At 54.0% G+C, this 121,896-nt stretch overlaps 5 protein-coding genes across 37 annotated transcripts; 3 read left to right on the top strand and 2 right to left on the bottom strand.

The window, feature by feature from the left end:
• Positions 1-5,410: 5,410 nt before the first annotated feature.
• Positions 5,411-12,201, bottom strand: STAC3 (SH3 and cysteine rich domain 3). Of its 11 annotated transcripts, XM_087771844.1 has the most exons (12): positions 10,728-11,554; positions 9,867-9,933; positions 9,193-9,451; positions 8,958-9,055; positions 8,606-8,681; positions 8,428-8,525; positions 8,239-8,305; positions 7,889-7,938; positions 7,641-7,744; positions 7,059-7,110; positions 6,692-6,829; positions 6,171-6,417 (listed from the first exon to the last, which is right to left on the bottom strand). In XM_087771844.1, exons 1-12 carry the CDS (start codon positions 11,270-11,272, stop codon positions 6,319-6,321), a joined length of 1,653 nt encoding a protein of 550 aa, XP_087627970.1. In that variant the 5' UTR covers positions 11,273-11,554; the 3' UTR covers positions 6,171-6,318. The 11 variants fall into 11 exon arrangements, 9 of the variants coding, with proteins under 9 accessions (XP_087627969.1, XP_087627967.1, XP_087627966.1 ...); XM_087771843.1 differs by lacking the exon at positions 10,728-11,554 and adding an exon at positions 12,065-12,201 and having other exon boundaries at positions 5,411-6,829; XM_087771841.1 differs by having other exon boundaries at positions 5,411-6,829; positions 11,428-11,808.
• Positions 12,008-73,275, bottom strand: R3HDM2 (R3H domain containing 2). 22 transcript variants are annotated; one of them, XM_087771831.1, is made up of 28 exons: positions 73,060-73,275; positions 68,744-69,016; positions 46,079-46,152; positions 44,951-45,107; positions 38,181-38,379; positions 36,982-37,023; positions 35,186-35,272; positions 33,444-33,570; positions 32,232-32,310; positions 31,410-31,469; positions 30,868-31,008; positions 30,368-30,476; positions 29,081-29,176; positions 27,525-27,556; positions 27,373-27,426; positions 24,727-24,959; positions 21,592-21,809; positions 19,807-19,896; positions 18,930-19,172; positions 18,187-18,313; positions 17,524-17,759; positions 16,947-17,101; positions 16,517-16,617; positions 15,422-15,591; positions 15,093-15,237; positions 14,906-15,006; positions 14,291-14,375; positions 12,010-12,647 (listed from the first exon to the last, which is right to left on the bottom strand). In XM_087771831.1, the coding sequence occupies exons 5-28, from the start codon at positions 38,346-38,348 to the stop codon at positions 12,304-12,306; spliced, it is 3,243 nt and encodes a 1,080-aa protein (XP_087627957.1). In that variant the 5' UTR covers positions 38,349-38,379; positions 44,951-45,107; positions 46,079-46,152; positions 68,744-69,016; positions 73,060-73,275; the 3' UTR covers positions 12,010-12,303. The 22 variants fall into 22 exon arrangements, with proteins under 22 accessions (XP_087627942.1, XP_087627945.1, XP_087627962.1 ...); XM_087771833.1 differs by lacking the exon at positions 44,951-45,107; XM_087771830.1 differs by lacking the exons at positions 44,951-45,107; positions 46,079-46,152.
• A 274-nt stretch (positions 73,276-73,549) lies between these two features.
• LOC104015930 (inhibin beta C chain-like) lies at positions 73,550-77,488 on the top strand. The gene is made up of 2 exons (XM_009468728.2): positions 73,550-74,517; positions 76,098-77,488. The coding sequence occupies exons 1-2, from the start codon at positions 74,172-74,174 to the stop codon at positions 76,838-76,840; spliced, it is 1,089 nt and encodes a 362-aa protein (XP_009467003.2). The 5' UTR covers positions 73,550-74,171; the 3' UTR covers positions 76,841-77,488.
• Positions 77,489-84,507: 7,019 nt separating this feature from the next.
• LOC104015931 (inhibin beta C chain-like) lies at positions 84,508-86,455 on the top strand. The gene is made up of 2 exons (XM_087771517.1): positions 84,508-84,796; positions 85,663-86,455. The coding sequence occupies exons 1-2, from the start codon at positions 84,508-84,510 to the stop codon at positions 86,421-86,423; spliced, it is 1,050 nt and encodes a 349-aa protein (XP_087627643.1). The 3' UTR covers positions 86,424-86,455.
• Positions 86,456-93,342: 6,887 nt separating this feature from the next.
• On the top strand, positions 93,343-113,358 carry GLI1 (GLI family zinc finger 1). 2 transcript variants are annotated; one of them, XM_087771144.1, is made up of 12 exons: positions 93,343-93,603; positions 105,233-105,399; positions 105,571-105,666; positions 106,965-107,160; positions 107,399-107,561; positions 107,665-107,766; positions 107,904-108,044; positions 108,677-108,826; positions 109,326-109,490; positions 109,948-110,196; positions 110,375-110,651; positions 111,020-113,358. In XM_087771144.1, the coding sequence occupies exons 2-12, from the start codon at positions 105,303-105,305 to the stop codon at positions 113,281-113,283; spliced, it is 3,900 nt and encodes a 1,299-aa protein (XP_087627270.1). In that variant the 5' UTR covers positions 93,343-93,603; positions 105,233-105,302; the 3' UTR covers positions 113,284-113,358. The 2 variants fall into 2 exon arrangements, with proteins under 2 accessions (XP_087627270.1, XP_087627269.1); XM_087771143.1 differs by having other exon boundaries at positions 110,372-110,651.
• The last annotated feature ends 8,538 nt before the right edge of the window (positions 113,359-121,896 follow it).

Raw genomic sequence — 121,896 nt, 5'->3', positions numbered from 1 at the left:
GTGGGATATTACTAGACCACAGAGGTAATGAGCAAAGCTGATGGGGCAAACATGGGTGCCAGGGAGAGAAGGGGGATCTCACCAGTCAGGGACTCGGGCCCGTCGGGGGCCAGGGCTGGAGCAAGAAGCCACTGGTTTGCATGGTTCAGAGTGAAGCAGTGGCGGGGGGGGGGTCCCTGGGGCCTCCCCTTCACCAGCAGCCTTTTAAATGCAGATGGAGGTCTGGTCTGGAGGCTGGGCTGCCTTGCACTGGGGAGCAGGCAATGGTCCCAGCACTGGCCTGGCTGGGAGAGGCCAGCAGCACCCAACAGGATGCAATGGTCCCCAGATGCCTGGGGTCTGCCCTGCTCTGCAGTGGGGCAGGTGACAGCACAGTCCCCCCAGCTCTTTCATATTCTGCCTGTGCCTCCTCCCTTGCCAAATATTTAACTAATTAACACTGCCTGCAGGCTCCTGTTTACGCAGCTTGTTGTTGAGCCAAGAAGGACTCCTGGCTGCCTCAGAGCAAAGATGGTGCAAACTGCAAACGGGACTCCCAGGCACAAAGCTCAACCACCCAGAAGGGCTGGGGCACCTGGGCTGTCCCCACTGCTGCCTGCGATACACGGCTGAGACCCTGCCCAGCACTGCACAGCCCACAGCTGAGACCAGCCCTGTCCCACCGAGCACCACACAGCCCTCAGGCCCTGGGGCACATGCATGCTGCCTTGCCCCTGGAGAGGCCCCCCCCCCATCTCTGTGGGTGGGACAGACACCAGCACCATCCCCCTGTGCCATGCGCCCACACCCTGGCTTCAGCCCACTTTGCTGCTGGCTTTGCTGCCCCCTGAAATCTGGCCTTCCTGGTGCCTCTCGCTCCCACCTCACAGCCCAAGGGCCCCCAAACTCCTCCACACCCCCAAGCATCCCTGAGCAACACTGTTCCTCCTCTGCAGCACCAGAGAGACTGGGGCGGCCTGGAGCAGGGACAGGAAGGAGGCACTGCCCAGCCGCACTCCACACCCTCATCTTTACTCCCTTAGCTGAGTGAGTGGGGTGGTCACAGCACTGGAAGGTCAGGAGCCCTTATGCCCATCCCTGAGTGGGTGAAGGCAATGCAAACGGCCCCGGTGTGGTTCCCTGTCTCCAAGGGATGCAGCCTGGACGTGGGGACAGCCCCAGAGGCAGGACGCTGGTACTATCAGCTCTCACTCAGTGGGCATGGGTGCCAGAGCAAGAGCTTGCACTCCTAGCCCCCCCAGCTGTGCCTAAGGGCAGAGAGAAGCAGGGGGCTGAGCTAGCGGCTGTGGACAGCACCGTGCTGTGCCATGCCGTGGGGGACCACGCAGCACAGCTCGAGGTCTAGGCAGACTGTGAGGCCAGAGACAGTGTGACAAACAGCCAGAGGCAGTGCCTGCCTCCTGCCCTCATTAAATCCCCCCTAACGAGCTCAGCACTGAGCCTTGGGACCCAGCTGGACTCTGAGCTGGTCATTACTGCTGACAAGGACCTGTCAAAGTGGGAGATGTGGTGTGTCTCTCCTCCTATGCACAGCATAGCTCATGGGGGCACACTGGGGGGGGGCACCACAGAGCTGGGGACACATACCCCCAAACCTTGCCAGCTCCTCTCACGCCCTTCCCTCTGAGCCAAGTGGGAAGATAAGTGTCCCCCCCCAGGTGCCAGTGCAGGACAGGCCCCCCCTCTCCTTGCCCACGCTACTGCTTGGGGATGGGGTGAGACTCAAGGTGCAGGGAGCTGTGTGGGGACCCTGGGGCTCCCCTGGCAGCACCGCTGGGGCCAAAGGGAGACTGGGGAAGGGAGGAAGGGGTACAAGGAGAGAGTGCAGGTGGCCCCGAGGAGAGAGGCATTGGGCCAGGTGGGAGACAGCGATGGCAGGGCACTGATCCAGGGTGGAAGGGAGCTCTGGACTGGAGGTCAGGGCTGTGGGACAGGACTGCTGCCAAGCCCTGGATTTCCCCTTCCAAGCTCCTCTCCCAGGACCTGCCTGGAGCAGGAGAGATGGAGGAGGATGACGAGCACAGCTCCCCTGCTACTCCAATCCCCGAACAGAGCTGCTCCTTCCCAGGAGCACCATGGCACAGATAAGGAGCCCCGGTGATCCCCAGGGCACGTTTAATCTGGGACAGGACAGTTATTGGATAAATACCATGAATATGTAAATTGCATTTATGCTGATTTATGGCTGGGGGGGCAGGTGGGGAGGGGAGATGGTTTAGTTTAGTTTAATGCATTTATTTCCCTGCCTCGAGATGGAGAACAATCTCCGAGCACTACATCTGCCAAGCCAGAGGAGATGATTCAGGCAGAGCCATGCAGATGGGAGCACCCTGGGGCCAGGCTGGATGTGAGGGGCCTCACTTGTGGGGAGAAGAGGTGGGCGGGCCGTGGGGTGCAGCACCCGGACACCTCCACCTGCTGCTGCACTCCCTGGTACTCGCTGTCCTCACATGCACCCCAGAAGGGTTGCACAGGAGGCAGGTACCCCCATTCCCTCCATGCCACTGCTGCTCCCCTGGGATGATGTATGGATCTGGCACAAGACCAGTAGTATTTCAATTAATTTCTGGGCCTTGCAAAGACTCCTGACCTTTCATGAGATGCAGAGGGAAATTGAGGTGATTAATCTGGCAGGTCAGGGTGGCTCCTCCACTCTGACATTCCTTATGTGTTACATGGGGTGGGGTGGGTGGCAGACCCCTTTGCATAAACCAGCTGCAGAGGCTTTAGCAGTGAGATGCTGAGTGTCCCCCCTGCCGGCAGACTCACAGCCCCTCTCTGCAAACAGCTGGGTCACAACCAGGCTGTGGGCACCAGGAACGGGGAAAACATGAGCAAGACCAAACTCTAAACTTCTGCTCAGCAACCATACACCTGGCAGGTGCACACCACAGTGCCTCTGGAGCATGTGTTCCCCTGAGCACATGCACCTGTGTCCCACCAGGAGAGCATGCAGCAAGCAGCCCTCGTGGCTGCACAGAAGCAGACACAGCCACCCTGCACCACCCATCCTCCCCCCTGCAGGAAGGCCGTGGCACTCTCAACCCATTGCCCATCAGGTGCAAATGACTCTCCCCACCTCTGCTTGCCCCTCACATCTCACTTGCCATATAGCTGCACCCCCTGGGAAAGGAGGAGGGCAGCAGGGGAGTGGGCTGCACCCGGCCTGCGAGGAGCACCTGGGCAGCCAGGATGCACATGGTGGAGCTGGGAGGAGGGAAAGGATTCACCTCTTAATTTCCTATTAAATGCTGATCAATCCAATTAGATCCTGCATGTAATGAAGGCCATCTGCTTGGTAGGGCTGGGCCCCAGCACTCCCTCCCCATCCCAAAGCATGTGCTATCCTGTGCAGCCGTTGGAGAAGTCCATAAGCGCTGGCAGGGAAGGGGTTTGGGGATGGGAGGCTGATGAAAGGGGTTTTGCCCAATTTTCCAGATGACTCTAATTAAGTTGTTCCCTTCAGCTGCTAAATTAGCTGGAGCCCTCCCCTCTTCCCTGGATGGGTTCCCCCCCCTCCCCTCACTACCTCTCAGATGCAGCAAATCAGCTTCCAGCTCTCCTTCCCCCCCCCCCCCCCCCCGCAGGGCTCTGCAAATAAATAAATAGACAGTCCTAGTAAAATTAACCATATGAGGAGCTGCAAATGAGGTGGAAAATTTTAATGGTTCGGCATTTAAAAGCTGTCTGACAGGAGGTAGGGATGTGAACAGAGAGAAAACAGTCCTGTGAACTGTGTATTGCCCCCCTCCTGCCCCCACCCCCAGGCCCCTCATCCCCCGATTTCCATTATTCTCTGTTGCACTGGAGCAGCACATGTCCCAGCTGGTGCTTGCGATGCTGGGACTGGAGGAGGACCCCCCCCCAGTGTGGAGATCAGGCATCTGTGCTCCTGCCCTCATGCACCCCATCTGGCAGCAGACTGCAGCAGCCTCTCGGACTCCTCTAGGGCCAGGAGACCCTGCACCCCCTGGCCCTTCGTGGTGCCAGCAGGACCTGGCAGAGGTTAACCTGGGCCAAGCCGGGTGGGTCAGGACTAGCAGGTGACTGGGGCCGAGGGCCATAAACTCCCCAGTCAGCTGGCAGCAAGCCCTTGGGTGAACGGATCCAGGGACAGGTGGTGCCTGCTTCCCTGCTCCATCACCACGAGCTGCTGCTGCTCCTGCTCCTGGGCACCAGCAGCCCTGGTGCAGTTCGCTTGGCCAAAGAAGGTGGGAGCCAGAGCCCCTCCAAAGCCGCGGGGGAAGCAGAGCCATCTCCATGCCCCCACCCCAGTGTTGCTCCCGCCACCCCATCCCTCCAGTGGAGGCGCGTCCCTGCCAGCGCAGCCCCCGCGCAGACCCCTCGATGCATTTATATCTCATGATTATGCTGCAGGCAGCGGAGGCGGGGGGGGAAGGGACAGCTGGGGCGGGACTGGGAGGCCGCCAGGCTGGCGGAGCACGGGGACCCTTTCCCACGCCCCTGCCGCTAGTCTTCCCGGGGCAGCCCTGGTGGCGGCGCGCTGTGGCCCAGGGCAAGGCGGTGGCACCGGCGCGCATCCCCGGCCCGGGGGGGGCCGGCAGCACCACGGCAGCACCCCCCTCCCGGTGGGCTGGGCTCGGGGGGGCCGCTTTGCCCTTGAATCCCCCCGTCCCCTCCCCATCTCGTCGGCGAGGGCCCGGACATGAATATTCATGGCGGTGGCGGCGGGTGACAAGGACGGGGCTCGCTCCGCCTGCGTGGCAAGCAGGCGGCGCCGGGGGGCGGTGGGGACAGGCAGCGGGCGCCGGCCCGTGTCCGCCGCGGGGAGTCCCGCCCGCGCAGCGAGGGCGGCGGGAGCGCTGTCCCCGGACGGGGTGGGGGCGGCCCCGCGAGCCGTCCGCCAGGGGGCGCCGCGGCGCCCGCCGCGCCTGCCGGGTCATTTGCACATTTTTGCATACGGAGAGACCGCACGGCGCGTCAGCAGCGCCCCCGCGCGGCCCGCGGCGGGGCCGGAGGGGCCGGGGCAGCCGCCCGAGCACACCGGGGCCGGTGCAGAGAGCCCCGCAGCGCAGGCGGCCCCGCCGAGGGCTGCGCCCGCCCGGCCCGGCCCGGCCCGGCCCGGCGAATTTCACGGCGATCGCGACCGCGCTGCGGCAGCCGCCGTTACCGGACGACCCCGCCGGGCCGGGCCGTCCCACGGCTGCCTGCCGCCATGGCGACGGGCGGCGCGCCGTACCGGTCCCCGTCGCCGTGGTTACCGCCCTGCCCACCCCCGCGGCCCCGCTTTCAGCCCGTCGCCGTGGTTACCGCCGGCGTCAGGGCTCCGGGACGTCACGGGCCGCCCTCGCCCCCTCCGGCCCGGCCCCACCGCGGCCTGAGCCCCCGGCCTAGGCAGCGGGGCCGGCGAGGTGCCCGCCCCGGGGTGGGAGCTCCCCGGCCGCGCCGCCCGCCCGGGCACCTGTTCCTGGCTCAGTGCTCGCCCCCCGCGTTCCAAGGACTCGTCCTGTCCCCGGGCCCGGTCACCTGTCGCCCGCGGTCCCTATTCGGGCCCCGCCGGGCCCCGCGCCAGCGCTCGGCACCGCGGGGCGGCCCGCGCTGAGGGAGGGAGGGACCCGGCCCCCCAGGGGATGCGGGCCGGGGGGGTCCTGCCGCCTTCCCCTCGCGCTGCCTGGGCCCGGCTGGGAGCCGGTCGGCTCCATGCCTGTACGGCTGCTGGGAACAGCCCTCGGCTGGGGGGGGCCCCATGCGGGGTCCGGGGTGCCGTGTTGGGGTGGGGGCGGTCGGGGAGGGTGCGTTGTACATGCACCGATGTGCATACAGGTGTGTGCTGCACAGGGTGTTGCATGAAGCAGGAAAGCACCAGTGCAGCTTCTTGGCCTGGTCTGCAGCAGCTGGGGGCACCGGCAGCCCCACAGTGCCCCTCCCCCAGGAAATCCAAACCACGGAGAACTCGAGGTTGGGGAGCAGACATGTATTGCTAAAACACAGGATTACACAGCCCAGAGCAGTGGGACAGGACCACACTGACACCCCCAAGGCACCCAGCACCCACCACCTCAGGCAGGGGGGGCTGGGTGGCCTCCAAAGTGAGTCTGGGGGTGCCCCCTCCTTGCACCCACTGTCTCTGAAGGCACCAAATACCCCACAGGGGAAACAGCTCAAGAGGCACCTCCCACCCCCCCAGCCTGCTCTGGTCCTGGCGGAGATGGTCCCCACCAGAGCCCCTGTTGCTGCAGGCATCAGGGACAGGGGTGCCTGCTGTCCCCATCCCCACCCCTGGGCCCAGCTCAGCAGCTCCCTGCAGCCAGGGTCCATCTGTCCCTCCAGCTGGGGGGCCCTGGGATGCTGCCCTGCTCAGATCTCCTGCAGGAAGTCCACGGGGAAGAGCCCCACTTTGCGGCCGGTGTAGACTTTCACGTAACCATTCACCTCCTCCCCCTTCTGCACCACAATCTGGGGGCGAGAGGGGTGCAGGTGAGACTCCCGGGGCCCCACAGAGCCGGGGGAAGGCAGCAACCTCCAGGTGTGTGTGTGTGGGGGGGCCGGGCAGAGCAGGTCTCATCCAAGGGGCTAGGGGAGGTGGGCAGTGTGGGGATGGTAATGCAGGCCAGGGCAGAGAGTGGCTGTAGGGTGCAGCAGGGTGCCAGGGCAGGCGGGATGCGTGGGGACCTGGAGGAGGCTGGGGCAGAGATGCAGGTGGGGGCTGGACCAGGTGGTCCCATCTCACCTGATCCTTCTTGAGTGTGATCTGCCCGATCTCCCGGTTGCCCACGAAGGAGCGTGTCACCTTGTGCACCCGCTCACCTGCCCGCACCCGGATGATGAAGTTTGGAGGGAAGTAGCCAATTTTTTCACCAATCTTCCCCTGAAAGAAGTCAGTGGATGGGTGCAAGGTGGGGGTTGGAGCCAATCTGTATGACTCCCAGATTCCCCCATGACAAATAGCCTGCAGGTTGTGGGCTGGCATGAGGAGGACACAGCAGATTTAGGGGGCCGTGTCCCCCTTAGAGTGCAATTTGTACTCGCAGCTGACCTCTCCCTTTGCTTTAAGCCCTGCATCTTTCCCTTCTGCGCTTGTAGGACGCCAGCCTTACCCGCCACCACTCCTCGTTGGAGTCATCGACCACCGTGATCTTCTCCCCTGGCCTGCAAAGGGAAGGAAGGGCTCAGTGTGAGGGGGGGCAGGGACCTCTGCACCATGGGAGACTCTGAGGTTGGCAAGGAAAATTGCTCTTCCCACAGCAACAGCTCCTAGAGCCCTGTGCCAGGGGAGGTCAAGGAATGCACACAGCCCACGGGCTCAGAGACAGACAGGTCCTGTACGTGAGCAGCTCAGCCTTAAGTCTAGGGTGCAAGAAATCAGTGGAACCACATCAAGACAAACACCAGCAGCCTTGGAAATGAGGCTTGTGCCCAAAGCCTGGGAGCTGGGAGAGCTGGCTCAGCGAGAGCCAGAGCTCCCGCTGGATGTGTAGCCTATTGGGGCAGGCAGAAAAGCCACAAAACCCAAACCACAGCCAGCATGGCTTTAATTTCTGCCCTCATTCATTCATTCACAGACCCTTCCTGGCTGTGAGAGCCTTGTTGTTGAGGCAAAGACTTCTCCCCCTCCGCACTGGACACCCCACGTCCTTCCCCTCATCACCCCTGTGCCCACTGTATGGCTGGGAACTTACGGGAAATCCAGGTCATCTTTTTCCAGGGCTTTGAAGCGATAAAGTGCCACGAAATAGTGAGACTGCAGATAGCCACCACGAATCCCTGGCTGTGGCTTCTTGTTCTGGGGGAGGAAGAAAGAGGGAGTTGGGGCCCCAGAGAGGCTGAGGACAGCCCCAGGGAGCCCAGCAGGGAGATCTCTGCAGCCTCTGCCCACACTGCTCCAAGGCCAGGAGCCTTCGGGGTGTAGGGCGAGGATGATGGCTACCTTGTCATCTGTTGGGCTCTTCTCAGTTGTCTTGTCCCCTTCAGAGGTGCCTGGAAATGGGAGGAGGGGGGATATGTTTCTCCTGGTGCTGCCTCCCCACCCCAGGACCAGCCTCCTCCCAAGGATCTCCTGTGCCCAGGTCAACAAGGGGAAGCAGAGAGAGCCCCAGGGTGGAGACCTGAACTGAAGACCCTCTTTCTGCAGGGCAAAACCCACCCCAGAGGGCCCGCCCAGGTACCCATCAGGCTCCCTCCCTGCCCCATGCTTGTGGCTGGCGCTCAGCCCCCCTCCCCACCCCAGTTCCTTGGCCCTTGCGTGCAGCCAGCCCCTGCCACGGTCGCAGCACTCACCACCCTCGGTTTTGCCCTTTTCTGGCTTTGTGGCCTCTGGTTCCTCATCCATCATAGCAGCCAAAGGCTGCAAGGCAGAGAGGTGTCAGGGGGTGCAGGGCAGGCAGGAAGGTGGGGGTGGCAATGGGGTGCAGGCTGTGGTGCCAGGACCCTTGGGCATTTGGAGTGACAGGCCAACCCCGCACTCACGTTTTTCTTGTCATCTTGCCCTTTCTTCCGCTCCTTGTTGGCCATAATGACGCCCGTCCGCAGGGTTTCGAACACGGGGTCGCTCCTGTTGGCTGCCGCTGGGGCACAGGGATGGTGAGAGGGGTTCAGCTACAGGACGTGGGGAGATGGGGCATCCCATTGTGGGGACAGTACTTACAGAGCAGCTCCTTGACGCAGGCATATTGCTGGTCGCTATAGAGGGGTGAGCTGTATGCTCGGCGAAACCCCGGGGGCTGGAAGGAAAGAGGAGGTCAGAGCATCAACCACCACCCAGACCCGTGGGCCCTTTTGTGAGAGCTGAGGGGGGAGCGGGTGGATGCTGGGGACCCAGAGAGTGGCCACCCAGCAGGGGGGTGATGCCTGGGTCCCCCCCCTCAGAGCCAGGAAGAGAGATGGGTCATGGCACCTGGGTCATGCCCACAGGGACCGAGCCAGCTGCTCCCTGCTGTGGTGCTTTGGTCTTCCCTGCGAGGAGGTGCCCTGAGCCTGGGGCTGGTGGGAACACTCACGATTTTGCCAAAGCAGCGCTGCATCTCCACATAGGACTGGCAGTGGTGGTGGATGTTGGTTTTGCAGTTCTTGCACCTCAGGCCAAATTTGTTGTTGACTGGCGGTGGAGGGGTGGAAAGGAGAGGCAATGTGACACTGCAGCTGTGGGGACGGCTGGGCTGGAGTCCTCACCAGCCTTGGCCCCCAGCCCTCGCCCTGACCATGGCCCCCAGCCCCAGCACCCTCAGGACTCACGGACAATCATGCGGGCACAAACATCACAGAACTTGGGCTTTTTGAAGTAATGATCTTTGAACTTGTGGGGTTTGTCATTGACAAGTTTCTGGGGCTCGGGAGGGGGCTCAGGCTCCTCCTCCTCTTCCTCCTCTTCCTCCTCCTCATAGATGTAGTAGATGGGTCCCCCTGAGGGGCTGACAAGTTCCCCGTTGGGCTGTGGCTCTGGCGCCATCTCCTCCTTGGGCTTTCGCTGGAAAAGTTGCTTCAGCTTCTGTAGCTGCGGGGGCAGGAGAGGATGCATTGCACACAGCAGGTGCGTGGGGTGCAGCAGGCAGGCAGGCAGGCAAGCCAGTGCCTGGCTTCCCACCCCTTTGCTCTGACCTAGAGACTCCTTCTTCCCCAGGTGGGACAAGACCCCAGGCATCCTGGGTCAGAAATGCTGTGAGGATGGGGACCCTTCTCCCAGCCCCGTGAGCTCCCCACAAAAGGAGAAACTGTGACTCCTGAGCACCATGTGGATGTAGGCACCCTGGGGAAAAGCCAGGCTGGGAAATGGCCACCCAGTGCCCTGCTGGATCAGGATCCCAGCAGGCATCCCTGGCCCCACAAAAACTCCTGGGGCTGAGGCAGAGAAGATGCTAGAAAGGCAGCTTCCCCCACCCACCCGATCTGCCCTGTGGGCACCCACTTACCCGGCTCTTGGGTTTCCCACCTGGAGCAGGTGGAGCTGGTGGCTCTGGCACTTCCTTCTCTGTCATGCTATGAGGGAAAAAGAGAGACATCACATTGGCTGGGGCTGTTCCCACTGCAGGTGCCCAGTGGGGGCAGGAACAGCCAGACCTTGCTGGATGGGAAGCATCTCCCAAGCCAGTGCCTCCCTCTGTCCCAGCAGCACCACCTCCTGCTGCCCTGCCTGCAGCTCCTGCCCGAGCAAGGGCCAGTTCTGCTGTGGGCGAGTCCTGGGGCCCCAGGGTACCTGCTGGGCCCTGCTGCGCAGGCTGGAGAACAGCAGGCTCCCAGCACAGTGTGCACAGCACCGCTGCTTGCTCAGTGGACGTGGTGCCAAGCGCTGCGAGCCAGACCCTGGGCTACCTGCACATGTCCATCTCTGTCTAGACATCATCTCACGATTAAACTGCAAATGGTGCCGCTCTTGGCCCCCTAGGACAAACATGCGTATGACGCTGTCTGGCATCACTGCACAGCCCTGATTTCTTCTCCACAGAAGTCCCATGCTACCATGGGGGCAGGATCTGCTCCTGCATCCCCCAAAACATGCCTGATTCCACCTTTGACTGTCAACCATCCCCACAGTCCTTCTACCCAGACATCACTATTTTTGGTGATACCTAACACAAGGCCCCCCCATGCCCCTGTGGAAACCAATCAGGATGACCATCAGGGAAACAGCGATGGGGGCTGGGGAGTCCTGGGGCAAGGGGTGCTGCAGAAGCAAAGAGCCCTGGGGTCTTGCACAGCAATGTGGGTGGAACAGGGGCCCACAAGGGTCAGTGGCCATGATGAGAAGCCGCCGCGCACGAAAACACACTTACGCTGTGTTTGGAGCTCTTGTCCTGCGATGAAAAACCCCGCACAGGGTGGCCGATGTTGGGGCCCCGTTGGCTGCGGAGCCCCCAGCCCTCTGTGCCGGGTGCGCAGGGAGGGGGGCAGCTGCCCCAGTCCCGTGGAGAGCGGGAGTGACAGGCCAGAGGGGAACCGACAGCTGAGCGCTGGCGGAGGCTGACGCCGAGAAATTGGAGCCCATGCCTGAGCCAGGAGGGGAGCGGGGTGGAGAGGAGCCACTGGCTATTTGCGTTAGTGGGTTGCTGGGCGTGCCAGAGGCCCACCCACCCCCTGGCATGGGGCAGCAGCAGAGTAGGGGCACACCAAGTGCTCCAGCCTTGATGTCTCGTTTGCTCTGGCATTTGAGGCCCCTGCAGCTGGGAGGGGAAAAGGAAAGAGTGGCAGCAGTGGGGTCTCTCATGGGGCAGCTCTCATGGCTGCCCCATACCCTCTGGCAGAAAATCCTGCTGGTCTGCTCTCCACTGAGGCAGAGAGCTGCCACGGAGGAAAGAGCTGGGGACCCCATTGCTATCATGCCGCCCTGCAGTGGGTGCCAGGTCCCCGGAGCTGGACAGGCACCCCAGTGCCTGAGTCCCTGGACCTATGTCCCTGCCAGGCTGTGGGTGGCAGTGGTGCAGGAGTTTGCACCAAGGCTGGGGTTGGAGCCCACCCCTTCCAGGCAGCTCTTACCTCTCCACTTGCACCTGCTCTTGAAGGCAGCATCCAGATGCTGCAAGAGGCTCCAGCTTCTGTGTGCAATGCAATGGTGAGGGTGGTGCCAGCCCAACTCTTGTACCCACAGGGCAGGAGGACACAGTGATACCTGCAGCTATCAGCTCAAGTGCTGCTCCCCTGTAATCAGGAGGAATATGCTGCTTCCTGCCAGGGGATACAGCTGGGGACATGCCATGGCCCCATTCTTGCCATTGCACAGCTGCATGGGGCTAGCAGCTGGGAAAGGAGTCTATGAATATCTGATGGGGGGGACCAGCCCCAGATCAAAGTGCTCAGCGCTCCTCTCCCAGTCTTGGCTCCCAGCCTCGGCAAGCCATGAGCTTGCAGCCCTTGTACATGCCAAGCATGGAGGCAGGACCTAGGCAGGCACCCATCCTCCTGTGAGTGCCCCTTCTGCTCCCTGGCTGTCATCTCACCCTGAGGAGGCAGCACAGACAGCCCCTAGCACTGGTACTGGCAGAGAACGGGAAAGCAGCGTTAAAGTGATGGACAAGTTTTCTTTTTATATTTAAAAACACCCCCCCAAATAAAATAAAACCAAAAATACCCCCCAAATAATAATCAGATTAAATAAAATGTGCAGTGAACATACCAATCAACACCTGTATGTGCAGTTCAACACAGTGCTTAACAAAACAATATACACAGGGTAAGGTGGGCGGGCACGGGCATCACTCAAAAAAAAAAAAAAAAATCAATTTCTTGTCTCTTAATTATGTCCATATAAATATATCCAGGAAGGAGAGTGAGAGGAAGGGAGGGCAGAAAGGAAAAGAGAATGTAGAGGGAAGTGCCCGCAGTCCAGTGTGCTCTGTGCCCGTTGCGTGAGCCCTACTGTGAGCTGGCACGCTCCAGCACCCGCAAGTCGTAGTTCTTTTTGGCCACACGCAGCTTGAAGCGGCTGAGGGAGTTGTTGAGTCGGAGGGAGGCATTCTGGGCAGCCAGCGGGCTGGGGAACACGGCCACGATGGTGTATAAGGCAGCAAGGTCACTGTGCCTGCCGTTCTCTGGAGTCCCATTGTTGTCCCCGCCGCCCCCATCTCCACGGCGCCCCTGAGTCTCTTTGAGCCACTGGATTTTGGCACCAGCCATGGCGAGCTGGGTGAAGAGCTTGTCAGCTTCTGTCCGCGTGATGCCCTCGGGCAGGTCTGTCACCTCCAGCACTCGGCCCAGCACTGCAGTGGAAAGACAGCACGTGTCAGCGGCAGCAGATTCTTGGGTGGCAACAGCACAGTGAGAGCTGATGCGTGGGCTCCTCACCAGCTCTGGGGTTGGAGCGGTCACCTCTACTTTGCGCATAAAAGCAGCGCTTTGCTAAGCTGCCCCCACATTAGGAATGTATTTTTTTAAGCCAGTCACTTCTTCCCCCTCAAACTGCCCCTATCATTCTGCTTCCTACAGTGCCCCATTCTGATCCTTTCTGACACCCACATCCTGGTCCCCACATGGCCTGCTTCAAGACGAGACTGGTATTTCCCATGTGCCCCGGGCTCCAGCAACACCAAGTCCTCCTTGCTTCCTTTGGCTGGGCTTGGCTTTTCAGTTAGGGCTTTCCCAGGTGCTCTGCCCCATCTTCCTACCCCTACCCTATCCTTGGGTACCAGGATTGGCAGCTAACCCAGCTCTCCTGCCCTCTCTCTCTGGAAGGGAGAAAGACAGGCTGCACCCATGGAGGACACCAACAAATGCAGATCCTGAATTTGACATTGCCCTGTGTGCTTCACCCATGGGGAGGATCCCCTTCTGTGCCCAGGCCAGTGTCACGCCAACCTCTTTGCCTCTGCTCTGTGGTACCCAAACACTTCTACTGCTTCCTGGCTCCAGCCCTGGCTTTTGGGCTTAGCGGAGGGCTGGCTGAATGGATTCTTTGCTAATATTAACATGGCATGTAATGAACATGCCAGCCACAGGGAGGGGGGCAGCTCTCCGGCAAGCAGCTCTTAAAGGGCCCCCTGCGACCAGCTGCTGTTGGTGGTGACATGGAGGTGACATGGGGGATAAGTCTGAAGTGTCCAGAGAGCCAGTGAAGACTGCCTCCCTTCCAGGCCGTCTGGCTCATGCCCAACTAGCAAGTCTTGTATTGTTGTGGGGAGAAGCCAGACGTGCCTCTCCTTTCCTCCCCGATGACCAAGTAGAGACCCCCCAGGGCGAGGAACAGGGAGTCCCTTTCCCTTTGGAGAGAAATGATCCACTGGGGATTTCAGCCCTCGCAGCCACCCCTGGAAGATCCCAAAGCCCTTTACAAAGATGAAGGCTCTGCAGGTCCTGGCCCCACTGGGAAATGGAAGCATGAGAGGGAAGGGTCACTTGGGAAGGCAATGGTGGGAACAAGATCTCAGGGGTCTGGACACTCACTTTCTGCTGACAAAGAGGAATAAAATCCCAGCAGTTCTGCCAGCTCCACCCGCTCCACCATTTCAACCCTCACAGAGGCCCAGGTGTCCTGGTGCTCATCACTGACACTCCAACAATTTGTCCCCACTCTTCCTCAAAAGCTTTGCTCAGTGCAGGCAGGGTTTACTGGGTTCCTGAGCAACCCTTGTCCTCCTAGCTCCTGATGGGCACAGCTGACTGGGACTGGCTCTGCTGCACGCCACCCCCAAGCCAGGCCTCACATGGGCTGTGTGTGGGGTGTGTGTTTGCATGCGTGGGGGAGGCGGTGGCGGGCAGGAACTGCTCTCCACAACCACCCCCAGCAATGGGTGCTGTGGGATGCTGGTGTCGGCAGAGATAGCATCTGGAGCCTCTGCCAGCTACGCCCATGCAGTGGGGACTAGTCAGAGGGCAAAGGGGGAACTTCTTGAGGAGGGTCACTTGCCTACATCGCTTGTCCCAAGGTCAGTGGACGCTGACTTGAGGGCCTGTCTCTTGCTCCGGTTTCCATGTTTCATTCCAGTCTGCCCCTTAAAGAATAAAAATGGTAGCGTGTCACCTGAGGAGACACTGTGGCCTCACAGTGCCCACAGAGCATCCTGGGAGTAGGGGGGAAGACCAAACTTGACTAGGCCATGGCTGTGAAGGGGAATGAAGCCACCTGGATGAACCTTGCATGCCCTGGCACCTTTGAGGTGACACCATGCTTGGGTAAGTTAGATGAGATCAAGGCACAGCCATGGTTCCAGGACACTCAAAGGACTTGGGGCTGACACTGCTTCTGGGCAAAGCTGGGAGCAGGATGAAATTTTAGCCCAGTGCCAGACTCCAGGGAAATCCATTCACAAAGGCAGCTTTGCCAGATGGATGGCAAGAGCATGGGGTAGTCAGCCTGATACCTTATCAAGTGGTGTCCAAGCACAGGGCAGGATGTGAGACTCACTTCTTAACTACTCCCGGGCCCTGCCCAGAGAAGGGCTGTCCGGGGAGAGGGGGGCCGTCTTGCTCTGCTCCCAGGACAGTGAAAGGGTGGGTGAGTGGGGGTTTGGCCCAATTTTACCTGGTGTGCATTGTAGTTGGGCTGGTTGTGGAGCAGCGGTGGGGGACAGAGAGACAGATTATACTGCAGCGGCTGGCCCAGCAATGAGTAGCGCCCATCACCTGCAAAAAGAAGCAAATGTTTGTAGGGGTCTGAAGAAATCACAGGAAATACCCAGCCCTGTGCTGTCCCCACTCCTTCCCCTTACCTTGTGCCGGGCCCATGGGCCGGGGGAACTGTGTGAGGACAGGGAGAGGGCTCAGCCCTGTGCAGACACTGTTGAGGCTGGTGACAGGAGATGGCGTCGGGGACTGGGTGGGGGACGTGATGGGGCTGTTCAGCTGGGTGCTTGCCTGGGGGACAGAGAGTGTTAGACAGCCCCAGTGCTTGTGACCTGTCCCACAACTGTCTCACCACCATGGGATGAGCCCACCCCCATCTCCCAGCCCATCCAGACAGCATGGATGCTGGGGTCTTCTCTCTCCCACCAGGCTGCTCCCAAAAGATGAGCTGCCTGCTTCCCAGTCCTCTCAATACCTGAGCACTCGTGTCTGTGTTGTACAGGTCTCCTGGCTTCTGCCCCCGCTGGTCCAGGCTGTAGTACTTACAGTGGCTCCACTGCACCACAGGGGGATTCTGGGGGGCCTGGGGGCCATTGGGTACATTCAGCTGCATCACAACCACGCCAGGACCTGATGGAGACACCCCTGGGGAGAGATGACAGCAGCAGTATTGCCAAGGCTCTGCACACTGCTGCTGCTGCTTGCTGTAGGACAAGAGGCAGCCTGCCTGTCTGTGCAACTTTGCACTCTTTCCTACAACACCCCCTCCGTACTCTTTCCTACAACACCCCCTCTGTACTCTTTCCTACAACACCCCCTCCGTACTCTTTCCTACAACACCCCCTCCGTACTCTTTCCTATAACACCCCCTCCGTACTCTTTCCTACAACACCCCCTCCGTACTCTTTCCTCTGCCACTCCTGCCTGCCCAGGTGGGCTGAAAAAGGCCCCACCAAGATCTGGTCGGGATCCCTCTCTGATATCACAGCTTACATCAGAAAGTGATGACTTTTAATCCAGGAGAAATACGAGCAGGGGGGACAAGCTGAAGGCAACTTAGGGGACCTCTCTGAGCATCACAGCAAAACTTCAGGCAAAGGATCTAATCAGAGAGCTGGGTGCAGAGCTCGAGTATCCTGGGTCCAGCTCTTGCACCAATTCACCAGGCCCCAGCTCACTTCCCTGCAGCTGGGACAGGATGCAGGAATCCTGATGCTCCTCTCATCCATAGTGCTCCCTGGTCCCACGAACTGCCCTGGTGACACTAAGCCGCGTTGCCAGCAGAGGGAGTCCGCAGCCCACAGCGGCTCCCTCTACCTGCTCCTACCCTGCCTGCCCACCATGGCAAGGAGATGCCAGGCACAGGCCGGAATCAGCCTGGAAATGAAGTCTCTGTGCCACGTCCTGGTAATTCCCAGTGGGCCACAGGATGGGTAAGACTAAGGAAACCCATTGCACAGAAGCTGCCAGACTTGGCTGTGAATTGACAGCTCTGTTCACTGCAGCCCCTACAAAACGTGATCCAATCTGTGCAGAATCAGTGCCAACCCTGACCAGTGGCCCCTCTTACCTGAATACTGCTGCTGCATCTGTGGCGGGCTGCAGGGTGATGGGGACTGTGGCATCTGATACTGTTCAGAGCCAGGTGGCTGAAGGAACCCCACCGAAGGGCTGTGAAGCAGAGAGTGCTCTGGTGAGGTGCTGGGGATGGGGAGAAATAGCCTGCCCATCTGTGCAGGCAACCACCAGCTCCCTCAGTGCTTGAGATGGCTGGAAACACAGCTGGAGCTGGAGGAGCACAGGAAGCACCGCATGCTGCAGGACAGCTGTGTTCAGGAAGTGCTGACTGTGGGAGCTAGGACTGGGCAAGCTCAAGAGTTGACCAGCATCTATGGTGCCCAGCCACCTCCTCTAGCTGCAGGAGTAGGATGCTATGCCCTTTCAGTAGGGCAGCAGGACCCCTTTCTCCCCAAGGCAGGCCAGAGATATAGAAGCTTTACCTGGTGCCGTTCTGCTGGGCAGTTGGGATGACACTGTAGTAGATGGGTACCCCTCCAGCCTGAAGCCCACCCTGAACAGACTGGCTGGCTGGTACAAGCACTGGCTGCTGGAAGGGCTGCTGGACCACGCTCTGGGACTCACTGGCCACAGGAACCTGTGCAGGGAAGAAAGATGCAGCCCTGTGGAATGACAGGTAACATAGAGCAGGAGCAGGGAGAACTGGCCCTAAAGAGACACCAGCAAGGTCCATAAAAGGTAGAAGAGATGCCAGATGGCTGTCTACTGCAGCCCAGAGCAATCTTGCCCAGGCAAGGGCAGCCCCTCCCAGCTCTTCTGCAAACACAATGGCAAAGGGACCAGCTGCACTCAGCCCTCCTTCTCAAGACATGTCCCACAGAGATTCAAATGTGGATGTGCCCTCCCCAAGCTGGCAAGCATGCACTATCTTCTCAAGGTGAATAAGTCTCTATCTTTGGCTCCATTACTCAGGCACAGGAACAGTGCACTTCCTGCAAGGCCTGCACAGCTGAGGCTCCCTCCCCAGCAGCCCCTCATCGGAGAGCAACTGATGCCTACCTGGTACGAAGGCAGTGGAGTGTACTGGACCATCAGGCCTTGCATCTGGCTCCCCATACCGCTCCTCTGGCTGCTGAGAAGGCCAGGGGGCTGCGCCTGCTGCACTCCCATCATACTCTGCATCTGGCCCCCCATGCTGTTCCTCTGGCTGTTGAGGAGCCCGGGGGGCTGTGCCTGCTGCACTCCCATTACACCTTGGTATGTTTGCTGCTGGTTGGACATCATTGGCTGTAAACCTGTCAGAACAGGGTTTAAATGGAGCAGCTTCCCAGCTGGCCACAGGAGACAGCCTGACACTTGGCATACGAGGGCTCAAATCCTGCTTTGTCCCCATCTCTTGCTAAAGAGTGGGAAAAGGGCTTCCCTTACAGCAGATATAACAAAAACCTGGAGGAAGCTCCTGGCTTTAAATGTACCTTGCAGCACCTCAGTGCATGCTACATGCTGAGAGGGAGGGAAAAGACTAAAACAGCCTTTGCAGCCAGGTCAAGTTTCAACTTTCCTTTGCACAGTCAAGAGGCACTCTATAGTCAGCAAGTCCCACAAAAAGTGGGAGACAGGGAAGAGCAGCCTGGCCCAGACAGTGCATGGGAGATCCTTAAGAGCCAAGAAGAGTGGCAGGAAAGGGAAACATGCCCCCTCCCCGCTTCTATGCCCCCTTACCAGGCTGCTGGGACTGCTGGGGGAGCTGCTGAGTGCGCTGGGAGCTGTAGGCCACTGGGTGACTGAGAGATCGGTATTGCTGGCTGGAGTTCGGGTACTGCCCAGGAGGGTAGTAAGAAACCTGAATCTATCAGAATCAAGAAAACATGGTGATGAGAACACAAGAGAGAGTGGGACCAAGAAAGCTGGTCCCCCAGGACCAGTTTTCTCTCTCACCTGGCCTGGCTTCTGCCGAAGGAAACCAACCAGGGCTTTGGCTCTGGCCAGATGATAGCTCCTCAGGGAACCGCAGCCCCTTCCCGCTCCTCCCAGCCTCCACATCCAAGCCTTTCCCAGCACAGTAGTGCAAGAGCACAGTAGGCACAATTCTCATCACAGCTCAGGGGAACAATCCTAGAGGTCATAATGCCCTGCAGGACCCCAAAGAGAGCTTAGAGGTGTCAGTCCTGAATCTGGTCACTGTCCCTCCCGCAACACTATGAGCCAGGAATGGCCAGAGGGGTCCCCAGATAAATGCCTTGTGAGCTCAGAGGGACAAGGGAGCAGAGATCATCTTGTGCCTAGCAAGGGTGCATGCCAACCCGGAGCTTGGACCTCTGTGTATTGATCTATCACAAATGAGCAGCAGAAAAAGAGGGGACCCACACTCAAGAAACTGTTCTCTGGACTGCTCCCCAGCAGCCCCTTGCCTGACAGCTTTGGGCCGAGGTGCACATCCCCTCCAGGCTTGCGCATGTCCTTACTTGCTGGGGAGGCTGAATGTAGCCCTGGGGCTGCAGCACCTGCTGTGTCGGGGCTGTGTGCCCTGAGGCGGAGTAGTTGGAGGTGGGAATGGGCTGCCCAGGGGTTGCCATGATGAATCCTGTCTGCTGAGGATGCTGGGAGATGAGGGATGACTGGAACATAGCCGAGGAAGGATCCGGTGCTTCTGTAGAGCCCTGTCGGCTGAGACTGATCTGCCCAAAGGGGTTGCTGAGTTCGTCAGCCTGCATTGGGGATAAACGGGAAGGATGGAGGACAGCATGTAGGACACAGCTCTGCTTAGTAGACTGCAGACCCCTTCTCCCTATTCTGTGTGGAGAAGCTCGCCCAAGAAAGGTCCCCAGAAATGAGCCACAGACCAAAAGCATTCTCCAGGACAGGCGGCAGAGGCATGACAGCTGCTGGGGGGGCCCCAAATGCTCAGTGGCCACTGGCGACATGCAGGGCTCCACACAGGCAGGGGTGGCCCCAGCCCAGAGGCTATGTCCCATGGTGCACACTGTTCCCGAAAGACCCAGCAGAGACAACACAGGGGCTGACTGAGACCATAGGACAGCAATGGCCCCTGGACTCCAGTGCTGGGCACGAGCGTCGCTTTCTGGTGGAGGTCTGGGCTTGGCACTTGCTCCTCCCTAAGCTCTTTCCAAGATCAGCTACTCCAGCAGTGCCCAGCCCTGATGGGTCCCACAGCCTCAGGCATCCCACTGCCTTGACCCCACTGCAGCGCAGAGCCTCCATGAATCCCAAACCGACTGGGTGCAGCGTCCACGACACACCTGATTAGCAAAAGCTCATACAACACAAACACAGCACACGAGTACAACAGAGACAGCGCAGAAAAGGAAATGGGGTTTATACCAAGTTGTACTGCTGGGGTGGAGAGACTGGCAAGAGGACCTGGGGGCAGGAGCTTGGAGAATACTGAACAGGCTGCAGCGCTGGGACCGGCTAAGACCAGCAGAGAAGGGAGGGGAGGAGAGAGATTGGGGGCAGGGGGGGAAGGAAGGATGGGAGGAAGGAGAGAAAGAAGGAACAACAAGGTTAGTCAACTGAGCCAATTGCAAACACACAGAGACGGGCATCGCAGAGGGCTGGAAAGCATGGAGACCAGAATGGGGGAGCATTCATCTCTCTGTGAAGACACATAGCCCGGCCAGTTGCTTTGTGGAAGCTGGGAAGGCTGACCATGTCTGCAAAGCAGCTCTTGCCTGGCATGAACAGTGACACAAGTTCACAAAGGCCAGCTACGGCCAACAGCAGCAGGAGAGCCACTTCGCTTCAGCACAACCTTTGTGTCTCTCCCACTCCATTGCCCACTTGTGTGCGGCACTGACTCCCAGCTCTCTCTGCAGCACTTCTTGGCCTTTCCTGCTGGTAATGTCTTTTCTTCACTCTTGCCTTCTGTAGGGGCCCCTGTCACTTTGTCACTGGGAGGACCTGCTGATGCCTGTTTATGATAACACCTAACTCAAGCACCACATACTGTGCTTTGGGCACCGAAGCTGTAACGGTCAGCACTGGATTGTTTTTTTGATCATTTGATTAGGCCTTTGATGAAACAGAAGGTGCACGCACATGTGGGAGAGTGCATTTGCAGGCCTTGCACCAACAGTCAAACACATGAAAAAAGTTTTTCCAGGACCTAAACCATTAGAATGGCCAAACAGTAGAAGATATAAAATAAAACCCCAGCAAGACACAGTAATCCTGCACAAGCTCCAGAAGCCTGCTGTGTATTCAAACCTCCCACCCAGGGCACTGTGCCCTGTCCCATGCCATGCTACAGAACCAGACAGACACTCCTGCTAGCCTTAGCGCTGGACCCTGGCTACCTCAGGAAGACACCTCATCTGCAGAACTGAGATGTTGCCCTTGAGTCTCAGTATCCTCTGCAAACAGATCCACAACCCTGGAGCCAGTCCAGGGCCCAAGAACTACAAGCTCCCCCCATCCTCATACAGATGGCAACAGACACCAAGGAGCTGTTCATGTTATCTGCAGTAAAAGCTGTTCAAGGAGGCAGTGATACAGGGGCAGCTCTTGTGCTGGGGTTTTTTTACAGCCTCAGGAACAGAACAAAGTATGTAGGAAGGACAGCCACAAGTGCTTTCCAGAGGGTCTGTCCTCAGAAATAGCCTTGCAGGCTGTGGAACATCACTTGGGTTTAACTCAGGGAGAGTCTGGAGAATACACGCAGGCACAGTTCCAAGTCTGCCTCTTCCCAGGACATCACGTGACCAACAATGGGATTTCAGCGCTGGGGAGCTCAAATGCAACTACCGTTTGTGATGGTACCTCACCAGGAGGGCAACTGGTTCCAGAACATAACCCTGCCACTCAGCAAAGGACTACAGACCCCTTACCAGGAGGGCTGCTGGCCCAAGCAGATACAGAAGAAGCTGGCAAGTTGAGATGTCATGCAGCATCATACTCAGGCACAGCAAGGCCTCCAACCTTCTCCTGCTCTCTGCCAATAGCACAGAGGGACTGTCACTCCCTAACAGGCAGCAAGTGTGAGGACACCCAAAACCGCCTGGGCAAGTATGAGTCCAGAGCACCCTGGGTGTATGCTAGCTCTGCTTCTACCTCCCACCTGTGTGCCCAAGGAGCTTACTGAGCTGTGGATGCTGTGCAGCAACTCACCTGGGATATCATGTGGTTACTCATGGCTGGCTGCTGCTGGGCTGCAGGTGGAAGTCCTTGGGGATGCGGTGGTGGCTGTTGGGGTGGCTGCGGTTGAGGCTGCTGGGCTGTGCAGGGTAGGAGGCCACGGCTGGGCTGTGAAGAAGGGGATTGGCTGCATGCTTCAGGGGCACCTAGTACCAAACCTTGAACAGAGAAAGACATGGCAGAGTTGGTACCTGGGAGAGAAAAACATTGATTCATTGATGGGGAAGGCGGGGGGTATATCCTGTCACTACCTCCTGTACTACAGCCAGATTCCATTCTCTGCAGCCCACATGGGAGCTTCCGCAGGGGACAGGGTGAGCAGGCTGCAGGCTAAGTCACTAGTTTGCCTCTGCTTCACAGCAAACCAAGCTGTTGACACCCTCGGGACTCCAAGTGATTGTGCCTCTCATCTCCATGTCCATGTCCACACACTGACCCTCCAGAGCAGGTCACAGCCCCTACTTCTCCCCCGGACCCATGCATGCCCTGCCCCACACAGGGAAGATCAGGATGCAATTCTTGTTCCAGACCATGGCCACGAGATGTACAGCTGTTATTCCCAAGAGTGTGCTCTCTTCCTTGACCCCAACCTAGCACCCTCACTCCAAGTGGACAGCCTACACAGTGGTCCCCACCCACAGCTCTCAGGTAGCTGCTGTTTGGGTAAACCTTCAACACTACTCAGAACTGCAGGAAATTAAAAGGCCAATGGCAGGCTCATATGATCAATCCAGCTGGCCTCTGGCCACAGGACAGTGCATGCTTGGTGCAGGTGCTGGCAGGATTGGCACAGGCTAGTAAAAACACATCTGTGTTGCAACTGATTCTTTGGAGGGATGTGCCCTCTGTCTTGTCTGGAAAGCACCAGGCACAAGTCAGGGCCTTCTATAAATGCCATGGACCTTCTGCTGGAAAGAGGAATCTGGCTGTTAACAGCAGCACCTGCCTGGTGGAAGGCTCTCCACCCCAGCATGAGGCAGAGATTACAGAAAGAGGGAGCTGCCCGATACACTCATGTCAGCTCAGTACCATAAACCCATCTCTGGAAAGAAGCTGGAGAGCTGTTCCCGGTCACAGCTCAGTTCTGCAGCTAAGCACAGCCCCGGCACGGACACTAATATGTCGTCATGACCTGTTTGAGTGCTTGCCCAGAACAGAGAGGGGACTGAGGGAATCCTATTTTATGGCTACATAGACTCAGCACACGCACATCTTTTGAGTAAAAGGCTAGGGGGTGGCAGGCTGAAAGCAATTCCTTCTTGTGGTAGGAAAAATTGTTAGGAACGTGTGCGAAACATGCTGCAGGGCACCCAACTGGGAAGTGCTCTCCTCAGTATTTCAGTCTTACTTGCAGAAATAAAAGGGCTGTGAAACTATTGCTTGATGCCCAGTAGCTGCTATTTAACTAATTCTGCCTCTAATCTACTGTATTTCAACAGCTAATCTTCAGGCATTCTGCTAAGGAGGTCTGTATCATCAGCCACACGGTGCAAAGAAGGACATATTTTGCTGACAGTTGCCCAGGGCCTGAATGTTGAGATGGGAAAAGAGCCCCAGAGTCCTAAGCGCTTCCTGCCCCACAGAATAAACATGAGGATATGGAGGGTGGTCGGTTCCCCCCCCCCCCCCCCCAAGTGAAAATTCCTTTGCTTTCCCCCCACTTCAAGATGTTTCTAATCACTCGCCATTATATAAAACCTGGAGAGCAACTGGTTTCTGTTCCCAGGCGAGACCTGGAGGAAAAAATACAGAAAGAGCAAAAAAGCAGATCCTCTCTTGCTCTGCCTGCTTTGCACATGGCTGGGACAGATCTTCAAATAACTGCTCCTATCAGTTGATGAATCAGTCCCGGAGGTGGTTGCAATAATCAGAATAAGTGGAGCCCTGAGCACAATGGAAACAAGGTCCCAAGAGATGATGTAGGCACCTTTAAACTGCAAGATGAATCTGTGGTTTTCAAAGACAGCCTGGGTGCTAGAACAGCAGCCTGGCTGCCTTTTAGATCCATCCCTTTTATTTGAAAGGATTCTTGTGGAGCAGTCTAATCACCCACAAGCACCAATCTGCCTCTCCTCCCCAGTAAAATGACAGCTCTCAAGCATTTGGGGACCTGCTGCCTACCGGTGACAACAGAAGAAGCTAGACAGTGAGACAACACTGGATTTTGCTCATTGATATTGCACAGCAATTGTAACCAGCTACCATATGGCTCCTCAGTTATCACCGGACCATTAAAATGAGAGCAAAGACCTGTGCTGCCTCTTCCACAAATGCCTTTCACAAGCAGTCAGTTGAAAATAAAGGACTCTGTTCCCCACTGATAGAAGGGCTGGTGCCCTGCCAAGTGTGGCACACACTCTCTCAGGAAGCTGTTGTCAGTAACAGATTACCAGTGATGCCCCACAATAACATTCTCTGTCCATGGGCTACCCTTTGTGTTACCTAGATGGAAAAGGAAGAACAGATCTGAAGCAGGCAGAGAGACTTGTGATCCTAATTCCCTTTGGTGCTCCTGAAACCTTGAGCTGTATTCAACAGCTCTTGAAGAGCTACAGGCCCAACTCCCTGCTGTTATGTTTGCTCTCAGGAGTATAGTGAATAATTTCGAGAGAACATCGTAGACAGATACCAATTAATGCAGTCTTTGATGAGATAGTGTGTCCAATGAGATAGACTAATTGGTGACACCCTTCCCTGGACCTCCTTTGTTGGAAAGCAAGGAAAAGTGCCAGATGGTTCACCCTGACTAAGTCTCCTCACGGCTGTGAGGGATTCTGGGTAGCAGAAAGGAATGGCAACATAACTTGCAGCATAGCAGGGGAGAGAAAACAACAGAAAATTGGTAGCTTGATTTCCAGGGTATGGAACTAAATAATGTCCTTTGTCTTAGATAACTCTGCTAAAAGGAAGGAAGATCTGATGGTGAGTATTGAAAAAGCAGATGATGAACCAACTGGCATATCCCTGCCCAGGTACTGAACACGTTCAGATGATGCCAACCGTGTCCCATTTTAACCAGAGCATCATGAGCCCCAGTCTCCCAGCCCATAGACTATGCCTGCTAGGTGCCCTTTGGCAGAAGGTATGCAGGGGGAAACAGTACAGTACCTGCCCGGGACGTTCTGCTGGCAGTGCTGCCTTTGCTACTCCCGATGCTGTCCCCCCGCGTCAGGATGGAGATGCCACTGAAGCTGCTGGCTTTGGTAACAGGTGGTCGCAGGCTGCGGATGGAGCCATCTGAGTCTGTGCTGCTCCATGGCCGAGGCTCCAGCGACTTTATCTCACTCTCTGTGCTGCTCTGGCGGCTGCCTGAGGCCCGGTTCAAACTGTCCCGGTTGCCCCTGCAGAAACCAGAGGAGTTAGACCGCGCCTCCAGTGGAAAGGGGCAGCAGCAAGACCTGCAGGTGCTGCATCAGTACCTGCCACACCAGGGTGGTGAGCCCAGTCAGCAGCTGGCTCTGTGACACAGCATGTTGGCACTTTGTATAGGGATCTGACAGCAAACACACACCCTGGGTCACAGCTTTCTTGAGCATGCACTGTGAAGACCCAGACACTGCTGATCTTCCTTGGCATGTGTTGAGAGCTGGCTCCTGGCCCTTTTCCCTAGCCAGATCCCAGCCTGGAAGAGATGCCAGCAGGGTCAGAGCTTGATCACTTGCTAAAGCCCTCCTTGTCTCAGAACAGGGAGCTTTTAGCAGAGACCTTGAGACAAGGCTGATCGAGATCTTGTGAGACCACTTTCCACACCAGTCCTCGTAAGGCTTTCTGCCCAGCTGGAACAGCTACACGCTGGGATATTGCTATGCTCAGAGCTGTGCTCCTACTGATCACCCTCCCTTAGCCCTGGTCTGGCCACAGCAGAATTTTACGGAGTATCAGCAAAACATCCCAAGCTGTGAGCCTGGTTTATCAGCCCAGCTAAGGATCATAAGCACAGTAATGGGTTCCCGGGCCTTCACTGGGGAGGAATGGTGAGGAAGGCAACACTGGAAGAGATGCTCATATAACACTGCCGGCTGAGCCTGGCAGCAGCTCCACACAGTTGTGGAGGGGAAAAGATAGGCATTGAAGGAACTTCCGAGGTGATGTCCTGGGCTGCTGGGAGCATGTGGGAGCCAAAGAAAATACACGTCTTGGAAAACCAGTACAATGGTTATATCCCTAAAGAACTGAAGGAATTGGACTATGCAGCCTCAAACCCCAAATTACACTTGACCTAACAAGCATCACTGTCAAGCTCTTGGGCTCTCTCCAACTTAAACTCTGAAGGCTGCTCCTGGGGATGTTCAGCGAGGTGTGGGGCAGTGTTTGTGTGTGTGGGGAAGGGGCATGTCACGGCCTCTGTTCTGACTCAGCTGCAAACTCTGGTTCCCTGAGAACCCAGACCCCTCTCAAGCTGATTACTGCTAATTCAGCAGCATAACAATTCTGATTTTTCTACAAACGCTCTCCAAACTCCAGGCACGCTACCACACCCTTGCTCTCCGAGAGCACTGCCCTAGCAGCTTCGGCCATGCCTTTCTCCCCATTAGCCTTACTAAAGCCTGTTTCCAAGTGTGTCCACCAGCAGAGAGCTCTCTGCAGTCAGATCTGTGCTTCAGCAGCATTAATACAGGACTTCCAAGCGAGTGAAACAGACAGCTGTATTGCTCTGAATGCCGGGCTTCGAGGGCGGTAAGTCTCTGGAGTTGACACAGACATCATCTCCAGCACCACCACTGAGGGAACCCCAGTCTCCTCAAGAGCTTATCCATCTCTGTCCAGAGCTCCACCATTCCCACTATGGGAACCACAAAACAAAGACAGCAGGTTAAACAAACTCTTTAGGGATTGGGCACAACAGTCAGAAAAGCTCCCAGTGCAACCCTGGCTGCAGCTTAGCTCCTAAAGCTGCAATCACATCAGCGATGTTTTTTTTGCCACTTGCTGGGTGAGTTTTACTACAGCCCCATGGCTGATCTGAAAACTATACCCCCTGCCTTGAACACCACTGCCAGAGGCAGACTCCAGGACACAGTCCCTGTAACTGTGCTGAGGACACTTGATTTTCCACAACAGTGTCCCTCCAAGGACAGCCTGAGCCATGTGACGGACTGAGGAGAGGGGCAAAGCTGTTCCTACATGCTTAGATCCTCCTGTCCTGTTCATACACAGAGATGCTTCATCTCTAGAGCTTTGGCTATTAAATGAGAGGACAGCAGGCACGAGGGTCTCTTCATTTTCATCCTGTTCTTTATCCTCATACCTTCAGCAGCCTCCTGCGGCAGGGGTGTGTGCAAGGTGACTCGTCATGCTAACTCCATCCTTCCAGCCCTTTCATCCACAGGAAAACTACTTAAGGAGAAAATGCTGCTCAAACATGTTCCCAGTGCCCTCTGCAGCACACTCTGGCTGAAATGGAAGCCTGAGACACTTCACTGCCACCATTAAGTAATCCAGCCTTTATAATCAGGGATTAGGGACAACCCCATCTTATCTGGATGCTGATCCTGCCACTGTAAGGGCAGAGGCTTTCCTATCCTTTTGGGAAACAAGAGGTGGAACGGTTTGAAAACTTCTGGAATCTTCTGGCTTCCCCATTCCTCCCTGCCGTTCCCGCCTTCCACCCCTCCATTTTAATCGATGAATCAGCAAAAAAGGACTCAGAAATTGATGTTGCAAAAAATACAACTTCAATAACTTCACAAGCAGCCATGCATGGGGCAAACTTACTCAGCAGGACAATGTACAAAATAAGTCACACAGAGATACCTAAAAATCTGCCTCCGTTTGTGAGAACTAGAAGAAAAGCCTTCTTTGGAGATTCTGTCGGTTAACATCAGAAAAAAGCATCATTATAGAGTCATGCAGTCCTCCGTAGAGAAAGCCAGAGATACAAATAGCGTCTGCTAAATAGTACTAACCTGCTGTCAGTGAGATATCCATTCTGGCCAGTCTGGAAGCACGGAAAAGACATGGAGATGGGAAGGAAAGAAAAGGGAGACTTAGTAACTTTGAAAGCAATAAACCCAGGCAATTTCAAAGCAAAGAGGAACAAAGCACTAACAGCAGGGGACTCAGACACAGTTTGTGTTGTGTACCAGTTACATGGTCATTCAGGAATCTTGCTCAGCCTTTTGCACACCAGTCCCACTTGGCTCTCCATCCAGGCCCATTAGGAACCTTTCCTGATACCCGAGACCCTGAGATCTCTCAAGAGTTTGCAAATCTGAGTCCTCAACTCCCTACTTCATTGCTCTAAGGCAGCTTTGATGGTAGCTTTGTCAATGGAACAATCACGGCCAGACATGCAAGGGTCCTTATTTGCTAAATGCAGGCACAATTATCAGAGCCATGAAAAAAAGGCAGAGGGCTCAAAGCCAGCTTAGCCTACCCTGTGATAGTCACCCCTGCCTCTGGAAGTCAGATACAAAGCACCGGCTCAGCCCATAAACACAGAGCCAGGATAAGTACGTGCCCACCCAGTGTTGTGCTACCATGAGACAGCACCTGCTCTACTCCAGGACTATAGACAGAGCTGCTTACTAACATGTCTGGATGGCTTTGGGCCTCTGCATGTAAGACAAGTCCATGGTCACAACTGGCTGGAGAGTCACCAGCTGAAGCCTGGTGACTTGACTAGGGACTCAGCACAGTAGCTGCCTTAACATTCTCCTTGGGCAGGCACAGGGCAATTCCCATTAGGACAAATGAAAGGCGTCGTCCGCTAGACACTCAAAAAGCAGCAGGCAAGGAGCTGGACTCTGAACATGATCCACGGCAGATGGGCACTTGGAATCGTCCCTGATTCCATCATTTGCCACTTGGCACAGCGCAGAGAGCTGCCTCCAGCTGGCAGACAGTACTCAACACAGCAGAGCACAGCAGCCTCTCTGAGCCAGACGTGAGCAAGGAACATAGCTCTGGCTTAGAGGAGTTCCATGTAGGGAGCAGAGATCTCAAGGAAGCAATAATCAAGCTGGACACTTCATAAGAAAGACAGTACTGCCCAGATTGATCCTGTACAGGCACAGAGCCCTGCCTGATACTCCAAGGCCAGCACTGCTTGGTCAGGAGGTGCAAGCTGCAGCACTGGAGAGAAGCCGGGGGAGACAGCTGCTGCTCCTTTCAGGTTCATCAATTGATTTGCTAGTCATCCCAGAAATGCCACTGCATAAGCTTATAATCTTGCTGGGCAGCAAGGAGCAAAAGTGCCTCCTCTGTCAGTCCCCACACATCTATTGCCCCCTGAAACAGGCAATTTAGGGAAAGAGCAGACTGGGGAGTGGAGGTGTGGCTCCTCTATATCTCAGTGTCTTAGACATCTTTGTTAGGAGCTGGAATTCAATGGTAGATACCAAGAACACTGGGAAATTTGTAGAAAAGGCAATGATGAGATCTGACCTCTTAGTATACTCAAGGACACCTTCTGCCACAAAGTTCCAGGAGGGTACCAGGCAAGTGAGTCATCCAAGCTTACCTCTCGTGCAAATATCCGCTCCCTGGCCCGCTGATACTCTTCCTCTCGCTCTTCTATAGATTTGCTCCTTCTCCCATCCTGCAAGGGGAGTCTGATCTGAAGGGACAAACACATCTCAGCGGGTCAGCAGTTGCCAATGGGAGCAGGGGGCACAGTCAGCTGCTGATATTTTTACATAGCTGTGTAAGTGGATGTGGATTACAGGGTGTGTGCATGATGCCTGGATGCAATGACACAGCCTCTGCCTTTGAACCTACCTTCTGGACACCTGTGTCTACGGATAAACAATCCTGGAGGTCTTAGTGCACTCCACCTCCTGGATCAAGCACAACCACTCTGCCTGAACTCTGCCTGATTCAGAAAGGACCGATCAGGAATATCACCATGTGCTTCTGAAAGACAGTCTGTTCCCAGGGGTCAAAAGTTAAAGGCCACTCTCTGGAGCATATGCCAACACAGCAGACTCCTACTCAGTCATGGATTCTGTGCTTTGTGGGTAGCTGCGTCACCTGCAGAGTGCCACCACGGGGGAAACCAGAAACTGATACTGATTGCAATGACCAGCTCCCCATCCTGATGACTTAAGTTCAGAAACATGACCCAAAGCAAGGGATAATGGTATGCTGGGGCGATGTAAAGATGGGAGCTACAAGAGCAAAGAGCATGAGATCCCTGGTGAAGAGGTCCCTGTCTTTTGCGCTGTTTTTGACGTTCAAGATTCTGTCTGACACAGGCTGGGAAAACAGCCACAGATGAACAAGCTAGCTCTGCGTTACGGGTGTGGTGCCACTTGTGACAGCCCAAAGGCAGCCAGAGATTCAGGAGGGTTCTTAGCTCCAATGACTGGCAATGCTGCTGAGATCAAAGTGTTTCATTTTGCCGATGGTTTCCTTCCAGCAGCACTGCAAGTTCCTGATGACTTTACAGCTTGACTCGCTGCAAGCCCCAGGGAGGGGTGGGAGAGATGCTGGGCAACACTCAGCTCTGGGGCATTTCCAAGGAAACCTTAGCAAAAGGCTTCACCTTAAAGCCTGGCCCAGCCACCAGTCAATATTCAGGGTACAGAAAAATACCCCCCATAGAATCCACAGAAATTCTTCATGCGTTTCCACAGTATTTTGTAAAGCTTCCATGATATATCTAGATACTGCTGCTTGGGTGGGGTGGAAGCTTCTATTAAAGAAGGTTACTGCAGGAAACCCAAGAGAAATTTAGAGTTGTTCTCATCTTAGAAAAGTTGCATTTGACTTTCACAATGTAGGCAGATAACCCACTGCCACCCCTTACCTGATTATCATCTCGGTCCATGCTGGTATCATCTCGCTTTAGGATAAACCTCTGCGGGAACTCTGCATTCTTCTCATCTTTGATGTGCTCAGAGAACCTCTGCTCAGGGCTGCAGGAAGAACCAGCCCTTGTTAGAAGGGCAAAAATGGGCATAGAACTGTCTTCATAAAACCACTGCTTTGCAGGGAGCGAGGGGGTGTGCAAAGATGTTTGTTGTGTTAAATCTCTCCTCTGTCTGATGGCAACAAGTGCTCCTGCCCCTTCTCCGAGAACTAAAGAGAGCTAGGAGGGGCTTGCAAATACATACACTTAGGACTGGAAGTGAAGGATTCTTCTCTTCTAGAGAGGGGACCTGCCCTTCTTATGGAGGCAAAAAAATGTGGTGTGGAATCCATCCTGCTCTGGACCATGCCAGGGCTCTGTGTCTGGGGGGTCATGTAGCACCATGCAGGGAAAGGAAGGGGATGCCGGCCCAGCTGTTCTCCCTCCCTCCGCCTTACATTCGTGTGTTACTGGTCTTGTTGATAATGACTGCCTTCCCGGTTTGGTCGACGTTATGGTCCATGCCGAAGTAGGCAGCTACCCGGTGCAGGAGCATCCTGTGGTATGAGGTCATCTGAGGGAACTTCTTAAACTGATTGCTGAGAAGAGGGGAGAAAGCATTAGAATTTAGAAGGCCTTGAAACAGACAATGATAACCTGACACCAAAAGAGAGATCAAGGCCAGAGATGCCTTAACCAGATCGCAGATCAGACCATGCCACCTATTCCAAGCAGTCAGGACTCAAGTGCTGCTTCTTACACTGAGCGTGAGCATGGGCTTACACTCCTTTGCCAGACAGAGCTGGGCTGATTCAAGGGCTGAAGTTGAATAGGCCTTTCCTGAAACAAGACTAGCTTGTGCACAAATGCACAATGTACAAGAGAACAGGCCTCCTCACCAGTGTGTCCAAAAGACACTCCCTTCTCCCCTGGGTGCCCAAGCTCCTAAATGGTAAATTACAGACCTATTTTGGTTGACACAACCTTGATGATCACTTACTTGTTATCACTAATAAATTCCAGAATCTCCTGTTCTAACTTTAGTAGCATCATTCTATCTCTGTCAAGAAAAGAAAAAGGAAAAGGCCACCTTTAGAGACAGTGAGGCACAGGTTTCTCTGCTTGGTACCCCCCTCCCTGCAACAGAGAAAAGTCACAAATACCTAGAGCAAGCAACACTATTACCCAGGCTTCACACATCCTCCACAGGAACGAACTAAAAAAACTCCACATTTTTTCATATATAGTAAATTAATTGCCAGATTTTTTTTAGTTTAAAGTTGTTGTTTTGCTAACAGTGCTTGGCTTTTGGTAATATTGAATCTCTGCTCTGCTGGAAGCTCCACTGGTAAAGACTCCAGCTTTGCTATTCCTATGCCAGCATTTGGCTTGATTACACTTATTACTGACACAGCAGCGGTTCCTCTAGAGGTTGGTATTTGACTATCATTTATAGAAAGGGTTTTAAAGCAATCGAGATTCCTTCCTGCTTCCATTCAAGCAAATTATTTTTCCTCTTTCTCTCTCTCCATAATATACAATTACATGTTTTGATGGACTGCAGTATATAAAATTACAGTTGTGCTTTTTGTGTCTACACTGCCCCGGCTCTAGTAAAGCTCTCTGAATTCCAAAAAGTAAAACACACTTTCAGATAATTTCTGTAGTTCCTCCCTCCTCCTAAGATATGTGAATACATACAGACATGTACACACATGCACACAAACACCACAGGTTCAAGAGTCAACCAAAGAAGCATTGGTTGCCAGGTACTCCCTCCCTTCACTCCATCAGCAAGTTGTTTTACTGACTAGAGACCTACCGTGGGTTTTTTTTCAGTGTATTTACTAAAAATTCATGCAAATCTATTCCAGTGGAGTCTGTATATTCCTGGCTGGAATCTGAAACAACAACAGCAGCAGAACAAATTAACAAAACACTGAAACAGAATAGACTGAAGGGAGGAGGTGTGTGTCTCACTACACGCATGAGGATGATGTCCCCACATTGCTGCCAGAGGAAATTCAGCCTCGTTCTCAGCACCGACTATTCACAACAGGAAGAGAGGAAGAAAAGCCCACCTTGTTACAGAACTGCACAGGTTGGGACCCATATCACCTGGGCTCAAGTCCAGTTTCTAGCACAGGCTCTGAATGCAACCTCTAGGTCAAGTTTGCCAATCTGTAAAACAGGGACTGTACACCCTTTCACCAGTGGGCAGCAGGAGGATCGGTACGCTACATACAAGGCACTATGAGCACAAGGCCCCATTAGGAGGACGCCACAGAGAGGGAGATCAGATCAGTTCATGGAAGGAAACCTTGGCTCTAAAACCAACCACTCAGAGCACACTCAGCATATTCCACGCTGTTACAGGAGGCCTCTGCAAGTGTAGTATACCGTACTTTTGTACAAGCAACTTCTGCACCTTTGATCCCACAAGCTATTTAACTGGAAAGCCCTGCTGGCCATGTTCTTCCCCTCTCCCCACACCCTTTTTAATTTAAAAGTAATCACAGAAAAAACAGTAAGTGAAACTGAATCCGCACCAGCGCAGAGTTGCTGTCTGTACAAGGATTTCAGGTGCATTTTGCTTACCACATTAAATGTGTATCTTTTAGCCACTTCTATGCCCCAAAATCATACACACAGGATCATACAGCAGAGACTTAGCTCACCTCCTTGCAACCTCATATCTTGCCACCTGTGGCAGGTTTCATAAAATCAAATCTAAACCGAAAGCAAAAGTCTATACAGTGGGTCTTCTTGGGTTTGCGTCCGCACATTTAAAAAGCCACCAGATCACTATAATCTATGCAGGAAGCCTGCAAGTCTGTTGGGGCACATGTCAATCTAGAGAAACCCTCCCCCTCCCTCCGCATGCTTTGCTCCAGAAAGGATGTTCTAAAAACAATACATTCCTGTACAGTCATCAGCAGAGATAACCACTCTGCTTCCAACAACTGTACCACTGGCCAGCAGAATCCTCAAGGTGGGTAAGACAGGACTTGCCCTGTTCAAACGAGCACCTGACCTCGAGACAGCATTTTCCTTGGTGCCTTTTCTTTATTCTTGTCTTTTTCTTCTTTCTCAGCCCCATCTTTTGTAGACTTTTCCTCTTCCTTGTCAGAGGGGCAGCTAACGTGCAACTGAATGATGTCCTGGAACAAAACAAACCAGGTTGGTCTGAGTCACTTGGACACTCCTTGGAATCACTGTCACAGCTGGAGACGTTGGCAGCTGAGAAAGGCATCATGGAAAGGCAGGGGATTCAGGTCGCAGATCTGAGACATTTCATAAGAGGCCCTGTTCTGAGAGCAAACGAAGCAGTCTCTCTCCCCACCCGCCTCCCAACGAGAAGCCTTCAGCAGGCTTTGAGGGGACCCTCAACGGCATTTATCACTGTTGAAAACCTGCCTTGCCTGGATCACCTCAGAATCTAAGTCACATGCTTCCCTGTTCGAAGCTGATAAAATGCTGTTACGTTTTGGACTCAGGAGTGCCTAAGGTGAGGTAGGTCCCGCAACTGTTTCAGTAAGACTCTACCATCTAACCTGGAAAGAGAAAGGGCATGAGGAGAAGATGGAATAAACAGCAAAAAGCTTATGTGGTGTGATGAGTGGTCCCTGTGCCACATGAGGCTTTCTGATGCTTCTTTTCACCTCCTCTCTCGAGTTGCAACTGCCCAGCACGGCCTGAGGATCCACTCTGCGCCATGGGACGAAATGTTAAACACCAGTAGGATTGTCAAAGGCAATGTGCTCAAAGTCAAGTTAAAACTGACTATAAAACCACTACGCATTGTGCCAGCTGATCCTTCCTCGTCCTTCTGCCTTTACGCTAGTGTGGTTCCATGGCGCCATGATGCATGCTCACAGTCGCTTTAGAAGTCCTCCTAGTGACCCCACAGTTCTAAGTGAAACCCAAACAAAAGACAGAAAAGCAGCCTCTGGAGCTGGGAGCCTCAACACAAGGAAGGCTTAGAGGCCAAGTACCCCATTCCACCACAAGGGTGAGGTGCTCTGGGTAGCACTCAGCCCTGCCACAGGCCAGGTTTGTCCTTATCAATGGAAAGTAGCCTAGAGGTCTCCGATCTAGCACCACAGACCTAAGCTGGTGACTCTGCACGGTGAGGTACTACGTCAGTTCAACAAAGATGGGCTGTAGCTAGCCACAACCTGACTTACGGTGAGCCAGCTCAGATCTCCGCACACTGCACCATCCTGTGCTTCTTAAAGCTCGTGTGAGCAGAGAAAGCTCAACCCATCTGCTCTTGCCGGGGCAGACAGGTTCTCAGCACCTCCCTGACTGCTGCCCACCTTCAAGCTCCAGCTTCTCTGTCACTGCCCACAGTGACCACAGACGGGGATCATCTCTGCAGAGCACTGCATATCTCTTCTCTGTGAGCTGGCTGCTTTCAGTCACTGCAGCCTGAGCTGCAAGGAAAGGGCTTGCATAAAAACTTCCTTCCCATGGCCAAAACCCCAGGGGCTTTGTGAAGGCAAAGTGCCATTCCATTTTCGGGGGAATAAGCCTGCACAACTTGAGTAGTTGTGGGTGCCCCGTGAGTTGATGCAGACAATTCCTTGTAAGAGAAGGGTTGTGACTGTACACATACAAGCAGTGCTCACAGGCACAACCACTTCCTTCAAAAGCAGCCTCTTGTGGGAAATTCTTGTCTCTCAGAGGCACAAGCCCAGGACAGGACATCACTTCTAGCCAGACGTGGATTTTCTGGGCTTCCACACTCCACAGCTTGTCTCATTCTAGGCCTACCTGGGACTCCAGCAGCCCATCTACAAAGGGGCTAGACGATTCTTCACATACAGCCAAACTCCTGACCAGTTTAAGCTTTGAATTAGACTGGAGAAGGAAAAGAAAGAGTATAGTTAAGACACCTTAGCCAAAATGCACACACTTAAGTTCATGCTGCTGCGTTACCAAGCCACTCATGCAGTCATTGTTAATTAAACTGCTAAAAAGGAGGACTATCAAACCAGCTTCTTGCAGCAAACAGGAATATACAAAGGCTTGGAGTCATAGAGCAAATCAGTTATTTTCTTTGATCAGGATTTGAACCAACTAAATTTTAGGCGAGAAAGTTCACTGCCTTAATTCATGCACTCTTTGACCTCTTCAGCCAGAGCAATTCTAGCCTCTCCCCTCCTCACCTGGCAAGAATGAAAACAATTAACAAAGGATATAGCTGAAACCAACTATTTTATTGTTTCTTAAGATGTGAAGATTGTTACTGTTCTTAATTGAAAAGCTGTTGTCCCATTTACACCTTGCCTGTCTGATCTGACGACTGGTTATTTTGGGTAATGTAGTAGTGCTTAGAGAAAATGCTTAAAATAAAACCTGCACTTTCAGGACTCTTGGCAAGTTGACTCACTAGGGTGACAAACAGGAAAAAAATATATCAACCAGTCACATGAGATTGCAGGCAGCACCAACAATATGGAGAAAGGCCTGAGGTGCGCACACACATTCTGCCCCAAGTATGGACAGGGCAGGAACTGGAATCACAGCCTGTTTGGGTACTGCACAGAGTCCTGGCTTTTAAGACCAAACAGAACCATTAGAATATTTTTTTTCTGAACCCTCTGTAGGTCATAAGCCGCACATCGCTTTCATACATTCATCAAAACAAACTCAGGCAGAACCCCTGTTACAAAGTTAACTGGTCTCCCCTCTCTCCCATGCCTCGGGGCAGAACCTGCCTTCATTTGGGTTTGAACTTTTGTGAAAGATTTAAAAAAAAAAAAAAAAAAAAAAAAAAAAAAAGAGGGTGGGGGAGAGACCTTCACCTTCCAAATCACAGTTTTAAAATCAAGCCCATGGCAACCTAGTCAGATGTCATAGCTGACCCTGTTTTGAGTAGGAGGCTGGACTAAACGAATCCTAGCTGGACTAGATGGACTCTTGAATTATGTTGTTTCTATAACTGCCAAGCCTGGAAAATTCATGGCCACTTTTGATAAACTGCTTCAGTAGTTATTATCAAATTTTGCAAAGAAAAACTGGGGTTAAGGCTAAGAAAGGTTTAAAAAAAAAAATAAAAATCACACAATGGCTGCATTTTTACCCCGAGATTTTGCCTACAAACAGCATTCTAGAACAGCCATGTCTAGGTGCTTATTACTAGCAAAAGTTTTGGATTCACTAACATGCATGTGCCATTGTTACGGGAGCAAATGTGGTATTCCCTGGAGAGAAAGGGCCTTACGTGAAACCAGACAGTTATACTTAACTCTGTTTTTTAACTGGAGGGTGTAACAGGCCAGTGCACTGCCCTGTCCCACCAGTGACACCTCTGAATTTCATTTCTGGCATTTTGGGCTCTGGGGAGAGGACAGGTGTGGCAGTTAATAGCAGCAAACAGTTCATTCATGGGTGTGTGTTAAAAAGGGGCACTCATGCTCCAGTGCATGCAAAGTTACTGTCCTGAACCATCACGTGCTGCACATTGCTTCTGGTGAGAGGAAAGACTTGAGTACCATCCTAAGGTTGGGATCACAACTCAGCTTAGAATGGCCAAAAGAAGAACGGGACATCAGAAGAGGTCATACCTTGGCTCTTTTTCTGGCATGTCCGTGACTTGAAGTTCGCCTCTGTGGAGAAAGGAAAGAGAAGGCAAGAAGCTTAATCTGAATGTGTACACTGTAAATGGTATTTGCTGTGCAAAGGAGCACAACACTGAGCGTGTAAAATGACTCTGAAGAAAATCTCCACCTGACAGCAATGGAAGCATGTGCAAATAGAAAGACCTGGAGAACTGTCCTGTCAGGCCCCAGGTGGGCAAAAGCTGCGTAAGAAACTTCACGTGGATCAGACCCAGTTCCTCTGTTTCTGAGAGAACCAGCACAACTGCGGGATCACAGGGCATACAGGCAGAAGTGCATAACACTTCTCAGTGGCAAAACTAGAAGTGTACCATCCCTGGGACACAAAGGGGATTCTAACACAGTGGATCTTGAGAGAGACACACTGCTGCTCTGATTTAAGAGGTCGTCTGTTATCCCTACCTTGTAAAAAAACCTTTCCCCATTCTACACTACAAAGTGACCAAAGTCAGGCTCTTTCTGAGCAACACTGGTGTCTGCCCATGCAGTGGTTGAACAAATCTGGCACCCGCTACCAGCTTTAAAAGCAGAAGCATTCAGCAGGTTGTTGAGGGTGGGCATCTCTTCAATCTCAACACTAAGCCAAAAGCACATGTGACAGGAGAGCAGAGTAGCAGGAATGAGTCCCAGCACCCTCCAGATGATGCTTGCACAGATTTTTTTTTTTCCTTGCTGAAATGAAATCCCCAAAAATTCACTTCCTATTTGGGCATTTTTAACAGCAGCAAAGGAATGGCCAAGGACCATTCCTGAAACCAAGCTCTCCCTGGGATGCCTTCACTTCACGTTAAGTCCTTAACTGATCCTTAGGTCAAAGAAAGGAATAAGATGGAGGCAACAGCCATGGGACTAAAACCTGGGGACTGAGCACAAGTGCCCCCAGGAACACACCAGTCTCATTTTCCCCTGGGCTCAAAGATTATTTAAATTATTTCACTCTGAGCAAAACAGATTCAGCTAAAGAGAAAGAGAGCAGCCTGTGAACAACACAGTCTGTACAGCATGGTGTCCCCTTGTGAGGTGGCAGCCCAGGCTTAGGCCCCTTTCAGAAGGGATAGCAACTAGCTTGTGTTTGCCAAGTATAAGGAGAGGGCCCAGCTCTGCAAGCTGGTAGAAGGGACTACCCACTTTGTCTGCACACTTACCTGAGATTCCTGGCGCACGCTGACCTCCTCCCCCCCATCCTTCTCCACCTCCTCCTTGCTTGGTGACCTGGATACATATTTGGTTTTGTTCACAGATTCCTCAACCACCTTTTTTTCAGACTCCTTCATTATTTCCAGAGACTCCTGTGTTGTGTTGCTGTTTGACATCTTCAGAGCCCTACAACGGAGCAATGGGCACCTGCCAGAAGAGGTGACAGAATGGGTAGAAGGGAGTCAGGGGGTGGAGAGAGTTTCTATCTGGCTGGAACACAAACTCTTGCACATATTGGTTGTAACTTCCTTGTAACTCATCTTGTGTACAAAGACCCCAAACCAAGCACTCCAATGACAGCCCACCCCTTGGATGCAGCCCCTTGCAGCACCTGGCTCAAGGGGACCTTGCAGGAGCTCCATGATTCTCACCAGCACTGTGGAGACACTAGCAAGGCTGAACAAAGCCTCTGAGATATACAGAGGTCCTCAGTGCAGGCATTCTGCCCTCTAACTTCTTTGATGTGAGGGAGAGACCGAGGGTAGTCCTAATGCTAGCAAACATCCAGAGACAGGGAATTCAGCAGGTGAAATAAACTCAAGCAGCCAGAGGAGTGTGCTCTGCCCCAGGACAAACAACAAAAAATCTGCAATTTTTCCCCAAATACCAGCCCAGTCCTTCTTGCAATTAGTCAAATCTTCAGTGAGAAAACAGCCTCGTACCCAAGACATTGCTCTGGTTCTTTCTGTGAAATAATGTAACCCCTGCTATCTTCTCTCTAGCTGCCTATGGTTAGATACTTCAGGAAAAGTGGGAGTCAAACAATAACAGTCAAATTACAGCTTAAGAAAAAAAAAAAAAAAAAAAAGCTTCCTGACAAAGTTGTGTTTAATTGCTTCCTTTTGATTAGCAAGAACACAGGCAGCCCACAGAGCCCCTGAGACCACCTCTGAATTAGAACGGAATCTAGACAGGGCAGCAACATGTGCCTCAGTCTGCTGACAGTCTTAAACAGGAGCAATGAACATGTCACGTATCCATCCATTAAATTAAGTGTTAATTCCAAACCGATTGTCAGCCCTCTCAGCTAACTCAAAGCAGGCCTCTTTGAGCTTGAGTGAGGGCTAAACGAGCTTTTGTAGGGCTGCAGAGGGATTCTGGACACTGCCTGCACAGAACCCAATGTTTGTCCAATGACACATGAGGAGGCTGGATAAAGGCAGAAGAAAAGGAAGGCCCATTGAGACAAGTTTCCAAAAAGAAAAGGGGAAGCCAAAATTTGAGAGGCTCAAAAGGCATGGGCACTGGAAAACACAGCTAATGTTTAACAACTTGTTTTATTAATTACTTTGGCAGAACACGGCTGAGAGAGAGTCAGATCTCACAGAGATTTATCGACTTTTGGCTCTGCATGGGAACTGCTAATATTCATTAACTAATTCAACCTCATTCCCCTTTAATTTGTGGGGCTGCTGAACATAAAACATGCATTTGACTCTTATTGCAGCTACTGGAATCAGTTCCAGATATAAAAAGCAAGAGAGCGCAATCAACTGGTTCTAGTTCATGGATTCTTACAGGGATTTGCGACAAACTTGATAAGACATCCAGGGCAGATGCCCTATTGTGAATGAAAAACACTGTATGTTACAGGCAAACCCCTGTGGCAGGGCTGCTGCCAGAGAAACCACAGTACCATGCAGCAAGTGTGCCTGGGAGATGCCACCACTGCACTGGATCCAAGCAAGAGGATGGGACAGGATGCTTACTGACAAAAGGAGGAAGCTATGGTCACCTTAGCTTTCCTTCACACCTATCATTGCCTATTCTAGACTCACGATGAGGTTTCCCCCAGCAATAAGACTCACTGCTGTCAGTTCAGAGTCACAGATGGGAGAACCAGGAAAGGAAAAAGTTACTTAACTTGAGGCCTTCATGAGTAAGCAGCACCTTGAGATTGCGTGGGAAATACCCCTGTTGATCCCAGAAAATTCAGGGAAAAAGGGTGCAGGGAAAGCAAAAAAAGCTGGCACGGATGAAGCTGATAAGGCTGCACTGTCTGATTTATGCACAGGAACCAGTATGTTTCAAGACAGACACATGTATCCGTAGGAGATTGACTGTGGATGCTGTGGATTGATATAGGCAAGCGGATACATCCCAGCACTGTATGAAAACAAGGTATTGCTCACTAGAAAGGACTGCTGGAAGATCCCAGCCACTGTTCACGTGCGTTCATTCTGGAGCAGGAAGGCTACAATAAACCCACTGTTAATTCCATAAGCAACTTCCTATGTAGCACACCTGAAAGCGGTAAGACGAGGACACGAGGGGCCAGAAGGCTCTCTCTTCACCTGAGGGGCAATACTGAACACACATAACTGGACAAGGTCCCCATGGCCGCTGCAGTGCTGAGCCAGGCTCCTTCAGCCCAGCATCGTTACACTGTACCAAGGCAGGCCGTCCCACAACCAAACAGCTGCCATTGATAACTTTTTACAGAAAAGGAAATGGAGAGCAGTCTGCTGTTGATGTTAGCCTTGCAAGACAACTCTGCAAACACCTCTCCCTTCCGCCCGCTAACTATTTCCAAGCATGTATGCAGCCTCAAATGCCAGGTGGAGGAGAGGGTGAGAGCACCTCAATCTGCTATTCTGAATGCTAATCAGTGCGGATCCTTGCACTGCACAGATCACTTGCTGCTCCCTACCCCTTCCTGGCACAGTCCCCTGGGACAGCGTGCAGCACCACAGACAGTCCCATTGGCAGGCATCTCCTGGAGCACCCCTGCACGAAGCAGCTTCCCTTGGGAATCACTGAGGCATCCATCCTCCAGCTGCAAGGGTCTGTTCTTCATCCCAGCAGGCTGGGTATCCAGCAGTTGCCAACAGGAACCGCAGTCGAGCTCCCAGGTTTATAGCAAGCATGCTGCATGGGGTGGTGAGCCCCCACATGAGGGAGCCGTGCTCTGCTGTGATGCCTCCGACAGGAACTAGGTCAGAAAAGGAAAAGGGAACACTTGCTTGATTTGCATACCAGCCTCCTTAGTGGGAGTCTGGATTATGCAGGAGGTAAAGCTGGTAAACTCTGCCTCCCCTCTCCCCAAAATGTTCCACGCTGTAGGAAACCGTTCCAGCCTTGTGTCTAGGCCAGGGGCCTGGGCCGGGGGGAACTTCTACACCAAAATAAAGGAGCAGGTTTTGTACAGCTGATTCTCTTTGCAACAGCCACCCTATAACAAGTTTTTACCCCCAAGCCAAGCACCTCAATCAAATTTGAGAAGGGTAACAGGATCTTTTCTCATCATACTGCAGTGTAACTTGGGCATCACAAGGCGAATATCATCAGTTTTCCCTCTCCTCTTCCAGAAAAGACGACTCAGAGCCACTAAATTGACACTTGTAGGCTGCCCCCTCCTGATAAAGCTTCCGTCCCTGATAGCAGTCCTCCAGGATATTTCCCGGCACATGAAGTTCAACGCAGATATGTGCACTGCTAGTGCTTCTCAATAGCAATGCTTTCGAGAGGAGGTTTCCTTTCTGTATGAATGAATCAGCCCTGCTCTCCCAGGACAGACGTGGGATGCAGTGAGGGGGTGGCAGACATAATCTGCTGTGACAGACAGCGGCTTGCAGAGAAAGTAGAAGTTCAGAGGACTTGGTGGGGTGGCTGAGACTGAGCTGCATCTTGCCAGGGAGATGAAAAGATTACATAGATGCAACATTAGGGAAGCCACAAAATCTGTGTCAGAAAAGAGAACAACAGAGCAACAGAAGGGGGGTAAGCTGCCATTGATTTTTTGGTTTGGATCTGGAGGCTGGCAAAGTAAACAGGCCAGTCAAGGCAGTGACAGTGTGAACACTTTGTGCATGCTGGCCAAGGACCAGGTGAAGGGGTAGCCAGGACAGATTTACATCCTCCTCTTCATCCTGAAGGGGAACATTGAATTCCACCTCTGCTGCCTTCTTGCTATGTGCAATTTGCAGCTGCCAACCTATAACAATGCAGGCAGCAACTGGTCCTGGTTTGGCAGGGAATAAAAGCAAGGAACTTCTGCATTTACAGTTAGGATGGATCCAGCAGCAAATTTGGGAAAGGCAGGAAGCCTACTGCTAAATACCATCTCTTCCTGGCCTTGTTTCTCAGAGTACAGACACGCTCCTGTGAGCTAAATGAGGGTGCAAAGGAGACATATGGCTGCTTGGCTGTAGCTGCCTACATGCACGCTCCTGTGTTGCAATAGCACAGAGGTATCTGAGGTAGCTCGTCTCACCATGCAAGAGAGTTAAGCTACCTCTCAGTTTCCAGGGGGAAAGGAAACAAGTGTGAGCAGGCTCCACTTTGTCAGTCCCTGTCCAAGCCATGACCATAGGAACAAGTTTGCATGTTTACAACCTTCTTGACCAGGCTTCACAACTTGCTTCAAAGACAAGAATCTTGACTCACTTCCCCTCGGTCTCCTCCCTTGGTTATTAACCAATTCTTTTTTTTGCTTTCCAAGACTCACTCCAAAAGGCATTCAACAGGGCAGAGTAAAAATCTTATCAGACTTAGCCCAGGTCATCAACATTAATGGAACAGAGTTTTCACTACAGAGAAGGCTGCACAGCCTCGCTGCCAAGAAGAAACCCTGACATAGCGATAACAACAGTGGCTTTCTCCATCCTCAGGCTGGTTATAAAATATAAAGAAAGCATACTTAGAAACAAAATGTATCCGATCACATGCTAAGCAGAGTTAAAGTGCTCTGAGGGCTCAGAAATAAACATCCTGAGGCTGGTGATTCACTGGTGGGCAGGACAGTCCCCACCATGTTGCTCCAATGGACGATCAAAGTCAATTCTGAGCACTGAGAGGAGGACTGGGCAGGAAGAGCTGGCCCAGTCCAAGGGAGGTTTGCTGGTGCAACCAGTAATTAAAATTGAGCCAGCCTGTAAGAGGGAAAGGGGAAAGCAGTGGCCTTTTCCCAGCATCTGAGTGTTTCATTTCACCCCTCTGTGTAAGGCTTTAGTATTAGCATCATATATCACTGAGTAAGTACCTCCTGCAAGGTTAAATGATGATGCTCTCTCAAACAATTTGCCCATTGGCTTGCAGGTCAGCCAATCAGAATCACAGCTCCATGGCAACAGCCTCTATCACTAGGAGCAACCAGACAAGTTTGGGGGGTGATTTAGATTCCCCCTCCTCGCTCCCCTTCCTGAGCAGAGCATCTGCTGTAGGAAAAGGTTTTCACAGGAAAAAGTGGAGGTGGTGAGGTGGAGAGTGTGCTGCAAATTCAAGACATTAAAGCCTCCTCAGTTCTACTGGCTAAGGCAGGCAGCGCAGTGCTCCCTCTCTGCACCAAGGGATATTCACAGAGGCTTTTGTCTTCTCCTTTTCTGCCACTGCATAGCAGCTGGTAAAATTTTTCCTGTATTAAAGTACACCTACCAGATGCAACAAGAGGCTGTAAGGAAAGGCTTTGCTAGTAGGACCAACAAAGGCCACGTAGCTCCTGAAACATCTCCCTCCTAGGCTCCATTTGAGCTCCCAGCCTTCTCTGCAAAATGTAAGCTGCCTGCACCAACACTGCTGACTGGGGCATCCCCAGCATCCTATAAAAAGTCTGCAGCCTCAGCTTGAAAATAAACAGGTAGAGAGCCTTTCAAGCACACTCCCTTTCCCTCCTGTTGGAGAAAACAGCTCCCTATCAGAGGTAACAGCTCTAGCTAGAACAAGCACCTGGTTCAGTGAGAAAGCTCTGAAAATTTACTCAGGAACGCTCATAAGCTGCAACTGTCTCAACCAATGAAGCAACCTCTCTCAAATTCTCTCTGTTGCTTTTTTTTAATCATCAGTTGAAGAGAGAGGTTTAATTCCTCACTACCATAGAGTTCCTACAAAACCTAGAGGAAAAAAAAACCACAACAAAAAACACAACCAAAAACAGGAGGCCAAATGTATTTGACTGCACAGTGCATAGGCTCCCAGTGCTTAGTCACTGCTTTAAATCTTAATCTCCACCCCCACATTACATCAAAGAGGTGAAATTATGATGCAGATGGAAGGGTTTGACTTCAGGTGGAAGGGGGGGAAATAACCTTATATGAACAAGGAGACAGGAAATGCAGGTGAGATAGAAAGCCCTTTAAGTTAATTCGGGAGAATATCAGGAGGTCTCCAACATGTCCCTCCCAAATAATTCCAAGGAAGGTAATTAACCAGTTAAATAGCCTTCATCCACAGCTGAGGAAAGCCCCCATATCAAACTCTACTTCACATTTGCTGAGTAAATGGCTGCAGCAGCTTAAGGTGCTAACGGCTCTCCTGGCTGTTCACGTAACATCTGGGCTGTAAGGCCAGGCTGCTACAAGAGAATCCCTTCAGAGGGACCCATCTCTGCACCTCAGCAGAGTCACTGCCCACTTGGTTTTGAGGGGCTTAAGCTCCGGGGCTATCAGGCCCTGGGAAGAGGTCAGTGTCTGCAACAGCCTAGCTGTGGTGGCCATGGCTCGTCTCTGCATCTCTGGCTGAATGTAAGAACTGGAGCCTGGAGAAGAGATATAATCCTAGAGCTCTTCTTCATTTCAAATACCTTTAAAAAGGCTGTTCACTAGTAGAGGTGCAGTCAGCCCTGTTAAATGGCACAATAGCCAGTAGGTGTGTTGTGGGAAATATCTGAATTATCACCATGGCAGTAGTTCTCAGTTATGTGTTACATGCATGGGTTTCATTGTGTAGAACATCTCAAACCACAAGATAATTTCGGGGGGGGGGGAATCAGTTATTTTGTTACCTCCCTCAATCAATGCAAGCACTAAAATCAGGATAGGTGTCAACTTGCTGTTACTGTACTCCAAGAGCGTGACACAACTGGAGTCAGGACTGCCAAAATCATCTTCATGTGAGACACAGGAATCAAACGTGCCAGAACAATAAAGGTGCGTTGGAATCTGAGGAAAAAGAGAATCAAAAAGATACAGCATGCTTTGCTGTGGGCTTCGAAAAGCCAAACTTTAATAGCCTGCCATTTCCACCTAGATGCAGCTCAGGGTTTCTATCCAGAATGCTGCTCTCACAGCTGAGTCTGGCCCCTTGGAAGGCAGTAAGCAGGACACACTCTAGTACTAGGGCCTTTCCAGCACTGCCTCAGGAAGGACGTGTTGATGCTGAAGACTCATTGCATATTTGACAAATGGTATTCTCATGAGCAGGCTGCCACCTCCCCAGGGCAGGTTCATTTCCCTCACCTTTGTGAATTACCTGCTCTATCGAGGGATCTTAGTTCATCACAATAACAGGCAGCACCACAGTCCCTAGGCAGGCATGGAAGCAATAAGAATGCAGCAGGGCTTCCCTTGCCAAAGCCTTTGGGACCACATCACCCTGGGGATGGGTAAACATCTACATTACTGCAGTCTGAGAGTTGTTATTAAAACAACACATCTTGCCTAGACACAATGGAGTAGTTTGCACTGAAAATTAGTATTTCAGCAGAAGATAAAACAAAAAGCACCACTTAAATGAAAACACATGAGGCAGAGCAGCTGTTGTGAAGGGAACACACAGCAGAGGTAGTTGCCTGCCATGCAGATGAGCTCCAGGCAGGAGGAGGGTTCTACTACACGAATTCCATTGCACCAAACAAGCAGGAAAACATCACTTTAACTCAAGTCATGGTTGTTTTTCATTTCATCATCAATACGAGAACAAGACCCTCATACAGGATCAGAAGGAGAACATCTGGGCCTAAGACAGAAACTTCATCAGATCTTGTAAGGTAAGCAATGCAGTGGCCTAGGCAGTACATGGAAGGCAGAAGTCCTTTTAGGAGTGGAAAAGGTGTTCATTCTTCCCTGTAAGGGAAGGAAACAGAAGATGCTGTTGAACCATGCCTGAAACATGAATGTGTCCAGCCACCTACCCAATGCCTCCACATGCTCTGCAGGGGATTCTGCAGTTTTTAATCTGGTGCCTGTTGTGTTGAGATCCAGCCTCCTGTGGAAGGAAAAGCTCACAGTAGAACCCTTTGCACTTGTCTCAGGATAGAAAAATTAAAAGCAGAACAATTAATTTCTTTCTCCCTCCAGATTCCAGATGTTCCCACTCAAGACAGGTCTTTACTTCTTACCCCAAAGGTCATACTGTTCTTTTTGTGCAACTTAAATTACTAGCTTTCACATCAGAGGTGGCTGAGTTTTAGTAGCAAAGGAGGTAACTTCCATTCATAACAGAACCCTGATCTTTCAGAATGGGAGGAAGTGTCAAACCAAGGAAGGATTCCCTACTACAGTTAAGAGGGTATCTCAGCATGTCCTGCCACGCCCAGGTGTAATGCTTGGAAACATCCTTGCCACATGAACCAACATGGAGGGGAGAAATGACATGTCAATGAAGTAACACAGATTCTGTTTATTTGCCAGGAATACAAAGGTGGCAATGTCCACTGCACCATCCAGTCAGCTGCCGTCGCCAAGTCAGCTGAGGGACTCAGGGGCTCGCAACCAAAGGAAAACAGCAAAATGACAAAGGAAGAGTGTGTTGGGCTTTTTCCCTATACATGAAAACTGCTAACGGGGTGTACTAGCAGCAGGAACAGTTGCCATATGCCTGACAGGAAACTTCACTGTAGAGTTGACCGACGTGTTCAGAGAATCCAGCTTGATTGCCTGCATGTTCAGGTCCTTTCATTTTATTCCCAAAGCAGCCTATATGCTATGTAAGATCAGAGCTCCCATCTCATTTCTCCTGTGAAAAGTTGACAACACAGAAAGAAGGCAATCGTTGGATTCAGGCATCCTGGGGATCTCCTGGGGAAGATAATTCAGTTCAGCACCAAAGCCAGAGACTGTAAAGATCCGTAGATCCCGCTGAAAGCCTCCTCCCCACCCCGACTAGGCATACTGCTCGCCTTTTGATGCATGTTTCCTTTTTATATGCATTGAGAGGAGAAAATGGTGTGTGGAAAGAGGTATCACATGAAGATGCAAGTAAGCAACCATGACAAATCGTTAGAAATCAGTTTAAAATAATGCCTCCGTTATTGACTGTTACAGCACCGTGCACTGGAATAGCTTTTACGTTCAAGTGACCTGACAAGAAAAGCAGAATGGAGTTCTGTTTGCAGTGCCTGCTCAACATCGACAGTGGTGCCTCATCCATCTCACCACTGAGGCACCTTGATACCAGCTCTTTGCAAGAGAGTTTACTTGCACTTCAAGCCCTCTAGTGCCCTAGCTGGAAACACCAGACTCAATCAGCAACCTAGTGCATTCTTTGCTGCTCTACGGCACTTCTGGGTACAAAAATCTCTTAAGCGCTTTGAACTGGATGGGTAAACTTTTCTTACATCTATTTTGCAGGTGTGGAAAAGGAGACGCAGAGAATTGCTGCTACAGTTATTAGATGCCCACAGCCCTACATGCCTCCCAGAAGCTGAGACGTTGGACAGACAGGACAACGCTGGGAGAAAGGAACCTATTGCACAAACACCACAGGAGGGTTTGCAAAGAAAGAGAGTTCAAGTGATACGGAAGAAAGTGGGTTTAAACAGTCTCAGGCTTAGAATTTCTCTTCGCCTGAAGTTCACAGCAATAGCAGCCATCTTCAGTCCTTCTACTCTCCCCTCTTAGTCTAAGGGGATATTATTTGTTTGATGTTAAAAACAAACAAAACAGTGATGCTGTTCTCTTTTCCTTTTATTTTGTTGCTTGGCCTCACTGCAGCTCCCAACCCTCTCACCCCTTGTTTACAAAATCTGGGGAAGGAAAAAAAAAAAACCAAAACCAAAACCCAGCCAATAGTTAAAAAGTGAAAGGATCACAGAAGCCATCAATATAAACAGTTCTTGGGAAGGGCTCATGTTCAGTCCAAACATAGCACTGTAAATTTTTGTGGACAATTCCTCTGAGGGTCCCTAGGCAGAACGGTGGGAGAAAGAAAAGATAAATCTGAAACGAGAATCTCCACATCAGACCTCCCTTCTCCATTTCACACTGATTTTCCTTACCCCATCAGGAGCTATTCCTGTATTCATCTGAAGATCAGGGAACTGCTCCCATGACGTCAAAGCAGTTTCCCAGCAACAATTAATGAGGGCTGTCCACCACAGGGGTTTCCTGAAAAGCTAGCAAGGAATTATCCACCTACTTTCTACAGTGTCAAGATGCAATAGGACAGCATTGAACAGGAACTCCTGTTAACCCTTCCATGGCTCAGAGGAAAACCCTGGCACAGTTCCCACTGAGAGATGTCCTAATTCTTTCAGAGAACCCCAAGCAGAATTCCTTCCACCTGAACCCATCCATAATGAAATACCACATCAGGTAGGAGACACCTGCAGATACAGAGGTGGCAACCACGCTCAGGAAAAATGCATGACATTAGAAATAGCTCTTATCCTCTTGCTGGCACACTTCTCTTGTGTCGTGCCTGCGCCAGTCAGAAGCATAAGCACAAACATTAAAAATCTGGCTGAGAGAGCAAGGTACTCTCCAGTCCAGCTTACCATCCCTGAGCTGACCTGGGTTGGCAAAGCATATCCTTAAACTTTACTAATCAGATCCAAAGCATTCCAGCTCCTGGCAAACCTCCTTGGGAGGAAGGCAAAAAGTAGGGCTGCTATCTATATCCCCCTTTCTGTTTTCAGGGCTGATGCTCCTGCTTCTCACCATGCTGGCAGAGGATACTGAGCCACCTGACGCACTAAGTAGCCAAGAGGTATATAGCAAATACAAGACACTGTGGCAGTTTTCCAGGTGGGATCCAGAAATGGATTTGATCATTGAACAAAGCGGGGAGTGACGCTTAAAAGAAAAAAATTCAACTTCATCTTTTGGCTGCCAGCTGCAAAAGCTGGACTTGACAGTGAAGGGGAAGTCTGAAGAGTCGGTAAAGTATTCCCCTTCCCACTCTCCCACAGCCTTCAGCAAGATGAACTCAGCCTTCGCCTGCTGAAGTGCTCACCATTCATTGCAGCAGCTATTGCTGCTGTTTGCAGATCCTCAAGCCACAGGTGATGCTTCCAGTTTAAATAAGCATTTTAAGACACGCAGGGAAAGGAAACAGGTCCAATGCACCTGAACGAAGATCCTGCAGTACAGTAACCGGCTAATACCTCAAGCCCAAGAAAACCAGCTCCTAGCACTAAATCTCAAAGGAAGGGAGCATCATTTCCAGTATCTTATTTTTCAGGCAAGACTGGATGAGGAACATGTGTGAGAAGGAGGTAAAGGCAATCCAAACTCCTGATTCCACTAAAACCGAACACAAGTTATAGGTTTAAAATAATTTAAAAATGGGATTAATATATATGTGAACACAAATATAGCCCTGTAGAACATCAAATGGCATAAGCTAACCTGAAAACGTCATATGGCACATAGCCAATTAACTAGTCAACATTTCTCATCAACTAGCCAGCTTCAAACAAGTAAATCCTTTATAGTATAGCCCAGCAGAAGAGCAGGGAGTATTTTGTCTTTGCAAAATGAGCAGAAACTACCCAGGATCAAGCAGCATAAACACCAAGCTAAGACACAAGGAGAACCCATGAGACTGTCACGGGGAACTCCTTAATGACATGGAAGAGTACAGTATGCTTAACGGGGATTCCCCTGTCTCCTGTAGGTGCATCCCCAGCATCACAAAAAGAGGAAGAAGAAAGCTCATCTCACACTCCCAAGTCTGGAATGGGATCACAGAGCCACATATTCATTTCAGTACAGCACCATTTTAAATTAACCCCATCAAGCAGCAGAAATCCTGTCACTTACTTACCAGAGATGAATGATGTCAGGTCCCCATCCCTGAAACACTCGCTTGCATTTATACCTATACTGTATTTTGCACGGTGGGGGTACAGGGAGAGGAAAAAAGTCTCTGGTCAATCTTTCTCAAGCCCAAAATAATTGAAGACTTACTCTAAAAATAAACTCACTGTGGTGGTTTTGCACTCTCAGCAGGTCATCTGTTTCCCGATTTCAACGGAGACTTCATTGCCACAACCAGTTTAAGAGGAATTTTGCCAAGATAATATTGCTTCTTAGAAGCCCCCGCCAGCTCTCAACCCTGAATAAAATGCTAGCGATCTTTGCTGCTGCTACAGCAAGCTAATTGCTCTGACAAGCAGCTCTGAAGCAAAGCAGAGCCCAGCTGTTCAGAGGGATGTCATAGAGAGCTCTGCCAATAGCCACATGCACACCCCCCTCCTGCTCTCATTCAAATACTTCAATGGAACTGCCTCCGCACAGCCCTGAGAAGGCTTTAAAGACACAGCATCCTTCCCCTGCCAGGCACTGGAGCAACACAAATATAAGTGCAGGAGCAAAGAAGAGATACCACAGTGAAAATCAGCATCTTCCAGAAGAATTCAAGTGCATGGACTACGCTTTGCAGAATGCCCTACACGTGCCAAGGTAGGTTACAGAAAGCCTTGCTTCACTCCTATCATCGTTGCCATGTTTCCAAGGGGTCAGTTTGTTAATGGTTTAATTTCAATTAAGTTATTTTTTTTCTTGCTCATTTATTAGTGATTAAATACTGACAAAGACAGGAAACAAGAAATGCAAATGGCCCTAGAGAAGTTTTAAACTGCTCACCTGCTTAAATTTTCCCCAGAAAGGGGTTTTCCATCCCAGACCTGGCGACTCTACAGGCGCACAGGCTGTGATCAAGTCTCCTCTCCATATACTAAAGCTTACTCTCAAGCGCACAAGGCAGCCTTGTTGAGCGTTGGGCACAGGCAGACTCCGTGATGGATCACAAGCGCATCCTGTCCCTCGCCAGGCTCAGAAGTTGCTTCTTGTTGGATTATGGGGATCTTCTGACTACAGCTCTAAACACTGATCAACAGCAGGCAGGCATCATTCTTCTGCGCCAATGGTTCCTGCTGGGCAGGAGCCCATCCTAGGGAAGGTGCAGCCAGAGCTGGAAAGTGCACTCCTGCAGGGCCAGTGCTGACTTCAAACACAATCAGCTCAGTCAGCAGCTGGTCTCGAGGAGGCTCCTTGCTCAGGCTGAGCTCTGGCAGTGCTGGAGCTGGCAGCAGAGCAAGGGGCACCAAGGGCCTCATAGGGCAGCTGTCTAAAGACAAAAAGCTTTGAAGAGAAAGGAGATGAAGATGAGAAGGCAGGATCAGCCTTGGGCTCAAGGAGATGAGGAGGCTGAAGTGAGCCAGTTGCAAAAAAGGTTGAGATGCACAGCTTTAACTGATAGCATCCACTGCAAATAGCTTAGTACTGTGCTGGTTAAGCCTCTTCAGGACTTGCCTTTACCACTTTTGCTAAGTTAATGTAGTTTCTTCTAAATGATCCCCTGCTACAGCCAAAGAAACAGTCCAATAAAGCTTTTAAAAAGCAAGGAGACAGACAACAGAAACCTGATACATTTCAGCTCCATGACAAACTGAGGTTCAAGTTTGTAAAGCAGCCCTGCTCTGCAAAAGGTTTAAGTTTAAATGGATGCAGGTACTTCTGTCTTAACCTGCTTCAAACGCTTCTGAAACAAGCCTGTCATGCCCATGCAGAAAGCAGGTGAATGTTCCTGGCCAGCTGTCCTCCTTTTCCTCCTGCTGAAACTGCTGTGATCCTGGCTGCAGTAAACAGCTCCTTGCTTCTGCCCAAAGCAATATTGACATTTTAAAAGGGGGTCCCATGGCTAGAGAACTGGAGAGAAAGGAATGACAGAGGGGCAAGACAGACAGGTGGTAATAAGACAAAAAAGTCACTTGCAATGCTATACCAGCGTTTTCAAGCAGAAGGCCCCAATTAATCGACCCCCACATTGGCTGAATGCAAAGGCTTCATGGATGTTATATGCGATTTCCCCATCAGAAGGTGCAAGGAAGACAGATCCAAAGGATTCAAGTTCCTTTTATGCCTCCTGTTTCTGGCCACTTCAAGTTCTTTCCTCCTAATTCTGCAAAGAACTTTTAAAAGGAAGGCGTGCGTCCAAGGAAACTGAACCATGATCTCCCAAGCTCTTTGAGAAACAGTCACTACTGTCTGAGCAGTGCAGGCTTGTAGGATGAGGGCCTTCAGCTGAGCTCACGGGCTCTGCTACGACAGTTTCTCAGTCTGCTTCACAGCAAGCCCCGAGAGGAAGCAAGTGACTGCATTTGCAAGAGGATTGCTCAGCAGGAAGTCAGTCTGGACATTCGTGTCCCCCTGGCAGAAAGCATGTGCTCAGAGTGACTCCCTGTGGCAGCTGAACCCAGCAAAGCTCCAAGATTCAGAGATAAGGTTAACAACTCAGCATCAGGGTTTTCCCCCCTTTTTAACTCATCTATTTTGGGTTTGTTTATTCCTGTCACCTAGCACCTAGGCAGGCCCCTGGAGTTTCAAACCCTGAAGAAGCTCTGGCAGCTACTTTGCAAATGAAGAAACAACAGAAAGGGACAGAGGAGTTCAGGTCCAGGAGCAGCACTCCAGCATGACTCGCCCGGGCCAAGGATCTATTGCTCCACATAGACAGAGCCTTAAAATCTCCACAAAACCTAGTGAAACTAGCAGAGCTTTGTTTTGCTAAGGAGCATCTGTGGTCTGCTGCATTTCAACTCAGGATCATTAAGGGCAGTTGCTGGCAGAGTCTACTCTGGAGCCCTGCAGTGGCAAGATTAATATTATACAAGGAGGGAACTTTGGATGCTGTTCTTCCTTTCTACTGGGTCTTTCTGTTTTCAAAAGATGCCCAACTGGCAGAGCATGTTAAGCAAGCAAGAACATACAATCAGCCTAGGACCCTCTGTTGAAACCCCACCATCAGTTCTTAACATCAACATTAAAACAGAAAGAAAAGAAGCTCCATAACCTGAGCCTGAAAACCTGATCTCTAGCACTTAGATGCCTGGCAGATTGCTCAGCAAGGACAGATTTCTGAGTGAGAAATCCTTCCAGCTGTAGGACACAAGCACCTACCCTAGACAGCACAGATGCAGCCTCCTGCAGGCTTGTCCAGCTCTTTCAAAAACCACTGCCCTTTATCACTATGAGTCGGCAGCATTTCATCTTCATGAAGCACGTGTGAGTGAGAGGATTTCCTAAGCTGCATCTTTCTCCTTAGATGGAGAGACAGTAAATCCTGGGTGGGAGGAGGAGGAGGAGAAGGAAGAGTGAGTCAGTCCCACCAGCAGCCTGGACAAAGTCCTGCAGAGAGGGCTCCCGCCTTTCACACCTGAGAGCCATTTGCTGAGGTATCGCATGTGTGTGCGTGCAAGCACACGATGAAACTAGGTCAGTGAAAGCAGGGCACAGAAAAGATGCAGCAACTCCAGGTATTGTCTGTGCTCCCAGCTTGCAGGGAAGCTGCCTATGCCTAACATAGTAATATCGCAGAGCAAACAAAGCAAAAAGCAACAAGACATGTTCCCTGCCTCTCTGGCAGACATGTATCAAATGAGCCTAGGCTCTAATTTGCCCAGCCCAGCTTCTGTTGAGAGAAGACATGTCAATTAGGTAGTGGATATAATCCCGTGGGGGGTGGGGGTGGGGAAGTCAAGATTTGTGACACCAAACTAGTGGGATGGCACTGGTGCAAACCCCCACCATAAGCCCAGGACTGGGCTCCCCCATGTGACAGCCATGTACCAGGCAGCCTGCATCACACACCTACAGCAGCTGAAAAGGGAGAAGAGCATTACCAATGGACTTAAATGCATTCATTTACCCACCCAGACCAGAAAACTGCCTCTCCCCTTAGAAAAGGGGAAAAAAACCCAAACAAAAGAGCCTGGGACAGATGACTCCTTGCAGGCAAGTCAAACACCAGCACTCTCACTTCTGCCAGCCTCAGCCACCACAGCACCACGGGGATAAGGGAGAGAAAGCAATCCTCAAGCAGCTAGAGAACTATATCACGGACTGTTCTTCGGGTCAGAACTGACCTTGCTCATTGCATCCAGCAGCAGGCTGCAAGCTATCATTAATTACTAAAGTGCATAGGAAGAAACACACTCCCCAGACAGCATACACTTCCAAGGACATTATGAGCATGCAGACTGCAGAAGAGATTCGGAGAGCTGGCTGCCTAATGTGACTCAACTTTAGAGTGCTGCCAGATATACACCAAGCACCTGAGCTAAGGGATCAGCTTGGACAGGGAATGCTCTTAGGCAGACACTATAATAACCACCACACATGGCAAGTCAAAGATCTCCAGGCCACAGGCTTGCTTTGTTTTGTTCTGTAGGAGTCTGGGCCATAGAAAGACTTCTTTGCGTTTGGAGTCAGGAAGTAGGAAGGATGAGAACCACAGCACGTTGCTGCTGGGAGCTACCTACTCTAGCAGGTCCCATGAAAACAACTCCATGAACATCCAGAACCAGAGCAGGCACCCATGGAAAAGCTGAAAGCAGGAAACCAGCAGAATCCCCACAGTTGGAGCTGAAGGAAGGATGTTCTGGTCTTACTCATACTTTTCCATGGGGCAACACAAATGGAAGAGAGGGAAAACAGACAGGATTCCTCATAGAGACCCTGACCACCTGAAAGATGTCTCCACATAAGTCCTACAACCAGCATGTTTTTCTTATCAGGCCGAAGGTCTCCTCAGAAGAGGCCGCAATAAAGGAACAAGGGGTCGATTGAAGGGGGGGAAAAAAAAAAAAAAAAAAAAAAAAGTACCTGCACAGTAGAGACTCCACTCACAAAAGTCACAAGTCAGAGAGTCATGAGGAGGATGACATTCTGAGGAGGACAGAGAAACCCAGGCCACCAAGAACTCTGTCTGAATGGCTTCTACTACCAGAAAAAGAGACAAATTTGGCTTATACCCAAAGAAGCAAGATCTAAGAGTCAAGCCCTGGCCCACCCTGTCCTCAGCTCACCCTGCTGCTAGGAATCAGTGTCACTCCAAGAGCTGCATGAGCACACACAAAATAAAGGCACTGGCTACTCTTTACACACCCAGGACCTAAAACCAATGTGAAGACAGGGGTGGGGCTCCTGAAATTAAGAGAAATGATACGAGAACCCTTGAAGACACTTACTTGGCCTAAGAGAAAAGAATTCAGAAATTAGATTGTAAGGCAGAATTAGTACTTCTCTTCAGGGCCTAGCAGAAAAAAAGCACACTGCCCTAGATTTGGGTTTCATTGGACTAAAGCTTTTAGCTTAGCAGTAATCACAACTGCATTTTCACAGCACACCGCAGAACATTGCACTTTTTGGCTGCTCAAAGCCATAGTGCTCATAGCAAGCTGCATCTACTGCACTTCGGCATTTAAAAACATGCACTGCCCAGTCCCTTGCTCAACTGTTAGTGGGACCACCTCACCCTCTAAATTCTACCCCCCTTCAGCCCTCCCCCCACTTTATGCCAAGGACATAAAGGCATAGTAAACGTCATGTCACTAATCAGTCAGCACACAGGAAAGTACACACTTGCTCCATGCCAGTAAGACATTCCCAATGTGGGAGCTGAATGTGGCACTGAGTGAATTTTCTAGTTACAAATGTTTCTGGACTGACTCTGCAAGGGGAAGCAGGCAGAGCTGCCACCTCTGCTCTCCCTGACACCTCCCCTAGCAGGAAAGTGACAGGGCACCTCTTTCCTCTGGCTAGACCCTTCCCTCCTCCCGTTTGACTGAAAGGACAGCAGTCTCCCCAGCTCCATTACGAAGAAAGTCCAGAAGCAGCAGGGATGCAGAGTAGCTAAATCCATCAGCTCAGAGGGACAAGACAAAGGCAAAAGAATACAGGAGAGCCAGAAGAAGAGGAGAAAAAAAGAACAGGATAGCAGGAGAAAATATAAGTGCTGAGAGACACTCAACGAAGAAAGGGGAAGGGGCAAATTAAGTTTAGTGAGTAGCTGGAAAAACCCTTCAGAGACGAAACATCTTGCTCCTTTTAGAGGCTGTGCTGCCGTCTGATGGATAAGGATGCCTGCACTGGACATGGCAGGGACGAACAGAGAAGGGTTTTAAATTTAAAAGAAATTACCATTTTTTACTAAGTAAAAATTAAACACCCCCCCACCAAGGAGCTTTGAGTCAACCTGAGCCACACCTACAGTCTCTGACGCTGTCTTCTCCTCTGCACGTGCGTGCACACACACGTGCATGGAGGTGTCTTTTTCCTAGCTGAAGCCAGTCTCCAGGCAGTAAAAAAGAATTTTTATTTTATGTTCTTTTTTAAGAAGGGACCTTCCATTCAAATCTGGCTCAGCTGAGGATGTGTTATCATGGCAACCACCCCCTCCCTGTCTGTCCTAGCAAGGAGAGTATTAAACACACACAGATCTGAATGATCCTGCACAGGCTGCGACCAAGCCCCATCATCCCCTCTCCAGCCCCTCTCCAAGCTGAGGCTAGTGAGATTTGACATGAACCAAATCTGTCAATGGCTCAAGACAGACACGTGGGCAGTAATGAGCAGTGGAAAAAACGTAGCACACTCCATTCAGCTCCAAACACTGATAAATAATTCAGGAAGAGAAATGCCGCAATACAGAGCACAGCACGGTTTAAAAATAGAACATGTGCTGATGCCAGAGGAATGGAGGGGAAGGAGAGAAAAGTAGAGAGAGGTGGCATGAACTAAAGCATGTGTGTCAACAAACTGGGCATCTCGTGGATGCTGCAGCAACCTAGCTTTACGTATTGATCCTAGCAGTAGTTTATTTGCTTGCCCTTTATATTGGGAATCCAAACCAATTATTATTAACATGGCAACAGCAACCAGGGCTATCCCTTCTGGATCAGAGCCCTGCAGTAAGGCATATACCCCAAAAAAAAGAAACAGCCTCTGTGCTGAAGAGCTTGCAGGAAGTACATGGGTGGGAGTATGCACAGCTAGCGTGGGAGTATGCACAGCTAGCGTGTACCTGCCCACCCTCCCTGCAAGTGTGGCCATGACTCTGCAGCAGTATGGGCACCAGCTGCCTGGTGTCCAGGGTCAGATATAGTCCATTACCTGTATGTCCTGCTCCGGCAGGGAGCACACGTAAGGCTCAGATAATGGAGGCTGAGCTTTGAGGACTTATTTGGTACAATCTGTATTCTACTGGGGTGTGTGTGTGTGGGGGGGGGGGGGGGGGGGGTGAAGGTGAAACAAGCGCCAACTGTTTGTAATGGGAGAATTAGAGCTTTTTTCTCTATTCAGCCGTTTTCTTCTAAATCCAGCTACCTTAGACACTTCCACTCATCATTCACAACATCAATTGCTAGCCAACTGTCCCAACATTTATATCCCACAAAACCAGATGTAATATACAAAAATATATAAATATACTGTACAAGCATCACCACCCTGTTAGGCAACAACCACAAAGAGCTCAGAAAACTGTTCTCTCTGGAGTCCATTGCTTTTTCTGCGTTAATAACTGCATATTAAAAAAAAAAAAACCCAAACACAAACAAACTTCGTGCTAACTTAAAATATTCAACTGTCTGAACAAGTCTGCAATGTAGGTGTCACCTGTATTTTCATGGTGGAAATTAGGACACAGCAGAAATGATGTAATTGCTATTAGAAAGGTCATTATCAGATCCAAGAGTTCCTCCTTTCAGCTGTATAGCCTAACACATTTCACATTTACTATTAATTATGAAGAAGCCTTGGTCACAGATACAGCCCCTTTATCCCAGTTTGCCATTGGGCTGCTCTAAAGACAAAGATGGTCTTTCCAGGTTTTGCAGAACCTGTGAAAAATACTTTTGACAGATGGCTGCTTTTTTCCCTCCTTGCAGTTTCAAAAAATAACACCAGAAAGACACCAATCTCTCCCTGCTTCCTTGTGAAGAAGAACGATACCAGTTTCCCAAGTACTTGTAAGACAGGAAACTGCTGCTAATAAGAAGATACAGAGTAAATTTTTGATAAGGAAAAATAAGATAAAATACATGTACAGTTCATTAAAAACCTCATAAATCTATACACAGAAGCAGCTTTCCATAAATTATTGAAGATGTGAGGGAATAAAAGCAAAAAAAAAAAAAAAAGTAAAAGGCCACTGAAAGGAAGTTCAATAGACAGACCTGATGCCTACTTGTAAGGAACCTCAGTCTTAAAGAGAAAATCATAAACAAGTGGCTCCTTGGGTTTCAGCCAAGATCTCCCAAAAATGTATTTTGCCCTAAATTTGAGTGAAGGTGAACAAAACTGTGTTACTCAGTCTTAATCACTGGAGCACTGCAAGGCAACATCGTCTGCTTCGCTGAAGGGCAATTTTAATGGAAATCTTGCTTAAAACCGAGTATGTTGCCTTCCTGCATTTTCATGTGGTCTTGTTACCTTACTCGACTACTAACATAGTTTTAACTACATGTTTAACCTGAAATGTGAACTGCTGCTCAGAAGATGCTGAAAAGAGGCTTTAAAGGGAGAGGAAAAAGAAACACAAACTTGTGCTATAGCTGAAAAGCCCATGCTTCAGTCGACCAGCTTCTCCATGAGGAGGCCTCCATCTGAGGGAGCTGAGAAGAGGAATCCTCTCAGCTGGGCATCCTGCAAAGCCTCCTGCCTACTTCAGCTGCAGGCAGGCAGCCAGGAAGAACCAGTGTCGCTGCAGAACATGCACCTGCATTTACAAAGCAAACACACAACTGCCCCATTAGGTCTAATTTTAGGATTTTCCCTGCCTTGCCTCGAAGCTGAGGCTTTCACGGCCGTATTTACATGTTCTACAAGCAGGGGTCACACACTGGCTGGTGTCAGCCTGTTACCGGTCACTGTTGAGTAAACAGAACTTGCACGCCTGGCACCAAGTGGCCATGAGTTATCCACAGAGTGGGTGATGCTGTCGTACAGCCAGTTGCTATTTCTGGAAAGCATGTAACATTACTTTACAGTACTATGGGAAGATGTAATGAAAGTAGTCCAACCACTGTCTTGGAACCTAGTAATTCTGCAGTTATGAAAAGAATAAATCTAACAACAGCCTCAGAATTTCTAATGTCAAAGTTTTGTACATTCAAAATATTGAAAAGCTCATAATGGGCACCTGAAGTCAATCCCATGTACAATGGACTTTCACATGTTAAAAAGCCACGTACGTCTCGGCCCCTGGTTAGACCATTGCTTGCTCGAGGTCACAGCAAGCAGCCACTTGTCTTCCCAACCCCCCTCCTGCACCCCCGATGGAGAACTTTCCTGGATTACTTTTAGCCACCAATATTGCTCAAGGGTTTCTCTCTGCAATACATAACCACACTATTCCCAAACAAGTTGTTACAAAGATGCTTCCTCTCAAAAAATTGCTTTGCATTTTACTAGTCCATTGGATACAAAACTAAAATTATCATAGCGAGTAAGCTTAAGAAACAGACTGTGGCTTACTGAGGCAGAGGGCATGGCAGTGCTATAGGTTTCAGTTCAGGGAAGTTTTTAACTCCAGGCACATGCTATGCCTTTATCGAAGGCTCCTCAGCCAAGGTTGACAGGGACATGCTCAGCTAGGGACATGCTGTTATCAGGATACTTTGAGGGGGGGACTGGAAGGGCAGCAGGGGAGAATAAAATAATTTGTTTTTTTTTTTTAAACAATCAAGGCTTACACAATTGTGCTGACCTAATTTGTGTGCATCTCTTACTTGTCCAACTAACATTTCAACACAGCAGCCACTGCGAGGGTACTCTGACAGAACATTTAAAACCTCAAAAAGCCTTCTGAAAAGAGAACCTATTGATGCTCCCACTAGTGGCAAGACAGAATCACGAGATCAATCCTCAGCACAGAATCCATCCACAAGACATTGATCATTAAGAAACCAGGCTCACCAGTTCTGCTGCTCACTGAACAGTTCATATATTCATATAATTATGTTGGTACAACCCTCAGCATAGAGTCAGTTATAGGCCAGAGGTTTCATTATCCAAGTAGCTTGTTCCCATAAGAAGCAGCAGCTGTATCAGATGAAGCATGTTTGTACCAATACAAACACAGCATCAGGCAAGAGGGCAGAATTGGTTTCACTGTACCAGCACAGCAAAGCCACACTGCTTAGGCTGCTAAAACCCCACAGATACATCACAATTGTGAAAGCTAAGATTTTTGCCAGTACCACTTTCCCAGTTTTGGGGAGCTATGTGCTGGCGAGACCATGTCTGAAATGCACCCAACACAGAGCGTTTCATGCACATCCAGCCAGTGCCAACGAGGTAGACTGCTTCTGTAAACCCCACATCCCTGTTTAAATGAAGCCAAACAATCTCAGTCCCAGCCTCAGTTTGAAACTGATCTGGGGGAAACATAGGGAAGGGCAGCCCCCCTGCTTTTGGGCTATTGTAATTTTAAAGGGAGAAAGCAGCTTTGAGGTTGGAGCAACTGCACCCAGTTGTGGGGGCAGAACACAAGCACCTCTCTATATTCTCCCCGTGTTCTGGATCTTCATTCTCTTTTCTGTCCATGCTCTTCCCTTTCCTTCCCAAGGTCAAATCACAAGAGAAGGATTGGGCTCAAAGCACCTGTTCATCTTGTTTTGGACATGGGGAGGCAGGCAGGACAGGATCCTATTTCCTAATAGACATTATGCCTGAAGCCTCCTAAAAGAGGTCAGTTTCCGAGATACGGCAAACACCTTCTGTAATAAAGTGGCTCTTGTGTCTAAACTCAGCTCAGGAGAAATTAGTGTCTCAAAGAAAAGGATGTCAAAGCAATATAAAAATTTTAAAACTCCATTAAAAAAAAAATACAAGTGAGCTGCTATAAAGAGTAGGCTGCATCTGCCCACACTCAATAATCATCACTGAAATTCACTGGGAGGCAGCAGTGACTCAGCCTGCAGTACACAAAGACAGACTGCACTCCCAATACATAACGAAACTGGGCTTTATACAAAGTCATAAATCCGCATGCGCCTCATTGACAACACACATGCAGGGGAATCCCAGCACTGACAGACAGGCGGGAAATCATCAGCCCTTCCTCTTGCGGCTGCCCGCACTCAGACAGAAAAACGTCTCTGCAGAAGCACACCTCACCTTTGCTTCAATCCGGGAAGTAGGTCGTGTTGTCTTCCAGCTAGGTTTACTAGGACTCAGAAATCAAGAGAAGGTTCAAAAAAAGATGGAGGAGACTGTGACATATTTCAAGGGGGAGGAAACTAACTCTGGTCCTCAACTACATCCCACTATCCTTTCAAATGTCACCTCCAGCTCTTTAAAAAAAAAAAAAAAGGGAGAAATAAAGAGAGAGAGAAATCTATGCATGGTTTTATTAAATTGCTCCATTGTGTGAATGGATTAATCATACGTCCAGCAAAAACCTTAAGGTATACAATTGCTGCAGTTCACCTCCTGCCCAATAGCCACAAGAAACATAGGGCTTTCTTGCAGATTCTACTGTTTGCTCCCATACTCACGCTGTCACATCACTTAAAAAAATATCTTTCTCAGAGACACTTTCTGTGCTGGCCTCCAGAACAAATCTTTCCTTCAGGCATCCTCAGCCTTTTTCTCAGAACCACTAGCTCCTATCAAAACTAACTGATACAGAGGGCCACTCAGCAAATGAAAAAAACTGTCCCGTGGAATCAGGACTTCAGCAGCACAACTTATAACTTTGAGTTATAAACCCTCCTACCCGTTCACAGCTGGGCACCGGCCTATGAGCCAGGAAAGTGCAGGACTCCTGAGTTCTTACCCTAGCTCAGCTCTGCCTTTTGATGCTATCTCAGCCAGATAATTTCTTCTCCCCGTTCTTCAGATCATCCACCTGTAAAACAGGGATTACATGCACATACTCCCAGTGGGGTAGAAAGGATTATTATACTAGTGCTGCAACCCCCCCTTCTAAATCCCTCACTGTACAGTCATGGGCAGAGATGGGATGGGACAGGGAGGTAGGACGAAAACAGCTTTATTATTAGCCCCTACTGTAGCACTGACAGGGAAGGTCTCCCTGAACTTTGCCATGTTCCTTGTTCTATGTCCCAACACTTCTCCAAGCAGCTCTGGCCACCAAAGCTCTTCATATCCCTACAGGCTTCCTGCAGCATGCACTTGCCTTGTGCTCCAGAACAGGGAACACAGGCCAGAGAAGCTGCTGTGAAGCAACAGGCTTCTCTCGGGACTGCCACGCATAAACTTTACTTCGTATAACACAGTGGGTATACACCTTCTACTCACATTTTTTTCCCCATGCATGCACACTCCGTATGAAGTCACTTAACTTTAAGTGCTGACACTGTGAGAGAGAGAGAAGATCTAAGTCTTCAGTAAAATCCCTCTTGCTGCCCCCATTGATTCTCATGTGGGAGGCATCTTTTTGTCCTGAGCCCACCTAGTGCCTGAGTTGCCAGAACTTGGTTCTGCACCTTGAGCTTCCAGCCTCTTCTGAGCTACAAAGCCTAGCAGACTCAGCTTAACTCACTTACACACAGCTGCTCGGCAAACGCTAACAGTCTTTTTGTCCTCATTTCTGTTTTCCCCACCTGAAGCCACCTGGTGCCACCATTCCAATTCCAGGAATGGCTGTATTTTTAAAGACATACCTAAAGCAGCAGCTAAAAGAGTTGGGGCAGAGAGTTTTTAAAGCCAAGTAGGCGATCTAGAAAGGATCTCCCTCCTCCAGCAACGTTCCGGCCTCACCACAGCATTGCCACATCCTGTTTATTTTGTCCACCGCTGTTCCACGTTCTCCCTGTACTTCCTGACATTGTATTTCTCCAAATGGATGTATGTGAGAAGATTTATGAAGCGATGAGTATAATTGTGTCGCATCTATAGCAGCGATAGGGTCTGTGCAAGTGCTCACTGTGGGTAGTCACTTTGGTTATAGTTTTCCAAAAGCATTTGTATTTAGGCCAGACTAACAAGAGCCTTCCAGTACTCAGTGACTGATAAGGGCAGCCAGTGGGATTCCCAAAAAGTTTTCAAGAAGATTCAGAGTTGGGCACCTGTTACCTGCAGGAGGATCTCCGAGGTCTTTGTTTCCAAAAGAGGGCAAGGTGCCAAATTCAAATTCAGCATCAACTGAAAGTGGGTTTGGGATGCTTTTGAAGATGTTACCCATTAACAGTAAATTTTGGTTTCCATTATCAGACATACACACAGTCCAACTCACAACTAGGCATCTTATGCTTACATAACTCCTTTCCTTGCATGATCTCAAAGTTTCCCTCCCCCACCCCCAAAAGCAATTTCTCCTAGAGGAGAAATATTTGTTGCACCCATTGTTCAGACTGCCAGAATGTCATGGCCACACACTGAACAGAGCCTAGGATACAGACTCCCATTCCCTTTCTAAACACTAGCAATATTCCTCCATTTTATAAAGAGACAATAATAACCATATCAATAAGACAGCAAAAAAGGGCAGAAAGCTAAAGTGCTAAAATCAAAACACACACTGATGGCTGATCTCATGTGTTCAGCAGGTCACTGGGATCGCCCAGAGGTCTGACAGCAGCATGGCTCCACACCTACTTCTCACAAACAAGGAAGGGAAGGCAGGAAGGTCCAAGCAGTAAAGTTCTTGTGACATGATTCAAAAGGAAGACATTACATTGAGTCATCAATTCAACCTGTCACCTGAAACCAAGCTGTTGGGAAGCTTGCACTGGGAACAGACACGTACATTGTTCTGCTTTTCTGTTGAACTTGGATTTAATAACGCCAGTTGGGCAGTGGACAAGAGCTTATTGGAGGCTACCTCTCTCTACTGCCTCGGGAGACTGGATAGTATCTGCCTTGACTCTCACCGAAGTCTCCAGAGATCTGTTTTACCACAGCTCTACTTGGGCTATGTTTATAGAGGCAGTTGAAAAGCATGCAGTTCATTTAGATATCTGCACTTTCATGTTGCCAGACAGCTAATTTCTGAGGGATCCTAAAGCAGTTATTCAGCAAGAAAAAGTAACAGGATATACACTAGTTCATCAATGGATCTAGGCATTAATAAACCAAATTACAAGATCCTTCAGGAACTTGGCCAGGTCTTTGCAGTGGTGCCAGAGTGGGTGGGGAAAGCAACAGTGTTTGGGACGTTGTAACTAGCATCGTTCCATAACACTGGGTGAGTAGCAGTGTCTCTTTTGCCAGCACTTCCCACATTAAGCAACATCGAGTGTATTGAGTGCCAGATGACTGCTGAATACAGGGCTGACAGTAAGTCTCTTAGCTGGTTTTCCATAGAGTCACCATGCTCGGTCTTCAGACCTGGGGTATCTTAATGGACAGATACACAAAGCAAAACTTCTCGCTAGAGGAAGTTAATAGGTGGCACCAATTACCTCTAATTCACAGCCAAATCATCACACAGATAAGCCAGAGAACAAGCCTTTAGCCATTAAAAAAAAAAAAAAAAAAAAGACATTGCAAACACCCTTTTCTACCTTATCTAAAGTGCTGGAAGGATCAGCTAGAATTAGACGAATGTATTGACATAAACCCAGCTGCTTGCTGGAAACAGAGTCTACCTGGTCATCAACTCTCTTTCTGTATTCCATTGCAAAGAGGAAGGTACCCCACAAATTATATCAGCTTTAAACTTCTTTCCAGCACTGTGCCTTCTGCCCAGAGCAATATTCTCTAGCAGGAGTGAGGAGACCATGCCACCACCAGCTGGAGGTGCTGAGATGTTGCATCCATCTGTGAAGTCCATCAAAACAAACAGCATCCAAACATGAAGCACCTAGATATCCAGGGCTTTCAGCACCTCTGCAATAAACCACAAACATATAGCAACAAAATAATCTAATCACTCTAAATACAGCAGTACCTATTTTGCTAGCATTAACTTCCAGAAATTTACACTTTAAAAAAGCAGCAATGGTCATGTAAAAAAAAGCAACTACAGGGTCAAAGTCAGCCTTTCAGTCATATCTGGCACCAGGAAGAGGAAGCCTCAATAACAGTTCATTCAGGTGGAGGTGGTGATTAAAGGTCAGGACTCTGGGCCCTTTTCAGGCCCAGTCACTTCCATGCCATGCTACAAGCTCCTTAACGATACAGAAGTGTTACTTTCACCTCATTGATTCCGAGGGCAACTGCTGTTCCTAAGGAACTGAAATCCTTAGATGAAAGAAACTGGGAGAAGGATAATGGGTTATTATTAGAAACTAGCATTGACATAAGCTGAAAACAGCATACAAAACCAAACCTAACTATTCTATTCTACTTATTTAAGGCTGACGCTTTAGCCTCAGTGAGATGCAAACGTAGCATCAGCTGAAGTGCTGCCTTTCCTTGCCACAGACCCAGCAGCGTTAACCAGCATTCCCATTTATTTCTCTGACCTCTCCAAGTCTTTAAGATACACCACCACCTACAGCTGCAGCTGTAGGCACTTCCAAAATACATAATTAAAAAAAGATTCAGACCAAGGTAAAAGTTAAATTCATTTGGCCCACAGGGCTTATTTCCTCCCAACATTACACTTTCCTGCCAGGGCTATGTCAACAAGCAAAGAGACACAAATGCCTTCTGCCTTTCAGTCGCTTTAGGGGCCGAAGAACAAGTTATAAATTTTCTGACCCTGCAGTCATGGTGAACAGTTCATCATAATTTCAACAGGCATCAAGTCATTTTGATGTGGGTTTCAATCTCTGCTGGGGCCTTTGGATCAGGCCACAAAAGTATGTTTGTGAAGAATTTAAGGCAAGAAACGCAACTCGGCACAGGCATGCAGAAGAAGTACCAGAGGCACAGAATACCGGCAAGATCATTTTATTAAGAGTTTAGCCAAATAATAGCCCTTTCAAAAGTCTTCAGCACTCAGGTGCCAAGCTGCATTTCCTGCCTCTTGCTGCACCATTACACTGGACTTCCTGCTTTGAATTACTCAGAAAATAGCAGCTTGCTGAGCGACACCAAAACCTGCTGAAGTTGAGGAGTGATTGGGGGGGCGGGGGGGGGGGGGGAGGTAGCTCCAAAACCTGTTCTGAAAGTTTTGATACATATCCTGCTGCATAGCCTCTTTGGCAGCCACCTCCTCCTTAAAACAAAAAACAAACAAACAAAAAATCAAGTTCTTAAACGAGTTCTGATCTAGTTGAAGTTTACTATTAAACAATATAATGAGATGAAGTACAATGCATATGTGCATATATACACTTACAAACATCGGTGCTGGGAGTACCTGCATGTATTCTTCACACTTCCCATACAACTCTGCCCATTTTGACATGAAAGCACTCTCTGTTCCTCCACCTGATTCTAGGTAGGAATTATGCAATGACAAAATTACTTATAGTTAACATTTCTCCAATATGCTAATTATTTTCTTCATCTGTCAGCATCTACCATATGAAGGAAGACAAGAAATAAAAGTTAAAATAGATAAATTGGAATTCTAGCAGACAGTGGGGGAAATCCAGGTTCCACTGTAATCAGAGAAAGCTTTGGTTCATACATTGCATTTACAAATAATTGGAGGGTAGAGTGGTAGAGGTGAAGACAACACCTGAAGAAAGGCTGAGAGAGTTGAGGTTGTTCAGCCTGGAGAAGAGAAGGCTCCAGGAAGACCTTATTGTGGCCTTTCAATAATTAAAGGGGGCTTACAAGAAAGATGGAGAAAGACTTTTTACCATGGCCTGTAGCGACAGGACAAGGGTTTTAAACTGAAAGAAAGCAGATTTAGATTGGATATAAGAAATTCTTTACGATGAGGATGGTGAGACACTGCAACAGGTTGCCCAGAGAAGCTGTGCTAGCCCCATCCCCGGAAGTGTTCAAAGTCAGGTTGGATGGGGCTTTGAGCAACTTGATCTAGTGAAAGATGTCCCTGCCCATGGCAGGGGGGTGGACAAGACTATCTTTAAAAAGGTCCCTTACAACCCAAACCGTTCTGCGATTCTAAAGAATTTAAGCACTGATCTGAAGCTAAGCCTGGGACCAGTCCTACAGACAGGTTTGTTTTCTTTTCTTAATTATTATTTTCTTAAATGCGTGATTTATACACCTTCCCCCTGAAAATGGGAGTTTAGAATAGCAGCACTGACACAATCTTAAATTTAGCAACACAAATGGTATCACTACTGTAAGGGGAACTTGCTGCATCTGCACTCTGATGAGAGGATAGGATATCACAGGCAGAACAAGAGGTACTGCAGAACAGCTGGAAGAAGGGATTTGACATGGACATTCTCCATTGCTCTAATCCACAGGCCAGCACTGAACAAGAGGATCCACTTCTCCCATAGCCAATTCCTTGCCATCAATATAGCAGTTTCCTTCCCCTTTAATTCAGTTGACCGGGCCCCTCTATTCCCTCCAACCCCTTTTAAAGCCTGTCACAGGTTGTCTGTAGCAACTACAACAGGGACAGGCAAGAACAACAAACACTTCGTCAATTTCTATGAAACTGAGCAACGCTGCTGTCCCTTCTCCCAACACTAACTACTCCAGACAACAGCAGAATCCCAGGTCCTCATGCAACAGTTTCCCAGCCACGGAGAGAGTGGCTGCATCTGGTTTAAGTTCTCTGAGACTTGCTTCCTTATGCATCCATCTTACTTGAGAAGGTGCTAGCTTACTCCCAGGCCTTAGCTTTTACTTAACTAGAACAAGACATGCAAAGTTGCAATGGTTTAACTCAAGGGATAACATAACACCTGATATTAGCCAAGTCAGTGCAGCTTTGGACCTATATAGTACACCACTCTAAACCTTGTTTGCTGGGTTTAGCTCATACTTGTCACACAAGCCAAAAAAACATATGTAGCACCATGGTGTTTAAACCAGCTACATCATGTTTCTAGTTAGAGGTGATGCAGCATAGTGCAGTCAAAACACCCCAGTGCTGCTCTCAGCCACAAGAAAAACTCAAAAAATTCAGCCCAGCATAACCAATTCTAAAATATTCACCTAGCAGTGAGTCAGTAGGGAGCCCGGAGCGATTGTTTAGACAGAGAAAGAAATACTGTGTTTGCCCCAATAAGGGATTAACTTCAACTGTCAGCATAGCACATAGTTCTGCACGCTGCCCTAGGTAACACTAGAACCAGAAAAACAGAAATGGTTTTATGCAAGCACGGTGCCTGGGTAAATCAGATTGTGTCTGGGACCCCAAGAAGCACCACCGCATGAGTGGTACATGAACAGGCTAGTTTCCTCCAGCATCTCAGCAAGAGATGATCCACAGGTATCTAACAAATGCTCATGTTGCAACTCACGGGATGTAAGAGGCCACAGTCTGCTCTAAGACGCATTATGCTCTGGCAAGCTGGCCAGCTAGATTTAGAAGCATCTACTTCTTCCAACCCAATGACTAGTATCCTGGGAGACCGCAGATCCTGTCCCAAAACAGCAAAGATACCCAAGAAGAAATCTGAGAGAACTAACTAGTTCCTTTAATTCCACTCCGCTGAATGGACTACCAGCCTAGAGATTTCACCCTCACAGGTCAGATGGCTGCAGCTCAAAGCAGCACTTGACTAACTAGCATTATATACCTCTGAATGGAGAGAGGCACAGCTACACCACAGAATGTAACTTCTCAGTTTTGATCCTAGGAAGGTCTAAACAAACAAAGCTACTAAGACTCAGCCAAAGAGGAGGACAATGCTACGAACCATTATCTGATATTGTTAAATCATTCCCGGTTTCATCTTTTTCATGCTATGCAGGTAGCTCAACCTGTCCCTCAGGAAGCAGTCAGCAAAAACTGCAATGCCTGGTAACTAAGGGGTCAATTGGCTCCATATCCTACTCACCTCCAGGACACCAGTCCCCAGTCAGTCCCCACTCACGAGCAGGGGGAGAGATAAGAGAACGGACCATATCCAAGTGATGTTTCTCCTTCACAACTGGCAGCAGTTGATTTGGGAGTCTTAATCCAGCTCCTCAAAAGCCAGGTGGCTGTCTCCAGCAAAGCATCATCATTGCAAGCAACCTGTTGAGATCCATCCTCACTTGTCCAATCCCTGGAGTCTGGAGTAATGGTTTAATATCCAGTGAAGCTGCCATCAAACATCACACTTTGCCATCTTGGTGGACAGAGAAGAAGAAAATCAGTCTAATGTCTTTCCTCATCATCTAGTTTATTCCATTAAAAAACAAAACAAAAAATTTATATTTGTAAATACACACACACACACACACACACACTGGAATAGGCTTCCAAAGTTTTCTATGCAGACACAATCTGTCCTTGCATTCCAAAGAAACAGGAATGAAGGGGGGGGGGGGGGGGGGATCTTTACCAGTATATGTTTAACAGCTCATTGAAAATACAAAGAGCTGTGGATGGAGAAGTGAGACCCTAAGAGAACATCTATTGGAAAAAGAAAAAAAAAAAAAAAATTCAGTGAATCACCTGTGCCATTTAATCAGGAAGGACGATTACAGCAAGCATACTTGGTATGATTTAATCGAGAATTTCCAGCACAAATTCAAGAAGGACACAGAGGTTACGTCCGTCAGCCTTAACAGGCTATAGGTAGCAAACAGGATAGAAATAAAAAAAAAGAATGGAGCATAAGGAATCAGAATTATTTCAAGTAACTATGGGGAATCAGATCCCAGTTCTCAAAGGGAGATGGAGAACAAGTCAAGGCAAGAGATGAGACAAGATTCTCAACAACCACCAGTGACAGGAAACCAAACTGAGACCAACCACATGTGGAACTTCTCTGTATGCTGCCAGCAGGAAAGGGAGCACTGGGATAGAGATTTAGAATCCTCCATGCAGACGAAGGAAAACAATTCTTGTGCACACGAATTATTTGGGATATCTGTGGCCTACCGCATGCTTTCCTCTACAGTATCTGTTCTTTGTAACACCAGTCAGCCTTCTTAGCACAGCTGGCAGGTAAGGACAGCTCTGCTGTTCCATGGGTCTTGAAGAAGCAGCCACACCACCATACCAAAGAGCTTCTCCCCACCTCCCCCCCCCACTGTTAGGACGTAACTCTTCAGCCTATCCTTTGTTTGGTGATAAACAGGCACCAAAGCTTGGCAATACTTCCAGCTCCCCAAGCAGGTTGTTATCTCCCTTTATCAAGTCTTCTTTCCAGCACTTCTCTTCCCCAACCCTTTAGGTTCCTTATGCTTTTTCAGCTTTTACTTTGCTCCAAAAATGAAGACAGCCAGTAATCTGCACCTACCAAGCAACACATGCAGGATTAACAGCAGCTCTGCATTTCCAGCTCACGTCGCATTTGAATCCTTTTCAGCAGAGTGGTTCAGATTCTAGCGGATCACTTTGCATGAACAGAGGCTGCCAAAGCAGCAGAGGCTATAATAAACTCAAGGTTTCTTTGTACTCACAATTACAGTGGCATCCTTGAGCTCTAAGGAAAATAAAGCCTGTCCTGGGAAGCTGGAAGCTTGGCACTTCTGCCAGAAGCTTGCTTAGTGTTCCTTGCAGTGAAGCTCATTCCCTTACCACTCCCACTACTAAGGCACACCTAGCTGCACTATCAGCATATATGGCTAGAAATACACGTTGTTTTTCCAGACATCTTTTGTCAACACTGAAGCGTCACAAAAGTTTTCAAAGAACGGGCAGAGCTAAAGCAGTTGAGCTCAGCTTTAAGTGATCAGGAAAAAATCTAATGCATTTCTGAGCTGATCAGTCTCTATGTTAAGAAGATACCTGCAAGCAACAGGTCATTCAGATTAGACAGATGCACTGAGTAGGCTGCTTGGTAGTATCTGCAAGCTGGTAAATCAGCTCCCAGGAATAGGAATCAATTCACCCCTCTGAAAAATCTAACATCTGGTTTTGGGCACAATTACACTATGTGAAACCATCACACACAGATCTCAGACAAAAAGTACGAGGGAGGTGGGATGATCATCCACGTCACATTTTAGCTGAGATACAAAACTGGAAACCAATGTGGGGGAATTTTAAATTCCCCAAGAGGTCACAAGTCAAAGTGTTCAGGAATGAACAGCAAGGATTCTGGTGACACTCCTTCCCACATCTTCTTTTTTATTATTAATTTTTGATTAGGAGCAGGAAGTTGCCTCACAAGGAACGTTTCACAGTGCAGGGGGCTACTGTGTATAGCACTGCTGAAGGGCAGAAAAGAACAAGAATGTAAACCTTACATCCAAATTAAAATTCAAGGCAACATCTAGAATGGGTCTGTACAGCCAGCCCTGATGTTCTGACCACTGCATCTTCATTGCTTTTGATAGATAAGTTCACTGTAGTACAGGTCAGCCAGGCTCACCAACATGTAGTACGCTGACACTACAGTGAACAGTCAGCCTGAGGCCGTGTGGGAAACAAGTGAAGACATGGCAGGAAAGGGCATGTCCTGGGACAAGTGAAATAAGAGGGATCTTACACCAAACCCTGTGCAGGACAAATAAGTTGGACTAAGTCAAAAGGACACAGCTGTAGCAGAAGCAAGTACAGACCCTAGAGAGAGAAGAGGCAAATAAGGACTTTACCAACAAGTTCAGATTCTCTGTGGCGTAACAAAGAGCTGGAATAGCTGCTTATTTAAGGAACAATCAATAATAAAACAGACAGCAGAAAACCATCTGGGTCTACAAATCACCCTCAATGAGCCAGTTATGGTTAGAGCCTTGCACACCATTTAAGAAGCTGGCACAGTCTTTGTACAGCACTCCTCCAGATTTCTGGTGCCCTTTGGAGAGGCAAACACCCTCCTATAAGCAGTTTCTGAAAGACAGAGCATCATCAAGCCCTTTATAAAACCAGAGGCCAGTGCAGCAGCCTAGGCCTGGGCTCAGCTTTCTTACCCATCTCAAAACAAAGAAGCCAGAAAGAACAATGACTGGAAACCAGAAAAGGTTGCCATTGATGAAAGAGATAATCTAGACCAAATACTAAAGGAAATAAGGGAAGGGATTAAAAAAAAATTCACACGATGAGTGACAGAAGAGAGGTAACAATCCACCAGCTACATCTATTTACACACTGTATCAGGAGCTCAGAAAGACAACCACTATCAGACCATTTCAAACAGATCAGAGGAAGACTTTAAGAAATACCAACTTACCTGTGAAACTTGCTGCCAGAATACTGCACTGGCAGGAGTCAGAGGCAACTTTGACACTCAGGCAGACAGCCCAAACATCTACATGTACCCAAAAAAGCCCCGCGAGGATTTAAATGTGTCACAGGGCAGAGAACACAGGGTAACAAGTAACAAAACAACCCTCCCATGTATCCCATTTGTGGCCTACACAGACCCTCTGAAATCCCTCCTGAATGCACTCCAACCATGCCAGAAGACAACTAACTCTCCAGCATTTTCACTGCTGTTGTTACACACAGCCCCAGAAGTCAGAAATGTTTGCAGGAAAGCATTTCAAAGCAAAGACGTTGTCTATGAGGATACCAGAAAACCTTATTGCACTTCCCAGGCGCCAGAATGGATGCCTGGCCAACAACGACGTGAGGCCTCCTCTCCCACCTGTTACTCCCCTTCCTCCCTAGCCGCTTGCAAGTGCTGCACCGCACGCAGAAAGCCCGTGAACGGGGCAGCCACAGCAAGCTCAGGCACTTTCAGATCACACAGGGATGCCCCTAGTATCCGGGCCAGCCAGAGATGTACGGCGCAGGGGAGCGCCCAGCTACCATGTGCTCCGCAAACTCGCCGAAGCAAGCGGCCCGCTGCAGACTCGTCCACGCACCGACACCACAGCGAGCCTCGCAAGCCCCGACGGCCAGCAGCGCCCGGAGATAACGAAGACCCAGCCGGACACCACCACCGAGCGCTCCCCCGAGAGGGGCAGCCCAGGAGTCAGACACCGTCCCCGGGCGCGCCCTACCGACCCCGACACGCCAGAGGTAGGACCGCGGCCCCTGTGGGGACGGGGGAAGGAACAGGAACGCGGGGAGGACATCGCAGGCAGGCTCCCCGTAGGCGGGCTCCCCGCAGGCGGCGCGTCCCCGCCCGGCCCGGGGGCGCCGCCAACCGCCCTGCCAGCCCCGTGCCCCAGGCTCGGCCCGGCCCGGCCCGGCCGGGCCCGCGCCGCCCGGGCTCCAACCCCGGCCCCGGCCCACCACCGCGCCCGGCCCCCGCCCCCGGCGGCGCACACTTACCGGGCCGGGCCCTGCGCCGCGGGGCGGCCGCCGCCGCCGCCACCACCCCGGGCCGGGCCGGGCCTGGGCCAGCGCGGGCCACCCGGGCGGGGCGGCGGAGACGGCGGGCGGACGGGGGGACAGGACGGGGTGGGGGGGAGAAGGCCGGAACGGAGAGAAAAGGGGAAAGAAACAGAAAAAAAAAAAAGGGAAAGAAGCGGCGGGCCCCTCCCCCGGCAGGCGTGCGCGTCGCGTCACTGCTCCGTGCGCGCTGCGTCATCATACCGCGCCCGCCGTGCGCCCGTTGTCGTAGCAACCTGCCGGACGCGGCGCCGTGGAAGGCGGGCGGGACGCGGCAGCGCCCCCTGACGCAACGGAGGGTGCAGCGGGCAGCGGAGACGCTACCGCCATTCGGGGGAGGAGCCAGCCCGCGGCACCGCCTTCACGGGCGGGGGGGGGGGGGCAGGGGCGGGGCCGCCGCCGCGGCGCCAGTCTCCACCCCCCCGTCGCCCCGCCCCCGGGCGCGCAGCACGCCGGCTCTGCCTGGGGGTCCCCCCACCCCCGGGGTTCCCCGTCTCTCGGGGGTCCCGCGCCGCGCCGCGCCATGGGGGGCCCCACGCTGCGCCCTGGGCACTCCCCGTCGCCCCGGGGGCCCACGCCGTACGCGGGGACCCATGCCATCTGCCTGGGTGCCCACCCCGGAGTGGGCAGCGTGGTGGGACAGGGGTGGCCTCCCTCGGCTGGAACAGGTTGCCCAGGGCCGAGCCCCAGCCCCCGGGCAGCCTCTGGCCGAGCGGGCAGCCCCGGGCTGAGCCCTCCGAGCAGGAGCACCGTCCGCCCGGGTCCACCTTAACCCGGGGCCAGCTGTGCCGCGGCTGCTCCGTGCCCGGGAGAAGCTCCTGCGGGATTGCAGGGGCGTTTATCTTGCCCGGGATCAGCCAATATTTGTGGCCACGTCAGGAGAACGAGCCCTTCCTCGCTCTCTGCTCCTGTGGCGTCCAGTGTTGCCATCCTGCCACTGCGCTCTGCTCTCCCGGCCCCAGCGCTGCTGTCCCGGTTTGACTTTGGCTTACCGGACAGTTGGAGGAACACTATTTGCTGAGACCCCAAGCTGTCACCTCCTGGCACCAGAGATGACAGCCACCGTGGCTTTCCTGCTTCTGAGCCTTCTGAGGATGACGGCTCCCAAGGGAGTGTGGTGCCCAGCCTGGGGGCTGGAGGCCCTGGCCCCCACCACGCAGCGGGACATCCTCATCGCGCTGGCAAAGCAGAGCATCCTCTCCAAGCTCCGCTTGCCAGACAGGCCCAACATCACTCAGGCCACATCCAGGGCGGCCCTGCTGACGGCTCTCCGCAGGATGCGTGCACAGCACATGGACACGGCCGGCTCCCCAGGGATGCCCCATGACGGCAGCATCCCACACCTGCGTCCTGGGATGGGTGTGCAGGAATACGAGATCTTGAGCTTTGCCGAGTCAGGTCTGTACAGACCCCACATCCCGTGGGCATGGTGGGATGGGCTCTGAGGTGGGGGGCGTGGAGGGAAGGAAGGTCTTGCCTGGGGGAAGGTGGCAAGAGGTTTCCTCCTCTGCAGAGGCATTTCAAAAGCTCTGCACAGGGGCATCACGCTCCTGCAAACAATGTCAGGCTATGCAACGGGCCAGTGGGCACACTGGTGCTGGAAGGACTGGTAACAAGAGGCTCCATATCCAGAACCTTTGCATCCATGTCCCAAGCTTACCCCAACCAGCTGCCCCTCGCCACGGGCAGGGCAAGCACTACTGAGGCTCTGGGGCCCCTCTCATTTACATATAGGACATGCTGAGGCAAGAGGGCATAGGAGCAAAGATGGACTGCTGTATCATGTGAATTTGTTGTCTATTTCTGTTGAACCCTCCCCACTTATGCTAGAGGCGGAGGGGTGAGATGGCCATGTTTTTCAAAACATGATTTTAAGACTAGATTCCCCAGCAGCTTACAGTGTGTGGACTTAGGTTGCCAAAGCCCATCTGCTCCCTGCACTCAACTGTCTCTCCACTTCCTACCCAAAGTGGTGGGCTGCCACATTTCACTCCAGAATCAGCTGCGTTCCTGGGAGGCAAGAGCTCCCCAAAACATGCTCAGGGGTCCTAACAAGTATCACTGGAAAAACAGGGTCCTCTACCCCCCACTTCTCCCAGGCAAATGCAGCCTTCTTTGGAAAGAAGCAGAATCGCTGCTCCATCCTGCGGAGCATCCTTCTGCACCACCAATTTGCCCAGCCCAAACTCCTGCTTGGTCAGGTGTGGGGGGCACACGCTCCACTTGCAGGCTTTTGTGTGGTTTGCATGGCTGCTGTGGGATAGTGAGGGCTTGCCATGTCCTTGAAGACCTCTGGGAACAATGCTCCTCTGCAGTACATTGTGTTCCCATACATGATGACAATGGGGAGTTGTCTGCTGGCTTGGTGAAGTATCTGCTAGAAACGGAAGAGCCAGTGTGAGCCACGGGGCTGAGCCCAGTCTCTCGCCCCGCTGCACTGTGCCAGACCACAGAGGAGGGAGGTTCTGTCTTCATGGGCAGAACTGTGCCAAGGAGCCCAGCGTTGCTCTCATGGTCCCCGTCAGTCCTTCCTTTGCGAGGAGGAGAGGCAGCTCTGCAGCCTCAGCAGCAGCAGCGAGGGTGGGACACACTGGAGCAATGTCAGGTGATGGTTCCAGCCACGGAAAGCAGAGGTCATCGTGGAGATGCAAGTCAGCATGACTGCCTTAAATCCAAGGCTGGTTTACACAGCCAGATAACCTACTCCACAATCCTCCAGCACCTTCATGGACAAGGGGGATATCAGGCCAGAGGAGGTGGAACCAAGCCAGGCTGCTGCATTCAGCACCAGGCCCAGATGTTGCTGCTTTAGAGCAGCATAAGAGGGAGGAGCAGCAGCAGTGCAGGGAAGTGGGGGCTCCTCAACGTCTGTACGTACTGTGCCCTGCACCCTGATTTGGATATACCTCCCAGTTGCTCTGAATTGGTAGCCCCTGGCTCCCTTCGCCTCCTGACTCTGCTTTTGGTTCTGTGCACAGGGTTCTCCACCTCCCACAGCGTTCGCCTGCATTTCCACTTCACCCGGGAGCTGGCTGGGAACACTGAGATCCTGCAAGCCACCCTCTACCTGTTCTGGGTAGTCCCCGGCCCCAGGACACATCCTGTCACTGTCAGACTCTTGCAACCAGACCCGACGGGGCTGAACATGACTGTGGCCAGTGAGACACAGCTAGAGGTGCAGAGGACTGGCTGGGCCACGCTGGACGTGGGCCGAGCTGTCCAGAGCCTCTTCGGCCAAGGGAGCCAGATGCTCACTGTGGAGCTGGAGGTGGCAGAGGACTGGGGGTCTCCCCTCCTGGCTGGCCACGGTGATTCCCACTGGCCATTTGTGGCAGCCCAGGCCCGAGCCAGGATGCCCCACCGGGTCCAGCGGCGTGGCGTTGATTGCAGTGGGGACTCTCGGATGTGCTGCCGCAAGGAATTCTTTGTGGACTTCAAGGAGATCGGCTGGGAGGACTGGATCATCCAGCCAGAGGGATATCACATGAACTACTGCACAGGGCTCTGCCCCCTGCACATGGCTGGCATCCCTGGCCTCGCTGCCTCCTTCCACACAGCTGTCCTCAACCTCATCAAAGCCAACAATGCGGATGCAGCCGTGGACTCCTGCTGCGTGCCCACGCAGCGTCGCCCTCTCTCTCTGCTCTACTATGACCAGGACAGCAACATCGTCAAGACTGACATCCCCGACATGATTGTCGATGCCTGCGGTTGTACCTGACCAGCTGCCTGAGGAGGCAGGAGGGTAGGACCTGTGCTGCACAGGGCTCCCCTCCTCCCAGCCCCTCTCTGGCAGTGCGAGATCCAGCGAGCTGCTGAGAGATGGGAACCCTGCCAAGGTGTTTTCTCATCCTGAGGTTGAAGTATCAAGGGTGATGCTGAATCTGCAAGTCCTCTCCTCCCTCACCTCTCACATGGCTGTTTTCCCCCTTGAGATCTGCCCATGGATTCCTCTCTGCCCATGAGCCCCGGCCTCTGAGACTGGCTCCTGATGGACACCAGACCCTTCTACCTGCAGGACTCTGTAGAGTGCGACTCCCTGGGTGGCTCAAGGCAGCCCTGGCTCACCCTGCTGCTGGTCCCAGACCAAGGCCATGGTGCAGCCCTCAGTGCCGCAACATGAACATGTGCTCTTCAGCTAACAGGTCCCAGCAACGGCCACCACAGGCTGCTGGGGGAGATAGAAGCTGAAAAGATTCTGGGGGATGGCTAGGCCAGAGGGGAGAGGGCTGTCCATGGGGCCCCACTCCTCAGCTGGACATGAGGTTGAGGGGGGTGAGGAAGGGGAAATTGATCCCAGTGGGAGGAAAATGTCTCCCTCTCCAAGCATCCCAGCTACCTGGTGTTCAATAAAAGACTCCCAGCCGTAGTGTGTGCACATGTATGTGTACACATATGTGTGCCCTGTCATTAGCCAGCACATCTTCCACCTCTCCCCAAGGTGCAAGGTGGTAGATATGCCCTAGCACAGACAGCCCCAAGATGGCACAGAACTGACCCACTCTGCCACGCACGGTCCTCTTCTAACCGACAAGCTGGTTATAAAACCCAGGCAGTGGGGCTGGGCATGCACCAGCAGGACACACTGTGCACAAAGACTGCAATGCTGCTGGCCCCCAGAGCTCTCATGCTCTGTGCCCCTTGGCTGCCTTTCCCAGGGGGATGCAGAATGCCTGACTTGTCTCAACCAGATCCAGGGCATGATATGGGACCCCCCAGACACAGGGGGCTTGTGATTCCCACTAGGGAAGGCACCGTTCCTTGGTTGGGCCAAATCTTCCATTCCACCAAAACCAGCTGTATTTGGCCATTCTTGTCACAAGTCAGGACAAAACTGAGCAACTTTTCTCCCTTTTTAAGTGGACAGAGAATGCTAGGCAAGACCGCCAAAGCCATGGTGCCCGGACACCCACCCTTCCCTAGAATGCCACGCCAGCTCCCTCACTGGGGAGCAACCTCTTGGCACATCTCTGGCCCGCAGCCTGGAGCAGCTGCCCCCTTCGCTGCCCCTCGCCAGCCTGGCTGGCAGCAAAGTGGGACATGTCAGTGCCGTGAGAGCTGGGGCCAAAGGGCGGCTCTGACACATCAGCCCCATTACGTAATCTCGTGTCAGGGTTTCTCCACTGCTTCCCACATGTCCTCCATGTGTGAGGGCTGAGAAAGCAGGGAGAGGGTGCCGGCGGTGGGAGAGGGAGGTGCACAAGGGGAGCTCCTGAGGTGATCCCCGGAGGTGCATGCAGCTGGCTGGGGTGGAGCTGGGTGACTACAGTCCTGTGGTCCACCCTGCAAGCACTGACGACCCCACCCCAGAGGCTGGAGACAGAGCTGAACCAGGTGGGATGAAGATCAGCAGAGGGAGGAGGGTGGTGTCAGACCCTCTCCCCATCTGGCTTGAAGGACGGCTTTGCATCTGCTGTCCCACTCCAGGATCAGGCCAGGGTGGTCAGAGCCACGAGCAGCTCTGGCTGGAGTGGGGGCCAGGATGTATGTTGCCCCGGAGGACCTGTGGCACCTTGAGCAGGGATGGAACAACCACTAGCAGGAGACAGTGTTTGCCCATGTTGCATGCATCCTGAAGGAGGCGCTCCCACTGGGCCCTGCTGGACTGGGGACCTGCATCTCCCCATCAGGTCGCAGAAGCCACTGTGCTGAGATCCAGGCTTCCAGGCTCTGGTGCCTCCAGGACTCAGACCTGAAGGGTTCCTGCTGACCCAGCTGCTGCACAGGCAGGGTGGAAGACTCGTGGATCAATACTGTCTGGGACTCAAGGCCACTTGCGCAAACTCAAAGAGGGTTTGGTGTTTGGTTTTTTTTCTGTTTTTTTTCCCTTCTTTTTCCAACACCTCTTTTCACTGTCTGTATTTATTGAACAAACAGCTTTCCTGGGGCCAGTGCTGAGCTCTCTAGGCTGCAGCAGGCATGGGCAGAAAGGGGCCAAGTGAAGGGGCAGAGGAGTTGTTGGCTTGACCCTGAGCTGAAGCATCTGTAGGTGCCATAAGCCCTCGAGCAGGTCTGGGATGTCCCCAGTTCCCCTTCTTGGCCCTGCAGCACTCCTGCTGGGCACTTCCCCCACTCCCCACGGGGCTCAGGGCAGAGCGGGGCTGGCTGCCTGTCTGCTGCTGCACAGCCCCTGTGGGGCACAGGTGCCTTGCCTGAAATGGCCCCCTCTCGCTACCTGCTCCCCAAACCCCAGCTCTGCCCTTTGCCGGGCTGCACGTGTGCTCTCTGGACACCACAGGACACACAGCAGGCTCTGCCTGCCAGCCCTGCAGGCACACTGTCCCTTGCCCTCAGGCACAGGGATGGCAGGCGTGTCCCAGTCCAGACCTCCCTGGACCTATGAATTGTCACCCTGCTGCCTTCTGTTGCCTGAGCTGTGGTACAGCCAGCCCAAGCCCCGCAGCGCAGCTGCATCCCAATGGACATGAAGGTCCTACTGATTCGGGGTGTCTGGGTTAGCAGCAGCTCCCCCAAGAGGGGTCCCAGTCTCTGAGGCCGCTCCCTGTCCCTGGCAGCTTGAGATTAGGGCAGAACACATTGTCCTGGGCGTTTGCCAACCACCTGAAAACATGCCTTCTCCGGTGCCTTCAGGTCAGAGGTTCCCCAGATGAGCATGGTCCAGGGTCCCACAAGATAGGCCCGCCTCTCCATGCACGCATCTTGTCCCGCTCCCATGGGGAAACAGGATGTCTGGGTGCAGCCTACAGCCCCTTCCCCACTCATAGCATGGGGCAAGGGTGACCAAGGTTCAGGAATCCCACAGTGGCATTCCCAGCCTGGGGAACACTGCAGGGTGAGGAGGGTGCAGTCAAGGAAGGGTGATCCCCTGGAGCCAGGCACAACCCCCTCCCTGCCTGCCGTGGGGCTGGCACAGGGCAGGGGCCCATGGCAGGCAGAGGTCCCCAGCACACACAAGGAGCTGCTCAGCCCCCACAGCTGGTGGCCTAGGCAGGAGCTGTGTATTTATAGCCCTACAAAGCTGCACATGGAAAAGCGACTATCTGGGCTTCGCCACAGCCCTGGCTTGTTTCGCAAGGCTTCTCCCTCATCAGCGAAAGTAACCTTGGTGTAAGTAAGTGCAAAGGCAGAGTACCAGGTCAGGCTCTTCAGAGAGCAGAACAGAAAACCTGAGAGCAGCAGGGTGCAACTTCCAGCTGGGTGTCCACTCCTCCTTCACTGGTGGGAGAAGAGAGGGGATGAGGGCAGCATTCATACTACGGTGTCCCCTCTCCCCCTGCTGTGATACTGCACTTCTGCTGGGGTTCCCTGTTCACTCAGGAGGCTTTGGAGGGGGTGTCTCACGCAGGCATGCCCAGCTGCCATGAGATACTGCCACACTGGTTGCACTGGGACCAGTCAGCCTGGTGGGGAGCCTGCCCTGCAGCCCCCCCAGCCTGGCCCAGTGCAGGAGATGCCATGTGGACAGCATCGACCCAGCACTTGGGCTGTGCCCTTGGGCTGTGCCAGATCTGACACAGAGAGGAACACAGGGCTCCACAAGGTGCTGTCCCCTCGGCCTCTGCACTGGGAGCGGACAGGGATGTGCAGCTGCTGCCGGTGGCTCCTGGAAGGAGTCTTTGCCAGTATCAACAGACCGTGAAGCAAAGGTCCAAGCATGGTGTGCCAGGGTGTCTCTTGGCAGGGTCTGGCTCTCAGGGGAGGGGTGGGAATTCCTGAAAGCCCCTGGTGTTGCCTTGAAAAGGGTTAATTTTTAATTTTCAGTCTCACGGATCGTTTCCAGCCAGCAGCCCCGGGTTCGGAGGCACCCGGTGATCCGCGCTGGGCGTCTTCAGCTCGGCTGGTGCGAGGTGCCGGTCCCCCACTGCCGGCCCCCGCTGCGCGCCCGTGCTGGGGGACATGGCGGGACCGCCAGCGCTCATCGCCCCAGGCGCCCCGTCCCGAAGGGCCGCCCCCGCGCCCGCCCGGCGCCCGCCAGCCCCGGCCCGCGTGGCCCCGCGGGGGAACTGGGCGGCCCCGGCGGAGCCCGCGGGACCGGGAGCGGCTTTGCCCCGCGCCGCCGGGCGGCGCCCGCGGGCCGCGAGAGGCGCCGCGGCTCGGGGAAGCGCCGGGCCGGGCCCGAGGCAGCGGGGCCGGGGCTGCGGCGCCGGTACGGGGTTGGCCGCGGGGGGCTGGGACAGGCCGCTCCGTCGCCCCGCTTCCGTTGGCGGGCGCCGGGAGAGACAGACTGGCCAGCTGCAACGGGGTGAGGAGCGCGGGCCGAGGGAAGCAGGGCCGCCGACCTTCCCTCCCTGGCCGTGAGCCCTGGCCTCGTTCCCTTCCCACGGCTGGACCCTGGCCTGCCGAGCCCTGCCAGCCCAGCCCCTGTAGCCCTCCACCAGTCCTTGCCCCGGCTTCCCTGTCCGCGCTGGCCCCTCGGCCCCAGGGGCGCGGGCTCTCCCCTCCCGGCACTGCCCCTGTGGAAGTCTTCGGCGCCTGCTCCAGCACTTGCTGCGCCGCCAGCCCTGTCGGCTGTTCCCCCGAGCCCCCAGCGTGGGTACTCGTCCAGTCTGCGGCCTCTAGCGCTTGCTCCAGGGAAGAGGGGCCTGTGGGGAGGAAACTTTTCAGTGCCGGAGCCTGGCCTACGCCATGGTCCCTGGGCGAGGGTCACAGCTGGCTTTGGCACTTACTTGGCTGACATCAGTGGCAGAGCCGTGCAGAAATGGGCATTCTGTCAGGAGCCATGCTCAGGTGCTGGTGCATGAGCTCTTGGGGGGGGTCCCGGCTTAACCCAGGCTGTTGGCACCTCTAGATCAGGTTGTCAGGTGCCGCACTTGCCCCACCGGACATGAGGTTGGAGGCCCAGAAGCCATGTGTGCAGCAAGTGCTGGCCCTGGGGGGGACCAGGGCGGGTATTTTGGTCAAGCCAGTCCCTGGGCTTTGCTTTCTGGGAACTGCTTAATCAACAGCACACTTATGCAATGGGTGCAAGAACCGCTCACAGCTCTGCGCTGACCCCTGGCCTAGATCTGGTGGACTGGAGTGCGCGGGGGGGCATGCAGCTGTGAAGGGGCAGACAGATCGGATGCTCTTGCTAAGCTGGAGGTGAAATGGGGGTTCATGGTGGCAACTGTGGGGTGCTGGCCAGTGCAGAGGGATCCTGGCAGGTTCAAAGGCATTAATCCCTTTGGGGAGATCCTACTCCCCAGCCTGGAAAGGATGGTGGGTTAGAGAGTAATTCACCCTTTTTGCCACAACTCTTTGCATCCTGCGTTCCATGCTGTGCCACAGCCTGGATCCTGGCTCTGTGGATCTGGCAGGGAAGGAGGAATTCAGCACAGCATTGTGCCTCAGTTTCCCTTTCCTGCATGTGTGAAGCTGTGGTGTGGCTGCTGGGAGGTGGTGGTGACACAGAGGTTTTAAGGACCCCCCCCCAGCCTGGCATCTGAGCCAGTACAGTGATGCAGCTTGGGACTCCCTCCAGCTTGCTGCATGTGGGAGGAGTGTCAGGCCTGGTTCCCTCCATGGGTTGAAGGCAGGAGCAGCCCTGCCCTGTGGGGAATTTAATCTGCCCTGAGAGCCAGAAAGGAAATGCTCCACTTCCAGTATGGGAACATGGAGTAAAAGGCAGGGGAATGGGCATGCGGTGCACATGTGAGCATGTCCACAAACAGAGCATGTATCCAAATATGTGGGATAGGGGACTGCACATGTGTTTGCCAGGGAGTGTGCAGATGTGTATGTACCACTGAGCATCTGTGCAAGTGAGTGCGTGTGCACTGTGAGCATGCACGGTGCACCTGTGCCTGGGTGAAAGTGCCATCTGCTCGGTCCTGCTGGTGCCCAGGCAATGCTGCCTGTGTGCTGCCTGCGCGCTGCCTGCAGCCGGGGCTCACAGGCCCTGTGGGAGCTGTGCTCCCAGGCCAGGCTGTGCCCACTCTTCCCTCCCTGTTGACATTCCTGGGCTATTCTGGGAGCTGCCAGCAGGCCCAGCCAACTGAGAACTTTGCCCCTTGCACTATAGTTGCATCATCTCCGGTGAGTGCTTTTTCCCAGACAGCCCACTCTGTTTACATGTCACCTCTGTGCTTGGCCAGAGGCAGGGGCTCTGTGTGGTCAAGACCTCGGAGTCAGTGCTGCACGGCACGGTGGGCACAGGACATGCCTGAAGGGCTGGCTGGGTTTCAGGTTCCCACCGCACTCTGTGGGTTCCCTGCTCTGGCACAAGAGCGCTGGGCTCTCCTGCTCCCGCAACAGCATGTCACCTTGTACCGCTTTCAGGAGATTTCTATAGGACCCTGCCCTGGCTCAGGCTGTGCACCCTGCTCTAAGCACAGCATCTGGAGCTAAGAATCCGAATAATATCTTCAGGTTGATGTGACGCTGGCTGCCACCTCATGAGCCCTCAGTACATACAAACATCCATTTTAATTTGTGGGGAGGAGGGAGCATAGTATACACCTTCGCTGGCCCTGTCCAGCTCTGTCCTGGGGTGAGGCTGGACCAGAGAGTCCAAAGGATAGGCTCAGACCCCCAAACTCGTCACAAGGTAGGAGTGACAAAAGCCCAGAGATGGGAACAGTCCCCAGGGAGCTGCAGGGGTCATCCTGGGAACTGCCCCTGATCTCTGCTGGGTCTTCTGTCAGCAATAAACAAGACTGGCCCTGTGAGGATGGCTAAGGGGGTACCCGGGGGGCAATGCCCAGGCTGTGGGGGCAGGTCTGTAGGGTCCACGGGCAGGTAGGTGAGGCCAGGATCCCTCCGGCAGGCTGCTCTGGGATCAGTGCTCCTCCACCCAGACAGGATTTGCCTCACTTCCTGCAGGTTTTGGACCAGGCAGAGGAGCTCAGTGCCCTGCTGCCCCCGCAGGGGTGCCTAGCCGGGTCCCTCTACACCCCTGCGCAGATGCTAGGGTGAGCTGAAGGGAGGCAGAGCCCATGTGCACGTGTGTGTGCAAGCCCCTTGGGCACACACCTCTGCATGTACCACTATTTGTGGACACCCATATGAACCCCACAGTGCACAGCCTCCCGTGTGTCCCCCTGAGTCGTGTCCAGTCCCTGCGGTGCCCTCCGTGGCCACGGCGTGGGCTAGGCCAGGGCCGTAGGCAGGCGCTCAGCCCCCCTCAAGGCCCGTGCCTGGCCAGGGGACCCCTCCTGCGGGGACCCGACGGCCTCGCACGGAGCGGGGGGGGAGGCAGGCGACAGCGCCCCGCTGCTCGCGGAGCCCCTTCCCCCGAGAGAGCGGGACGCTGTCCGCCACCCGCCCCCGCCGCGGTGGGGCTAATCTCGGTAATCCCCCGCCCCGGCCGCGGCCCGACGGGACGGGACAGGCAGGTGAGCCGGCCAATGGCGGGGGGGCGCCGGGCCCGCCCCCGGCCGCAGGTGCCCAAAGCGGGCGGGCCGCACCGCGCCACTCCCGGTGCCGGCCCGGTCCGTCCCGTCGGTGCGGATGGCGGCGCGAGGCGCGGGCCCGTGGCTGCTGCTGGCGGCGGTGCTGTGCGCGGCGGCGGAGCCACGCTGCCCGTCGTGTGCGGCGGGCGCGGAGCGGCGGCTGCTGGAGGAGGTCGCCAAGCGGCAGCTGCTGGAGAAGCTGCGGCTCCGCGAGCGGCCGAGGCTCGCCCATGCCGTGCCCCGCGCCGCCGTGGCCCGCGCCCTGCGGCGGCTGCAGGCGGGCGGCGCCCGCCGGGGCCCCGACGGCGACGAGCGGGGCTACGAGATCATCAGCTTTGCGGAGCCAGGTGGGTGCGCGGGGCCCGCGGGCAGCCGGGCACGACCCCTGTGGTTGCCGACGCGGCCCCCGAGAGATGGGGCTCCCGATGGGGCGTGGGTGAGCTGGGCGGCACTTGGTGCCAGACCACGGGAGACCCTGGGTGAGCCCCTGCCAGGCTGGCCCCTGGGGCAGGGTGTCCCTGCCCTGGGCTGGTGGGGACCCGCAAGGATGTGCAGCCCTTGAACCTTGGGGTGCTGCAGCACTGCTGGGGCCAGGGTCCTGGCCATCTGCCCCCTTGCAGTGGGGTGAGGGTGCCTAGAGCTATGCAGGCTGTGATTAAATCATTAGTTAATGCACCTGCTGTGCATTGGTGACCTCCCAGTGCTGCCGATGCAGGAAGGCTCAGCCTGGGAGAAGGAGAGATGGCCCCTCTTTTGCTCCTGCATTGGCCGGTTGGGACCCTACACCTAAAGTGCTGCAATGCTTGTCCCCTTCCGGAAGGATGGGGGCAACCCAGGGTGCCTGGGACTGCCAGTAGTGGGACTTGGGAGCTGCAAGGACTAGCTTGGGGAGGAGAGGCTGGAAACATTCTCCAGCTTTGCACTGTGCAGCAAAGGGCCAGAAGGACCAGGTGAGAGCAGGTGCCCCATGCCCCTTTCTGTGCCCATTCTGCCAGGCAGGGTGGGACAGTCCCCCATTCCAACACATTCCCACTCTGGGTAGCCTTCCCAAGGAAGGGAGGGGGACAGACTGAGGGCCCTGTGGCAGGAGGGAAGTTTGTAGGTCTTTCCTGAGAAGCTGAAAGAGACTGGCCTTGATGTGCAGGACGGTGGTGCAGCGTTACCTTCCCTAGCATCCTGCAGCATTCACCTCCTCATCCCTTTCTCCCTTCAGAGCCCACATCTCCCTCTGGCTTGGGGCTGCAGTTCCAGTTCAGCCGTACACAAGACCAGGACGTTCACATCCTGCAGGCTCAGCTTTGGCTCTACCTTCGAGTTCCCCGAGACCTGGTAGCCAGCCTCACCCTGAGAATCTTCCTTGCTGGTGGGGAAGGTGATTTGGTGGGGGGCAATCGCACGTTGCTGAGTGAGAGGCGACTGAGCGCTAAGGGTAGCGGCTGGCGTGCCTTCACCCTCACGCCTGCCCTGCAGAGTTTCTTTGGGGGAGAGCGCAGGATCCTGCGGCTGGAACTGGAAAGCCATGGTGATGGGGGTGATCTCATGGCAATAGTCAATGCCAGCCGGTCCCTCCAGCCCTTCTTGGTGGCAGAGGCAAAGGTGCGGGAGCTGGGACACCACGTGGCCAAGCGCAGCCTCCGCTGCAGCCAGAACTCCAACCTCTGCTGCCGTAAGGACTACTACGTGGATTTCCGTGACATTGGTTGGAACGACTGGATCATTAAGCCTGAGGGCTACCAGATAAACTACTGTGTGGGCCAGTGCCCTCTACATGTGGCAGGCAGCCCTGGGATGGCCTCTTCTTTCCACACAGCTGTCTTCAACCTCGTCAAAGCTAACAACATCCAGGCATCGGGGCATTCCTGCTGCGTGCCCACGCGACGCCGGCCACTCTCTGTCCTCTACTTCGATCGTAATAGCAACATTGTCAAGACTGACATCCCTGACATGATTGTTGATGCCTGTGGCTGTAGCTAGGGCTGGGGGAGCCATGCTGGGTAACCCCCTTCTCCAGGACTCTCTCTTGGGGGGGGGGGGGGGGGGGCGGGGAGGGTGTGGAGCTGAAGAGCTCCCTTAAGCTGAAGTCAGGCTGTGGTGTAATGGACTCCTTTGGAAAGGTTGGGAGGGAGGGAGGGAGAAGGTCTCATCAGAGGGAGCAGGGGTTGTCTCCAGAGAGCACCTGGGGCAGGGGTCTCTGGGGACATGTGGGACAGAGCCAAGGCCACATCAGACTGCTTGAGTCTGAGCTGTGGGTGGTTGGTGACTCTGGGCATCCCTGCCCTGACTGGCAGCATCCCTCTGGTCCCAAGCTGATCCCACATTTCTGGTGGTCGTGTTTCCCTCTGTGTGTGGGGTGAGGGAGCCCTGCTTTGTTCACATTCAGAGTGTCTGGTGACAGTTTGGGACTGAACCTCCTTGAGAGCAGAGTGGGATGCGGAAATGGGTTTGTGTCCTCCAGTTTCCCACTTGGAGGAAAGGAGGCAGTCCTGCTTTTCTCCCCTACGGCAACAAATCTTCCTGCATCAAATTGGGGCCTATTATTGGGGACAGGTGGAATGAGGCACAAATAATAGACCTGGAAGATGAGGATGAAGGATATGACTTTGTCAATAACCCCAAAACCGCAATTACTAGACACAGTCCTCTGCTCTCAGGAGGACATGGACCTGTGAAGGGTGGCCTTGCTTCCTGGCCAGGTCCTGTGTATTTCCCCTTTCATTTCCCTGGGTTTTGTGCTTTTTCTTCCCTGCTGCCCACCCCACCAGTCAGGTCTCTTCCAGCCCAGTGTCTCCATACAAGGAGGTTGACTCAGACTTTGCCTTTAAAACCGTACTAAAGGTACAAGTTTTTTTGTACCTCTAGTGTTGCAGGTATTACTACTTTTATGGTAGTTTCTGTAGCTGTTGGGATTCCCTGGTGCTCCATCCTGTCTACCCACCTCTCTACTGAAGATCCCACTCTGTCTTTGCCTTCCTGATACTTGTGTATGCCATGCACCCACATGGCCTGTGCTTTTAATTTATTTTAATACTTTGGTGCGGCTTCCCCAATAAATGGGTGGAAATGCAATGTCGAGGCTCTGACTGTTTTCTTCTGGCACCACCTGCGTGAATGGGGTGAGGGAAATGGTCCTGCTTGGCCGGAAAGTCCTACTCCTGGCTCAGACCCGTCAGGCTCTGGCTGGGAGGATGCTGGGCTCTGGGGCTGGGGCAGCACAGGAGCTGCAAGCCATTAGCAGCTGTGGGCAGCACTGCTGTGCTGGGAGGTGAGGGGAGCTGTGGTGCCTCTGGGGCTTCCTGGGTGCTGTGAGGTGCTGCACACTGAGACCCTGTGTGAGCAGGGCTATGCAGGGGGCTCTTCCCTGTGGATGGGGGACCCAGGGAGAGGGCAGGGGCTGGGAAGTGGGTGCCACCTCACTGAGGGCTGGAGGGGGGTGGCCTGTAACGTGAGCATCAAAGAAGCTGTTTGCCAGCAGGGCATGTACTGCTGGGGGGCATAGCCCAACATGGAGATGTTCTCCATCTGGATCAGTCCTGAATGGAGCTCAAAATACCACAGCTCTGGAGACTCTGGCCCCAGGGGGGTGACCTCAAATGATGAGCCACAGCCCACCCCCAAATCCTGTGCCCCCATGGCAAATAGCAGAGATTGTACCCGAATTGTGTCTCACTGACCTCCCCAATCCCCTCTCGTATGCTCCCCTAAACACCACGCAATGACCCCAGTCTCAACCCCGTAGCAGCCAGTCATAGAGTCTGGCAATGCCCAAGCTGGTGGGTGATGGGGAGTCTCCTGCATAATTTGGGGTGGGATGCTTCTGGAGTGGGAGGCAATGCCCCTTGCTCATCCCTCTAGGATCCCGCATGGCTGGCCTGGGTCCTTGTTGTGCAAGCGCCTGCTCAAAGCTCAGTTTGGGGCTGTTTTATCTGGGGACAAACCCACTTGCTTTCCCAGCTTGGCCCTGTGCTGCACCCTGCAAGCGGACAAAGGGCAGCTTTCATCAGCCGGTGCAGCGGGCATCCCCCCAGGCTGCAGGGGCAGCATGGCCATCACCCACACTCCCCTGCACGATGCCTCAGCCTTTTGGGCACTCCCACAGCCTCAGCACGTGCATTGCTGACAGAACGGGGCACCTTGTGTGCTGCCATACACGTGCCAAGAGTTGCAGGCACAGATTTCAGGTAAGTGCACAGGGATGTGCACAGTGTCTTTATAGTCTCCCCGCTCCCTCCCCGTAGCATCACTCTTGCTCTAGCCAGTGCAACTGGCAGGGGGGGCAGGCAGGGAAGCATCCCACAAAGACGCCAGATACCATGTTTTCCTTTGCCAGCAACACAGCATCTTCCCTGTTGCAGTGAATGTGTGTTTCTGTGTGTGTGTGTGTGAAGTTGTCCACATGTGTGTGCATGATGTGCTGACTCACTGACACACTGACACACTGACCCACCAGCCCAGAGCTGAGATGCTGAGCTGGCTGTGGTGGTACCCTTAAGTCTTTAATCTGGGTGATCATCTGGCCCTGCTCTGAGCCGCTTTAACTTTCCTAAACAGGAGGCCAAGATTAAGTGTGGGGTGGGGGACGCAGCAGGGTTGGGAGTCTGGCGGTTGAGAGCCGCTGGGGGGGAGCTGCCCAAGCGTTGTTTCCACCCAGGGGGCTCAAAGCTGGTGGCAAAACAGACCTGGGCCTGTCTGGCCATGCAGATGGACCCTTGGGAAGAGGTGGGTGGTCTTGGGGCAAGTCCTCGGACCCTGGGAGGGAGGCCTGGCCTGGGTGTGGCGGTGTGGGTGGCAGGGCTGGCCCCGCACGGTGCCCAGCGCCTGGGCGGGCCTTTCCTGGCAGCTTAGCCGGGGTCACACTCAGCTCAGGAGTAAATCTGCTGAGCTGCTTATGCCTATTACAAAACGGGCATGCAGGCAACCCCTTTCACCTGCACCCACCACCTTGGTCCTGCCTTCAGGCCAATGCTGTGGGACTCAATCCACTGCAGCAGTCTGGGGGCACCCTGGGACACAGCTAGCTATTCTCCCCTTGTGCCAGATGAAGGGGGGAACTGGGCAGGCATCACTACCTCCTCTGTGCGTTGGGGACGCCCTGGGGAGCAGACACACCCCTCCTCACTCCTTGCTGTGTTGGGGGTGGCTGGCAGGAAAAGGAACTGATCTCAGGCAGGGAGCAGTCTTTTGCAGGCCATGGCTGGGAGTTGAGGTGTCTCCTGAAATCTCTCTCATACTGTAATTGCCATGTTGTCCCTCTGCTCCGGGGGTCCCATGCAGTCAGCGGAGAGGGCGTTTCCCAGAGCTGTGGCATGGGTCATGCTGTAAAGCTACTCCTGTGGTGCACTGGACACCTGCAGTGCGTGATGATACGCAGGGGCATGGGGAGGACAGGCTAATGCCAAGGAAGGCAGAATGCCCACAGTGGGGGTAATCCTGCTAAGAGGCTCTGAGATCAGGCTGGGTGTGTGGCACAGCTCCCATCGCCTTTGAGGCTCACAATAGACATGGGCAGCATCATTCCGGAGAGCAGGATGGAGCCGGCAGGAGCTGGGAGCAGCTGAGCACTGGGGCAGGGTGAGAATGCGCATGCCCCCATGAAAAGTGTGTCTGGGGTCACCCAGGGAGCTGAGCACACACAAGGTAGGGCACGTGCTCTCTCCGAGCAGGCTCTCCTCCCGCAGAAGCCCCCGGGAACAGTCCTTTGCCGAGCTCCACTCCTGGTCCAGCCCTACTCCAGCCCTGGTGGTCCCGCTGCCCTGTCTGCTCTGGGCTGCAAGGCTCTGGGAGGCCACGGTCGGCTGTCCAGGCAGGGGGTTCGTAGCTTCGGACTTACTTTCCCAGCAGTCATGGAGAAAGGACTAGGGAAAATGGGGCGGGAGCAGAGCTGCAGGAAGGAACAGGGTCCCCAGGCCTAAGCAGGTCTTGGGGAGGTCATCCTGCCTCCCCACTGTGCCCTGCTGGCATTGACACATGCTGTCACGTTCTGGCTAGGGACAGGTGGGCAAAGGCCACTTTCCCTGAAATAGCTGCTTGCACCCAGGGCCAGCCTGGCTCTTCCCCTACATTTAGTCACTGTGGCACAGGGGGGAACTGACCTTCATTGTAAAAACAAACAACAAGGAAAAGCAGCACTGCCAGGTGAGAAATTAATTTCCTTCTAACTCCCCCCTCCCCTCCCCAATCCCTGGAGCTCCCAGGTCCCATTTCCCGCTCAGACACCCACATTCTCTCCTGCCTCCCTCGGTGCAGGTACCACCGTTGCCCTGCTTTCCCTTCACATGTGACAGGACCTAGCTGCCTGCAGACCCTGTGAGCTGGACAAGGCTAGGCTGTTTCAGTGAAAGGGGGCTGGCTGTGGAGACTGACTGGGGCATAGGACCCATTTGGGGAAGGGAGAAGAATGCTCTGCAGTCTGTTTCCTGAGCTGCTACAGCCCAGGCTCTCTGCTTACCTTCTGTACAGTGACACAAACGTGACATGGGACTTGACTCTGTCCCCATGGGGATGTACAGATGTGGTGGCAGCTGAGGGGCACCAGGCTGTATGCGAATGACAATAACTGTCAGGCCCTTGAGGTGATCTCAGGCCCTGCAGTGCATGTTATCCTCATCCCGTCCACCACTGGTAGGCCTGGAACAGTTGATGTACTGGAGAAACATCTGGGTGGTGAGTAGGAGGCTGAACTGCAGGCACTGGTGCCACATTGGGACATGGCTGGGAGAACTGCTGGGGAAGCAGTCAGGCTATGGGCCATGGGGCAAGCAGCTCAGGGAGCTTTTGGGGTGGGAGAAGGCTTTTTGAGCCACAGACATTGTGGCCAAACAAGGAGGCACCTGGGGGACCGATCAGGGCAGCCCCAGGGAGGATTGCTGGACACCTCAGTGGCTGGCAGGATGGGGAGGCAGGAGAATTTCCAGGTGGAAATGAGTGGGCTCATCTCCTTAAGCAGCTGAATGGGATCACCTGCAAGGATGGGAGGGCTAGTTTAAGGGGAAGGAAGAGGTTGTAGAACATGCCCACCTTAGGGACACAGGCTGCACCCAGCACCTCTGGAGAGAAAGGCCCATCTTGCTTTTGTGTTGCAGTGGGACTCTGGTGGGCAGGGTAGCATGGGATGCTGCAGGCCTGGGAACGTTCCAGCTCTGGCTTCACAAGGTGGGTGAAGATGGATGTACGTCCCTGGCTGGAGGAAGAGCCCCCATACCTGCTGTCCCACTTGCTGAACCCGGTGCACCCACAGGCAGGGGCCATAGCCCCCTGCACCCTCCCCAGCCCCCCGAGGGGCCAGGGAACCCCCTGCTCCAGTTCTCTCTCGAGGGGGTAGCACCTGAAATCCTGCTCTCTCGCCATCATTTCAAGGCGGGGTGATGTGAAAAGAGCAATGTCCCCGCCACGCCCAGGCCCGCGGCACTGGGGAAGGGTCCCACCGGCCCGTGGAGCGAGGCGGGGAACGGCCCCGCCGGACCCCGGGGCCGGGCCGGGGGTGCCGGCGGGGAGGCGGCTCCGCGCGTCGCCACCAGAGGGAGCTGTCCCGCGGTCCGCCGTGACCGCCGCCGCTCCCGGGGGCCCGGCCGTTCAGCCCCGTACCCGGCACGCTGGCGGCACAGCCAGGGTGCCTGGTGGCTTGGCCGGGGACCTCCCGGGGTCTTGGGGTGAGGGGGGGCTCTGGACACTCTGGGGGGTGGCCAGGGTGATGCGTCCCAGCGGCCGAGGCTGCTGCTGGTGCCGACTCTCCTCTGCCCGGCTGTGCTGCCACCCGTGCCACAGCAGCGCCCCGGGCAGAGGTGGTGACCCACGCGGCACTTTCCTGTTCAGAATCCGGCCCTGCGGTGTTGCTGCCACGAACCTCTGCCAGACCACGGTGGCCCCTCCAGACCACGGACAATGCGCGGAGTTTCCTGTCAATTGCAATCCCCCCTCCCCGCAGTTTCCCCCCAAACCGCAAGCCAGCTCAGGGTTTCCTCGGCAGCATCCTGGGCAGAGAGGCTCGCTGCAGCCACCAGCTCCCTTCGTCCCTGCCTGGGGTCCCTGAGGGAGATGGGTACACTCCTGCTGGGTGGCGATTCCAGTGCCGGGGAGGGTAGTCTCTGCTCAGCAACGCCCGGGGCGCTGGTGCAGGCTCTGTCCAGATCCCCAGCAGTGTCTGGGCTACACAAGATGCTGAGCCCTGCTGGGAGGTGTCAGCCTGAGGCATCCCACGTCTGCCCACTCCCTCCCCTCAGCTACCCTACCTGCGCAGGGAGCTTTGGCCTCTTCCAGCTGGGGACCTTGGTCCCCAGGCTGCCTTAGCGGGGCCGGGCTGGGCATTAGGAGTGTTAGCCGGTGATTGTACATCCTGCGTGTGCATGTGCTGCGTTTGTGCTCTACGCACAGCTGTGCATGCGGGGTATGTGCATGTGTGTCTGTTCACATGTGCACAAATGCACGTGTGTGTGCTTCTGCACATGAGCGTACACAGATGCATGTGTACAGGGGTATCTGTGCCGCTGTCTGCGCCCTGTGTACTCATGCACAGGTGCATGCATGTGTGCCCACCTCTGTGTATGTGCTGAAGTGTGCAAATGTTGCATGTGTGTACACGAAGGCATGCGGGTACCTGTGCCCGTGTGTGGGAACTGTGTGTGTGCACAGCCCCCTGCATGGACATGGGTGCATGTGTGCGCAGCTGTGAGTGTACAGGACAGCCCGCGTGTGGGACCCATGCATGTGCATGGATGGTGCGTGTGGGGTGCGCGCAGGCCCCGCGCGTGTGCAAGGCCGTGGCGGGCGCGCGTGCCCCGCGTGCGCGCGTGTGCAAGATCCAGCCCGGGTTTTCGGAGTGGCTGGAGCCGGCGGCGCTCCCGGCCGGGGTCTCCGTCCCGAGCGCGCTCGGCGCCGCCGCCGCCCAAGTTGGCGGAGCGGGACCAGCCGCCCCGCCGCTCCGCCAGTTTTGCCGGGACGCGCCGCCCCCGTGGGGCTCCGGCAACTTTCTCTGGGCGCCTGGGGCGGGCCGGGGAAGTGCGGGGGGCGCCGCGCCGTCCCGCCCCGACCGCCAGGGTCCCCCTGGATGTGCCGCTTCTCGCCCGGACCTATCCGCAGCCGCAGCTGCAGCCGGGGGAAGGGGAAGCGCGGAGCCGCGGGACCCGCCGCCCCGCCCGGGGCCGCTCGGAGCTGCTCGGAGGTAGGAGCCGTCGGGCGAGTCGGGGCCGCGGGCAGGGGCTTGGGGCGCCCGCGGGCCCCTGCTCCCCGGAGGAGCTGGGATAGCGCCAGACCCTCCGCCGGGCCGCGCCGGGACCGTCCCGCTCCCGCGTCCCGTCGGCGCCGGGGGGACTTCGACCGGGGCTCCCAGCGCGGGCCGCGGGCCGGGAGCGGGGTCGGGCAGTGCGGAGCGGCCAGGGCCGTCCTGGGTCGGACGGGGCGAGTGCGCTCGGGGGGACCGGCAGAGCGAGGCGGGCAGAGCGCCCCGGCCCCGCCGCGCTCCCCGTCACGTACACTCGCGCTCACACCCACTCCCACGCCCTCACGCTCCCGCCGGGCTTCGTGCGCCGGGTGGGTGGGCTGCTCTGGCCGCGCCGCTGCTGTGCCCGCCCGGTGAAGCCCCTCGCAGCCCGAGGAGGGGAGGGCTGGGCGGCAGCAGGGTGCTCCAGGCTCCTGGGCAGGCAGCCCCGGCTCCAGGCAGCTCCGCCGCTGCTTGGGTGGGGGGTGTTGGACCGGGAGCAGCGACTGAGTGGAAGTTACTGCGCTGGTCCTAGTGACGCAGCAGCTGCAGGACTGTCCCCGGGTGCACATGAACGGTGAGCAGTGCCACCCGCACTGCTGGTGCGAGCTCCTGGCCATCCTGAGCCCTCTTACCCTGGGCCAGTCGTGGTGTACGCAGGGTTCCTCCAGCTGCGCCATGGGCCTCTGCACCCAGCTGCTTTGGCAGGGCAGAGAGCTGTCTGGCCCAGCTGCGCGCCTCCCAGCCAGAGCAGACGGCTGTGTCCCCCTCCAGCAGTACCCACTGTTCCCACGGCCCTGGGCAAGGCTCCGAGGGGAGGAGGGTTTCGTGCTGGGACAATGGGTCCCCCTGCTCTCCTGACAGCCTGCCAGGCCATGTGGGCAAGTGTCTGGCAGGAGCGAGGCGCAGGGAGATTCTGCGTACCCCAAGGAGCCTCCCAGAAACCGCGGCAAAATGCCCAGCTCCTGGTGCACCTCGGCTTCCCAGCCCTCATCCCACGGGCCCTCAGGCTGCGCTTCTTCCCTCCCCATGTGGGCTGTAGCAGAGGCTGCCACAGAAGTGCCGCACGCCTGGGAAACCTAGAATCATGGAACCATAGAACAGCCCAGGTTGGAAGGGACCTCAAAAGGTCATCTGGTTCAACCGTTTGTGGGAAAGGGAGCCTACATGAGTTTATCAAACCTCTCTGGTTTTGGGGGGAGGGCAGAGCTGCTTTTTCACATGGCTTATGGAGCACCTTGAGTCCTTGCCTGTGCCAGTTCTGAGTGTCTGTCAGTCCTCCTGCATGCTTGCGCAAGGACTGCTGCTGGCTTTAGTACTTGGAGAGCTGGGGGCAGGTGGGTTGGGTGAGGGAGCTCAGCCTTGAGTCCCCCTACAGCTGAGACCAGGCTTGACCTCTCTGACAGACGGCTCCAAGTTCCTCCTGTGCCCCACTGGATGCTGACCCTTTGGCTGCCTTTCTAAAGCCTCCAGGACCGTTGGGTTCAGGTGTTAGCTGTGCATCACTCCCTGGCTGGCATGAGGAGCGTTGGGCTGGCGGAGCAGGCTGGCCAAGGTCAGGTGTGGCACAGAGGAGCAGGAGGGAACCGGCATTGCCAGTGTGAGACGCCCCTGAGCAGGGCATTGTGAGACCTGGTCAGCCCAGCTTGCAGCTGAACATGAGATAACTGAGCCTACGCGGGCACAGGCCACCCTTTTTGGGGTCTGACCAGAACTGCCTGCAGGGCACCCTCAAACTGTACCAAGCCCTCAGTGAGCCAGGAGTGCAGGAAGGCTAAAGGCAGAGGAAAATTCTCTCTGGAGAATTACCCCCTCTGTGTCATGGTGCCTTGGGCCAGGCCCTGCACACACATGTGAAGCCTAGATGGTCCCTAACCAGAATGGGGGGCACACTCAGCACTGTGGTGACAGCCTGAGGGCTGCACCTCTCCTATGAGGATGGAGAGGTAGGCAGCTGGGTCTGAGTGGGGCTGGATGGTTGTGGCATTTGCAATGCCCTGGAAGGGATGTGGGGGCCCAGCAGATGCTGCTGGATACCCAGATACCTGATTTTTCCCCCACTCTGGTCTGTAAGCTATGTGTGGCAAACCTGACCTGATGGATGCAGCATCCTGAGGCTGGGCATTGGGTTTTGATGAAGGGGCAGGTTGGGTGGAAGGGCAGAGGAAGCAGCTGGATGAAGTTTCTACTTCAGAAATTCAGACCTAGGAAAACTTCTCAGTGTGACTAGGTCTCCTGTGTCCAGCTGAGGCAGAAGCTGCCTCTGTGGGAGACAGGGGATGGCAAAGGCACCTACTGTCCCCTCCATGCTGTTGTGGGTGTTTGAAGCTGGTTTATTGATGCATAGATCTCTGCATAGTGTGAACTGGGTTGGTCCACGCCCTCCCTTGAGCCTTTCCCCAGCACAGTGAAGGTTACTGTTACTCAACAAGGGTCTTTGAGGGCAAGGGCATCTGCTGGAAATTGAGACCCTGGAGCAGATCCGCACCAAAGCTCCTTGTGCCTGGTAGGACCCCCAAATTCCCCAACTACCAAGGATCCCAGCACCTCTGAGGAGATTGGCACGTACTGACCTGAGCCTGCCAGTGCATACGCTCATGCATCTGCCAGCCCAGCTGCTACTGTGTGCATGCATGAGCTCCCAGTAATGCTTGTGAGTGGACTTGAGAGGCCCTCTGGGCATCTGCTTGTAGCTAAGTCACTGGTTGCTTGCGGGGGGGGTCCTCATCTCCCCCATGTTCCAGGGTCTTTTCTATCACAAAGACAAGCACAAAATCAGGAGCAGGTTGGGAGCCGAAGGTCACCAGGCCCCTGTGGCTGGTCTAGTGGGAGGTGGTGGAACAAACTCGGTACTGCATTCCCCTCGTGGTGCTGGAGCTGACTGAGCTGTGAGAATCTCCCTGGAGCAGGCAAGTTTCCATCCGGGGGAGTGAGTCAGAGTGGACACCTTGTGACGCGTGCTGTTGTGTCAGGGCAGCCTGAGGAGAGGCGAGTGTTGAGCTTGGGCTTGGAGGGGGATTTGCGGCACACTGTCCAGAATGTGTGAAGGGTGGGTGGGCAGATGGGCTGGAAGACATGAAGGCCCTTCTTCCGGCGCAACTGGGGGATGCTCTTAGTGACAGACGGCAGCCAAGGACTCCAACTGCAGTGCTGGAGAGGCTGGCCAGCCTGTAGTCCCTGGGGAATACCACTCTCCCCACCACTCCGACATGCTGTACAAGTGTGCAAACCATTGCACATCCATGCACCTGCACATGCATGCACTCTCATGTATATATGTTCACATGCGCATCTATACTATGCATATCCACGTGTGACATGGCTTTCACAACACGATATTTGTGGTGGTGTCTTTCCTTCTTTCTACAGGCCACTGGTCCTGTTCTTGTCCATCTGTACTGACATACTAGAAGAGGGAAACCTTGAGTGTCTGGTAGTTGGTCAGAAGGGACAGCAATCCTCCTACAACCAGAGCGTCCCCCAGAAGCACGTATGTGTGTGCACACCTATGAATATGTATACAGAGGGGCCTGTTTGCGTGTGTATGTACATACCTGTATGCACGTGTGCACAATTACCTGCCTGGTTGGTGTCTTGCATCTGTGGTACTGGAGTCTCTCTGTCTGTGTGCCTCAGTTTCTCGTGATATCTTCTCTTGGTGTTTAGCAATCCCAGTGATATGATAAATAAAAAAGGTCCATTGGGTGGGTCCTTGGTGAGACTGAGGGGATTCTTCTACAGAAATCCTCACAGCAACACGGCAAGCGTACCCACCCCAATCCTTATGGCACATCAAAATCCTTCAGAAGCTGCAGAATAACAAGGTGAACAGCTGATAAAATAGCTGCCTCGGAGTGGGAACAAGCAGCAAAAACAGAGTCGGGTTTCAGCTCTGCTGCATTCGGGTCTGAGGCTGGGGCGGGGATGTTTCCAGATGTGGTGCAACCCCACCGTCAAACTCCCACCCCTGATCTAGGGGGAGCAAAGCCCTGGCTGGTGCCTCCCATGGTGGCAGAGAACATGGCCCTAAGTGATGGGGTTGCTGTGTGTATGGACAGAGCAGGTCTCCAGTAGAGGAACAGGAAAGCAGGCATCTGTGCCACCCACCTCCACCAGTGGCAGGTACTTCAGGAGACACAAATGTGTCCCAGCAGGCAATAGATCACTGGGGACTTTTGGGAACAGCCCGAGGGCACTCCTACCACCACCTCTGAGCAGACAGAGGAGGTCTCCTGGCCCAAAGGAGGAGCAACTTATGCTTCCTAAATCCCCAGGTGCTGTGCTTACCTTGCTCCATGCTCAGCATGTCAAGAGGCAGGCAGTTCCACAGATTAAAAGGGATTGCTATTGCATATCTAATCCTTTAATGACTTCTGAAGCCCCTGCCAGGTCCTGCACATCCTCTTGTTCCCATCTTCTGAAGAATCCTGCAGGATGGGGCTGTTCGGGTGGGAACAGGCTCAGTGTGAACTACCCTGACTGCAGCAGGATGACAGATGGACACTGCAGCCCACTGCCTACCATGTCCTACCTTCGCGCCCTCAGGACGGCAGGATTTCCTGCGTTGCAACCCCTGTTCTGGGGGTGTCCCTCCATGTATCACACGAGCATGTTGGGTTGGGGGTGATGCCTTGATGCCATGGGAAGGAGCTGTGCCTGGCAGGGGCTCCCACAGCCATGACTCAGAGCTGGGCTTTTATGGGTCCCACATGTTCAATTTTGCTGTTTCCCTCCAGCACTGGGAAGGAAGGGGAAAGCATAAAAATTCCTTATAGCAGCTGCTGCCATGTGTGCACCCCCCCTTACCCTCACCCTAAAACTTTGCCTCCACCCAGACTCCAGCCCAATGAAGGTACGGGCCAGGGAAGTGGCTTTATGTGAGCAATTTGCAGGGGTAGTGTGTGCTGGGGGCCAAAGCAAACAACATGCAGGCCCGCGACAATTGCCTGCCTGCCCTTGGACCACCTATTGAGCACCACCACTCCTGCCCAGCTTTCCATGGCTTCCTGAGTGGCTCAGCTTGTGGTTGAGGGCCGGCAGTCCCTGCTTTACAGGGGGAACAGGCGCAGGGAGTGCGGAGCCATGAGCTTCCACCCTGCAGCCCTCCTCCATGGGATCTGTGCCCTGAGGTACACTGGAGACTGGGCAGCTAGGGCTGCACCCGAGGCTGGCCTGCCTTCCTCTCTTGCCAAAGCACACGTGTGTTCGCGTGTGTTAACGTGTCTAGAGGCATGTCAATGCATGGTCATGAGTGGGTGTGGATGCATGTGGGAGCGAGAGGATGGATTGTTTTGCCCCCTGCTGAGATGCAGCATATGGGTGGTGGTGTATTGTGGCTTGCATAAGGCTGTGCTGCTGGAGGGATGGGTGGGCTGGCGAGGGACCTCTGGGTCCTTACTGGAAGTGGTGCGAAGGGCAGAGAATAATTTTGGCATGGGGTAGGGAATGAGGATGTGTTACATTTTCTGAAGGTGGCAGCCAGGGCTGGAGAAGGCAGGGAGAGAGAATCAAGTGGAGCATGTCCTGAATCTGTCCTGGCACGGATATGTCTGCCCCTTTCCCTCCACACGTGTAAACTTTCCTCGAAGCTGGTTCTTCTCTGCCTCATCTTTTCCATGCAAGGGACCACCTTGGAACGAGCTTGGCAGCCCACACCAGCATGGGATCACGACCCTGAATCTTGTCCCCTTTCAAACCCCCTGAACCTGAAGCAATGTGCTTTGTGGCAGCTGCAGTCCTGGGCAGATTAGCTGCCCCATGCAGAGGAGCTTGGGCTCGCCCTAAAAGCCTGGCCTAACAGTGGGGTCAGATGCATAGCAAGGCAGCTGGGCGGGAGGTCTGCACATCAGTTCTGCTGAAGGCAGAGATGAGAAAGTGTGTGGGGTCAGGGGAAGCAGCTCCCCAGTGCAGACTGGCTTGGCCCCAACTTGGTCCCAGGGCAGAGAAAAGGGGCTTCTTCCAGGGGGGAATTTCACCGTCTTTGCCCTACTGTCAGTGGTCTTTCCCCACCCCGAATGGGTGCCAGCTGTGGTGCCTGGGGAGGCTGTACAGCATGCAGGAGAAATCATAGCTGGGGAGGACTGTGTTGACACTGCCAGACCCCATCTGTCCTGGGAGGCAGCTAGGATGTGTCCCCTTGATCCTGCCTGGACTGTTGCTGACATGAGGGAGCATTGGCTCTCTTCCAGCCTTGCTGCTTGCCCCTATGTACGGCAGCTCAGCCTGGCCCTCTGCTGTGTTCCTGTTCTGTGTCTGCAGAACTGCCCCGGCTGTGGCTCTGTCTGAACTGCTGCCCCACTGCAGGAAGGCAGATCTTAAGCCAGATCAATGATTTTCCTAAGGCCCTGTAGGGTTAAACCAATTGGGCATGTGGCTGACCTTGGGTCACAAGATGGCTGAGGCAGGGTTGCAGGGGTGTCAGCCGGGGCTCTGTGCCTGTGGCAGGCTCAGGGGTTTGCTTCCCGCAGGGCTAGAGCCCACCTCTCCTGAGGGGGTGAAAAGGATATGCAGTGGTGGCCTTCTGGGGCGTCTCACTACTGGACCCTGCTCTCTGTCTGCCTCTTCTCTCTGCTCTGGCCCTCCCTCGCTCCCTCAGTGAGTAAGGGTTTGGGGTGACTGGGCCTGCAAACATATAGCAGTTCCCCCCTCCCCCCTAACGACTGTTGTAGCTCCCCACATGCGCACGTAGACATGCACATATGCACATTTCACACATGTAGACATGCACAAGCACACATGCAGCCATGCATGCAAACATATACATCTATGAGTACATATACACAAGCACCCCTCCCAAAACGTAGTCACACATAAATACAAATCCCTCGCCACACATGCAAACACATACGGCCAAACTTGTGCCTTCACACACACACGCTTACAGAAACACAGATGCCCCCACGCATGCACACAGAGAGCCCTCCCGCAGGCCCCCCACGCTGGGGGCTGTGCTGGGCGGGTTGATGGATTGTGCCACACACAGCTCAGTGCTGCTGGTCTATCGGCTGGGATCTCGGCCGTATGGGCTAATCCAGCCCTGACATCACATTCCTCCACAGTGGGACTCCGGGGCGGTTAACCCTGCCGAGGCTGGGCCTGGGGCAGGAGATGATGGGGACAATGCCGAGGTGCAGACAGGGACACCCACCATCCCTGTGTGCTGGGCTGGATGGCAGCCATCCTGATGCAGCACGCTGCACTCACTGCTGTGGGCTGGCCGACCTCTGGGCTGTCAGAGGTGGTCGGGAGCGGGGAGCGTTCCGGGTGCAAGGCAGAAGCTGGGATGGGGGTCTGCCCTGTTGCAGGGTGCGGTGGGGTGCAGCCCACGTCCTCCTCCTCTTGCAGTCAGGTCTCCTAAGGGCGTGTGATTCCCCTGTCAGTGCCTACATCTGCGTCTCTCCCTCCTTCCTGCAGTCTCTGCTCCACCACCCATCAGTGTAGGCATCCCTGCTGTCGTCCTGCGGTACAAGCTCTCTACATCTCTTTTCCGTCTCTGCCTTTTGCGCCTTCTCCTCTGTCTCCTTCCCTTTCCCCTCCCCGTTCTCCAGTGTCCTCAGGAAACTGGAGCCAGATGACAGATTTTAGATGTGTTTGCAGGAAATAAAAGGCAAGGAGCTGGGGGGGGGGGGGGGGAGGGGGATGGCCAGTCCCGACCCCCTCCTGGGCCGCGTTTAGGCGTCTGGAGCCAGCCCTGCTTCAACTGCTCCAGCCGCTGGCTGCACTCCTTGTTTTCTTGGCAGAGAGGAGGAGGAATGTGTTTCAGTTTGAGTTTCTTGGCAGGAGGAGACCGAGGGAAGATTCCCCTCAATCCCGGCTGCGCCTGGCTCTCAAATTTATGCCCATAGGCTGCGACTTGGGTGGGCCGCGGCGGTGTGCGGCAGGCGGGGGAAGCGAGCGCGGCGGTGGGGGAGCCGCGGGCCAGTTCCCATTGGCTCCCTGCGTCCCCGGCCCCCTCCAGCTTCCCCTGCTCAGGGGGCCACCAGGGTTCGGGGAGCCCCTGCGGACCCCATGGACTGGGGGGAGCATACTGCAGCTGGGACCTGTGGGCCCTGGGCACTTTCTGCCTTACATAGCCCCCCCCCCCCCCCCGATGGTGCTCAGCAGGGGGAACGTGCGGGATTGGAGAGAGCCATGTCACTGCTGTCATGCCCGCCTGGCACCCACCTGCCTGCACGCTGCCCCAGCGGGGAGCAGCTCACCAAACTCCTTCCCTCTGCCTGGATCCAGGAAGGAGAGGCTGTCTCGGCACAGCGGGACCCTGACCCTCCTGCTGTACCTCGGTGGCCAGGGACTGGGGAGGGTGGGGACCAGAGCCTCACTGAGCTGCCCCCAGACCTGCATGGTGGGTGCTGGAGGGGACACAGAGGGTATAGCGCCCCAGGCAGGGAGATGGGAGATGGTGCGCAGGGCTGGGGAGTCATGAGGTGGGGGTAATGTGCCTTGTGCTACATACCTGTGTGTTCCCTGTGTGTGGTGGTATGCTGTGCATGCGTGTGTGCTCCATGCATGTTTACATAAACCTGTGTATATGGATGTGTTGTGTGCATGTGTGCTGTATGCATGCATATACAGCTTTGCATGTGTTCCATTGGATTTAACGTGTTCTCTGGTGTCCATAAGTGTGTGTGCGCTGCATGTTACACAGGTGCTGTGTGCATGCACATGGCGTTTGTGTGGTGGTCACTCTGCAGGTGTGTGCACACATGCTCTGTGAATGTGTGTGTATGTGTGCAGGGATAAAGCAGGTGGTGGGCACAGCAGGGGCAGGCACAGCTGTGCGTAGCAAGGCAAGGTAGAGGGGAACATCACAAAGGCTATGGGTAAACTAACGCTTTTCTTGGAAGCGGTAGATGCCCCACAGATGGTGCCCCATCTGCTTGGAACTCAGGGCAGCAGGACAGCAAGTCCCCAGTCCAGGTTGGGGCGGGGAGCTGTAGGCTGCTGGGCGCTAGCTGGGCTCAGGGCAGAGCCCATCGTCCCATTGCTGCTGCAGCAGGTGGGTGTGCCTGTCTGGACAGGCACAGCCCCACTCGCCTTTGGGCTGGGGTGGCTGCCTATGGCTACTGCACTGCATGGTAGCAACCTGCCTGCTGTCGTATAGAGCAAGGAGCTGCTGGTGGGTTAGGGCTATGGATCTGGGGCAGCCTGGGGAAGCTCAGGTGATGGTTTTCGGGAGGGGGAGACAGGGAACTTTGGCTTTGCTGAACTCCAACCCCCCCATCATCTCCCAGCTGCACATATGCCTCTCCAGATATGTGCAAATTTATGTTCATGCATGTGTGTGTGTGTGTCTGCACACATGTGAATAGCTGTGTGCACAAAGGGCTGGTGGGGGGTGCTGTGGGTGACTCCACAACTAGACAAACTTCTGTGAGAGACTTGCAAACCCTCTCTTTGTTAGATGTTGTGGCTGGGGTAGGGGGCAGATGGGAGGTTTCCCCTGGAGCTAATCGCCTAACCTTTGCTGCAAGGCCCAGGTCCAGCAGGCAGGTAAGAGGCCCTTCCTCTGCCACCCTCCCACCCGCCGGTTTCCTATGCATCTGTCTTTCCCTTGCCTGTCCCCAGCACCGTCACCTTCCCGGGTACCTCCCTCCCCCTTTGCCTGCCCTGCCGCCCCCCCCTCCATTCTTCCTGGCTGACACTCTCACAAAGCCCCGAGACAAGCTTTCAAAGGGGCAACTCATGCGGAAGAATTGCTGCCCCCCTTACCCACACCCCCCACCCCGGTGCTCCAAAAGCAACCCAGCACTTTCCCAGCGGGGTGAGGGGCTCCCACTCCCCCAGACCCCTTGTTTGGGGTGATTCTCTCGGTCTCTCAAAGGGGGAGGCTGAGGGGGCAGGAGGCCTTATTCCCAGCACCACCCACACATACGTCTTTCTCACCCTGTGGTTGTTTCTGCTTCCAGAGCCTCTGCCCTTCATGTAAGCCCTCAGAGGTCTTGGGGCAGGACAGTGACTATGGGTGGGGATGGAGCTGTGGGCCAGGACCTGGGTGTAGAGGCTGAAAGGCACAGCCACGGTTGGACATCTGACCACGGGCAGGGCCAGGCGGAGGGCAGGAACCTGCAGGCAGGGATGCGATAATGGGCTGGGCTGAGCCCTGTGGGCAGGGGTGCGATGTGTGGGTGGGACAGGGCAGGGTTTTGACCTGCAGGCAGCGTGGGGACCCATGGGCAAGGCAAGGGCTGGGTGAGACCTGCAGATGCTGCAGGGACCCATGAGGAGGGCAGAACAGGGTGCCAGCTCGGGTCCTTTGACCAAGAATGGTTCTAACCGCCTGTGCCTTAGTTTCCTCTTTTGGCAGTTAGGGCTCGCAATTTTTACATCTATGTGTGTGCTTGAGCGCGGATGTTTGTGTGGATGTCTGGGTGCACACGTGTGTATTTCATTACCCCTGCAACAGACACTGCAGTGGGCTTGGGCCTCTTGCTGGGACAGGACCCTCTTAGTACAGCACCAAGCACAAGGGCACCTTGCTAAGTCAGTATCTGGGGATGCTTGTGATGGGTGACCACAGGGTGCCCTGCAGTAGTGTCACTGCTTGTGCCAAGCTATCAGAGGTGGCCTTGAACGGGGCAATGGTCTGATCTGTACTGCTGTCCTGGGGGCCTGCCAGGCACTGGGGGCATGGGGACAGACACACTTGCTTTGGAGGGGGTGGTGGATGGCCTCCGTGTTTGGCCAAGTGGCTGTGGTGACACAGAGCTGCCATGGCTTGTACCTCCTGCCCCCACCCAGCCTGCCAGAGGCATGCAGTTTTCCGCATGGTTTATGCCTCTGCAGTGTCAGCAAGGGAGGAGAGGGATGTGGGGGGCTGCACCCTGGCCCCGCAGACATCTCTTGCACCAGCCCCTTCTCCCTTCCAAGTCCATATGGGCCTGTGCCCCAGGCAGGGAATGTCCCCCAGCTCCAGGGAGAAAGTGGGAGCCTTTAGGGCAGGGGCGGGCCCCCCTGATGGGAAGGGAGCACCAGCATGTGTACAAGTGGGAGGGGGCAAGGGAAAATGCCATGGGCCACCACGGCAGGGTGGGGGGTCCCTGAAGATTTTGGGTATACAGAGATGTTCATCGGTGGTTTCTGCTGAGTCAGATGCCCTCTCGCCCACTTCCTCTGCCAAGGACCCTCATTGCTCGTATCTGTGCCCCAAAATGGGGGGGACAGGGTCTCCCCCTTTGTCACCTGCCCTTCCTGCCTTGGCAGTGCCCCCGGGACTGCCCTTTGCCGTGGGCTCGGGGCAGAGGTCTGTGTTGGGGGCTGCTGTGAAGCAGCAGCACAGAGGTGGCTAGAACAGAGGGTTGTGGTGCGGCGCCACGGCGGGAGGTTTCAGGCCGTGGGCAGGGCGGGGATGGACGTGGGATGTGGGGAGGTGCAGGGCGGGGATGGACGTGGGATGTGGGGAGGCGCAGGGCGGGGGCGCCGGGAGAACCTCCGGGCCCGGGCGGGGGGCGGCCCGGGCCGTCCCGTTGCCCGCCGCTGCGCTGTGCTGCGGCGCCCCCTGGCGGGCACGGGACAGCGCCGACCACCCCTCGGTGCGGGGGCCCGGAGGGCGCGGGCCTCGCGGGTGGGGACGCCAGCCCACCCTTGTCCTCCTCAGGCCCCGACCGGCTCCAGCCCCTCGGCGAGGACCAGATGTGCTCCTGAGCCTGGCCAGGCCCTGCCGCGACATGTTTAACCCCATCAGCCCCCCGGCCACCGGCTACGCTGAGCACTGCTGTCTGCGCCCACCCCACGGACCAACCCCAAGTGCCTCAGGGCCACAAGGTAGCCCCCTCGTCCTGGCCAGTGGCTGGGCCTGAGCAGTGCCTGGCACGGGTGCAAGGGGCACCCGACTTCAGATTCCATCCTTGGGTTCAGGGATGCTTTGGGGATTTCCTCTCCTCTTGTGCCACCCACCCTAATACGTCTTCCCGTCTTTCTCCTCCCTTCTGCCAGGACTTGATTTCCCCTTATGCCATCAGTCAAACCTCATGAGCAGTCACCGTGGTTATGGGTTGGTGCCAGGAACCGAGCACCCAGGCAGTGGTGATGGTAAGTCTCCAGTCTTGGGAGGGCATAGGGCAGGTAGGGCTTCTAGAAGGGGTTTAGGCATCTCCTGGGGCTTGTGTTGATTGTGTCAGGAGTGCGTGTGTGTGCTGAGGGGTCTGGGCAGTGAGGATGAGGGATGAGTCTGCTGGGGCTTCAGGTATCTTTCCTGGAACAGTGATGCCTGTGTGAACAGGAGGATTTGTGTTGGCTGTGGCCAAGGAGATCAGGCACTTTTCTTGGGCCTGATGTCAGCTGTAGCAGGGAGTACGCATGTGTAAAGGGGTTCAGGTACCCCCTAGGAACATAATGGCTGTGGTGGGGAGGGGGGACACTTTTGAGCCTCGCCACAGTCCAAAGCCAGCAACAAGTATAAATTGGGAGACGAGTGGCTGGAGAGCAGCCCTGCAGAAAGGGATCTGGGGGTGCTGGTCGGCAGCAGGCTCAGTAGGTGTCAGCAGTGTGTCCTGGCAGCCAAGAGGGCAAACCGCATTCTGGGGTGCATCAAACACAGCATAGCCAGCTGGTCAACAGAGGTGATTATCCCGCTGTATTTAGCATTGGTGCGGCCTCACCTTGAGTACTGTGTCCAGTTCTGGGCCCCACCATTTAAGAAGGATGTGAAGTTACTCGAATGCGTCCAGAGGAGGGCAGCCAAGCTGGTGGCAGGGCTGGAAGGCATGTCCTATGAGGAGCGGCTGAGGACTTTGGGTATGTGTAGTTGGGAGAAAAGGAGGCTGAGGGGAGACCTCATTGCTCTCTCCAGCTTCCTGAGGAGGGGACATGGAGAGGGAGGTGCTGATCTCTTCTCCTTGGTATCCAGTGATAGGACGCATGGGAATGGCTCAAAGCTGTGCCAGGGGAGGTTTAGATTGGACATTAGGAAGCATTTCTTTACCGAGAGGGTGGTCAAACACTGGAACAGGCTTCTGAGAGAGGTGGTCGATGCCCCTTGCCTGTCAGCGTTTAAGATACATTTGGACAATGCCCTTAATAACATGCTTTAACTTCTGGTCAGCCCAGAATTGGTCAGGCAGTTGGAGTAGATGATCATTGTAGATCCCTTCCAACTGAAATATTCTATTCTATTCTATTCTATTCTATTCTATTCTATTCTATTCTATTCTATTCTATTCTATTCTATTCTAATTCTATTCTAATTCTATCCTAAATCAGAAGCTAACTGGCACACTCGGGGTACTCCTCCAGGCTCCAAAGCACCAGGCTTGTGTCCTTGGGGGTTTCTTCAGCCTCCTAGGACCCATGCTGAGAGGAGTGCCCCCCGCTCTCTGCTGCCATCCCAGGCTCACGGTTCTCAACGCCCCGTGGTGCAGGCAAACTGGGCAAGAAGCGGGCACTGTCCATCTCACCCCTGTCAGACTCTAGCATTGACCTGCAGACGGTAATCCGCACCTCACCCAACTCCCTCGTTGCGTTCATCAACTCCCGCTGTGCCTCTGCCAGTGGCTCATATGGCCACCTCTCCATCAGCACCATCAGGTGGGCACCAGACTTCAGCCCTGCTGGCATGCATGCAGCCTGTCAGTAAGGGAGCCTGAATGCCGATTCCCAACTCGGGGAGTGCCTGGGGTGAGGGCTAGGGAAGGCGGGAGCAGAGTGGGACGGTGGGTTAGGGAAGGAGTGGCTGGGAGTTCAGACACCTGGGATCCCTGGCTCAGGAGACCTAAATTTCTGTCCTCTGATGGTGTCATCTGCTCATCCCTCTTGCTCTTTGCAGTCCGTCACTGGGGTACCAGAGTCCACCGGGTCAGCAGAAGGGCCAAGGTCACCTGTACAGCCACACCCCACCACCACCACCATGTAGTTCCCATGAACACCCGTCCACCCGCCCAGGGCTCCTGCACCATGCCCCAGCTCGTGGGACCCTCAAACACTGCCAGGTAAGGGAGCCTTGCATCCATATAAGTGGTGCATCCCATATAAGCAGTGGTCTGGTGGGCATCTCAGTGCTCACTGCTTTCCACTTTCCCCCTGCTCCGGTAGCAGCTAAAGTTGGAGTGGAGCCTGAGCAGCCCTCTGACTGTCAAATACCCAGAGGAGAGATCCGAGGGTGACATCTCCAGTCCAGTTTCCACAGGCACCCAGGTACTCCCCAGGCCTTGACACCCCACCCCCCCACCCCCCCCACCCCCCCCCCTTCCCCAGGGCTCTACACTCCTCCCTGGCACCACTTCCAGTAACAGGGAGTACCTGGTAGTGCTCATCTGGCTGTGCTCCCCCAGGACCCCTTGCTGGGGATGCTCGATGTTCGGGAAGATCTGGAGAAGGAGGATGGGAAACCTGAGTCTGAGACTGTGTATGAAACCAATTGCTACTGGGACGGCTGTGCCAAGGAGTTCGATACACAGGAGCAGCTGGTGCATGTGAGTTAGGTCCTGCCTGGGTACACCCAGTCCCAGAACTTGCCCTCGGGCTGCTGGCTGACATCCCCCTGTCAACCCATGACTCCTACTCTAAGACTGTCCTATACTGAACCACTGCCCTCCCCCCCACACCCCACCCTGAGAACTCACCACACAGGTGCACAATGTTGGAAGCTGCCCATAGGAAGGAAGGGACATGGATCCTCCACTTCTTGTGGGCAAGTTCTTCATGACCCTCCCATACCATGGCCCTAGGGGGAACACCCAGTCTGGCCTTCCTCACCCCTGGGGCAGCTCTCCTGAACCACTGGTGCATCCAGACTTCCTCCTTTGCTCTTTGTCTCCCTCCAGATGCTCCAACTCTCCTGTATCCCCTTGACCACCCGTCAGACCACCTTGACCCCCTATGTCTTCTCTTGGTCCTCCCAAAATAGCCCCCAGCCGTCTCCTGTATCCCCTGCCTCTTCTAGACACCACCTGATCACTCTGTTTTCCCCTAACATCTGGTGTCTCCACCTGCCATCCCAGTCCCTCTATGTCCATTTCTCCCATGATATTCTCTTAAGACACCTATATCTCCCTGGGCCTTGGTGTCCTCCCCAATGCCACCAGCGATGCCGCTCTCTCCTCAGCATATCAACAACGAGCATATCCATGGGGAGAAGAAGGAGTTTGTGTGCCACTGGGCAGCATGTTCCCGGGAGCAGAGGCCCTTCAAGGCTCAGTACATGTTGGTGGTGCACATGCGACGTCACACAGGCGAGAAACCTCACAAATGCACGGTGAGCTGGCATGAGCCTTTGCAAAGCCTTGGCTAAGCTGTGGTGCCTTGCACCGGGCAGAGCTTAGGGCAGGGTGAGAGCTGGCCTGTCTGGTATATGGCATTGAGGGGGACGTGGTGAGGAAAATGAGGTGGGACAGACAGGGTAGTCAGGAGCATGGTAGTGCATGATAGAGTAGGGTTCATGTGTGGCAGGCCAGAGCTCGTGTGATCAATGGCACGGCAGAGATGCACATGAGGTAAAGAGGTATGTAGCAGGCTGCGTACAGCACAGCCATGTGGCCAGTGCATAGTGAGGTGGCATGACATAGGCCAGAAGGGTAAAGGGCTGCGCAGTGGTGTGAGGACATGCACCTGAAGGAGGGCAGGTGTGGTGTTTGTTGGTTGGGAGGTGTGATACGTGTCCATGGCAGAAGTGCCGTGGGTATGTAGTGTGGGGGTGATGTGGTACAGGGTCTGTTGAAGGTGTGTGGCATGTTTCACCCTGCTTGCCTGCACAGTTCGAGGGCTGTAACAAAGCCTACTCACGCCTGGAGAACCTCAAGACGCATCTGCGCTCACACACGGGTGAAAAACCCTATGTGTGTGAACACGAGGGTTGCAACAAGGCCTTCTCCAATGCTTCTGACCGAGCCAAGCATCAAAACCGCACTCACTCCAATGAGGTACAGACCCATCTGGGGCTCTTTGTACCCTTTTGGGCTCCCCGTATGCCTCCTGATTAGTTCCGTACTCTGAAAACTGCCTGCATCCCTGTTTTTTTTTCTGTGTGCCCCAACTCCCTCGCCTGCTCTAATAAAGTATGGCCCCCTGCTCCCTTGCTCGGTCACATGCGTCAGGCTCCTTTACCCCCTGCCTCGCTCCTGTGGAGCACCATCCTTGCATTCTTCCTCTGGCTCCCTATGACCTCCTCCAAGGCCCTACTGTAGCACCTAACGTGCCCTCTTCAAGGGGACTCAGCCTCTTTGATCCCTTCCCACCCTCAGTTCCCTCAGTTCCCGGGCCTACTCGAGAGGGAGGGGAGGGGGATTTATTTGATGCCCAGCTGGTACTTTGTTAGGAGGGGTCTCTAGTCAGAGTGAATGCCCTCCCTCCACCGTGCCTACCTTTTTTCCCTGACAGAAGCCCTATGTGTGCAAGATTCCAGGCTGCACCAAGCGCTACACAGACCCCAGTTCCTTGCGCAAACATGTGAAGACAGTGCACGGCCCTGACGCCCATGTCACCAAGAAGCACCGAGGGGATGTGGTGCCAGGCCGTGCACTGCCCACCCCCAGCGGCCCCCCAGACATGAAGCAGGAGAAAGACACAAATGGCCCCACTGAGGCCCGGAAGGATGAAAGCAAACTCTTGGTGCCTGACTTGGCCTTGGTAAGGAGCTGGGGGTGTGATGACGGAGAGAGGCCTGGCCAGGCCTGTCGGAGGAGTCAGTTTGCATGGTAGGGGAGTTACCACATCTGGCAGGGTGCGGGCTCGCAGGTTGCATTAAGTGTGTAGTGGATATCTCACCCCCTTTTCCTTGGTTAATGTTTTGGGTACCCCCTAGAAGCCACAGCCCAGCCCAGGTGGGCAGTCGTCGTGCAGCAGCGACCACTCCCCACTCGGCAGCACCACCAACAATGACAGTGGGGTGGAGATGGCAGGCAACGCAGGTGGGAGCTACGAGGATCTGTCCACACTGGAGGATGTGGTGCCCGGTGAGCCTATGGGCACCTCAGGGCTCATGGCCCTCCACAAGCTAGAAAATCTTCGCATTGACAAACTGAAGCAGATGAGGAAGCCATCAGCTACCAAGGGCCTGAATTTGCCAGCCATCCCTGGAGCCGGTGAGACTGTGGTTCCCTCCCACCTGGACGCAGGGCCAGTCCCATGGGCACTGTGTCAAGAGAGGTCTGGTTTGCAGCCAGAGAGGTTTCCACACCTTCCTTTCACTAGTGGTGGACCCCCACATCTAGGCTGTGCCCCATCTTTGGACTCGATGATCTTAAAGGTCTTTTCCAACCTAAATGATTCTAAATTATCTTCTGCCCCCTCTTTGTTGCCATCACTTGAATCTGCTTCCTGTCCTACCAGGCACTAACCACAGAAGAGGCCACATCCTGGTACTGGAGGTGGCTGCCTGTTCCTCCTCCTCTGACCACTGGTGCCATGCTGTGTCCTGAGTGCCCTGGTGTAACTCCTTTTCTTTCCTCAGGCCTGCCTGGGGAGGTGCCTGGGATCTCTGTGCCACCGCCAGCTGCCTCGCACCGGCGCATTGCGGAGCTGTCAGCAGCAGAGATGGGTGTACCACTGAACGAGCGGAGGAGCAGTGCCACCAGTACCATAAGCTCAGCCTACACCGTGAGCCGGCGCTCATCCCTGGTGTCCCCATACTTGGCTGGGCCATGTCTGGGTGGCGAGGCAGGGGCAATGCCTGGCGGGGCAGGCCTGGCAGATGGCTATGACCCCACCTCTCCGGATGAGTTGCGATGCTCCAGTGATGCCAGCCACTGTGGAGGGCTGCCAGGTGTGGGCAGCCTTACCCCAGCCCAGCGCTACCGTCTCAAGGCCAAATATGCTGCAGCCACAGGTGGTCCACCCCCAACCCCGCTGCCCAACATGGAGCAGGTCGGCATGGGTGGCCACAGCAGTTTACCTGCGGACTACCTTGGGCCAGCTGAACCCCGCGTCCCTGCAAACGGTTTGCTGCGAAGGCACAGTTCCAATGACTACCCTGGCTATGCAGGCAGCGTTCCCTCTCACCTGGTGCCTCGGAATGGTGTGCGGCGGGCCAGCGACCCTGCCCGGACCGCAGCCAACCCTCATGCTGTGCCCAAGGTGCATCGGTTTAAGAGCATGGGTAACATGAATGTGCCAGGAGTGGGCAGAACTGCTCTGCAGCCCTTGGGTGGTTCTGATGCCAACCTTCAGCGCTATGTCTTCTCCCCACGCCCACCCAGCATCAGTGAAAATGTCTTCCTGGAGAGTGTAAGCATAGAGGGCCGAGGCACGGAGTCTGGCTTGCTAGAGATGGAACAGTACTTGAACTACCCCGAGGAAAGCTTCCCATGCCAGGGGACAGGTGTGGAGCTCCAGTGTGAAGGCCTCTATGGCAGCGCTCACCGGACCATGCGGGGTATGCAGCTGAACCCAGGAGGGCACGGGGACATGGAGGAGGGGTTGCTTCAGTCTGAGTTCTCCCTCCCTCAGTGCCAGATGAACCAGCACTTCACGAGTATGCATGCTGGCAATGGGACCATGCTAGCTCCTTGGGATGAACCTCCCCAAGGCAATCTGGAGATGAGTTCTGGGCAGTCGAGCGTCGGTGCCTCTGCTGCTGCCATGTCTGGGCCATGTCACCATCAAAGTACTGAGTACCCACTACCCAGTTCTTGTGGGCAGCCACCCAAATTCGTGAGCTCATGCCAGGACAGTGGATTTTCTGGGGGGAACCGGCTTAACCGACTACAGATCAAATCTGAGCAGCGCTACCCAGCACCTGCCCCAGCACTTGCTCCCTGCCAGAACGCCAAGCTTGCTGGGCCCATGCAGCCTCCTGCATCATTTGGCCAAGCCATGAATGTGGGGCCTGGTGGTTACCAGTCTGAGGAACAGGCACCTGTCAGTTATATGGGCATGTTGAGCCTGGGCACCAGAAGAGCCCAGACCCCCACCATGCAGACCAAAGAAGTGATGGTCCGTAACTATGTGCAGGCCCAGCAGGCTCTCATGTGGGGAGACCAACTAGCCTCCAAGGGGGCAGAGGCTGGCATGGGACTAGGCAGTGAACCTGGGCAGTGCCAAGCCATGCAAGCACCACTGTACCTCAGCCCCAAGTACTCTGGTTACCAAGCCAAACCAGATCACCTGCAGAGTCTGGCAGAGACCCAACACCTCCTAAATGCCCCATGCTTTGACCCAGAGATGGTGCCACACCCACCTGGTGGCCCTAAACCACCCGGTCACCAAAACAATCTGAACTATGCGGGCAACCTGGCTCAGCCAAATCATTCCTATGAGGGAGTGGAAGCCAGCTCCCGGCGTGTACTTCGCTTGCCCCCTGCCCGCCCCACACCTGAGGGGCCAAGTAATGCTCTGCTGTATTACCCAGGCCAGGGCACACATGTGCAGGTGGGCAAAGGTGGGCATAAGCTGCTGGGCCAAATGGCAGCAAGCTGTGGGGGTCCTGGGCATTATGGTAGGAGCTTGGAAGGACTCAAAGGCAGCTCATATTACTACCTGGATTCAGGGGAGCAGGTGGCCAACAGCCTGGACTCCCTGGACCTGGAGAATACGCACCTTGACTTTGCTGCCATTGTGGAAGATCCAGAGACACCTGCACTGCTGCCTGGGCCCCCAAGCCCTGCTGGTGGCCTCCTGCTTCCTGCATCTGGTGGTGCCAACATGGCTGTGGGTGACATGAGCTCCATGTTGAGCACTCTGGCAGGGGAGAGCCATTTCCTCAGCTCCCTGTCCTAACTAGGAGGTACCAGCCATCAGGTGGGCATGTCTGCATCCGGGGGGGGCCCAAACTACATTTGGGCAGAGGCGTGAAATCCCTTCTCACATGCAGCTTTATGCCGGGGGGGGGGGGGGGGGGGGGGAAGGGGGAGAAACACCCCAGGAGTCTACTCTTTTCCAGTCTGTGAGTGTCAGGCTCTTTCAGGGGAGGGATGTTGCTAGGTCCCACGCAGCCACAACCCTGATCAGGTGCTTCAGGTCACCTTTTGTGGGGGGAACTGGTTTTACTGAGCCCTTCCATTCCAGTGCCTGGAACCTTTCCCCGCTTCCCCTGGCCCTCTGGACAAGGTGGCCCTGTGCAGTCTTAATGTCGAAACCAAAGAAGTTACACCCTCCCCAACATTGTGGGCAGGCCCCATCCCTATGTTCCCACTGCCTCCCCCCCCCACCCCCCCCCCCAAATCCCAGTCTTTGTCAGGACTGCAATCACTCCTTGCTTGGCAAGTCCACGTACCCCCCTCCTGCCCCCCCCCCGTTTACATCTTGCTCAAGGAAGGAGAAGGGAGAGGCAATTCTCCACCACAGGGATGGGGAGGGGGGCTTGGGGTGCCTGGCACTGCCTGTGTTGCTCTGTACATAGTGTGCATATGTGTATGTGTCTCCTGTGGGTGTTACCCCAGCCTTTCTTTTGTTTGAAAGAAACAGCAGTGCCTCCCCTCCCCATTAAACCCTTTCTCAGGGGAGTGTGAGCTGCGTGCCTTTTTATCCCTGCAGATGGGCTCCAAGCTGGACCCCTGTGCCAGGTGCTGTACAGCCCCCCGTGCCCCCCTTCCTCTTTCCCTCATCTGGGACCAAGACCCACTTGTGCCTGGCCCTGCAGAAGCAGCGTCTGTCTCCATCCCCCGTTCCCGCCCCGCTTTGGACTGGGGATCCAGCCATAGCACATGCTGCACAGGCAAACCACACGCTGATTCCCACTGTAGGGGTGGGGGAAGGAAAGGGCAGTGCTGCCTCCATATTGCAGACCTGGCAGCGTTGAACAAAAGCACCAGCAAAAGCACAGCAAGACCCACATACACTTGGAGGCATAGTCTCAAGGTATGGCTCAGTGCCTCTGGGGCTGTGCCTGGATCTGAGGCTTTTCCTTCAGACCGTCTTGGCATCTCTGGGGGCTACTCTGGGGTCTTTCTTAGGCATTGGGACACCCCCTTGGCACCTCTAGAGCTGTTCTGAGTGCTGGGGACTCTTTGTAGGGTCTCTGGGACTGCCTAGGTGTGTTTGGGGCTGCTGTGGGGCTTTTCTGGGGTCTCTGGATGGCCTTTTGATGGCTCTCAGCTGCCATGTGTTCTCCAGTGTTCTTTATGCAGGCTGCGGCCCCTAAGGGCACACTCAGTGTCTTCAGGGCAGCACTGGGCATTTCAAACCTATAAATTGGGTAGTTCAGGCCATCCTCTTTGGGGATGTTCCAGGGCTCTTTCCAGGCTGTCAGTACATTGATGGGGTTGTTCTTCAGGTCTCTGAGTGGATGTCTTTGTGCTGCTGGAGCTGCTCCAGGTGTACTGGGGCATTTCCAGTTATTCCAAGGCTCCTGCAGATTCTCTGGGCTTTTCCAGAACCTCCAAGTCATGCTGAAGAGCATCTTTTCCGATCCCTGGGCCTGTTCTTAGACCAACTGGGGTGCTTTCAGGGTCAGAGGCTATCCTGCCAGAGTTTCGGGGGCTTTCCGGGACCTCCCAGGTGCTGCGGGGTCTCTATGGCCGGGGTGTGTCCCCAGGGGTTACAGGCTCTGGGCCTTGCCCGACTGCGGGAGCTTCCTCCGGGCCCTAAGGCCCGTCCTCCCCTGCAGGGCCGCACCTCGGACCCGCGGGGAGAGTTCGGGGTCTCCAGGACTTGCTCCCGCTCCTCCTCCGTGGCCTGCGGGTCTGTTTTGCGGGCAGTTAGGAGGATCCCTGCGCTCAATCCCGGGCCTGCACCGGCGATTTCCATGGTGACGGCTCGGCGTCAGCCCGCAAGAAGCCGACGGCGCTGCGCGCGCAGCTGCCTCACGCGATCGCAAGCGGGCGGGGAAAGCCCCGCCCCGCCGCGCGGCACGCTGGGGGCCGCTCCCGCGCTCGGCTGCCGTTCGCCGCGCGGCTGCGTGCCGCCTGCCCCGGCCCGGGGCTGCCGTGCCGCTGGGCCCCGCCGGCGCGACATCCCGGGCGTCGGCCAGTTGGAAAAGGGCTGGTACCTGCTCCGCCGGCGTTTTGCGCTGCCCTCCGGGACTGGGCAGCGCCCTGGGGGCTCTGCCGCCATCGCTGGGGCTCGGCTGTGTGCTGATGGGGGGTGCGGGTAGGGCACTGAAGAAGCAGAGAAAAGCCTCCTCCGACACCCGGGGCAGAGCTGGTCCCGGCGGGTGCGGCGGTTCGGCGTGTAATGTACCGTAGCGCTGCCGGGTTTCCGTGGTGGGAGAGGCGATGTGGTTTAGCTGTGCCGGGCGGAGGGCCGCAGTTGTGCCTGGATTTGAGGGTCTGCTGGGGGCAAGCAGGGGTCCGTAACCCTGAAAAGGGAGGCGGGAGGCAGGTCTTGTTTATTAGCAGTGATAAGCGACTCTTTTCCTTTCCTTCTTGGGAAAGGGATAAGAAAATTTTCACTGGTTGCTCTAGGCTTATCGTTCTTGGGAGGGGATGAAATACAGGATTCTCTGAGCTGGAACTGTAGTCATAAAAAGAAAATAACAAAAGAGAAGCAAAGCTCATAAGAAAAGCTGAGTTTGTGATCACGGTCTGATGTGTGTCGATGGAGGTGTCCAGGCACACAGGAAAAGGCATGTGGGATGGAGGGAGCGGGTGGAGTGTGTTGTGTTGCCAGCCAGATCTCTTCCTAGCGGTGCCCTGTTTCTTCCTTCCAGCTATTACAACGCTTAGGGTAGGGCTGATGCAGCCTTGTCACCGGGTTTCTCCTCAGTAATGAAGTACGTCTTGTGCTGAGGACTGAGTGAGGCTCAGCAGGGGATAGCAAGCGCCGTCAGCAGGCTCGGTGGGGCTGAGCAAGTCTAACACTTGGTGACGTGGGCACTGGGGTTGTGGACATGCAGTGGGGGAACACCGGCGGGTTGCAGACAGGAAGGCTGCAGTCAACGGGGAGGCTTTGGAGAAGCTGCCATAGAGGCAGAGCTGAGGGTGGGTGGGTGAAAGGAGACAGCTGTTGGGAGTGCCTTCTGGGGACAGAGTCCACGTAGAACTATGCTGAGGATAAGTGAGGTGGGAGCCTTACAGGAGAGAGGGGTTTGGAGGTAGGTGGGGAGGGTAGGCCTGACAGGATGGCTCTGGCTCCTCTTTGCCATCTGTGGCACCAGTCAGGCTTCATCTGTCTTGCCTATGGGGGTTCTGACTCCCAAGCTCTTATTTGTATTATTCCTGCCGCTTGAAATGCGTGCTAAATGCATCATTGTGCTACCACAACGCTCACCTCACGAGCACTAGCTGAAATCACCAGTCCCTTCTGCACGAATCAGATGTCTTGTCTTGCTCTCCATGCCGAAGCAGTGAGTGTTGCGTTGTTCTTGTGTCGTAGGTTTTTCTTGCCAGCTGTCTTTGCTTTGGTTGTCTCAGGTTTGCTAGCTCTTCTTTGCATGGGGCGCCATGCTTTCTGCAGCCTTCAGTGTGCCTTTCCATGTGCCCCAGAGCCCTCGGTGCGCCTTTCAGAGCGACCCAGACCTTGCACAGATCAGGTATGCCTTCTGTTGTGTGGAGTTGTGCATCATGGCATTCCAGGTTTGTAGGCCCTACTGTCCATCTTTCTTACTGCTGGTCATCTTTGTTTTGCTGGCTCTTTTCTCTAAGACAGCACTCTCTGGTCCTTTCCCACCTGCCTGTGGGTGCCCATGTCTACTGTGATCGTCTTGGCCGAAGTCTTTCAGTCTGGCCATCTTGATGACCACCCTCTCAGCTCTGCTGGCCTTTCTCCAGTCGGAAGTACTTGCTGATCCGTCTTGCCTAGTTGTCTGTGCTTGTATTGTGCCATCTGTGTTGTGATCTTCACGGCCTAGGTCTTTCAGGTTAGCCATCTTGCTGTGTCAGTACTGCTAACGATTTTCTAATGAGCAGCATTCTCTGGCCCTTCTTTTCCAGCAGGATACCTGTGCTACAGTGTTGTGTGTTGTATAGCTTTTCTGGCTGGCATTCTCTTCTCTGCTTATTGTGTTCTTCTGATGGCCTATTCCTGAATCTAGCACAGACAGTTCAGGGATGTTCTTACGCTGCTTTGTGATTTTTGTTGTTGTTTTGTTTTCTTCCTGGTCTGGGGTTGTCTTGCCTGTAGGGTTCCAGCTGTGGAAGCAAATAATGCTCATGAATAGTGTATGGAGGAAGGAGGAAATAATAGGAGGGCACAGAGTGGAGGCAAGGAGTGGGGGTAGAAGCAGAAGAAGTTGCAGGATAGGGTGGCTGTCAGGGAAGTCATCAGCATGTTGATTTGGGTTCGGAGAGTGTGAGTTGTGTGGTACTGGTGGGCTGTTTGGTTAATGGCCAATAAGGAGGTAGGTGCCTGGCCCTTTCCTCATAGGTGCTGCAACTGACTGATGGTGGCACAGCGGTTTGGCTGGCAGCCTGGGGCGAGTTTCTCCTGGCTGGTGGTGGACAAGTGCCAGGGCAAGAGAGCTCCTCTGAGTTGCCTGGGGCACCTGCGGTTCTCATGCCTGCTGATAACGATGCCACCCCAAGGTACTGGGGAAAGGGGAGATGGCACCACACAGCAACGGTACCAGGCAGGGCAGGGTCTGCCTGGAGGACCTATTTGATCTTCCCTGGCTTTTCTCCTCACCTTCTGGTCTGAGGTTTCTCCCCAAAGTGTCTGGCTGCCTGTTGCAGATGCAGCCATGCTGCAGCTGCAGGGAGGCAGGTGTAAGCAGACTTACAGGCCCAGAGCCTGGGCTATGGCTTTGTCAGTTGCACTGAGATGGGCCACGCCAACAAGGCCATCAGCACCCTCAAGGGCCTCAACTGCAGACCAGGATCATCAAGGTGCCGGCCACCAGGGGGTCCCTTGGGGAGGGCAGGGGGGACAGATACTGGGGTCTCTTGGGGGGGATGGACACCAGGGGGTCCTTTGGGGGGTGCTTGTGTGCGGATGATGGGGTCCCTCGGGGGAGTGGACACCAGGGTGTCCCTTGTGGGGAAGGGGGGTGAAGCAGATGCCTGGGTCCCTGAGGAGGGGCCCATGCGTGGGAGGTGGTTCTGGCGCCTGGATGCCAGGGTCCCTAGGGCTGACTGCCCACCCAAGGTGTCCTATGCCTGGCCTAGCGTGATCTCCATCTGCGATGCCAATCTCTGCATGAGCAGCCTCCCCAAGGACATGGGCCTGGAGATGGAGCAGCTCTTCTCCCAGTACAGCTGCATCATCACCTCCCACATCACCTCCCCTCGTTGACCAGGTCACGGATGCACCTGGATGCCTGGGTCCCCCCGGGGGAGGGGGGCTGCCCAGATGGCTGGGTCCCCAGTAGGGTCTATGGAGTGGGGCAATGGCTCCTGCATCCTGTGGGTGGGCAGTGAGGTGTCTGGATTGGGGGATTCCTTGGACACCAGGGTCCCACAGGAGGGTCTGTGTGTCTGTTTGCAGCTTCTTGTGGTTTAACTTGTTAACATAAATATTACCTGCCCCCAGCCTGTGTGTGCATGTGTCCCCAGGGTGGGTGAGGGACCCAGGCGTCTGGGGCCACCTCCACCCCCAGGGTCTGCCCCCACCCCGAGGAGGCTCTGTCCTGATCTCTTCTTTTTTCATCCTGTTTACTGTTTCTCTTTTCGTCTCTATTTTTTTCCCTCTCCCTATTATTTATTGCTCCATCTTCATCCTGCTCTCTGTCCCTGTCTTTCTCTTGCTCCATCTCTCTGTCGTTCTCGCTGTCACTCTCATTCTTGCTCTGTTCCAGTGTCCTGCTTCCTGTCCCTCTCTTGTTCTCTGAATCCCATTTTCTGGCTCCCTGTCCCTCACCAGTTTTCTATATCCCTCTGACTGACTTCCTGTCCTTTTTTCCTCTCTTTCCCTCTGTCCTGCTGCCCATTGCTGATTTTTCTTTCTCTTTGTGTCCTGGTCCTATCACTCTCTTTGTCTGTCCCTGTACTGGTTTTGTTTGGGATGGAGTTAATTTCTTCATAGTAACTTGTATGGGGTTAAACTACAACAGTGCCTCTGTCCCTAATGCCTCTTTCTCCATCTCTGTCCAGCTCTACCTTTTTTCCTCTCATTGTCCCTCTGTCCTGCATCTCGTCCCCGTCTTTTTCTTTCCCCATCTCTCTGTCCTGCTGCCTGTCTCATCGTTTCTTGCTGTGTCTCCCCATCCAGCTGGCTGTCTCTCATGTCCTCTGTCCTGCTCCTTGCACCTTTTTCTCTTTCTTCATCCTGCAGCCCATCGCTTTTTTCTTCTCCATCTTTGTCCTGATCTGCATCCCTTTCTTTTTTTCCTCGGTCTCTCTGGCTTGTTCCCTGTCCTTTTTCTCTCTGTCTGTATGTTCTGCTGTCTGGCCCAGTCTGTCTCTCTCCCTTTCCTTCTTCTTCTCCTTTTCTCTGTCCCTCGGTTCTGCTCCCCCTTAATCTCTTTCTATCCCTCTATCCCTAAACCGTATCCTTAGTTACTGACTCACGAAGATTCTAGTCCCATAATGAGGAGTTTTCCCTTATCTAGAGAATCTATGGTGTGTCTGAATGTATAAAAGCTTGTAAACCTAAAGATAAGGTGGGATTTATCCTCAATGCTTCTTCATGATTTTATGTTCTCAATAAACAGCAAAAGCTTGAAGTAAACTTATGTTTCAGTCTGCTTTGACAGGTGGTACCAGGAGGGGACAGTGCAGAACTGCCCTGTCGGTGCAGCACATGGGGATGTTCTCAGGAAAATGTGGATAGCACTGTGACTGCTGAAGGACCCCAAAAATCACTTAAAAGACTCTGGGCCTTCTACCCCATCTTGGGCCACCCCTCTTTTGGTCTTTGAGCTCTTCTAGGATCTCTGTGCTGTACACAGAAGCTGTCCTGAGGTCCCATTGTTCCCCGTGAGCCTTTTCTTGCGTATGTAGTCCTTTTAGGACCCCTCTAGTGTAATCCTGACCCCTCTAGTGTAATCCCAACCCCTCTTGCATCCCTCATTGTGTCCCAGGGCTGTCTTTTGCCCCTCTCACTCCCTTTGGACCCCTTTAGTCTCCTTGGGACCCCTCCCAAGGCTGCCTTGGTGCCGCAGAGCATGAAGAGCCACTGAGGTTGCCTCTCTTCTGTCCCTGGCCCCCTGAGGACATGTGTACTCTGCCCAGATCCCCTCCTGAGTTTCTCGCTGTGTCTCTGAGCCTTCTTTGGTCTCTCTGGTCCCTTCTTGTCCCTCTAGCAGACTTTGAGCCTCTTTTGTTTCCTCAGATCCCCTCCTGAGGCCTTCCCCATATCCTGAAGCACTCCTTTTGCCCTCTCTCTCTCTCTGGGCTCTCCTGTCAACCCTTGAGCCCCCGCATTACCTCTGTCCTTTGCTCCAGAAGCCATCCGAAGGTCCCATCGTGCTCCAGAGCCTTCTGCTGCCCCTGTCACTGGGGTCCTGGGATGCCTCATCGGTGCTGCTGTGTTGTGCTGTGCCCAGGCACGTGGTGTGGAGGGACACCCTTCTTCCTGCCCTCTGCTTTGCCCGAGCTGGCGGCCGGGTCTTCCCAGGTGAGCACTAGGTCCGGGTGTGTGGGTTGCTGGGTGTGGGGCAGAGAGGAGGGGCTGGGGGCAGGACGCGAAGGACCACGCAGGTGAGAACCAGCTGCCCTGGATGCTTGAGGTGGGCAGTGACTGGAGAGGAGTGGCAGGAGCAGGGCAAGATGATGGGGAGGGAGGTGTGTTATCAGAGGCAATACTGTGGGGAGGAGCTATTTCTCCCTGTCCTCTGGAGGGGAAAAAAAAACTACGTCAAAGCTGTCCTGGAGAGGTACTTGCCATTTGCCATTCAGGTTATGAAACTGCACGACCTCCTGAGAACAGTTGTGCACGTGTGGTGTTGCAGGTCAGGACTGTCTGGGCAGGGATCCCCAAGTTGTGTGCGCTGAGCTCACAGGACAGCTGTCTGTGGAACAGAAGTCAAAGACGACTTCTTAGAGGTAAACTTTCAATTTGCTCCCTTCAGGACCCATCCATTTGCCTCTGGGCCTCTCACAAGCTTTTTATTTGCTACCTTGTTCTCTCAGAATCCCATTTCCTTCTAATTCCCACATGATTACTCTGCTTGCCTTCTGGTCCCTGCAGGCTCTTTGGTAGCATCAAGATGCCTATTTGTCCTTTTGCCCCATTAAATCCCCCCTCTTTTCTCTCTGGTCCCCTCAAAACTTCTCTGTTTGGTTTTGGTACATCCCAGAGCCCCTGTTTTTCCCTCTTGTCCCCTCTTAAGACCCCTTTGTTTGCCCCTGATTGCCTCAGAACTCCTCTGATTTCCATCTGCTCCTCTCGGGATAGCTGGGTTTGTGTTCTGGGGCATCCAAGGCCCCATGTTTACCTTCCTTGTACCCCCAGAGCCTCCCTCTGTCCCCACATTCTTGTTGCCTGGGGACCTGCCTATTTGTGTATCTTGCACCCTAGAGACCTCGGTTTGCCTTTCTCATGATCCAAAGCCCTTCATGTGCCCTCTAGTCCCTGCAG

This window comes from Nipponia nippon, unplaced genomic scaffold, assembly GCF_047370975.1.
Source record: "Nipponia nippon isolate SJK-2023a ecotype South Korea unplaced genomic scaffold, ASM4737097v1 scaffold_35, whole genome shotgun sequence".
NCBI lineage: Eukaryota > Metazoa > Chordata > Aves > Pelecaniformes > Threskiornithidae > Nipponia > Nipponia nippon.
Note: the sequence above shows the minus strand (reverse complement) of the source record. Positions and strands in the feature narration are given on the sequence as shown.

Bases quoted from the DNA above. Each gene is read 5' to 3' on its own strand.
- STAC3 (XM_087771840.1), bottom strand. From the start codon at position 11,272: ATGATAGCAATGGGGTCCCCAGCTCTTTCCTCCGTGGCAGCTCTCTGC. The intron at 9,452-9,866 runs GTAAGTGGGTGC...CTGCCCCCGCAG, and splicing joins GTGGGAAACCCAAGAGCCGG to CTACAGAAGCTGAAGCAACT. The intron at 8,526-8,605 runs GTAAGTACTGTC...CCTGTGCCCCAG, and splicing joins CTGCGTCAAGGAGCTGCTCT to CGGCAGCCAACAGGAGCGAC.
- LOC104015931 (XM_087771517.1), top strand. From the start codon at position 84,508: ATGGCGGCGCGAGGCGCGGGCCCGTGGCTGCTGCTGGCGGCGGTGCTG. The intron at 84,797-85,662 runs GTGGGTGCGCGG...TTCTCCCTTCAG, and splicing joins CATCAGCTTTGCGGAGCCAG to AGCCCACATCTCCCTCTGGC.
- R3HDM2 (XM_087771831.1), bottom strand. From the start codon at position 38,348: ATGTCAAACAGCAACACAACACAGGAGTCTCTGGAAATAATGAAGGAG. The intron at 35,273-36,981 runs GTATGACCTCTT...TTCCTTCTCCAG, and splicing joins ATGCCAGAAAAAGAGCCAAG to TCTAATTCAAAGCTTAAACT. The intron at 30,477-30,867 runs GTAAGGCGGAGG...TTCTTCCTGCAG, and splicing joins AAGACCAGTAACACACGAAT to CCCTGAGCAGAGGTTCTCTG.
- LOC104015930 (XM_009468728.2), top strand. From the start codon at position 74,172: ATGACAGCCACCGTGGCTTTCCTGCTTCTGAGCCTTCTGAGGATGACG. The intron at 74,518-76,097 runs GTCTGTACAGAC...TTCTGTGCACAG, and splicing joins CTTGAGCTTTGCCGAGTCAG to GGTTCTCCACCTCCCACAGC.
- GLI1 (XM_087771143.1), top strand. From the start codon at position 105,303: ATGTTTAACCCCATCAGCCCCCCGGCCACCGGCTACGCTGAGCACTGC. The intron at 107,161-107,398 runs GTGGGCACCAGA...TGCTCTTTGCAG, and splicing joins CTCTCCATCAGCACCATCAG to TCCGTCACTGGGGTACCAGA. The intron at 109,491-109,947 runs GTACAGACCCAT...TTTCCCTGACAG, and splicing joins ACCGCACTCACTCCAATGAG to AAGCCCTATGTGTGCAAGAT.